General features: G+C 40.0%; 6 protein-coding genes across 12 annotated transcripts; 5 read left to right on the forward strand and 1 right to left on the reverse strand.

Moving 5' to 3' along the window:
• The first annotated feature begins 14,491 nt into the window (after window positions 1-14,491).
• On the forward strand, window positions 14,492-41,258 carry SNX16 (sorting nexin 16). Of its 6 annotated transcripts, none has more exons than XM_084210940.1 (8): window positions 14,492-14,544; window positions 19,053-19,517; window positions 23,655-23,741; window positions 27,077-27,225; window positions 31,812-31,881; window positions 36,348-36,484; window positions 39,368-39,484; window positions 39,744-41,258. In XM_084210940.1, exons 2-8 carry the CDS (start codon window positions 19,146-19,148, stop codon window positions 39,847-39,849), a joined length of 1,038 nt encoding a protein of 345 aa, XP_084067066.1. In that variant the 5' UTR covers window positions 14,492-14,544; window positions 19,053-19,145; the 3' UTR covers window positions 39,850-41,258. The 6 variants fall into 6 exon arrangements, with proteins under 6 accessions (XP_084067066.1, XP_084067071.1, XP_084067069.1 ...); XM_084210943.1 differs by lacking the exon at window positions 14,492-14,544 and adding an exon at window positions 14,548-14,618; XM_084210941.1 differs by lacking the exon at window positions 14,492-14,544 and adding an exon at window positions 15,597-16,002.
• An 8,914-nt stretch (window positions 41,259-50,172) lies between these two features.
• On the reverse strand, window positions 50,173-67,023 carry CHMP4C (charged multivesicular body protein 4C). The gene is made up of 5 exons (XM_084201855.1): window positions 66,592-67,023; window positions 59,417-59,594; window positions 58,083-58,197; window positions 55,398-55,506; window positions 50,173-53,201 (listed from the first exon to the last, which is right to left on the reverse strand). Exons 1-5 carry the CDS (start codon window positions 66,785-66,787, stop codon window positions 53,137-53,139), a joined length of 663 nt encoding a protein of 220 aa, XP_084057981.1. The 5' UTR covers window positions 66,788-67,023; the 3' UTR covers window positions 50,173-53,136.
• A 1,052-nt stretch (window positions 67,024-68,075) lies between these two features.
• Window positions 68,076-77,132, forward strand: ZFAND1 (zinc finger AN1-type containing 1). Of its 2 annotated transcripts, none has more exons than XM_084205920.1 (8): window positions 68,076-68,199; window positions 69,237-69,279; window positions 70,536-70,575; window positions 70,929-71,056; window positions 71,140-71,231; window positions 72,038-72,162; window positions 73,959-74,114; window positions 74,258-77,132. In XM_084205920.1, exons 1-8 carry the CDS (start codon window positions 68,145-68,147, stop codon window positions 74,426-74,428), a joined length of 810 nt encoding a protein of 269 aa, XP_084062046.1. In that variant the 5' UTR covers window positions 68,076-68,144; the 3' UTR covers window positions 74,429-77,132. The 2 variants fall into 2 exon arrangements, with proteins under 2 accessions (XP_084062046.1, XP_084062047.1); XM_084205921.1 differs by having other exon boundaries at window positions 75,333-77,132.
• Window positions 77,133-78,206: 1,074 nt separating this feature from the next.
• Window positions 78,207-87,878, forward strand: IMPA1 (inositol monophosphatase 1). The gene is made up of 8 exons (XM_084203187.1): window positions 78,207-78,500; window positions 79,808-79,941; window positions 81,597-81,701; window positions 82,998-83,043; window positions 83,188-83,296; window positions 84,000-84,108; window positions 85,543-85,694; window positions 86,118-87,878. Exons 1-8 carry the CDS (start codon window positions 78,438-78,440, stop codon window positions 86,234-86,236), a joined length of 837 nt encoding a protein of 278 aa, XP_084059313.1. The 5' UTR covers window positions 78,207-78,437; the 3' UTR covers window positions 86,237-87,878.
• A 41,699-nt stretch (window positions 87,879-129,577) lies between these two features.
• On the forward strand, window positions 129,578-132,972 carry LOC311159313 (fatty acid-binding protein, adipocyte). The gene is made up of 4 exons (XM_084215308.1): window positions 129,578-129,730; window positions 130,963-131,135; window positions 131,358-131,459; window positions 132,741-132,972. Exons 1-4 carry the CDS (start codon window positions 129,658-129,660, stop codon window positions 132,789-132,791), a joined length of 399 nt encoding a protein of 132 aa, XP_084071434.1. The 5' UTR covers window positions 129,578-129,657; the 3' UTR covers window positions 132,792-132,972.
• A 6,874-nt stretch (window positions 132,973-139,846) lies between these two features.
• On the forward strand, window positions 139,847-143,625 carry LOC311159320 (myelin P2 protein-like; the record flags this gene model as incomplete). The annotated part of the gene is made up of 4 exons (XM_084215319.1): window positions 139,847-139,919; window positions 141,470-141,642; window positions 141,906-142,007; window positions 143,575-143,625. The coding sequence occupies 4 exons, from the start codon at window positions 139,847-139,849 to the stop codon at window positions 143,623-143,625; spliced, it is 399 nt and encodes a 132-aa protein (XP_084071445.1).
• Window positions 143,626-143,654: the final 29 nt, after the last annotated feature.

Consider the following 143,654-nt stretch of genomic DNA (forward strand, 5'->3'; position numbering starts at 1 on the left):
ACTCTTCAAATGCCCTTAGTCATTTCCATCACTCAATATTTAGAATTATGCAGGCTGGGAAAATGTAGCTCACAAGTGTAGAATCCCTTATGCACAGAGATTCCTCTCAAACTTTTAGTCCGAAGTTTTCAGAGGTAATATGAGCCCTGTGGATGCAACTTCTTCTGAACAAATACATTTCAAAGCAATGTTTTCTTCTATGGGGAACATCCTTGAAAATATAATAGAAGGCATTTTAGCCAAATTGCCTTCTGTTTGCCTGCTACCAATCACACTCAGTTCACATGAGTTAAGCCATCCAGTTTACTTTACCTGGATGCCAGCAACCCACCAGAGCTAATCCTGAGATCTGCAACCAATTTTACCAACACAGCTCAATATTACAGAAGGGGAATACTGACAAATAATGAAGTATAATTCCTGCTCATGTTCCTCCAGGTGTGTTTTCCCATGGACTTGTTCTTTCTCTCCCAGAACCAAACATTTCTTTTATGACAGCTCTTCTTCCATAGCAGAGTGAGTTATCCTAACACTGGATTCAAGCACAAACAACCCAATTTTGTCAGCCTTTCTCACAAAAACACCACTTCGTCGTGTAAACAAATACACTGAACCTACAAGCACTTTTACCTGAAATGAGTCAGCTGACAGAACCAAACCCTTCCTATTTAGAGGGGGCTTAACCTGTAGAATACACGCCACCACTGCCTGTTGCACTGCTCTGGCAATATAAAGGACCTTGAAACAGGTGCAAAAGCAAATGTGGGATCAAAACTGGCGCTGTGCGTGCATACTGCACGGTCATTAGCAAGGCACAGAGTGTGAACGATGGGCACAGGTGGTGTTCCTGTGCACAGCAGACAGCCCACAAGTGACTGATGGGTGTGCATGGCTAAATGACAGGAATAAAAGGAACCCAACAGTCAGTGCTCCACCCCTTTATCAGAGGTTCAAATGTCCAGATGTAGATCCTTGCCAAGAAAGAGGGGAACAAAAATGCCCTACAACAGCAGCAAGTCCACCAGTGGGAGTCACTGAGATCACAGGAGCTTTCCTAATGCTTTCTATTACAAACTTTAAAAGTCTACCATAAGCATTGAGATATGACTGGGGCCCAAAGAAGCATGGCTCAAAACTCAGCATGAGAAAGTTGTCATTGAAGAAAAGTGAGCATCACCAGAGAAACTCACTCTGAAGGAAATTAGCTCATGTTCTACCAAAGATTAGGTTAAAAGAGTTAAGCATGAACTAAGCAAAAGGCAGAAATGTAAAAGTGGCTTTGGACAAAAACTATCTCTGAAAAAGATTTGTTTCATATCACCTGACTTCTTGGCACCTTAAGGTGAGAGAAAGCATTAACAAAAGCAACATTTTCCCTCTACCCTGAAATCTTAAGACTGTGATTTTGTCAGTCACCTGAGTGATCAACTTACCTTCCCTCCATCATCAAGTATTTGACAGGGTGTTATTTTATCAGTGCTAAAAACCCTGATGTCTCAGTCCATTACAGAGAGTTTCTGAGAATAGAAGTTTTTCAGTCTGCAGAAACATGTACAGAAGTGCCTAGAGAAATCTTTAAAGACTTTTAAAAGTAAACCAGTCAATTTCATGTACTTGACTGGTGCCAAGTTTTTACTGTCACTGTCCTTGAAAGCATCCTCTGCATGGAGGATAAAAAGTAAGGGTATTTAATTGTATCAAATGCATACTTACATGTGTCAGTGTATTTACTCTGCAGTAAACAAAGCTTTTGGGTTTTCTCCCAATGGAAATAATTTAATGGACTCAAACATATTGAAGCAAGTTAAGTAGAAACAGAAGACAGTTTTCTCAGAACCAATATGAACCCATTTATTTAACAATGTCTTTTTCATTTTTGGGATGTAAACCTAACTAAAAATCAGGTAAGTTTCGCTTTGCTTAATTTTAAGGGTTAGAAAAAAAAGCAGGCAGAAATAGAAATGGCAAATTTTTCAGACTATACTTAACTGAAAACATAGCCAAAGATCATAGAAAATGCAATCAAGAACAGAAGAGTTTTAAACTAAGCAAGCAGACAGCATATGCAATTAAATGGGGATAAATTTGGAATGAGACTAGAAGCAAAAAACCCCAAACTCTCTAAAATCTCAAAAATTTTTCTGATGAACAGGAAAATGCTAAGATAGGCCAATAGGGAGAAAGAGATTAAGGAGATCAATACACATTGCTAACAGTTAATATGACCACATATTTTTTGTAGCAAAAAGGAAAAGTTTGTTCTGCAAGTGGGACTAGTTAGTCAAGATTCAAAATTTTGCCTATAAACACAGTTCATAATGGAAGTAGTTTCTGGTCTCTAGGAAAAAGTAATTTAAAAAAAAAGTGGAGACACTGCAGGTGATATAGAAATCTAGATTGTTAAATAACTATGAACAAGATCTAAAAGTTTTGGAAAATTGTCCATTTTTTTCCCCAGTGTGATTAAATTCAGTTAGTGCTAATCTTTCATTAGAAACTCCTTTTGAAAATAAATGATGGACAATTTATTACACACTGTTCCTTTTTTATGACTTTATAAAATAGATATTAAATTTCTTGTCTTTTATTTTAAAAATCCTGTTGAAAATATACAAGGTAGCTTGTTGCACCTTTCAGCACTGACTCAGCTACAGGAAGACAGCAGTTTTGTCACCCAGGAGAAGTGCTTGAATTATTGATCTGCTCTCAGTGTGATTGATCCTACATCTAAGTAAATAATCCAGCATTCATCAGCAAATCACACAGCACGCTCTATCCAGCACCTAACACTACATTATCTCTTAGGGACACCCACGGATATTCCATTAGTCCTATTTCCAGCTTTTAAAATTTGCATTCAGAGACTTCTTGAATCTTCCTTTTCTCTATGGGGATTCTCAAATTCAGATATGAGACTTAAAGGAAAGCTCAAGTATGTTTGTGGAAAAAACCTGAGGGGAAATAACAGATTTTTTCAGACCACCCAGAAAGCTGGGATGCCTCATCCTTTTCTTTAAGCACACTGACTTAAAATCACACATGACAATAGGAAGTTAGCACAGAAAAAGATAGGGCTCTAATTTCACACAGCTTTGTGAGAGCATTATTCTTTCACTGTTGGAAAGCAGAAGGAAATGGCACCCATACCCATTGCTCCTGAAGAGCTTGCTGAGATATGTGTAGAGATTCACACAATTGAGACTGATGCTGCAAATTGCAAAACAGTATCTCACTGAAAAACATAATGAGCTATTTCAGGAAGCCAAAGTGGGAACAGAGAGTGTTTCAGTGCATTTATCTTAGCAATCACAATCCAGACTTCAAGGCAATAGAAGCAGTAAAATAAGTATAATCAAAGAAACTCACTTGTCTAGGTACATTTAATAAAAAAGGATGGATGTGGTCCTAAAGAAAGGGTGCTGATCTGTTGGTCTTCACCAGCATATTTTCTTCCCTAAGTCCTGGTAGTGGACAGGCTATATAATGTGAAAAAATGTGGATTCTCTGCAATACAGAAAATACATACAGCTGCTAGGGGAAGAGGCAAAGATGAACCTTCACCCAGAAATCAATCATGTTATGGTTAGCTACCTCTTTCCTCATTAGCAGCACTGGCTCTAGAACAAACATCTGGTCCAGACACATGGATCTTTAACAAAACATGGCAATAATTTGTTTTTCAATTTCCCATAACACCCAAATATATAACCAAGAGCACAGCTCAGAGTAACCCTTCTCCTCTGTATTTTCCCTCAGAAAATGAGAAAAAAAAAAAAAAAAAAAAGGAAAAATTAAGGCAAAAAAGAAAGCACAAGGGAAGGGTCAAAAGCTGAAAAATTTCTGTCTTGGCTGATAGAAATGTGATAGTTAGGTATCTAGGTCTGTAACACCCACTTCAAGAGATCTTGGTGCTAGTCTGGGCCTTTGAACACATACAGCACATACCTACCACTGTTGACCTGTAATTCAACACTGAATTCTTAAGTAACATTTTCTGAGGGAGATATAAAGTACTCTTTTTCCAATTTTCTTGACTCCAGAACTGAAACAGACACCTCAACAACTAATTTGAGGCCCTTGAAAGAAAAGTTATTACAGACAAGCTTTCACTGCAGGAAGTCATGGAAAGTCCATGCCCTTAAGTAACAGGAAACACTGCTTTCTGCCTTCAGAGTGAGTTTCATCACTAACATTTTCAGCATGAGTATTTAACATTCACTAAGATGTCACATTCTTCTCTTTTGCTTTTCTTTTTTCAACAGGAAGAATACAAAATACATCTTCTGTTCATCTCTGCTCTTAATCTTGCAGCTCTCATGGAAAAGTTTAACCCATATGTCATTTTCCTTGAGAGTTCTTGCATGCATTTCCTCTCTGGCCATACAATCAAAACTGAGACCCAGCCATGGATGAATTGGAGTTCAACATTTATGTATATGGAAACCTATGCAAAATGATCCAAAAAGAATCTCAAAGAAAGGTTACTTCAGAAAAACTGAAGTCTTCTGAAAATGCTTTTGTTTAAAAATGCTACCAGGGATATCCACTTTGAACATAACTTTGTTTAGATGGCTAAACAAACATAAGAAGCCTTGTTCCTGAGTGGGTAAGATGTGACAGCAGACCAGATGGCATAAGAAACCAGTCAGCAAAAAGGACAAGTTTTCCCACCACTCTACATCACTCACTTAACTTTTTCCTAAAAGGACTGTCTGCCATGTTAATGACAATTTTCTCTGTGCAATGAATCCTCAACCACTGCTTATTACTTGGTATCAGTTGGGTGCTATCACTCCAAGCAATCTTTTTTTTTTTTTTTAATGTAAATATCTAACAGAAATATCTAAAAAAACAATCAATTCATACCAACTAAACCACTGAATAATCTCCTGGAGAAGACAACTTCAAACCACTATTGTTATGGCTGGAAAAGGACTAATGATTTAGATAAGAAGGATGCTTTATGATATTGGCAATCCTTCTGCCCTCTACTTGCCCCCACTACAATCTTCCTAAAACTTTAATCAGCGAAGGAGGTTAAGGAGAGATGGCTTGTAATGCAGTATCAGATACAGTGCAACCAAAAATTTCAGCTTCTAATCACATTTCATTTTTAATAGTCATCTCCCAGATTATTTATTTTTCAGACAGCAGCTTAAGTTATTTGAACAACTTTGTGAGCAATTTCCTTTACCCCATTTCTTCAGATATTTGCAGTAATTTCATAGGTACTACCTCTTTACATTATTTTCTAGCTCATCACTTTTACTATCATTTTGACTCAGAGCTCATTTCTTTGATGTACAATAATTTGTTGTGAGAGCACAGGATATCAAAGGACAGAAAGATCTTCATCATCTAATGTGCAGCACAATCTACATGTCAGAAAGAAATAGTAAGGTTATTATTTATGCTTCCTCTCAACCATCTCTCTTGCACAATAGTCAGATTGCTACATTCAAATTACAGCACAAAATTCATTTCACACCAAAGAAGCGCCATTTAATACCAGGCAAGGAGACTTGTGTGAAATCCTAGATTCTACATTGTACAGAGTAAGAAAAGGCCAGCTCCCTTTGTCCCAAATTGTTCACTGCTCTTTAGATTAACCTGCAACACTATCCAGAACACAGCATTTGCGTCTTATAGGTAACATTTCTTTTTTTTTTTTTTTGCTTCTTGCTGTGTTATATTTTTGTTTTTCAATTTCACTTTTTCTTCTTGGTGGGAATCTGTTTTAGCCAACCAAGACAGAACCTCTTTTTATTTCATTGTCAATCCATGCCCTGAAAGGTGGTTGATGTAGGTTAGCCTGGGTTTTGGGATGCATGCAGCAATGGTATAATGTACCTGTCATTCTAATTCATGAAGCTGAAAGACAAAAATCAGCATCAACAATAAAAAGTGCAACATCAGCTTTTGTTGTTCTCTTCCCTTTTATGTCTATTTGTCTTGTTTGGTTCCCAGCAAAATGATATCAGAGCATACACTTAGGGAAAACAATAGCTTTATTCCATTCCAAGTACATTTTCTTTTTCCAAAAAAGGCATTTGATAAAGTCTACAATTCTAACTATATTATAGTTTAACTAGAAGAACTCCCTTCTAAAACCTTTTTACATACAAAGGAAAACAATTAGGGGATGCCAATTAAATGAAAACTTCTTACTTTTCATTGTATAACATATTTTTACAGATTTTATTTTAAAATGTATTTTTAAAAACCGCACTCAAATTTTCCAACTACTTTTCTTCTTTTTTTCCATATCTTTATTAAAAGATCAAAACAATCTGCAGTGCCAGCTGTGGACCTAATAAGCCAAGGTCCTCATGCTGAAGCTTTACTATAATACAGTGAGTGAGAATAACATGAGACCATTTAGGAACACTTACCAAAGTAACACCATCAAAAAAAAGAGATTTTTTTCAATTATGCCAGTAGTATGCATTTGTGGAGATGTGGGTATTAATGCCTCTAGTGGTGAAAGACAATACTGATTTCTGATTAAAACCTGACCATTCTAATACTGGCTTTGTTCCATCATATGTCTCCTTTGAAATATCCATTACAGTTCTGACAGCAAATCTCCATCCAACATCCCTTATCTTTCTAATATCCACCCTTGTTTTTTGCCACCTTACCCTACACTTGCAACACCAGCCGTTCCCATTACATCCAGCCACAGCAATGCTTTCATTCAAAAGGCATCCTAATGACTGCCTTCCTCATGAGCACATAAAGGATATAATTCACTCATACAACTGTCTAATTTTCCCCCTTCATTTAAAATTATTGAGTTTTGAGGAATGCTGCAATATGCCAGTAATCAGTTGTGTCTTTGTTCCTAGGTGAAACTACCACTACTGCCTCTCAAATGTGGTACCCATGGCTCTTCTCCCCAGCATTGGTGTGAGACATGGCTGTATCCTACCAGCAAACTGGAACCATCCCAACTTCTGCTTCCCTCCCATGCTCTTACACACCCTAGGAAATTAGGCATGTGAGCAGTTCAGAAAGAAAGGTATTGGCATTCCAGACCCTGGAACCATGTCCAGAGGACAGCAAGACAAGTGGTGCAGAAAACACTGTGAGGCAGCCTTGCCTCACAGTTTCTGTGATTGGAGGTTTCCTACCATTACTCCTTGGTGAGATTTGACACAGCTGAGATCTGCTAAGGCATTTCCTCTAGAGCTTGTCTCTCCTAAGAAAAGTCTGCTCCATGTAATCATCCATCATAAATAAATACTGTCTGATAATAAATTCTGTGTCAAGGCCTCAGGTAAGTAAGTGATTGATCTTCCTGTGAAAACCCTTGCTCTCTCTTATCAGCTTGTCTGAAATTGTTTTTATCATCACTTGTTTCTTCCTGTTCAATATAAAGTTACAAATCCATCCAGAAACTAATCATGTTTTTCAATGACTCTGCAAATGTTTAGCACACCTGTGTGCTCTGCAAGATAGCAAGAACAATAACCACTAAACAGTAGCCTCCAGCCGCAGAATAGCCTGCAAATGTTAATGCTTAATTATTGTCAGTGTGCAACATATCCTTTAATTGCAATTCACAAAGAAAAGTAGAAATAGAAAGAGACCAAAAGGCTAAATAAACAGAAAACAATGGAAAGCAAAGTTCTTCTGAATAAGAGATTTAGTTCTTCTTCAAAGCCAGAAGTCCAAATTATCTGCAGGTTTTTTTACAATAAAGTACACTATTGTATAATATTAATCTAAAACTAACTCCATATTGCTACTTCACAAGAAAGAGTACGATTCTATTCAACTTTAAATGTGCGGATATCAGGTATAGCACCATTATTTCAAATTCTAAAAGAGAAGGTAAAGCTGCTAGAATTTTGGCTGTCTGAACAGAATTTGAGTACAATACAGAAGCTTACTTAAGTGTGGCAGTACTGAACATTGCCACCCTGGCACTTAGTGAAGCACAGGGTGTGCTCATTTCCATGTCAATGCGACACATGTTTCTCCTAGACAAAGCTGTTTCACACCACTGCAGCTATTTGAACTTTGGAAATAAATGGAAAGGTTTCTGTGTTATTGTTAAAAAACAATGAAACTTAGATCCTTTGTGCACAGGATACAGTTAAAGAACGCTGTCCATTGTAGGGCTGTATTAGTGATTTTGGGCAGAAAGAAGGCATTGTAACAGAGCTGTGTTGTGCAGGAAAGACAAGCATCACTTTAAATTCAGAACACAGAGTTGCACAAGTAATAGTGATGCCTTTCAGATTTAGAAGATTATATTCACTGCAACTTTGTTAGTTGGCTGAATGAGCCTATAACAAAACCTGGGAATCGACAATAAAGTGAAATTTAAGTGATTTGTCCAAGGTCACAGAGAAACACTGGAAACAATTAACAGTCTGTCCCACTTGTGTATCCCCTCATGTTTTAACAAGACCAAGTTTATTCTTATCCCACAGAGAAAGAAATACTTTTCAGACTGTCACAAATCAATACTAAAATACACTGTACTATACAAAACAGTAAGCTGTAGAGCATTTGTAAGGAAAACCAAAACCTTCAAGAAAAGTTGTATAAGGACCAGAAGCTTTGTCACATCACATTAAAACCCAGGGTCCCATTATTGCATCCAAAAGGGTATTACTGGGAAAGAACCTCATCCTCCCTGCAGTGAAAGCAAGCAAATGGTTCAATGCTGTAAAACCAATTTAAAATCACTACTTTTAGCTAAGAGCAAAACAACTATTTTTAAACGTGAAGCTTCACAGCCATGTAAAGAACTCATTATTGTATATGAACATGACTCCTCAATCCAAATGCCTGTAATCCATGGCACAACAGTTTTATTTAGACTGAAAAGAAAACATGCAGTCTACTAAACTAACAACAATTCCTTATTCTCTGCTCCCTGGGTTTTCCTTACAATGCTCTTTTCACAATGATTACAGGGAAGAAAAAAAAAAGGCAAGAAAAAAGTACATTATTCAGAAAAAAAAAGTATCAGAAAGTACATTTAAAGATTACTTGTCAACTTGCCACAAGTTGAATTTTATTTCATCACACAACAGCAAATGAGAACAATTTTTTCTCCCATACTCTTTGAAGAGTAGATGCTTTTAAGAAAACAGAAATAGAAATGGTGCTGGTACCTTTTTGTTCTTCAGCAACAGCAGGATGGAGGGTCTCTAAGCTCACAAAATCACAGAAGGGTTGCTGATGAAAGGAACCTCTCAAAATCCTCTGGTGCAGCCCCTGCTTAAAAGAAGGGTCAGCTAGAGCAAGGAGCTCAAGGCTGTGTCCAGTCAGGTTTTAAATATCATCAAGCAACTGCTTCTCTGGACAATCTATTCCAGTGTTTGATCACCCTCACAATAAAAATGTGCTTTCTCATGTTCAGATGGAATTTTCTCCACTTCCATTTGTGCCCTCTGACTCTTTTCTTGCCACTGGGAGCCACTGAGAAAAGCCTGGCTCCAACTTTGCACACTTCCATCAGGTATTTCTGCACATGGGCAAGGCATCCTTGAACCTCTTCTCCAGGCTGAACAATTCCAGCTTTCCATTTGTCTGCTTGTACTTGGCATTGGTGAGGCTGCACCTCAAGTGCTGTGTCCCGTTCTGGGCCCCTCACTTCAAAAAAGACATTGAGGTGCTGGAGTGTGTCCAGCAAAGGGCAGCAAGGCTCATGAAGGGTCTAGGAAATGAGTATTATGAGAAGCAGCTGAGGGAGCTGGGTTTGTTCAGTCTCAAGAAGGCTCAAGGGGCACCTCATCCCTCTCTATGATTCTCTGAAAGGAAGTTGTGGTGAGGTGGGGGCCAGTCTCCTCTACCATGCCTGGGAGAAGGAGCTCCCTGTGTTCTGAGAAGAACAGAGGGAACAGCCTTAAGCTGAGATGGGAGATTCAGATTAGATACTAGAAAAATTTCTTCCACTGTTAAGGTAGTCAGGCACTGGAGTAGATTGCTCAGGGAAGGAGAAGGAGTCACTGTCCCTGGAGGCGCTCAAGAAGTGTCTGGATACGGTGCTGGTTGATCCAGTTTAGTGTTAGGTGGATGGTAGGACTAGATGATCTTGAAGGTCTGTCCTGAAATTAATGGCTCTATGATTCTATTTATTAATGACATGTCATTATTAGCAGTTGGTGATCATAACTAGTGTATTTTAAAGCTGAAGCAAGATATACCCAGCCAGGACAGGGGCCAAAAATGCTAATGGCAAGAATGAGAAGGAAGGAAGACAGAAGGACACAGTTTTCCAGGCATTACAATAACTGCTACTGGCCAGAAGCAAATGCTATAACTCAAATTATTTTAAAGTTCACATTTATAGTTCATTTGTCTGAAAATTCTGGTCATAACATCCATGAGTTTCTCTACCCAGATGCAATCCCTGAGAGAAATATTCCTTATAATTCAAAGTACACCTCGCTTCTGGCAGGCAGAAATATTTTTAACTCCTTAGAGGCTTCTGCTTTCTTACTTGAGGACTCCCATCTAAGAGAGAAGCACAGCAGGCATACCTGAACAGAAAACTGTTAAATCCCATTCATAACTCAGTAAATTGCCCAGAATAATACACAACAGCTGAACCCCACACGTGGACCTGTTATTCCACAAAAAGCCTGTCAAGTCTACCTTTATTCCACAAATGGACCATTATCATTATACCACACTGGAACCAATTTAGGTGTAACAGGATATTACGAGTAAAGTTAATGACAAGCACCAGAAGATACAATACAGGTGTTACCAGGCTGGGAGTAACCAGTCAGGTGCCATAGAGGTAATCAGTCTCCCACACTAGAAGTCATGGTCAGGGGTCAAGTCTGAAATTCCAAGCCTGAGCTGGAAACCATAAAGATCTACAGCTAATAAAAAATGGACTTTGGGAAAGCCTAGTCCTCAGCATGCTACTTTAAACTCTGAACAAGGACTGCAGGCTTCCAGGAGCACACACTGCACAGGCAAGGTGCCCCACAATGATTTCAAAGCAAACTTGAACACACAGCCAGCCACAGAGCAGTGAATCAGAGAGTCAAACCAAACCTACAAAGAACCAGCCCACAATGGAATCCAAATCCTATCTCTTACCTCACCCCAAGTCCTTTCTGGATATCTGAAATGGGATACTACAACCTCCCAAAGACAGGAGCTCTCAAAGGATGTGTGAAAAAGGTCATGGTTTTTAGCTTTTCAAAAACCAAGGTCCTTCTGAACATGTGCTGACATCACACAGGCACAGGAAGTATTAAAATACAACATCCACGCACACTGATACACCCCCTCTGAAGTGGAGATGTTAGAATGACAGGGCAACTGCTGAAAGTAATTACAAGGATCACAAGTTAGGGTCTGGATGCCCACATGAAATTCCTGCTAATACAAAATTCCCAGTTTCAATGCTTAAATCTACTTTCAAAACATCCAGCTGTACATTTCTAAAATTGTGCAGATTTTAGAATTTGGAAGGAATTTAAAAATTGCCTTTAGAAGAAGCTCCATCACTTCTAACACTGAAGGCTCTACAGCTGAGAAAGAAAATTGGCTGCTTTGTCATAAAACAAATATCCTCCAAGTCACAGATTTCACAGTATCCTTATGGAGAAAGGTCTAAATCCCATTGGAATATAATGAGATTGAATGCATGCATTCTAAACTACTATGGAATTTAAGTGCCTACATCCAATTGAAGTACAATTAGATTTGAGTACCTAAATCCTATAACCTGATTGAAAGGCTACCCTCAGTGTTTCACAGGATGATGGGGGCAGGTGGGACTTTGAAAACATATCCCACTATGACTCAACTAGAACAAGAGAAGCTGCATTTAATTGAATAAGATGATCTCAGCCTTCTCACCTACAGGATTATTTTCTTGGGTTTTATTCTTTTACAACAGAAGGTGGCATTGCTGAACTACCAGTGTCACACAATAAGCAGATCCTGCATTCTCCTTCCCAGCAGGAAAAGTGCTGGGAAGTTCACAGAGGTGGCATAAAGTTCACTTACATTAATAGGCTTTCAGATTCTGCAAGCCTTAGCCCCTAAACAAGGTTAAATTAAGCTAGTGAGCCAGCCAGCATGAGCAAAAATCATGGGTTTGGCACAGAGGATTGGCACAGTGGCACAGATTTTGATCAGGCCTATAATAAATATATATATATATACATATATATATATATATATATATACACACACACACACACACATATATATAATAAATATATATACACCAATCCTTTAGAAAACTAAATAACTAGCAAATGGAGGCAGAACACACCTGACATCTGGAAGCAATATAGGCAAAAAAAAAAGAAAAAAAAGGCAGCAAGTACTTTCCACTGTTTTACTCATTCAGGAACTAGTTTTGTCCTTTGGCCTCAACAAAGGCGAATTGCAGGGTATAGCCACAGGGTGGCTCATCGCGCCTGCGATGCGAGTCTCAGCCCTTTCTGCTTACACAAGCAGCCGGCGCAAAGCCGCTCTTTCTCCAAGCCGGATTGCCACAGACCGAGCACACAGGAAAAACAACTACAAAGAGAAAACCAGGAAGAGAACAGACCCAATTTTTATTCACCTCAGCCCCGCACGGCTTCTCTCCCGCCAGTGAGCCAGCAATCATTCCTGATGATTTTGCGGGCGGATAGAACCTTGTGACGCGAAGGCAATGAGCGCACATTGCTCAGCAGCCAAAAATGCCACTGACTTCCTTGGAATGGCCAAAACAATTCAGCCTCACGCCTCGCTCCTATACCTGCTCACTGTGACTAAACAGATCTCGTTCTTTCAAAGGGCATGGGACAGGACTCCGGCTCGCTCGACAGTGCCATTATGAAAACTGACCTCACTATCACCTCAGGCTGGTAAAAAATTTTGTGTTGACCTTTACAATAAAACAATGTCACAAACTGCTAAGAAAGCTGACTAGCAAGCTGAAAAACGTGCACTTTTAACTATCAAATAATTCTAGATGTGAAAAAACCCTCATTTTTTTAATAAAAGGAGCTTCATATAGGTATGAAACTTTATAAGTAACTCTTTACAGTTAAATAAATTCAAACATGAGAATGTAACTAAATTGTTGTAATGATCAAACATGATTAGCTACTATAAAAAAGTGTTCTGAACAACTGGAAGTTAGAATTCTCTTGCTTATAACTTTTTTTTCCTTTTCTACTGCTCTGTGTTAAGGAGTATTTTCATGCTGAGTAAAACAAAGTTTAAAGTTTTTATATACTTAGCATATTTGGTTTGGCAGTGCAATTTTCAAAATGTAACTTAATCAATTCCTTCAGATTTAATATGTCATTTTAAAACCTAGTGCATTGCCTCTTCCCAGTACTACATATTTAAAATATAATTGGATCCAAAAAAGTTCCCCATTGCATGGTTTCTGAACTAGTCATTCACAAATGCTTTTTGAATATATTAACTCTACTCACGATGAATACAAACCGCCCTGCCAAATCTGAGACTATTTCCGGAAAGACTAGCATCCAGAAAAACCACTAAGTTCAAAATTAATTCCAGACAGCCCAATGTGCTGCTGAAATAACATGACAGAGCAGGAAGAAAAAAAAAAAAAAAACACTAAGCACAGAAAAAAAAAGTCCCTAATATGCTAAGAATACAAGCCCAATGAAAGAAGCACACTCGGGCGGTAACATTAGCCCCAGGGCAATATTTACTGACACAGGCCTGTCGTGTTTGCAGGCACAGCCGGATCCCTTCCACCCGGATCCCTTCCACCGCCCCGCTCTGGTTTGTGTGCCCGTGCCATGCAGAGGGTGTCGAGTTTATGATAAACAAGCAGAGGAGTTGTGCTGCACAAACAAGAGGTGCAGTCTTTTCCAGAGCCATGAACAGAGGACAGATCTCAGGGAGCAGATATTGCATTCTTAAATTATGTATAAAGAACGTAAAACGCACGAAGAGCACTTTTTAATTTAAAAATTTTGCTGTGTTCGTCTTCTCCACAGCATCATACTGCTACTAACGTACTCTAAGTCACTGTGAGATAGTGAGGCACTGATTTATTCTCACCACTGTTTACAAACAGTGCTTTCCACCTCCCATCACCCAGGACATTCCCAGATCCCTGTGATCGGTGAAATTCCACACGGCGCTCCACAGCCACTCCTGTCGCGCTGCGCTGCGCACGCAACTTGCGGTTCAGCGGAGCTTTATGGCAGAGCTGGGTGAAACCACGTTAAGACCCCGCAGAGGCTTTGGCTTTCCTGTGCCCTTTGGCAGAGGCCGGGGGCTTTCCCATGCCCAGGACCCGGGAATGCGGAGACGCCCGGCCCTTGCGCGCCTTCCCTCAGGGACGGCCGCACCCGCAGGGCCACACCGCCACACACGGAACTAAAAGCCCCACAATGCCCCGCGCCCACGCACCGGAAAGCGAAGCTTGCGTTAGCTAGCGGGGCACGCCGGTCTTCGTAGTTCCTGCGCGGCCCCGCCCCTCCCGCCGTTCTGGGCAGCCCCGCCCCCTGCTCCGCCCCCCGCGCGGGGCGGGCCCGGCGGTGGCGCGGCGGAGCGGGGCAGGCGCGGCGGGAGCAGGTGAGTGGGGCCGCCGTGCGGGCGGCGGGAGCGCCAGCACCGGGAATTAGGGGAGCGGGCAGGGAGAGACTGAGGTAGTGGGCGGCCCGTGCGGGGAAGGCCGGGGGAGGGGAAGGGAGTGGAGCCTCGCGCCGGACGAGAACGGCCCCCGCCGCCTCCGCGCAGCTGTCGCAGCTCCCGCGCACCTGTGGGGAGGCGGCGGCGGGCGGTGGCACCGCGGGGTCCGGTCCCGCTCGGGCGGCACGGCGGGTGCGGAACCCCCCGTTCCCCGGGGCGGGGCCTCGCCGCGCCTCCAGGTGTTCTCTTCGGCCGGTTCCCGCAGCCGTGCGGAGGTACCGGGAGGGCTCCCGGGGCCTCGCCGGTGTCACGGGCTTGGGGCCGTCCCTGGAGTTACGTAAAGCGGCGGCGGCGGCGCTCCCCGAGCGCGGCCCCTCGGCGGCGGGGCCGGGCCGGGCGCTGCCCCGGCGGTGCCGGCCGGTCTGGTTTGGTTCCGCTCGGGTTCAGAAGCGGCAGATGCGGCGCTCGCTGACGCGCGGGTTTGGCGTGCGAGGTGCCCGCAGCTGTGTCCGGTTCCGTAACAGACTCTTTGGGGCAGCAATTACTCCTCTGTGTGTAAGGTGTGATAAATAGCCCCCCCATCTTGAGTACATAAGCAGGTAAAAAATGTTGTTAGGTAACTTGGCTGAAGTCACCACAAAATGATTATTTTAAAAATCATGAAACCCAGGTTTGAAAGTTGTTTCTTTATATTCCACTTGTTCTCTAGCTGACTTTCCTCAGTAGCACTTAAACCCTAAACATCAGAGATCAGCTTGTGTGCGTTGTCCAAACAGAGGTAGAATGTATGTAACTAGATCACAAATAGTATTGCATAGCTAAAAGTCTTCTAAATCCAATTACAACTGTTAAGTACGGATTGTTTTGTTTCTAATCTATTATCCTGGAATCGTGTGGCTTACATCTTTCTCACTGAATATACAAGCCATTAGTTTAAAAAGGTTTGGAACTGCGATAGCTGCAAGCTGCAGGCAAACCCTTTTTAAGTGGTTTTATTACAGCCTATTTGCCTCTCCCGCAGAAAGGGAGGTGGCTGCTGTAAACACCAGGATAAGTTGGTGTCATGCTCCTCTTGTAGCATGTGACGGCCGGGTTCCGGGACTGTCCTATCCTGTTTCAGATCTTGCAGTTCAGCGCTTCCAGCAAATGTTCTCTTCCTTCTCCTTTCGTCCTTAACTCACACCTGGGAATCAAACTAAACAAAATACAGCTCCTGAACGGGAAGCAAATTTATTGCAGAAAGTCAAGTAAATAGCTAGACAAGAAAGTGCAGTCTGGGGTTATCTCATAGGTATCATGAGCAGTTTGTTCTTAAAGTTGGTGTGCTGCAATGATTCTGCTGGTTCTGTGCAGCTGGGGTGGGAGCAAACTGAGCACACAAACGCTCCTTGCAGCGCCGAGGTAAGTAGGGAGTGACATAGTTTGTCTAAAAGGATTTTTTTTTTTATTAAATTGTTCTCAGTTCCTTCTATTGCATGAATTGGCAGTGAACTGTATTAGTAGATAAGGCTGGATTCCTAGGGCTGTGACCCTTGTTTGAGCATTGTATGTTTTTCTAATATTTAGTAGCCTTCATAAAGTGCAGATTGATTTGATTTTGAACCCTGTTGTAAATATTTTGCATACTAGGAAACTGTGATACTTCTACAGTTGAAGATGGATTTATGTATGTATGCAGGAATATACGTGTTTGTGAATCTGGTAATATTTTTGTATATTTCTTTCAACTTTTTTTACAAAAAATATTCAAGTTAAGTGAAGCTGTGTGCTATTTGCTCACTTGATGTGACATTTCTGTTACTGAGAGAATACTTTCCTGTTACTTTTTAAAGTTAGAGGAATCTGTGTGACACAGGTGGCATCAGCCCCTTTTATTTGTCTGTGGGCATGTTTACTGTGTCAGATTGAGTCAAGAATAGCCTTCAGAAGAAAACAGTGTCATCATCACCTTTATACTCAATTGGGGACTCGCAATTTGGGGTGGCCTTGCAGAGTACAAAAGAGACTAAACCAGAAAATGTACCCTGGGAGCAGGCTTAGTGTGGAACAGCTGGTAATAAGTATCCAGGCAGTGGTACCGAATTAGAGCTGGTCTGAACTGAAAGCTGCTGAAGCACGTACAGTGCAGGTGTTGGCCTCTCAGCACCAAGGGCTTTGTCCTCAGAGTGGTCTGTGTTGAGTTTTCTTGCTTGCCAAATTGGTGCAGCTGCTCAGAAATTCATGTGCAGTTAAGAGTAATGTGTAGTAAGTAGACAAGCTCAAGATAGTAAGTTCTAGACTGGCATTTCACTTTAAAGGAAGAAGTTCTTCTAGGAAAGACAGTTCACAACTATTGTAACTGGTGAAAATGTCATTGTGGGGTTTTAGGCTTGGTTTGGTTCTTTTCATGAAGTGATGAACAGCACAAGGTTTTTTGCATCTTAAAATTACATGAACTCCTAGGTTAGCTTCAACAGATAAACCCATGTCTCAGGGGCTGTTTTCCACTCCAGGTTCACACTCATGCAACAGAGGATAATCACTTTTTACATATAGATTGTTTGATTTTTTTGCAGTCTAGACTCACTTAGGTTGTTCATTTTACAGGAATTTATTCCTATACCTCCCAATAACATAGCTGGGTGGGACATTGTTTAAAGGCATGCTCTCAATTCCTTGTGCTGGTAGTATGGAAGAGTCACTGAAGTGGCAAGTGAAAAAGTAGTTATCTTTTTTAGTGTTTCATTTAGATATTGTTCAGAGAATATTGCTAGAGAAAATTTATCAGGCAATGCTTCATACCTTGCATTAAAGAAAAATTATTGCAGAGCTTATTGTTCGAGGCAGAAAATAAATTTTCTTACTGAGCTGGGGGTGAAAAAAGGGATTTAGATCTGGTATAGCTCCAGGAGAACATCTTGTCTCGGAGACAGGTGTGACTTGCTTCTCTCATACGGAGTGAGGCTGAAGCAGGTCAGATGTCTGACACGTGGTTTCATTCCCACAGCCAAGCACAGGACTGTGCTGCAAGAGAAGCTGCTGGATACTTCAAATCCCATCCCTGACCAGCTGAGTGAGTCAGCAGGGGTTTATGATACTGAGTTCAGCTCCCTCAGATGCTGCTGAGTGTCCAGCCTCATTCCACAGTGAAGCAGATGTTCCCAAGAAATGACTGTCAGTTTGAAATTGTTCTCCTGGTCAAGTTAACTGAGTTTTCTGACAGACAGTGTGTGAAGACTTCCTGATGTAGCTAAAAGGATGACTAAGTTTGTTTTTTCCTTTACTTAAGAAATTTGTTCAAGAGAATTTTTCAGTCTTCTTCATGCTGGTTTATTTAAAATTTATGTCTTTATTCCTGTGCTCCAGGCTTAATTTAGAGCAAGACAGGGAAAGCATCACTTCATACTCACAATTAGGAATCTTACTTGGTTTTACTGCAGTAGATGATTGATTGTCTGATGTGAATCAGGTTGGCAGCTTCCCATTTCACAGCTTCCTGCAGCCTCCTGGTTGATTAGTTTATTCCTGGGTAAATGGATCATGGCTCAAATCCTGTTAATCCAAAGAGGTGGCATTTAATTTGCATCTTGTAAGAGCTCTTCTTTGGGTACTTTGTTAAAATGAGGAGATGGTGCTTTTTTGGCAGTTTGATACTGCTGTCTTAATTTTATTTTGCTTTTTTTCCAGAAATGTATACACATGCATACAAAAGAATCATTTGAAATGATTTTGTTGGAAGAAAAAATACTTTTTTTTTTCCCATTTTAATCTTCTGGAATGGAAAACTACCTGCTGTAACAACCCTGCTTTTGATGTGCATGCTTGTAAAACTTAATTGCTCCAATTCAGACTCCAGAAAATGCGCATTTTAGATCGTGACAAATGTCTGCAGCATTATATACAACAGAGTTGTTTGGAAAAAATATTTTGCATTGAAAACAGATCCATTATACTTCAGTGAATGTGTAATACGCGAATATGTTTTCACCTAAGTTGTTTACTGTCATGTCTTTTGATTCATGTCGTGTATATTGCTGCCTGTGTGTTTGGCTTGCGTAGTCTGCAGTGGATGTCTTACAGAACCAATTCTGAGAAAACCTTCTGTACTGTTTAGATGAAACAGTCACTGAAACTACTTCTTCTTATATGCCAGAAAAAATGCTGACTCTTTGGATAAAACCAAATAACACTTAATTCTTAAAGGACAAAAGAATTTTTCTCTTTTGTTATCTTGCTTTATGGCTTTGCCATTTTAATTTTAGTAGCTGTGGAAGACAGAACTCTTGTAAAGCTGTCTGTCAAATGGTTGAGATATAACCTAAAAGCCATTTTATATGCACAAGATTCTTTGTGAAAATGCTTTACCATCAATATTGTGATGTACCATCTCAGAGCTAATACAGATTTTTTTTCCCAAAGCTCTGTTGCTTTGATTTAAAATTGACAGCAGTATTTTCTGTCCTTAATTGCAGGTACTGTTCCTGAAAACAAGAGCAAACATGGTTTACACAGCGAATGAAGCTTAAATTCCTGGACCAAAAACTGAGGGCTTGTTTTCATGAAGGATGGCAACACCATATGTTCCTGTTCCTATTCCTATTGGAAGTTCATCATCCAGCTTTACAAACAGAAACCAAAGAAGTTCTTCCTTCGGGAGCATTTCAACGAGTTCGAGCTCCTCAAAAGGACAGCTGGAGGACTCTACAGTTGATACTTTTAAAAAGATGAGCGTGCCTGACCAGATTGGTTCCACGTCATCTGCGTGTAGCAGTCCCCTTGTTAGGACTAAATTTACAGGTCTGGATACATCCATAGAGTACAGTACTCAGCCTGTTGAAGACATAGAGCAGAATGAAGATTCCAGGACCTGGGAAGATCGACCATCCACACCTACTATTCTGGGCTATGAGGTGATGGAGGAAAGGGCAAAATTCACTGTAAGTTTTGGGCATAGTATAGTTCATCCTGCAATGACAAGATAGCAACTGAATGTGCTTTGCACTGTCTTTCAGGAATTACTCCTGCAGTTCAGGGATGTTACCAGTTTAGCTTCAAAGTACTTCCTGACAGGAAAATACCATTCTTGTTATACAGGTGGGAAAACTAGGACTAGAAAGCAGTCTTTCCTGTCATTGTGTATGTAGAATAGAGGAAATTAATTCTGTTTCATGTATCAATTTCTGCTGGAAAAGTCAGGAATTCCTTGCAGCTACAATTCCTTGTGAAATTGAACTTGTGTAAGTTCTGTGGAGTTAAACTTAAGTAAAATGCAGTCTTCTATTTGACATGAGTGATAAGAAACCTTGATGTTAACCCTTTGTAGTTACAAGTAATTTACAACATTTCTGCTAAAGTGCAAACATGTCGGTTTCACCTTCTTGCCCAGTTTAGTTTCTAGTAAGGGGAGATCTGCTCTGCAAACAGGCTGGGAAATTGCTTATGCCATATCTTGTGCCAGAACAGCAGCCTAACTGGTTTGTATTGATTTTTCTCAAAGTGCACTGTAGCAGGCAGTTCATTTTTTTTTTTTTGCATGCCATAAACATATCGATGTACTTCCGTATTTGTTTTTGTGCTTGTTGTTGAAATATTTCTTTGAGATAATACAGCAGTGCTTGTGGGACTGATTATTTGTTTGTTACTAATTATTAATTATGTTACTTAAGATGAACCATATTAATCAGAAATAGATAAGGAGAAATAGCATTTTTTTCCTTATGTTTTCTTTTAGATTAGAGAAGTGCAGAATTTTTATGACAGTTAAAATACTAATGAAATCAAGATCTTATTACAAAAAGTTAAGTAATGATACTTTTTAATTATTTGAGAATGATACCCTGTCTTTTCCTGAGATTTTCAGCTTCTAACATCTTCGTGCATGTTAGCATAAGAGAAGAGCAGAATTTTTTTTAACAGGTAGATTAGAAGAATTGTTTTAAATAATAACCTTCAAAACCACAACAACAGTTGATATTGTTATATGTACAAGGATTAGTCTGCAAATACCACAGTATCATTTAGTTTGGGAAAGACCTCTAAGATGGAGTCCATCGTTTGATCATCACCTTGACAACCAGATGATGGCACAAAGTGCCACATCCACTCATTTCCTGAGCACCTCCAGGGACGGTGACTCCACCATCTCCCTGAGCAGCTCATTGCAATGTTTAACCACCTTTTCCAAAGAGGAATTCTTCCTGATGTTCAACCTGAAGCTCCCCTGGTGCAGCTTGAAGCCATTTCCTTTTGTCCTGTCACTGCTTGTGTGGGAAAAGAGACTGACCCCCACCTGGCTACAGCCTCCTTTCAGGTGGTTGTAGGGAGCCTCCTTTTCTCCAGGATAATTGTACCCAGCTTCCTCAGCCATTCCTCACATGACTTAGCCTCTAGAGCTTTCACCAGCTTGTTGCCCTTCTTGTCTTTCTTGAAGACATTGCAAAGACATAATCCAGTGTGCCTATAAGGTGTTCTTCTGTATTTACAATGATAACTTTGTCTCATTATTGTATGTGGAAGGCCAGGTCATGGTACAAGTGAAACATTCTTCCATTGTAAAATGCTTGGATGCATTTTTGCTCTTCCTGATTTCACTTCTATTGCTGAGTTGGTTTCTGAGACCACACAATTAACTGTTTGTTTTCAGTTGCATGTTCTGCATGCAGTTTGCTGTTGTGCATTAAAGCCAGCAAGGAATTAGTCCTAAGAATTTGAGTTGCTTTTGCAGGGAGATTTAGAAGACAGCGGAAGACAGTGGAAAGCAAATTAAATCGCTTGTAAAAGAGAGGAGACTCAATTGCTGAAGTTTTTTTACTGTTGGTTGCATCTCCTAGTTTCCAAAAATAAGAATCTGATTAAGCTGTATGATGTCCAAGCTTCAGGAGTTAAGTTAAACATTAGTGCATGTTAGAGTTAAATCTTAGTGCATGTTAGAGTACACGGTTGCTGAAGCTTATGGGAGAGAAAACCTAGGCTGAAAAATATCTCCTTGTAAACATTTAGTCTTAAGTGAATTCGAAGTCCTGGAATGTTCAATTAGCACTTTTTTGTTTTTCTTTTTTTTTTTAAGCCAAGTAGAAATGATAATGAGATGCTGAATCAGCCAGAGAATGTTGCAACGTATGGGTGTATTTTCGTTGATGATTTTTTATTTATAGAATAAAGCAATTCATGATTGAGTGGAATAAAATGAATTTGTTGAATTAATTTGTGATTTTTACCCAAGATCTTGTATGAAGGAACTGAGAGGTTTTTTTTGGAATATTCTAGTTTTTACTCATTAATTGTAAACCTTAAAAGCCAAAAAACACCCAACCACTTTTTAACTTTGATAGGAAAACCAAACATGTTTATTTCAGGTTGCCCATAATTTTGAGGCCTTTAATCACAAGTTGATTGCACTCCCTGTTGCAGTTAAGTTCAGTGTAATTGGTGACCTTTTTTTTTTAAGTTACCTGATGTTTACTTATAAATTATTCCTTTTTTTCTTGTATACCTGTTTAAACAATTCTTTTGCAGAACTTAGAGTAGAATACAAGAATAGAATACTGATTAGCTAGTAAATTCGCACGCATATTCCAAAGTTTCTTGTTCTGTGTTTTACTGTGTACAAGCAGAGTCTTCACAATTTTATATTTATTTATTAATTTTATTTATGAAAATAAAACTGCTTATACTTTTAGTATGACAGTAAAGTAATAAAATATTTGGATAAGCATTTATACATAAAATCCAAGGCAGAGAAATTATATTTTAATGCTGGTTTTGTAAGTATGTCCTGCAGCTTGAATTTTAAAAGCTAATAGCTTTTTCCTCTGTCACGATCCATGACTTCCACAGATGATGTGTCTTGAAAGTGAAATTGTGTTTAAAACATAGATAAGCAAAGTACTTGCTGAAAAATTGCTTTTGATTTTCACCATAGTTATCTGTAGTTTCTGTAATTATCTGGAACTTAATATATTATGGAATACAAAATTGCTAGAAACAGTCTCAGACCTGTACAGAAGTTGGCTAGCACGGGGGTTATCACATGTTGGGACTGCAGTAAAAAAAATACACTTATCAGCTAAGACAACCTGCTGTGACAGCATGAAGTACTGGAGAAGATTTTTAGTATGTAACAGATTAGAAAATGTTTTAAATAGAATTTGGTTAAATGAAGGATTATTTATCATTATGATTCTAAAAATATCTTTTTCTTTCTTGTGTTATATTTTTTACATACAGACTGGGAAAAATAACCCAGTACAATTGCAGAACCTGTCTTTCCCTACATTGGAGAGAGTAAGGTTATGACATTAGACGCTGTTTAGTGTTTTCTAGTTAAAGTTGTGTTGTTAGATTCATTGTGTTCAGGCATTGGAATATTAATCCTCTTGATAAGTAATTGTAGTATTATCATCATCGTTTTGTTTCTTTATCCCTTTGCTTTTAAATTAGGAGTATGGTACTGCTGTGCTGTTGTCTTGCTAAATCTGATTCAAAGTATCCTTTACTTCAGTTACACAGTGATGGTATCATCATTCCGGTGCAGTTTTCTAGTGAAATCATATTTGCCTGGAAAGACAAAACCTAATGTTCAAGACAAATGCAATGGAGGATGTAATTTTATTTTGCATCTTTATTTCTGCTTGTGAAACAAGTCAGATGAGACATTTTGAAACCATATCACACACAGCACCTGATGATTAACAGTCGTCTTAAAAATAGCGAGGCCTCCAGGATCAATGAGTAAAACTGTAATTTAGCAAAGGTTAAAGTAGATCACAGAAACACACTTCCTTACTGTTTTGATAGCCAAGCCTTTTGTTCTGCTGCGAAATACATTGGTTATTACAGACAGAAATAGTTACATGTATTTAGGAATTACAGGAACTCATTCCTTAAATTCTGAAATTAATTTAAACTCTTTGTACTGATATTGTTATTGTTATTTATATTTCTTTTACTCTAATTAATTTTTTTTTTAATCCACAGGTTTTGTTTTATTAAGAAATAGAGGATCATTTCAGCCTTCCAGACAATGCAGTGTGAAGTTTTGCACATTTTTCTGATATTTCTGTCTTTCTACACAGGTATACAAAATACTGGTGAAAAGAAGTCCAGAGGAAAGCTGGGTGGTTTTCAGACGGTACACAGATTTCTCCAGGCTTAATGACAAGGTGGGAATTATAAACTGGTAAATTCTCAGCTATCTTACCTCACTTCTTTCTTGTCTTATATTTTTGTCACATCTTCTCTTTTTTTCTGGTTTTAATGCATATAAAATACATACTGTATTAATGACTGGAAAAATATTATTCCTCATTTTTTCAAAGATACATTAAACAGCTGACGTAAAGAAGATGTAACAGCTTCATCTGAAGCTGTTAGTGTGCTTCAAACTTATATTTATTCCTAGTTTTATATGATAAAGGAATTAACTCTTCAATATTTATCCCCTGCATGGAAATAGAGCTAGAGGCTTGTATTCTCTTACAGGAATGATCCAGTAGTTATTTAGTACTTTTCTGTGTAACAAGCTCTGGTTTTGTTCATCGTAAAACTGAAGTTTCATGAAGATAAATATATTTTTGTATGTTGGTCAGTCTTCAGTTGTTTTCAGTGTCTTCCAAGTTAATACTGAAATACTATATCACATCTTTAAAGATGGAGGGAACACCAGATGAATAGGAATTCTGGGTCAACAACTTAATACTTTCAGAATACTTGAAAGGAAAAAATGCTTGTCAGAAAAGCACAGGTTTTTATGATTGGTAAATAGTGTTCAGCTATCAAAAGCAGAGAAACAATTGCACTTTTCATTGCCAGTTTAACATGCTTTCTGCTGAAATGTTCTTTCATGTTTCTACATGAACCTTATTTCTTTACCCATTGTGAGGGGGTTTTTTTGTACAGGTTATCGCTTTGGATTTGTGCGCCTAATCAACTAAGAGCTAAATTCAGCTGAAATTTTGAAAATGGACTTAAACATTTCTCAGTGGTCTTGGTTTGACCTATTTGAATATCTCCTAGGCTACCTTTGAAACACCACTGGTGTCTAAAACTAAATTGCTGAATGTGAATTAATTCAGAGATTTCTTTCTGAAGAAATTCCTGTCTTAAATCAGTTTATCTTACATTAAGGAATGTCTTGATATTGGCAAAAGCCTGACTTCTTTTGAGACAATGATCTTTGTATTTCAACTCAGATTTTGGAAGTCAAGTCATAAAGCAATTTGCATTTTGAACAGCTATGTCAGGTATAGGTCAAGAATTGGCTTACGTCCATTGACTTAGTGGTTGTCAGTGGTTTGAAAAATCAAAATGCCAAAATATCTATTATAATAAATATTTAAATTTTACACATGGAGCCCTTAGTCTTTGCCATCAAATGTTTGGCAAAAATATTTGGCATTTACCATTATTTCTAGGTATTAGTATTTTTGTTTAAAGGAAAAATCTCTAGTTTTTAAATTTGTGTCACTGTCTGAAGCCTTTCCACCTTTCAGTATGCATCTAAACCATTAAGTCTTTGTTCTGTAAGACAGTATACTTTTTATAAGTAGTGTCAGCCCTAGGAGGTTAAAAATACCACCATTCAGGAAATATTCAAGAATAACTAAATAGTAACATAATAATAGCTTGAAAATACATAATGAAGAACCAAAAAGTTTGCCATTCTTAACAACCAAGAAGTTCACCATTTCTCCCCAAGACTGTGACTCATGTGACATGTAATGTGATGTAGGAGGGAGTAGGAAGGGTGCTGGATTCCAGCAAGCAATCACGGCCAGAATAAGCTGTCTGACCCATGGGTTTTCCTGCTGCGTCTGAGGAGTGCTCAAGAAAGAACACCCCAGGACTGTGCTGTTGAAAATTAGTCTACTGACAGCAGTTGGGTCTTACCTTCTTCAAGCACAAAAGGAGTAACCTGTGGGTAGGTGTATTCTCTCCTTAGAATTAAATTCCGTGATCCATGTGACCAGACAAGTACCATTAAGCAGAACTCTGGGTGGTTGAACCATTTCCCAGCAATGGTGATCTGCAGTCTTCTGTACAACTAACAGGAATTCATTTTGTTACATTCTATGGGTTCTGTCCTATTCAGATACATTCTTATAGATATGGTATTTATGATAACTTGGTAAGAGATCAAAGAACTTTGGAGGACCAACTTAAAGATATAAAGAAGGGTCTAATACCAAGATGAAATTCACTTATAGGAAAACATACTTAAATAATCAAATTCAGAAATAAAGAGCAAGGCTTTGACAATAAACCATTCTGTAAATAAAGAACCAGAATTTATCATGAGCTGTTTGAATAAACAACATTTGTGATGTTTAAAAAGCTTCTCATGCTGTGAAACAATAGTTACATAACTAAAGGTGATTTATTAATGTTGTTCTTCCTTCAAAGTGTGTAAAGAGATTCTATTTGAAGTGCAGTATCTGTTCTAAATTTTCTAAAACTTAATCTGGGGAAAGAGCTGTCCATTAGAATTTTCTATCACAGCAACATTCATATTAATATAATCAGTGTACACAGAACATCTCTGACAGAAGCTGGCTAGATTCTGTATTCAGAAAAAAATGATGAAACAATTCTTGTGGCCGCTGAGATACAAATTTTATAAAACTGATTTGCTTTTTCATGTTAGTTGTAAATCCTCTCCCAGATTTTTCTTTGTCAAGCATAACTTTGAAAAATTGTTTTTTATCAAAGTGTTAAAGTTTTTTTATTATCATGCATATTAGAAGAATAATTGGCACTCTTGGAGAGGTTCATTGCTATATAATTTTATGCTTTCATTTACTTGTATATTTTATTTCTGAATTCAAAGAAAAATATCTGGGTATTTCTGATGTCAACTATCTGTTGCTATTTAAGTAACTCAGAAAAGCAGTTTTGCATGTTACAAGGGGTTGAGCCACGCTTGCATATTGAAATTTTATTGTTCTGGATGTACAAAGAACTACTCTTGACAAGAAATATCTCATGCATGTGTTGTAATTTATTCTTCTAGCCCCCCAAGAAAGACAAATAGCAGAGTTGTGGATCTGTAATGGGTTTTTTTTTTATATATATATATATATATATTTTTTTTTTTTTTTTTATATATATATAAATTATTGTCCCTGAGTACTTTAGAAGAGATACCACTGAAATTATTATTCATTTAATACTTTTTGTTTTCAGTTTTCTTAAGTTTGCAGACTCAAAGTCTTTAAATAGCAGACTCAGACATTAAATAAAAAAGCAAAGCTTTTCATTCCTATTTTTATGTGTTAAATTTGAGGAAAAATGCAAAGCACTCTTGCATAAGGCAGCAGGTGACAGAACTGTGTCTACAATTTAACTTGTAATTTGGATTTTCCTTTTGCTTGAGATTTATCTTGTGCTTGAACTTTACAGAAGTCAGAAATGTCTTAAAAATCTGAGTAAAGTCAGTGCCTGTTTAAAATTAGTATTTTTCTCAATTTTTAAATTTTTTTGTCTTTAATTTCAATTTCAGCTAAAAGATATGTTTCCAGGCTTTCGGTTGGCCCTTCCGCCAAAGCGCTGGTTCAAGGATAATTACAATCCTGACTTCTTGGAAGATCGACAGCTGGGGTTGCAGGCATTCCTCCAGAACCTAGTAGCTCACAAAGATATTGCTAACTGGTAGGTGATGAACCTCTGCTTGTTCATTTGTGGCTTTTTTTGTGTCCATACTCCTGTTATAAAACACTTAGACTCCAGCAGTGTACCTTCGGGCAGTGTGATGAGGGATTTCAGTAGCATTCATGCTGTGCATTTGGTCATTATGTGAATTATTCAGTGTCCTTTTAAATTAGTCCCATCTTAGCATTAAAAAGTGGAACTGCAGTATTTTGTACAGGGATAACTAAGAACTGTAATATTTAAAATGTTAGAATAATCCTATGTTAATTCCTAAAACATTAATTTTCTGTGTTTTATGCAGAATTGATAATATTGTTTATTTATACTAGGTGTGTTAGGCTTTCATAATGGAGAGTATCTACACTATTAGGCAATTAGTTCTTAAAATGTGTATTAAACTACAGTTTTTCTGATTATCATGATGTGAAAGGAATTTACAGATTCCTGTGCATAACTAAATGTAAACCACAAATCAAGAAAGTCTTAATAGTTTAAAAAACATAATGTGTTTAAGCCAGCAAAGGGCAAAGATTTCTCTCAACAGTATCTTTTTTTTGTACAAAGTGGGTGATTCTTCCCAAGCAAGAAAATTAATAGAATGTAATTCTGACAAATGAAATGTAAAATAATTTTATTACAGACCAGAAGAGAATTTAAGTAAGCAATTTGCTAGAGGCAAAGCAGTTAGTTTTAAAACCTTTGCCAGCATCAGAATTAGAAAAGGTTTTAAGGTTGCTATACTAGAGATGCTTTGAGGAATGATTCTGAGAACCTGTCATCATCTGAAACATCATTCAAAACAAAGAGAAAAAATGTTCTAAAGCAAACCTAATTCCCTCGAGACTTTTACAGGAACAAAATTTTAAAATTGCCAAGCTGTGGTGTGGGACTGTGAGACCATACAGTGCTCATAGCTACTTTACTTTTTAGTAGAACATTTGACATGTTTTTATAAGGCAATCGACTGCTGCGTCTGGGAAAATACGGATTTGTACATCAGTCTGGCTTTGGTACTGCTTGTAGTAAAAAAAAAAAACAAACCCAAAGTGGTAAGCAGGTAAATAAAAATGGTATAATGTCTTCTGGAGAGACAAACGAGTAGTTTTGACAGGGCTCGTATAAAATAGTTAAAAGACAAGGGGGGAGGGGATTGATGGTGATTTAGGGGTGGTACCAGTGGAATGTTAGATCACAGTTGTGGACACTGATGTTCAGAACATCTTGAAATTATCTGGAGAGTGGAATGAACAATGAGATCACAAACTATTGTAGAAGGATGCTGAGGTACTGGGTGACTTACATCAATTTTTGTGTCTTGAAGTAGAAAGTGACAGTAAGTACGCACATACAAATTTATGAACTCAGCTGGTTTTGCAACTTGGAAAATAACTGTTGGTAATGATAGTACTAGTTTTTTGAATCAGTTCAGTACTCAGCAATAGTAAAAAAAGTTTCATTGAAATCATTAGAGGAACTTAAAAGGGGAAAAAGAAGGTATTGCTCTGGGAATCTGAACTATACTTCTGCATAGTTCAGTGCTAAAACACAGCGTTCCATCTCAAAGGAGGTGTCTGTTAGATGTACAGAGAAAGCAAGCAAGAACAGATGAAGCTGCAGAAAAACTTCCCTGCAAGAAGATTTCTCTTTAGTCTGTTGTGTTAGGTGAGCAAACAGGGCTTGTGAAATCATCAAAGGGGAGAGGGAAGGTGAGTAAGGAATGTTAATATTTTGATGATTCACAGTCATCCTGGACTATGTCATGCTGAGTGGCAAAGCTTTGTTGTGAGATGTCAGAGACAAAGCTTAAATGGTGTTAAAAAGAAATGTGGCCCAACTTATGAGTTTCTGTGGAAGTAGCTATTAAATATGATTATATGGGTGAGGTATGCAGCTGAGAAGTTTAAAAACTTCCTAATAATTAAATTACATAATAATAGGTGTGCTAAAAAGAATCAATCTCATCCCTAAATGTAACTTTTGTTATGCTGCTGGAAACACACTAGTGAATGGAATGGAATTGCTTAAATAGGTCTGAAGTCTTTATGCTTCATATTGTTGCGGCTAGTTTAGCATTTCATCTGGCTTATTTGTATCTTAGTGATGGACCATATTGGACAAAATTGTGTTTGTCATAGTTTAAGGCAAAAAATTCCAAACTCAAACTTTTAGACTGCATTGGTTATCACATACAAGAAGGAATTAAAATGTTTGTGGAATCAGTTTGTCTTTTGGCTAATGAAGAGTTGGTTAACTGAAATGTGGTTTCTAGAACTTTCGTCTGTGTAGGGCTCTGCATGAAGACAAAATTTTAAAATAAATTTTATAACCTGTTGATATGGTTCTAATGTTTGGATCTGTGGAAGGTCTGAATTCCTCAAGAAGTGAATAGAATGAGGGAGAATTGACCATCTAATATATTTACCCACTTACCAAAGAATAAATTTACTATTAATGGGAATTAATACTTGTACCTCACATGAGCAGTGGTAAACATTTCACCCTGTTTTCTCCTTTAAAACTCACCATTTACCTCTCCAGTTCTGCAAGTAAGTCAAACTGCTTGAGTCAGACCTACACCAAAAAAGCCTTTTTGCTTTGTAGAGAAGTCTGTTTTACTTCTCTTTATACTTTATGTATTGTATTGACAGTGGGAAATTTGCCCTTCAGGGATAGGAGACCTCATTTTTTATACCTATTTTAAATAAAACTAGATTCACAAAGTATTTTAAAGATAAAATGGAGGATAATATATGCAGGTGGCTAAATTTTTGTTTATGTTTTATAGACTTCTTCTCTTGTTTTATGTTGTATTGAAGATTCAGTGAAAGATCAAATTGAAATCCACCCACAGAGTTAAATCGTGGTCAGGAAAATTTCATACAACTGGTGAAGTGGGTGAAAGAAGTTTAACCTGCTCAACAGAATCTGGCTTTATATAAATGACAGAGCTGTCCTGTCTCCACCCTGTATAAGAAGCTTGGAAGGGAGGAACTCGGTCAGCTTGGAGTCAGGGATCCCATGGGCTGCACTGCTCCTTGCTGCCCTCCCTAGTGCTGGCACTGCTCCTCCCTGGAGAGGGATGTCAGCCAGCACACGTGTACAGCGAGCTCTGTCACAGCACAGAAGAGATCCCTGTGGTACTTTAAAGGCAGAATCTTCCATTCCTGAAGTGAAAGGAAGAGGTGTAACACATGGAGAGGAGAGCAGCGTCAGAGCAGACTCTCAGAGCAAAGCTAGGTTGTGAATAAATGTTCATGCCATCAGGTGCCTGTTTTAGGTAAAGAAACAACAAAGTAAATGTTCAGTGTATTTTTGATAAATGTTCTTTAGAGTATTTTTAAAACTGAAAGTGATAGTATAATGAATGATTAGTGTTTGAAAAAATTTCTCCTTATTTTGCTTGCCCACACCTGAAGCTGGTTGATTAGGTTGGTAACTGGATGAAAATTTCCTTTCTTGTGTTTGTGCTTTGTGAAAACCCCAAATGCAGAGAATGAGTGGAAAACAGAAAATTGCTGCCTTTTGACTTCACCTTTTCCATGAGGCCCTGGTGGGAAGAAAAAACAGGAAATTAAGTTTAGATTCCCATTTTTCATTTTTGTGTACTCATTGTAGGAGATGATTTAAAGATTTATAGTAGTGAAAGCAAGCACAGCATTGCTCCTGAGTTACTACTTGCTAATTTATCATGAATAGTGTTCTGGTTTGAGATTCTTTGAAGAAGAATGAATTCAACTGAGCAGGAAAGTCTTAAAAAGGTGGCTGAAGGGAACTTGTTTGGAGATGTTTAGGAGTTCTGTGAAAAGTAATCTAAATTTGGAAGACAGAATGAGACAGATGCTTAAAATACTCTGTAGTAAACCACAGGATTACACCTACTTCTTTCTTCTGGCCTTTGCAAAACAACACGCAGAGGGGGATGGCAATTGTTACACAAGTCCAAATGGAATGCATTAGTTTGAAATGTGTATTCAGAAATGGCTATGCAGTAGATCCATGATGCATTGTCTTCTATTATTTTATAACTTATTATTTATATAAAAATACACACTGTTTATATAGAAATTATATAATGTGTATGTGTCAATGTATTATGATCTTAGCAAAATGGAGGCAGGTGAACATGTTTCGGTGCTTGTGGTTAAATCCCCTGATACTACCTGAAAGGATCTGCATATGGATTTTAACAGCATACTTTTCATCCATTGCCTAATGCTAATTTTATAATACTTGTTTTTCTCCAGGAGAATTTTTCAACCCTCTTCCACACCAAAGTGATAAACTTGCCAATTGTCATGTAGCAACAAATTCAATGAAAATTTTTTTTAAATCATGAAAAATCATGTTCTAAAACTGATTATTCACCCTCATAAGTTACCTTCTAAATACTGTCCCTGGTCAACACATACAGCTGAGACTTAATAGTTTGTTGACCATTTATTTGTTAATTGTTGTGAATACTTGGGAGTATATTTGAGGATGTTAATTTTGTGTCACTTAAATAAATACCTCCATTTTATGATCATTTTTAAGTGTTGCTGCTGGTTTTGTACTTCCAGTAATTCACTCTCTTTTATTTGGTAAAGCCTTGCAGTGAGAGAATTTCTTTGTCTGGATGATCCTCCGGGTCCTTTTGACAGTCTAGAAGAAAGCAGGGTAAGTGCTAAGTAGTAGGATAGAAACATATAATGCAAAAGGCAGGTGTCATTAGAATATTGTAAGATCTGTGTAATGATGCAGAATAAAGCACTTCTGTTTCTGTTCTTTCACAAAATGATGTCTTTCTAGAATGGGCAAAGTCTGATAAATGGTGCACACAGATCATCTCTGACTGCTGTACTTCATCCCTGTCCCAGAATATATGTCGTCTTTTTTGCCTTTTCTGCCCATGGATGAAATTTGTTTTTTAAAGCAACTACTTATATTAGGCACCTACTGAATATAAGGAGAGATTTTATAAGTTTATATTCAGCACATTGTTACAGTCCTTATACCTTAGAGCTCAGGTCTTGCAGGGAAATGTTTCTTGCTATAAAATCATAGAATCATGGAATGGTTTGGGTTGGAAGGAACCTTAAAGATCACCTACTTCCACACCCCTGTCATGGGAAGGGATGCCTTCTCATGTAATGAATGCAAATGAATGGTTAATTCTCACAACTAAAATTAGTGTTCTTGCAGAAAACTAAGCAGTGTCAAGTAGTGTTGTAAACAGCAGCCTTTCAACATGCATATGAGCATCTGAACAAATAATTACTGTGTGTCTCAGTCTGTTTTCTTAGAAATAAATTTTACTGACATGCAGAGCAGTGTCAAGGTTGTCTAGAGCAGATGATCTTAGTTTTCTTACTTTATAGAATAACTGTGTTTTCAAATTGTACATGTATTGTTAGTCTTGGGGAAATTATGAATGTTAAATGATGCTCATTCAACTAAATTTATATTTGCCAGTTTGCTTTGCGTGTAAGTAGGATTCCCTTGGTTCTTGTTACATTACTATGTGCATGTGAAAGATTTGGTATGTTTTGTGTGTCAAAAGCTCATACTTGATTTCCATACAATCCCTTTTCATCACTGATATTTAAGCTGATAATTTTTTTTTAATTACCATAATTATTTGATCAGATAATTAAAAAAATTCAAGTGCCTTCTTCACTGAAATTTCAGTCATGCATGCTGTGGTGAAATCTGTGTTATTCTTCCACTGGAATTTAATCAAGCCATTAAAACAGCTGTGCTGCTGTAGTTTTAGCTATTACCCATTTCTGTGAAGTTGTTGAGACAGCTGTCATAAAATTTTCCAAGAGATACCACACCTTATTTATAGAGTGACTGAGGTTGGAAGGGCTTTCTTGAGACCATCTATTCCAGTCCTCCTGGCTCAAGTAAGGTCAGCTACTGCAGGTTGCTCAGGTCCGTGCCCAGTCAGGTTTTTAATGTTCTACAGAGGAGACTTCACAAACTTTCTGTCCAGCCTGCTCCAGTGGCTGGCCACCAGCCCAGCAAAAAGGTCTTGTGGACATGAGTATATCCAGTTTGTTTAAGTGCTCCCTGATCTGGTCTTCCCCTGCTGCAGGTGAGTTTGTCTTGACCCCTTCCTTCTGGCTGCAGGGAAGGAATTACTCAAGGCTGTTTTTTCCAATCAACACAAGTCCATGGTTTCCCATCTTTATTTTGTTGATGATATACTTGTATAATCCTTTTTTGTTTCTTTTCACATGCCTTGCCAGATTCAGCTCCAGGTTGTCCTTCACTTTCATAATCCTGTCCCTGTAAGATTAGACAGCAGCCTTACATTCCTCCTGTGTCATCTCTCCATGCTTTCACCCCTAGTAGAATTGTTTTTTATGTCTGAGCTCAGGAGACTCTTGCTCATCTACAGGCCAGTTGCACCCTTTGCTTGTTAAGCTGTACTTGCTGACCCTGCAGGTGGTGATCCTTAAATATCAACTAGCTCTCCTGGACTGCTCTTTGCTCCAAGGTGTTTTCCCATGGATTCTTTCTTCCAAGCAGCTTTCTGAAGAGATTTGAGGTCTGCTCAGCCTGAAATCCATGCTTGTGCTCATGCTTTTAGTCTTGCTTCTGATTGTTAGGAGAAATCCTAAACTCCTGCATACTAAAAACATCTATATCCATCCCTTACTGTTTATTGCTTTTTTTTTCCTTTCTCTGAACTGCCTTATACAGGAAAAGCACTGAGGTTCATGTACTTATTCCTAGAGTTCATTTTTAAAGATATCTCAAAACTTACTTCTATTTTGCCTTTCTATTACCATCCAAAGCATTGCAGAAAAAAATCTTCTGTTTTCCTGATAGTGGAAAATATGGATATCTTCTATTTGGTTAATGTCTATTCTGTTATTCCAAGGACTTGCCAAAGCAAATTTATCTTTTCCAGGGTAGAGATACAGGGACCTGCTCCATTAGAAGCTGATTAGGCCAAGAAGTTTAATCACAGAAAAGTAGGCAAAATATTCACTAAATCTTTTTTTTTTGTTGGTTTTTTTTTTTGGTCATATCCTCGGTAGCTGTTTCCACAGATCTTTTCCCAGCCACCTCTGTTTCATGATCTGAAGAAGGAAGCAAAGCTATCTCCTGGTTGTCCTTTCAGAATTTCAGGAAAAATTAGTCCAGCCTGGGTATTAAAACTGTTCCAGACTCCAGGTGTCCAGCTCTCTAAAGAACAAGACAGCTCATTACACACTGTTCCCTTTCTCAGCTTTGGTTCACTTTTCTGCTGTTGCAGCATCCTTCAGAACATACTGATGTTTTCTTACCCAGTTTCAAACAGTGCCTGTTTGCTTGGACAGCTCATACCCAGGCTGCAGATAGAGATTAATTTTTCCCAAAGGCTTTATTCTGTTCTCAGAGCAATGAAACAGTTTTCAATACTTGTGCAATATTTTTATCTGTTTTGTGTATAGGAAAATTTCCATGTGCATACATCTAAAGGTTGAAATAATAAACTTAATTATATTCTTAAGGATGTTATGTCCAATTTTCTCTTAGGGTATCAGCAACCTTGAATATTTTTACCAAGAGCAGAAAAATTTACTTAATTGGCTTGGCTGAAATGGGATGACTGCTTAACCACAGTGATAGCTAAAGCAATCACTATAAATGCTGTGTCAAGAGTGAGTTGCATGACACATGCTCTTGGCTCTAGTAGACATGAATAAAGCTATGGCTTAACTCATGACTCGTCTTCAAGTGCCTGTCAACAAAGATAAATTTGCTATCTGAGTCCGAAATTCCATGGAAAAAACAGGGTTATTGAATTGAAAACTCTTCATTTGTTTGTATTGTATAATTACAGGAAAACTTAACATTTTAAAGATCATTGAGTCTGCTTCAGTTAAAGCAAAGGATGTTTGTAGCCTGTTTTAAAACTTCAGGACAAGCAGTATCTTAACAGCATTGTTCTCAGCTGAGATCGTATAAAATGTTTATATTCAGCAGACTCTGAGTTGGTGGTTACTTGCAGGTAGTATCAAGCCAAGAAAGCCTCCCATGTGGGGCTCTTATTTATAGAGCACATCTAAATTATTAAATCAGAATTGCATATTACTATTGGAAGACTTGTGCTTTCCAGTAATAGATGAGGAGGCTGTGTGCCAGCTCTTCTGTCACTTCCTGCATTCAGAGGATATTGCATTAGACACGGGCTCTTCACATTGGGTTTTGTGATTGCTCACTGACAGACCCATCAGGGTGTGTGATACAAACACACCATGCTCAACACAGGAGCCCAGCATATTTGTCATGGCTTAGTAATTAGTGTTCACAGCATCCTATTACTCTTTTCCAGAATGTTTTTTTACTGGTCTTCTGATTGTCATGATTTCATCTTTGTAGCAGGTGTTTGGTACAGAAGTGCACAGCTTTGTCTTTCTCCTGGGTAAGGAAAGAATATGTACTTAATCCAAATATTCCTTGCATCGTGGGAATCTATAGATACTTTGAAACGGACTTTCAAGTCATGTGGAAACAAAACTTAAAATGAGAAAAGGAAGCAGGGAGTTCAGTTTACGTTCCATATAGGCAAAAAGGTTCAAAATCAGGAGCTACTCTTCTGGTGTCTCCCTTGTTTGAGACAAACAGTATTGATGGTGGTCTCATGACTGACACCAAAATTGGAGGCAAGCATCAGCACTTTATTACCCTACAGTAAAACTCATACCTTTCCTCTGTGAATTCCCACAGACAGCAGCACTGGCTCCTTCCTCTCTCCATGACCTGCCAGCCCACTCTTTTACAACACACATCCCTGTTGGACACAGCTGCAACCTGTTAGGGGCAAGCCTTCTTCCACTCTTTGGTAATTAGTACAGCTGCAGCTCATCAGGGTGAGGTTTCCCACAGCACCATCTCCATTCTCTTACAATCCATTCTCCCACATGATATGATTAAAGTATTTGCATTGCAGTTTAGCATAATAAATTCATTCAAAGCAAAGCAGCATTATTAAGATAAGAATTTTTTTTTATTTGCGTAGCTTTTTAAGGTAATCAGTCTGAAAACAAGCAGCTGTAATACTGTTACAGGTTGATATTTCTAAGAGAAAAGTCAATAAAGGCAGTCCACTGAAGTTAAATTGAAGATGCATTCAATTTGTCTTTTAGGCTTTCTGTGAAACTCTGGAGGAAACAAATTATCGCCTACAAAAAGAACTGCTTGAAAAACAAAGGGAGGTTGAATCACTTAAGAAATTACTAACTGAAAAGCAACTTCACATCGATGCTGTTGAAAGAAGAATTAGGTATGTAGAAATGTTAAGGGTTTTAGAAAGTTATCTCCATGAAAGCATTTTCTCTGTCTAGTCACAAGCACCAGCTTTAGCTGTATCTTGGAAACCATTTTCCCTACATAACCACATACAAAGAAATATTTTCAGTAAGCTTTTTCTCATATACTGGCTAAAAGCTATTTAGTACAAATGACTGAGAAGCTCGTCCTATCTTTTCCCTCTAAAGTAACTGTCATTATTTCCTAATCCTTTAAGTCCTGTAAAGATAGAGCAGGATTTTGTTCTGCTTTTGAAATGTTGAAAATGTGAAATGCCCTGCTAGAGATGAGTGGGAAAGTTGCTTTGAGTTATAAAACTCTGTTTTTACTCAAAGCTTTGACAGAGCATAGTGATCAAGCAGTTATATATCTGTAATAATTTAATTTTGCTCTGAATTGCTTGGAATGAGATGGTGCAGGTAGCATTTAAATAGCATGGGAGGTTGTCCACTTAAACCCAAGGGAAAACAGTACCTGTCTGCTAAATTCTGTAGCAGGAGCTGAGGAATTGATGTTGTGCTATCCAGTGTCCCCTTAGAGCTGCTGAGTCAGTATTGCAGCATTTCCTTAGAAAAAGAGTGAATTCCTATGGTCCCATTAGAACTTCATAGAATTATTTAGGAACCTTAATGATCATCCAGTTTCTGCTAGACCAGGTAGTTCAAGGCCCCACCCATCCTAGCCTTGAACACTTTCAGGGACGGAGCAGGCGCTTCTCTGGGCAACCTGTTCCAGTGCCTCCCACCCTCACAGTAAAGAATCTCTTCCTAATATGAGATCAGATGAAAAAACATTCCCTCTGCATGTGTTTCAGTGGAGAAATTTATAAAAAAGAAAATTCAAATAACTTTTATTTTAATACTGAATGGGTTGCTGAGTCCAGCATATCCAGGTTGACTAACAAATCACACCTTAAAATGTTCTAGTCAACTACCTTTGGAAAAGACTTTAAATGCAATTATTGTGGCTGACTGAAAATTCTGATCAGAATACCATATTCAGTTTGTTGCTTACTCCTGAAGGCAAGTAATTACATTTGGAAGATCCTTCCCCTGTTTGATAAGAAAGTTATGACATGCTGCTGCCTTAAATAGTGAAATAATCAGGAAAAGTTAAGCAACTTGCATTTGGCTAAAACATGATAGGAAATTCTGTGTGACAGAAAATAAAAAGGTGTGAGTAGCAAAAAGGGACTTGATATTTTAGTGTTTTCCCTGAAGATAGATTACATTTTTTTAAATACTCAAATACACTGCTAGTTTCCCAGACATATAAAATTAGTGAAAGTCAGCCACATCAAGATTTCAGTGTCTGAAATCTTGATGAAAAATAACTTCTGTGGCTTCTGGCTATAAAAATAAACAAGATAACGAGTTTCTTTCAGTAAAGAACTTCAGCTTGTCTGATAGTAATTGAACTCAAAAGAAATGTGTCTGTCTTTGGCCTTGTTGAAGTAGAATTTTTATTTGATGGCCCATCAAGAATTATGCCTACAAACTCTAAAGGCCAGGTGCCTACAATGGATGTGAGGCAGAAGGCGGCAACTGGACAAGTCCTGAGAGACCTGCAGGATGATGATGATTTTTTTTTTTCCTGGATTTGGCTCAAACATAGGCTGGTAGTCGTGTTACAGAATGGTGTTAAGACTTTACATAAAATGCATGCATTAAAATAAAATAATAACACTAGTTAGAGCAATTTTAAAAGTGAAAGAAATACAATAGTATCACTTTAAACACAAAGTGGATCACAAGCTTTTGTTTCTAATTCCATGGTAAATTGATGTATGTTTTCCACATAGAGAAATGGTTTGGAAAAAAGGATTTCTTTGGTTAATCTACATGACCATATTCCCATTTGTAGCTAAGCTAGCTGGACCATTATCTTGTGTTGCCATTAAGAAAAAAATTGTCTTTATCACTAATGGAAAAATGTATTGCTTTGAAACTTAGTTTGTAGTTTTGTAAAGTTACAGTGAGAAACTTGAGAAACTGTTGAAGAAATCTTCTTGTCATCCTCCTGTCTTCCTTTTGACTATATTTTGGTTACAATCCTTCTAGTGTTTAGGCAAGATGTGTGTGGCTTAGTCTTAATGTGATTTTTTACCTTAAGTCATACACATTTCTCTGGGACTTGAATTTTGTGAAGTTACTAAATTGTCATGCAATCAGAAAATGATGAAATGGCCTGGGTTGGAAGGGACCTGAAAGATCATCTAATATCCAACCCTCTGCCATGAACAAGGACAATTTCCACTAGACCAGGTTGCTCAGACCTCCATCCAGCCTGGCCTTGAGCACTTCAAGCGATGGGGCATCCACAACTTCTCTGGGCAACCCATTCCAGTGCCTCAGCATCATCACAATAAATATTCTTTTCCCTAATATCCAATCTAAATCTACCTTTCTTCAGTTTGGAGCCATTCTCCCTTGGGGAACAGTCCTGTCACTACAGGCTCTTGTAAAAAGTCTCTGCATCTTTCTTTTAGGTTCCCTTCAGGTACTGGAAGGCTGCAATTAGGTCACCCCAAAGCCTTCTCTTTTCCAGGCTGAACAATCCCAGTTCTCTGAGCCTTTCCTCATAGGAAAGGTGCTCCATCCCTCTGATCATCTTGGTGGCTCAAAAATTTAGAGGACTGAATTTAGTTTAGGAATAAGCAGCTGGAGCAAATAAACTGTTTAAATAGCTATCCAGTGCAAGCCCTGCCATCTCTGTACTAGTCAAAGAAATGCAGGAGTGAGATTGAAAGGTTACTTTCAATCTTTGTACAGAAACTGCCAGGGTTAAAATGAAACAGTTCTTCAGTGACAAATGTTTGCTGTATGGATTGGTGGTACTCTGTTCTTATCTGTTGTAGGGATTTATCTTTAGGAAAAATGACTCGTCAGATGTCAGGAGAAGAAAGTGAGTGCAGTGGTGAGGTGGAGTCTTCTGCAGTAGAAGCAGACCAGGGTACCCTGGGTGAGGACAGCTGGTAAATACTATAATTTTATTTGTTTTAGTTATTCTTAAAATATGTGTTTTGAAATGTTTAGTCTTGCATTAATTCTGCACAGCTGAGAAATTCAGCATTTTACTGCACCTCTCTGCTGCATAAAGGCCCTCAGGATAGATAATTTTAGATCTGGAATAAGCGATAAGTTAAAAAAGCTTTGTCAATGCTTTGGGGATTGTCTGCCTAAAATGGCTATAGAAAATCATACCAGTTTCCATTTATTGATCTGTCTTTGCAGCTCCGACAAGGAGAACCATGAGCCATGCTGGAGTGGCTCTTTGGCTGGAAATTCTGTCCCAGAAATTGAAGTTGCTGAAGTGGCCTATACCACGGATGAAGAATAGCTGAGCAGCAGCAGCTGTTACCTGGGAAAGGTTCATGTTAAGGGTCTATCTGTGGGTAGGATCATAGAGGAGCTGTGAAGAATTCACAGCAAAGAGCAAGAATGCACATATCAAATGTTTACATAAATCCTTACAAATTATTAATGTAAGAAATATATCCAGTGCTGCTTTGATTTCAGTTTTTATCTAGCCTTTATATATTTAATATATTGAAGTTTAATAAGGGCTAAAATCAGCTGAAGTTTAGATAGTGTATATACACAATTTGGCTGACTTTCCTAGCAGAATGACAAAAGTGTCACAGTAAATCATGGAACACATCTAACTCATATGTCATATATTGCCACTGTTGTGACACATTTGATGTGTTCATCTGTTTGGTATTTGTGTTTGCTTATAGCCATAAAATAATGCTTGCTGAAGTAAAAATGGACTCATTTGTGTATAGGAGTGGAGAATGCATTGGTTTTAAATTCTAAAAGTTGAAGAAAGTTTCTCTGGAAGTTTTATGGAATGCAATAGGAAAACTTCCAGTACCAAGAGCAAAGTAGTTACACAATGGGATCATAGTTGGACATTGTAAAATGGTCATTTTTGCTGAAAGAACTGATCTGAGACCCCCAAAACACTGTGTATTTTCATCCCAAGACGGCATGCTGTAATACTTTTTGTTCAGTAATGCTGCTTTGAAAATCTGGGATACCTTTTGTTATATACATGTAACACGTAACAACAAAATCTGTAAATTTGCCTTTTACTCAGAACACTACCTCTTACCACCTTGCTAATGCATTCATGTTTGTTTAAAAATATTCCAGACTATATGGAGGCTATTGAAAGACTTGTAAAGAAGCCATATTTTTTCCTGCACAGTTCATAACTAGATTGAATCTAGTCGCAGTGTATTTTTGTTTCAATGTATTATACACATGGGGATGTTGGTACCTATGTTGTATAGCCTATTTTTCAAAATGTATTAAGACAGGAGATGCACTTTATAATTAAGACTCCATTGTGCCAAGTTCAGTTGGCTAATTGGTTGAGAAATGGGAGTTGCAGGGAGAGGATTATGTAGTGCCTTTTTGTATTTTACTTGTTCATTACTGCAGAATTTTGTTACAGTGCTCTGGGTCAGTTCTGTGGAATCTTTGATACAGCATTTTTCTGTTCTTCACTTATTTACTGAAAGTGCCTTGTTTTATTATGCTTTTCCAATAGAAAGAGTACTGTTTTGTTTTAATTTTTTTTTTTTTTGCCCTGTACCACCCACATTGTTGTTTAATGTTGTCAATATGCAGTGTCTTTGTGCTGGAGTTTTCAAAGGGAGCTTTGTACTTCAGGCTATGCATACAATGACCTTTATGCAGAACTGTATAAACCTTCCTGGTGAAATAAAACTATGGACAAAACACCTGTCTTCTTTTTTGCATTGTGGAAAAAAACATACATTTAATGTCTTGTCAAGTAGAAAGATAAAATACTGCTAGAATGAGACATTTCTTACCTCAGAGATTTCCTGCACTTACTCACTGGTCTGAATCCTATTTTTACCATTAATTGTCTGCATAAAAATGAATGAGAATGCTGTGGCACCAGAAACCTTACTGTACTTCTGTTGAAGGTAAAAGTAAAAAAGGAACTGATTTTTTTTTTTTTTTTAAATATCCTACATCAATCCTCATAGAGGTTGAGTGAACTCAATAAAGTTTTGGCACATTATTGAAAATACATAAAATCTTGTGTCAGATGTCACATATATTTGAAAAGATCAAACTTTGTCTATTAAAATATTGTTAGGTTTACAACTATAAAGATTTTAAAAATATTGAAAAGGTGCTTGGATCATACATGCCTGGGATTTCTAAAGTACAGCAGGTAAATCTGCAAATCTAGATATTAAAGAAAGCTTTCATATAATTTACAGTTTAGTCATGAGAGGGCAAAGGAATGAAAACTTCAAGATTTAAAAGATACTTTGATAACCCAAGGTATTTAGTATCCTGTGAATAGACATTTTGGTTTAGGGGGACCTTGTTGTAACTAAACTGAGCTGGGAAAAGTGAGTTTGTTCAACGGCAGTGTGGTATCACTTCAGCTATGTTACTGGTTAATGAATGGTTATCCTCCCTAAAGGACATGCAGAATTTGAGGTGACAGCCCATTGTGGCCTTGAACATCTTGATCAGGGTTTATTTCAAGTCAATCCCATAGTGAATTTCTTTCTGCTACACTGCTTACATCCATTCTAGCACTATTTTCCATGTGTTTCCTTCTTTTTTCACTCACTGCTGCAATTTCAGTACAGAAGAAGCCAAGTTTCCAATACTTCATTTGTAAGAATTGACAGTGGAGTTCTGTGCCCTGCTGAAAGTGCAGAGAAATATTCAAACTGGAATTGTAAAGAGTGAGCTAGTTATAATACCCAGTAACAGGTTGTTCTTTTCTGTTGTAGGTGATTGCCTTAATAGCTCAGCCACTGATGTACAACAGGGTTTTCCCCTTAGTTTTAGACTTTAATACCTAGTGCATAGTTTAATCTTAGTGGGGCCTTGCTTTTCTTTAATACTGCATCTTTTAATCCTGCAGGATTTTTTCATCCTCCAAAGCGCATGCAGTCTGCCCACACCACTTCTCTGCTTTTGATTTGTGTACTTGCTAAATCAATTAAAATGCTGACTAGTATTTAATCAAGAAGGAGTCCCTATAAACTCCCACTCCATACCTTTCCCACTGACAACCATTAATTGAGTGTAGAACATACAACACAAGAGTTTACAGTTTTACAGTTGAAGTGAAAAGGGACCAGGAAAGCTCCTGTTCTAGATGGTATGTCTGCCCCAGTTGGGTTTTACTCTCTGCACTCATTAGAACACTTAGTAATTTGATTTTTTTTTCTCTGCAGTTTCTATTTCTTTTTTGAAATGTAGCTACGAAGGAACAACATTTATTCTACTGAAAAAATTTGATTTTGAGTAGGATGTTCTGTAGGAAACTTCATGCAGTTTGTTTGTAGAGGGGTTTCTCCTATCCTAGCTGTGGCAGGCTCTGATACATGCCGGGTGAGTGGTGTGGAATTCAAAAAAGTTACATCCCAAAGTTGCTGCTACAATCAGGGTTTTGTTTAGAAATGTCAGATAACACAAATCAATAGACCAAGGTAACAAATCAGCAAGCGAAGGACGAATCCTATAGGAAATACTCTAGGGAAGGCCAGGTCTTAGGGGTCTTTCTTCCTATCATTCCTTCCTGTATTTCAATTAAGTCTTCATGCAAGAGATCAGAACATTCTGATTACTAAACAGTTCCAACACTCCAAACTAGATACATATTTTTCCTACAAATTACAGAACTTGCTTTAAGAGATGCTTGGGCAACTGACCTGTATTCTCACATCCATGTTTGTTTGCATCTTACAAGGAATCTAGGAACTGATAATGCATCCATCTCCAAAAGATGTCTCTCTTGAGAGTTTGTACTACTCTGGCTGAGCAGTCAGTGTACTGACCAGTGCAGTTGGTGGTTCCACACTATTATGATCTTCAACACATTGTTAATGCATAGGATCTTAAGCTCCCAGAGGAAAGAGGAGAGAGAATGGAAAAGACAGAAGGGAAAGAGGACAAGAGAAACTTGTCCATAGTTTACACCTGAGCATTTTTCCCCTTGGAAATTAAAAATTTGTTCACTCATTTGTTGACCAGGACTGTTTCTCCGCTAATTGTTAGCTTCTGTGTTGTGAGTGGTTTAGGCTCTGTGTTAATTGTAACCCATTCAGGATCACCTTCTCCCACAGCACTGGGGTTTCTTTCTTTGCCAGCCTCACTGTGCTAACTTTTATCCCAGTCTTGTTTCAGAGGCCAACCTTTTGTGTTCAGTCCTTCTCAGGTTGTGCATTGCAAAGAAAACACTGAGCCCAGGGCTTCTGTTAAGTCTTTTTGATCTGCCAAGATTTTATTTACCTTTTGTTTCTGATGCAGCTATGTGGATTCAGAGGAGTGGAAAAATAAGGAAAATGCTAAATATTTAGCATAAACATGCTTTATGCTAAACAATAGAATATTAATGTATCTACAGATATCCTTATTTTGTAGTAGATATAAATGACAAACATGTCATCCTCAGAGTAATAGTGACTGTTGGTCAGTTTACAGATTATTCTCCACCTGGGTATCTTGAGTGTTACACTGGAATACAAAATGTTTCTCTTGAAATTTCTCCTTGGGTTGATGAGTTCAGAACCATTCTGGTGGTTGTTCTGGAGTCAGGAAAAGGTTGTCATGAGACAGTCTAAGCATAATTCTGTGTCACATACAAAGCATCTTTTTTCTTCTGGTGGACATATTTAAAAGCCCCAAACTGCAGGTTTATCCAGTATCATCAAAACAAAGTGATGTCAGGATTGAAGAATCCTATTAGGATTGAAGAATCAAGTGTCAGGCAGAGTTACACTGATGCTGCCCAGAGCACAGGATGTGCACAAGCAGGATGTTTCCAAGACAAGCATTTTTCACTGTCATGTAACAGGAAGGCTGAAGGAGCTCTGTAATTGGCTGAGTTCTCAAATGTAATTCTGCTTAGCTGGATAAATCACCCTGATGTGTACACTATTCTTACTTAAGATAATGAGAATTTTTTACATGAAGTCTTTCTGTAACAGAACAGTGCTTGACACTCAAAATTCAGGAAAGCTAGTGATGTTCTAACTCAACTGCTAAAGCTTCTCTTTTATACCCTTAACCTGCTCCTGACATTGAGAAAAATGGTCTTCAGTGCATTTTTCTTGTGTGTAAACCAGATCTTCACTGTTTTCCTGCCCTTGTTTGTATGACTTGTGCCTTTTCTGTCTCATTAAGCACATCAGAGCATCCAGCCCAGGCTGGAATTTTGGTATGGCTTGCAGATATTGCAAACTGCAAAGCAAGGCAGCATGACTCTGGAGAAAGACGAGGTATGGATGTGGGAATGCTGAACTTGGAGTAAAAATTTCAGTCCATAGAAGTCCCTGCTAGCCTGAGCAGAATCCTTTGGCTTTGGGCGACAGGGACCTCACTTGTCACATGCATCACCTGTCAGGAAGAGATCCCTTCCCACAATGCAGAAACCCTCAGCATGGGTCTACCTGCTAGCAGAGGCTGATTAAAGCACTGGCCTAATAAATGGGATTCTGAGATAAGTCTCAGCAGTGGCCAAGTCTCATCTATTTTAAGGGAAGTTAAAAGGTTCTGTACCTTAACCCTTTGCTAAGCCTTCAAAAGCAGTGCTCCAACCTATGTTTTCCTGGTTTTCAGCACGATCTTCATGGAAACCTTTCCCCCTTTTAGCCCTTTTAAGCTCTTCATGGAAACCCTAAAGGCTTGCTGATTCAAACTCAGCACTTTGATTTGAGGATCTCCAGAGTGCTTGCCAAACAAAGTTTGTCCCCACTTTGTAACTGAGAGATAGGTATTGTATTTCCCTCTGCTGTGCAAACAAGGAACCTGAGGAAGAAAGCAATTACATGATTCACCCTCATTGCACAGTAAATCAGTTGGTGCAGTCCTAGGGTTACTGCTGACCCCCTTGACTTGTCAGCAGGCTAAAATTAGATTATTTGCTTATGCAGTGAGACTTTTGCCTGTACAATACAGAAACTTTGTCTTGGGAATCTCAACTGGATTTCAAGTAGGTTTAAATGTCCTTGCTTATAAATTATTTGCTGCTTCTAGATTTGTAATATTCCTTTCTTCTACCAGTTTAAATTGAACACACTAGGATGCTTGTATGTGGTGGAGAAACAGGCCTCTCTTTTCTCAATCCCATGTGCATAAATGCCTTTCATCAAGAAGAAACCACAGCTGCCACAGCTGTTTTATGGATACGTTGAGGATGACTATGAAACGGTTGGTTGGGTGGCTGGTTGGTTGGTTGGTTGGTTGGTTGATAACATGGGTTTGTCAAGCATTGTTCATCTGGCAAGCATCTACTGGGAGAAGGTTGTACATTGACCTTTCAAGATCTCATTATTGCTTTGCATTGTCTGAAAAATAGATAGATTAGATAGATTAGATAGATTAGATAGATAGATAGATAGATAGATAGATAGATAGATAGATAGCTAATGGATGATAGAGGGAGCTTAGGAAGCAGCTGCTATATGTGGCAAAACTCTCTCTTCCCAGATTTCCTGTGTCTTTCTAGGCATTTCTGGTGACCAGGTTATGGGGTGGATTGTTTGTGGTGTGATGGAGTCTCCATTTCCCCCTCATTCTGCAGGATAAATACACCTGTTACAGGGACAAGCAGAAGCAATAGGCAAGAGCTCTACCCTATTATGGCAGCTGCTTTGTGCATTTACAAGAAGTCTTGCCCTGAGAAGTTTATTTTTTGTGTGTGGATGTGTATTATGAATTTAGAAATCTTGCAGCACAGCTTGTAGGATAATTGTAAACCTAACAAAACCATCAGGAGCTTCCTCTTAGATTTTAATTTGGTAAGGAGAGAATAATTTGTATCGGAAAAAACAGATGAGAAAACTGTCTCACTTCTGTGTAATCTTCTGTAAAAAAAATGACTAAGATTCAGTGAGATGTTTGTGTGCCTATAGAGACATTGCTCCTGCTTAGGTGTACAAAAGCAGCCCAAAAAATGTGTTTTTTGTAGAAATAACTGCAGAGAATGACCAGTCATATCTGACTTAGTTATTCCTACCTAAACAGGCAATTAAAAAATAATTTAAGAATGCAGCAAAATTAACGTGCAAAGTAATGTATGATGAAAGAGCATTAAACAATCAAAAATTCAGTTCAACTCTGCTGTGAGTTAACATAAGAAACAGAACATGCAAATAATTACTCTTATCTATTTCTGCAGTCGGCATGCTGTAGTTCACTACAGCATCCTCTGTGAGACCAGTTTCACATCTGAGTCTAGAAAATCACAGAAAAGACATCTCAACTCATTTCACTTTTCAAATGTCATGAGTTACACAAGACTCACGATTATCCAAAGGTCACAGGACAAGATCTCTTCTCTCAACAAAGAGGCTTCTATGCTCTGCTCTGGTGAAGCAGCTGTTGACTCAGATTTCAGTTTATTCAGACACAATATGTGCTCTAGACAGATTCTCAGGCTACATAAATTAGTGTCTCAACTTGTTATCATTTTCCCCCATCATTTTTTCTCTCCTATTGTCTTCTTTATAAAATTAAATCCTTTGTGTTCAACTGCAAGTGTCTGCTCCAATACAGATACGATCTGTTCTCAGGTTAGTGCTGTTACAAACCTTTTCCAGAACTACTTGGTTCACACAGCGGGATTTTTTTTTCTCTAGCTCAGTGAACTGAATTGACTAAAATATTTTGCTGACTGCTTGCAAAGCATTGGGAGCTGAAGGTTTTAACCTGAAAAGTGCAAGGTGATATCTCCAGCATATGTTTATCTGTGAACTTCTGAAACTGCATTACAGCTGTAAGAAGGTGTCAGTTCAGATGGAATTTCCTGTGCCAAATAAACCCTCTCCTTGGTAAAGCTATCTTTTAAGATCCAAATCCTCAATAAATCAAAGTGATTACTTTTACACATGAACATCAACAGCCCCAAAACCAGCAGCTGCAATACCTCCCTGTAGGCATGTCCCACGTGCTCCCACCAAACCCAAAGTAGCACTGACACTACCTCACAATGATGTGCTCTGAACCCTCACAGGGTCTGAGAGACAGACTTGACCGAGAAATCTCTCTTGCAATTCAGTGTCCTCAGTGTGTTCCAATGACATCCAGCTTGCAGCTGGTCACTGCAAGGCACAAAACACTGAACCAGTATTAAGCTTCTTCAAAATGAGTATTTTTAAGAGATTTAAAACTTTGAGGTTGGTCTCAGCTCTTTGCCCTGGCCTGAGTGTGTAGAGAGGGGGCTGGTAAACTGCTGCATGACAATCAGCTTCTGAGCTCCTGCATTAGTGTGGAGCAGGGAACAAAGCTGGGTGCCAAGGTGGCCATAGACAGGGGAAGGGAAGAAAAAAGAAGCCAGAGAAGCACCCAAGAAGGTGGTTAGTATTTAAAAGAGCATTTTAGCTCTGAACGAGTGGGGATTTGTGAGAGGACTGAGAAGAGTAGGAGGGTTTAACCTCTGATTTTTGAGCAGCACTTCCAGGCAGGCCTTTTCCTTCAGTATGAGCAGTAAGACTGAAATCAGGCCCTGTGAGAAAACGGCAGCTTTCCAGCCTGCTGGAGTTTCTTGCTGTATGCTGAACCCAGAGCTCCTCCTGGAGGTCCGCAGAGTCCCAGCCCTGGCACTGATGGAGCTCACCACTGCTGCTGGACAGCAAAGCAGCCACACCAGGCACTCCAACACCCCATAAACACACAGGGTACAGACAATAGGTAGGTATGGGGTGATACAACAACCCTACACATGCCTATACATCTGCAGTCCCAGCTGACTTTAGTTTGCTCAGCAGCTGCACCAAGGTCCCTTTAGCTTTACTTTTGTACTCAGCTTACTAAGATATATTTATAAAGCTGGATATATTTATACATTAAATATATCTGAACACTCCCTTAAGTCTTTAAGTGCAAGTTTAATTTTTTTGAGGAAAGGGTGCTAAACTCAGGGTAGAGTTGGGGTGTACATGTAAATCCTGTTTGAACCCACAAAACACTCCTTGCCCCGTAAGACTTACATGGTGAAAGCTGATGGTCACAGCAATAGGAATGGGAGGCACTGACACTTATCACCTCCATGGGAGCAGACCACCAGCTCAGACAACTGGCCTACCACCTATTTGATGTAGTTCAAATCACAGATCCTCAACTTGCCCTTCAGTCCTAGGAGAGTTGGATGCCTGCCCTTTGAGAAAGCCAGCTGAGGGGTACCTTCACTGCCCTGCTGCCCTAAAAACAGCCTGGGTAGCAGTGGCTGCTGAGACAGCAGGCTGTCAGGGACTGGGTAAGTGTCAAGCCCAAACTCCTCAAGAAGGCATTTGCCCAAAGTTTATCTTGGTAAAGAGGAATTTGACAGTCAACTGTAGTAAAAAGCAACCAGGGAATTATCAGAAGACTTTTAGCTGCAGGGGGAAAAGTCAGCTAGCACACATACAAGCAAAACACAAAAACACAAGGGTAGTGTGCAGGAGAGAGGGGAGTAGGGCAGCAGAGGGGCTCTGTGACCCTGCCAGTCATCTTAGGTATACAAGGTTGTTCAGAAATTTCTAGGCACATATTAGCATTTCATAAATATATAATCTAGTTTGATCTGCAGATATTGATCCTAAAAGTTCAGTGGTGACCAGGTAATCACATGCTGATAACAAAACAAACAATTTAAACTGTGATCAAGGTCACACTAAGCAGTTATACTTTTCCTACAATATACACCTGACTACACCTGACTCAGTGCTATGAAGGTGGGCCTCTGCAATGGGGACAGATGTGAGAAAATATGACAGCTACCTGAAATTATACTACTTGTAATTCTTAAGATGGGCTGCTAAATAATTTTTGAGACTATATCTTTCTCCTTATGTCTCTAAAAAAATGACATAATTAAAATAATATAAACTCTACATCATGAAAGACAGTGAGATTTCTTTAAATATTTCCCCTGTACACTCATCCTGTTCTTCCACCCCTCCACAGGTGTAGACACAAACAGCAGTGCTCGTACCACAGCAGTTCCTTGGCATTTTGTGACAAAGCCCTTAGGACTTACAGAGGAAAAGAGAAGCTGCCCAAGCAATTGAAACCTTTCCATACCAGATACTGAATGGTGGTTCTAAATCACTGCTCCAGCATTTCAAAAATACATTTCAAAAATATATGTGTGTGCACGTAAAAGGTGAGACACTATACACAGACTTTAAAGAGATTCTGATAAGATGAATGAAAAAAAGTGTCTTTTGTATTGTATTTGTCTCACTTCATCCTTGCCTATTATATTTCTTTCTTTTTCATTTTTAAAAGACTTGATCATTCCAAGTAAGGCTTGGAAAGGGGAAAACACATATTTCTGAAACAATGATGAGATCTTCAGATTAGAGAGGAGGAGAAGAAGGTATTTTTGATATATCAAATTAAAGAATTTCTTACAACACAACGGTTAAATGTTAAGGAATGCAGCCCAAACACATTGGGGTGGGGTTTTTTGTTGGTTGCTTTTTAAACCAAAGCAACTTCAAAGAATTATTGAATTCTAACTGCCAGTTGAAAGATTAATACATCAAAAAAATGTTTCAAAATATTCTCACATCCTTTAAAAGAGCACTATATCCTAATGACAATATAAGGATGGTACTCACAATTTTGCCTGACATGAAAAGAAATTTAATAAAATCATGTAACACAAACATGACACCAAAATATTTATTTACAGTGTGTGTATATATATACATACATTAGTTTTACTTTTTATTAATATCTTTTCTCCTTTTTAAAGTTATCCAGGTTAAAAATGTCTAAGCCTGTTAGGAGAAAAAAACAATCTCAGAATAAATAAGCAAGAAGAAAGGAAGTCAGTTATAGTACACCATCTGCTGCCACAGTCCTCCTGTAAAATATGTTCCAGTTAATAGGGTACATTTACATTAACACATTGACACTATTCACTCTCGACTGCTTACATACTAAACAAATACCATCTTGGCATGAAGGGAGGCATATGTTCAAATAAGAAAGAGCCATTTGTCCCACTGTTATCTGAATTTACACAGGAAAGAGCCACTCCCTCAGCTGAATTAAATCCCTACAACCCTTTTTCCTTGAAGAAAACTCGTGTCCAAAAAAAATATGGCAACAAACACTCCAGTTATGAAGGTCTAGGGTGTATTTTCGTTTCTGTACATCACTACAGTGTTTCTGAGTATAATTTCACCAGCCTCACATCCTGGCCTATGAACTGGTACATGAGTCTGTCTTTTAGGATCACCAGCCACTATCATAAGCTTTCAGAGCAACTCACCTGAATATTCAGTCTCATTTATTCACCTTTCAAAAGTTTTGTTTTTAAAGTGCTTGGTCTGAACATTAATAAGCTGAACACACCTGAAGCTTCTTTAGGATCAACACTTGGCCAAAACATCGCTGGAGGCCAGCAGTCAAATGCTGGTTTGCAAAGGAGAAGATCTCTACAGGATTATTTTGTCTCCAGTCAGGGGTGTTCACGTGGAAAGTTCTTATTCAAAAACAGCAGGCTTACATTTTCCAAAGCAGAAAGAAAATCACTTTAGCTTCAAAATGGAACCATTGGGTTGTAGAGCACTTCAAATATGCCAAGTGCTACCTACATAAGAGCTAAGCATTAAACTACTAATTCAAACAAGAACAGAGGCTGGAAACCAGCTTTCCCAAACCAGCTATGGGACTGTGTTGGCATGGCCTCGTATTTAGAAATGCCAGAAGTGTCCACAAGCACACTGCCAGCCTTGCACAGTCACACCCCCAGTGTGTGCTAATATGTTCTGTACACAATTCAGAGACCTGCATAAACTGCACACCTTGAACACAGGATTCAAACCAGAAGGGTTAGCAAACTGATTTCAAATAACTTTGAATATTTGCTATTTTACTAAATATTCCTGCTTTCAGCTAGCATCTCATGCTGAATTTCAGCAAGCATTAAAACCAAGTAGCATTTTTTTAGTATTTGGTTTCCTACTCCTTGAGAGTTCAAAATGTACTTTTAAATTTAAGGCAGCTGTGTCTTTCTCTTTTTTCTGTTTTATTTTGTATTTTAAACAAAACTTAAATAATTCCAGACTCCCTCTACTCTCAACAAAAAAGGGATAATTTTCTTGGTACTCCAAATTTTAGGACAGAATTAACACACCCAGTTTTTTCCAGTAAAAAAATTATCTGAAGTGGCAAGGCTTGATTCAGCTCTCATACAGATACAATTCAGAAGCAATTCCTTTGCACAGAATGCAAGTCCTGAAAAAGTCAATCTCTTCACAGGATTTATACATTTTGGGTTTCATCCATGGGGCTCAACTTGAAAGGATCTGAGCAGACCATGTCTAGAAACATGTATTTGATTATACTTAACCTAAAATCCACTAAGCTGAAGGTTATTGAAGACTGTTGAAGCTGAACACCCAGCAAATCACAGGCTAAAGCCTGCAGGAGAAAGGGTCAGTCTTCTGTTGCTAAAGATCTACAGAAACCAAGTCCACCACTAATCCCCAGGTGGTTCAGTCATCACTAAATTTAAATTCATTTGAAAACAAGATCAAGGACTCTGCTTCCTACATCCCTAGGAACTCCACACTGTTCTACTATTTCCTTGTGATTGACAGCAGGCTACTAGCACACAGTTTAAGACTTATTAAATACTTTGTTAATACAAGTCAGCCTATTTAATCAGCCTATTTTTGGGTTGTATTTGAACAGCAATCTCTCCATATATGTAGTAGTTTAGCACTCAAGAGTGGCATTTTCTCCTCAGGCTAAAACACTGTCAGTTGGGCAGTAACACACCAACTTCACAAGCAACCCAGAATCAGCTTTCAACCAGGGTTTAAAAAGGCCCTGCAAATGCAACACACTGGTATTATTTCCATTCACAAACTGAGTAAAAGAACCAGACGCTCAGAAATTAAAACTATTTTGAAATTGTGTAACTAAAAATGCGTTGCTAATTTTGCTTTCCTCGATCACGGTAATTCTGTAACCTAGTCAGAAATAGTCCAAAATACAATTCAAGTTGACCTATAGAAGTGCATGGGACATTTTGCCCAGTTAAAACAAAACAACATATCCCACTTCAATAAGCCTACAGAAGAGCTTCCTCTTAATATCTAGGACACCATAAGTTGCTCCAGGCAGACTGTTTGAATCTTCATGTCCAAATGAATAGCTAGTAGTTCTTGGGCTCAAAGAACCTACCAGTGAGGACATGTATTAAGCTGTTTTGCTAATATTTAAATAGCCTGAACCAAATAATCCTCTAGTTATAGGGCTCTGATGACTTACTTAACTTTCTCATTTCAAAAATGAATCCAGCTTTGAGCATAAGTGAGGCACACAGGTTTTACAAACCAACAGATATGGTAGATAGTGTCTATTAAAAACTGATACTAATAATAAAACAAATCTCTTGACAAGGCTGAAAAAAATTATGCCTGAAGGTTTAGACAACTATTTAAGTCTTTTGTTTGCTAAGCTAGTTTTGTAATATGGCAGTAACACTAGTCTCAGCAAGATGTGCCATAAAAAACCCCAGCCTGTATGAAATGCAACCACAGCGTGGTTATAAAACAGCAGTACAGCTCTTTACATTCTGCACTATAATGCTTGGTGTTATAAAAAGACCATGCTCTTATGAAGCCCAGGCAGCCAGTTTCTTCATTTCATCTTCATCCTCTGCTCTTTTCCTGGTAGATGCTGCAGATAAAGAGACAATAACCATCAACTAATGTAACAGTAAGAACCATTCTATCTGTTAGCATGAGGACTTGCATAGTGCTTTTCTGTTTGAAGATCTCAGACCAATTTACTGGGTAGCAAGCTGAACATGAGTAATGCAGGAATGAAGCTCATAAGAGAAGTGACTATGTTGCCCCATCATTATTTTGTATAGAACCCTGAAGTTCACAATGTAGGTCTGACGTCATTACTACTGAAAGACTCACACAGAAAAAATATTTAATTTCTAAAGGTTGTCACAGCCCAAAAAAGCCCACAAGAATGCTGTCAATTCTCTCACCACCATGTAAATGAGAAAAGTGACCTATCCTGGTCAGCTGCACATCCTGCTACCTTTCCAAATAATGCTGAGAGGTTCTGCACATGCGAGGTTCTGCACATGCAAGTCTCTGGATGAACTCACCCCATTTTAATGGGTGGGATCATTTATTAAATGGAGAAAGACATTCCTGAACTTGCTTTGCTCAGGTGACATCAGTTAACTGCTGTGGTCACAGCAACAACAATTCCCAGCTCTGTATCAGGTCCTACACACACTTGGTGCCCAAATCTCCTATCCCACATCATCTGCATTCACTAAACTAAAACCTCACCCAAACTGTCTTCATTTGCTGACCTGCAAACTAGATGCTCAAGAGCCAAGGTTCAGCCTCAGGCTGCCTCCTCCATTTGTGGGCTGTGCATATCAGGACTGGCATCTCTGCAGCCACCAGTGGGACACTCTTAGTAGGTCCAACACCTTTAAAGTGTGTGCACCTTTACAGCAGACAGCTGGCTCCCACCTGAGGCAGCCGTGGGGCCAGGAGCCGCTGTCTAGAGGGGAACTGCAACTACCACCTTCAGGGACTAGGGGTGGGGGACCAGAGCTTCAGTCCCTCTTCTGCAAGTGTCACAGGTTCACTGTGTGACTGGGGAAGGTCACTATGCCTTGCTTCATTGCAGTTTCCTCCTCTTCAAAATCAGGAGGGCAACATGCCTCTCCAATTAGAAGCATTATAAATCCATCAACTGGTCTGACTCTATTGTTGCTGTGTAACAGTAGGCAGGAAACATAAGCCAGTTTTTCACAGCCTTGAACTATATAATTGTAACCAGTTCATCTTGCCTAAAGCAGCCATACAGATGGATGTAGAAAATTAAAATAGTGAGAAGCACATGGAGATAGTCTGGGTTTAATAAAAATGTCAACTGGCTGTGGATGTGGATCTGGAAGACGATGTATGAACAAATCATAAATGGCCAGACTGAATTTTCATTTTTCTAAATCCCCTTTTTGTTTTACTAGCTGTTCTGCAACTGAGTTCAGTAGATGTGGCCACAGTCTCAGCTTGAAAATTTTAAACTGCTTCTCAGGATTTAAGTGTCATCTGCCAAAACACATTATCATAGTATCAGAGTTGAGCTGGTCTAGGTAACCTGTTCTGTAGCAGAAACCATAAGCCATCTGTGCCACATGTGTGCTGTCCTTACCACCAAGTATTGATACTCTTTTACTAATGTTAGTACACAGCAAGTCTTTCAACTGACAGTGAAAAGTGTAGCAGAATTTGACTGCCTCTGGCTGAATTCAAAATGAACAAGGAGGAACTACAGAAAAATAAAACTACAGCTAATACCAGGAATAAGCCTGTTCAGTACAAAGAAAGCAAAGGAAGAAACATATGTCATTAAATATGCACTTCCTGATGCCTCCTTCATTTCTAATTAAAATACCAATGGAAAATATCAAACCACTACCCTGCAAAGCTGGATCTTTATGACATAAACATTTGGAATCTAGGTCAGACTCTAACTGAAAGAGACTAAGGATTTAATTGCCAAAAAGAAGAAAAAAAAGGCAAAAAAGATCATTCTTCAATGATCTTGCTACATTTCAGTAGGAGATACATCAATATATGTGCAAGGTCAAGCTCCCTGAGTTTGTCACCCCAAATCTACAGAGAATGTGGTCCTAAGTCCATTTTGCTTTCAGAGAGCAAAATGGAATCCCGCTCTGCTTTTTCTGTTAATCAGATAAAAAAATAGGAAAAGGAATTTATAGCATTTGAAAAGTCATAACAGAGTTAAATGCATATCTGAAACCCTCTCTTCCTCTCCCCTTTCTCCCAGCATAGCTTAATCATGAGAAACGTAAAATGGCAAGCAGCACTTTACCAGGGCGAGAAGGCAGCGATGTGGACGGAACACTTGGCAACCTGACATCTCTCATTCCCTTGTTCAGTTCTTCTTGCTCCAGTTCTTCTAATTCTGCCATCAACTCATCCTAAATTCAAGGAAAACATTATTTACAAATTCTGACAGTGATTACACGCAAGGGCACATTAAACCATCGTGAAGCAAAGTACTACTGAAAAAACAGTTTACACCTGAAAGAACATATCAAGAAACAGCATATTAAATGTGCAATTTTTACTAAGTATGGGCAATTAAATAAACCTTAATTGAACACTAAAAATAGGACAATGGAAGTTAGAAACAGGACAAGGAATAAACTTAAAAACAAAACTAACAGTAGTTTTTAACATTCCAAAAAGGCAAATATGGGAGTAAAAAGCCTCTCTGCTCTCTGCTGCCCCCAGGTTTGTTCCAAATCTAGAGCCTGTACTCTTCAATGGATTCTAACTTTAATGTGCCATTTCTCCCATTTTAAAAGGCAAACACCTTCCACTGGTTAAAAGGCAGACTGTCATTAAACATTATGCTTCAGCCCTATCATGTAAATCCAGGATTATAAGTGATTTTAAAGCAACACTGAAATCAAAACTGTCCTCCTGGGTCCTGTTATTCACTCTTGAAGCACACAGCACGCGTGGGCTTTTAGGTGCAGAGGCTAATTTGGACAGATGATCTAATCCACTTGTACAATGCTAAAAATAAAAAGCCTGTATGCTTTTTTAAAAAGCAAGGAACTTATTCCTCAGCTGAAGTTCCACAAAGAAAGGGAGCTAAATGCTACATATACGTGGAGAAATTGACCTTTGCCATGTTGATAAAATGGTTTAAAAGAAGCAATGGGCAAAAACAACAGGAGAGGGGTGGGGTAAGTGTCAAAAAAGCAGTGAAGTAAGAGCTATTAGGTACTGCAATGGTCTTTGCCTACACATTTATACTTTATCACCAATGTAGAAGTTAAAATGATAGTTGCATAGGCACCACAGGACTTTATACCTCCATTTACTTTCTCATGGTTTTACAATTTAAGGCAAACATACACTGTGCCAACCCAGGGAAAAGGAACTCTTATGTTTCTGTGCCTGTCTGGAGCAGGAGAAATCACATGCTTCCATGGTCTCCTTACAGCCACGGCACACACATGAAGAGAAAATGCATCCAAATGCATTGAAAAAATGTCCTTAAAAATATTTAAATTAAATATTATCCTTCAACACTAACCAGCTTATATCCCAGCAATTAAGTCACTGATTCTAGCACTATTAAGGTGCAGTAGTAGCCTGCAAACCAGGTTTCCCAGTTACTGCCAAGTGCTCGAAGTATTTGGCTCCTATGCAAAAGCTGGTACAACAATGCTCCAAGTGACAGGGGCTTATTTCCCAAACAGGAACAATGCACATCAGCTTCAGCTGGTATCCCTTAGGAACATCCAGGTCAATCTACAACATGCTTACTAAGCCTAGACTCCAAAAAGTTAAGCACTGTTGAAAAGTAAGACACAGCTGTTTGGGATGGGAGGATGTTTTTCAATTGTCTGAAGCTCAGGCCAAATCCCATTCCTTGTGCCAGTAATGCCTACATGTTTCTTGGAAAGCCTATTTACATTCAAAGGGGAAATACAGGAAAACAATTAATGGGAACAAAATACAAAGAATCATTATTATTTTCAACAAATTAGAGCTGCTGAATGAAACTTCCTCTTCCTCCCAGTCAAGCAAATATTTGCGATATAGCATTTATATATTTCTTTCTTGTCCATTTGGGAACATAGGAACAAATTAATTGGGAATACAGTGAATGATTTGAGTACTCAGAACATTCTTCAAATGATTCTTAGTGCTTGGCCATTTTGAAACAAAATTGAAAAACAAAACAAAAGTGGTTGTGATATTGAGCTTGACACCCATCTCTGCATTCCACAGATTACAAGAATTTTGAGTAACCTTGACCCTTGAGTCTTCAACCATGGTTGGATCAGAAATAAATTATACCCTGTTTAGATGTACAAAACCAAACCTGGAGGCACTGGATGAAAGCTACTGCAACAAATTTTGAGAAGGTCCTAAATGCCTAGTGGGGGTTTCAGAAGAAAAGATCTTTAGAATGAAGCCTTACTGACTCCAACAGGTATTAGTTCTACCTATCAGAGCTACTTCTGTGGTCTGGGCAACAGGTAAAAGGACCTGAATCTCAAAGCACTAAAAATGACCTCTAAAAAATGGTCCAAATATTCAGAATTATGAATAGCAGCCTGTCCATGACATAGGGACATGCACTTAAGTCAAATGGATGTCTATTTGGAGCAACAAAAAATTGTATGAGTCAGTGTCCACTTGGAGTAGTACAAATTACATGCTTTAGTGACCTTCTTCCGAGGCTCAAATGAGAACAATAACTACAGGAGTGGAGTTTAAAATGCTTTTCTTAAAATTGATACAAAAATAAAAATATTTCTCTACTTTTACATCTACAGATTTTTTATTTAGTACATTATATATTTTATATATAATGGTTTTATTTAAATTTTATACTTATAATAAAATTATACAATTGTCCTAGATAGGGTAAGCTACAACCAAGGAATTTCCCATCCACCCTTCTTGAGAAACAAAGCACTGTACAGCAGAATAACTATGGAGTTAATACTCACAGGCCTGAAGTACTAACCTCGTCAAACTCATCACCAAAGGCGGCTCTGTTTGAGATGGCATCTGAAATTTCCTGGGCAACATCTTGCTGTTCAGTGATATCTTGCATCAAATCATCGATTTTGTTCAAATCCCTGGCAAGGTAACATGGAAACATTTTTCAAAAGATGTATCGTTCAAATCCTACAGAACACACTCACCTGAACAGACCCTGTTTTCTTTTTATGCCCATGACTCTATAAAAAGCAGCATTCACAGGGAATAATTTTCCTCACCCACACCCAGTCCAGCTACTTCCATGTTGGGATTACAACAAAAGACAAACTGCAGCAGAGTGTGTCTCTCCCTCTCTGTGTTCCTCATACCTCTGCAAACCAGTCACAGCCCATGGGCAGATTCCCCAGGTCAGCATCTTTACAGGCCTTTTGGTACTTAAAGGGCCTTTATAAGAAAGATGGGGATAAACATTTACACGGCTTGTTGTGACGGGCAGAGGGTAACACCTTTAATCCAAAAGACAGTCAATTGAGATTTGATTCAAGGAAGAAGCTTTTTACTATGAGGGGGTGAAGCACCAGCACAGGTTGCCCAGAAATTATGGATACCCCATCACTAGAAACATCCAAAATCAGGTTGGATGGACTCTGAACCACCTGATCTAGTTGAAGATGTTTCTCTTCACTGCAGAGTGTTTGGACAGGATTATCTTTAAATGTCTCTTTGAACCCAAACTATTCTATGATTGTACGGATCTTTTTTAATGTTAAGCTTTCACCAGAACTGGGGAGAACTTAACAGAATTGTACCCCACTTAAAGGTTTCCCCTTATTGTTAACTTCGTTATTGTTTCAGTTCCTGTTTATTTCTCCCAGAACAACCCTTTCTGATTTAACTCTGTTTATTCAGGCAGAAAAACACCCCTTGAAACAATATAGGACATATGAAAAAAAAAAAGTAATTATTTTCTTTTCTTGGGGGGGGAAAGGGGGTGCATTTAATTAGTACTTTGAATCCCACAGTCCAGCTTATGGATTCTGAGGAAAAGTGTCCACATAGTTTCTGTGACTAGATTTTCTTCTAGACAAACCAAGGGCAGAGGCCACTCTCCACTGCCAAGACAGACTGAAAAAAAACAGATCTCACTAGTTAAGTGAACTTCCTTCTAGATTTATTGTTAGGAAAAGATGTTTTTCTGCCAAATATAACACTATAGCACTAATAGCATTCCTGACATTCAATGCCTGAACCAAAAATGAAGTCAAAACTATCTAACTTGATACAACAGTCTATAGTAATGGAATAATTTGAAAGTGGTCAGTAAGTTCATCTTGGAAGGTACTAGAAAACACTTACATATTTTCATGTACTTTTTTCATAGCTTTTGCAGCATAACCCATATTCTTGAGCACTTCTGTGTTGGTGTGGGAATTTTCCAATGCCTCTCTCTGGAACTCAATGGTCGAAAGTGTCCCATCAATTTGATTCAACTGTTTCTCATACCTCTTTTTTCTCTTCAGTGCTTGTAAGGCAGCTGGAATGGGAAGAGGCAAAGTGCATTTTGTGTTTTCATAGCAAATGCAAGGACAAGTAGTTCAGCACCAAGCTGACCTGCAGAATTTATAATTCTCGCCCTCCTACCTTACTATGAGGGAGACAAACTTTGACCACACCAGATCGGCAGCCTGTTAATCACCAACAGGCTGCTGCATGAACATGCTGGAAAGTCTCTTTGAGATTAACTCCGTCTAGCACCACAAGGAAAAGCAGCTTCTTCCTCCACTGTGGGAGATCTTGAACTCCATCCTGTGCACACAAGCAAAGCAGGGAAGAAGGGAAGGAAAAAGAAAAACATCAGAGAGAAGTCAGAAGGGAGGAAGCAGAACAGAGAATAAAAGAATGAGCTGCAAAATGTAAGTAAAACCTCAGGAAGACAGTGCAAGAAGATCTGCCATGATAACCACAACTCCACCAATGGTGCTTTCTAAACCTTGTCTCAGCATTAGTAACTGCGAAATGCAATGGAGGGCTCAAATGGCCCAGCTAGGCAGATGGGTTAGATCAGAGGTGGATTTGCATTTCTCCAGCTTTTATCTCCTCTATTTCTAAACAATCACTTAGGAACATGATCTTTAAACCTTAGAATTTAAAAACACAAAGAACTTTGTAGACACGGGCACAGTCATATCCAGCTACACCCCATTATCTTTGTAAACTGTCGAGATTAGTTTTATATTCCCTAAATTATGAGCAGCATACTCTGCCCAGAGTAAATCATTACCAGAATAAGTGCACGTGACAAGGATGAGGAGAAAAGAACTTTCTCTTGGCCTCAGGGTGTGGAACACACACAATTTTGCCACAAGCATTTCCTGATGACAGTCCTTTCCAAACTACACATGTGCCAGGCTAAAAAATTAACAAAACAAAACAAGAGACTGAGTTAACCCATTGCTTGGTTTCTTTCAAGGAAATGCCATTCCTTCCCTTGTCTCCTACATTTAATTTTTTTAAGAGATTCAGAGCCTGCCAGCCCCAGCAGTCCTGCAACCCCTCAAACTCAACCAACAGCAGCAGCTACGGGTGCGATCCTGTAAAAATTGCCCATGTGCAGTAACACTGAACCTCAACAGTGGAGTATACAACTTTTCAAATGAAATTAGGATTCCCCCAAGGAGGGCACAAAGATTTATGGTGTGTAACAGCACGCTAAAAAAAATAATGCTTTGTTGACAAATGTTTGAATCAACATGATCAAAATTGCTCATCATGAGCTGTTCAAGGACAGGCATTTACACAGGATAAGATGCCTTCCACCACCTGCAGTGAGATGCTTCAGGACAGCAAACCACAATCCCAACAGATTAATCATGGCATTCAAATCCAAGATTTTCCCAGGTTTTGGGGGGTGGTTCAAAGATCATGCATATTCTGAAAAAATTGCACAAACACCAGATGATGTCATGCACACGGCAAATATAAGAATTGTAAAATTCTCACTGGCAATTCTAAAATACTTAATTTTGTTTAATCCCAAACAATCTTTACCTACTTCTTATTTCCCTATTCCACTTCCTTTCTTAGCTTCCATTGGATCAAATTTGATCCTGGATTCTTAGGTTAGGAAGCTAGAGGTTCCAGACAAATATAACAGTCTGAAACTGTGCATAACACAGCTGGGCCAGAGAGGATTCTTAGGCCCTGCGGACTGAAGAGCACTCAGCTGGAGCAGGCATCTACCATGGGGCAGTCTTTCTGGTCAGTGTTCTTCAGGAATGGAACACTGCAATGGTGCTGTTATTATTGGCTGCTCACAGAGAAAATGGATTTCCTCAGTTACACACAAAGCAGTTGTTTTCAAAATCCTAAAGATCATCGAATTAAACCACACCCAAATCAAGAAAACACAGGAGAAGCTAAACTCTCTGCAATTTCAGCTATTCATAAGCAGCTTTTCCTAATTATTGTGGTGCAAGATATTATCTTCATTCTCTTTAGTTTTACCAGTGACTTAAAGAATAACGCAGTCCATAGGAAATAAATTTATGCTCCTTCCTTATCAACCAAAGCAGTATAAATTCTTACACCATACCGTATGATTTTTGTGATTTGTGTTAAATAAATGCCCTTTGTTGCAGAGTATTTTGCTACAGTAGCTCCTATCACTAATTTATGAGAATTTCCTTGTTATTTGAAATCTATTTGCCCAGGTTTGACAAAGTACCTAGAATTTTAGTGCTTTTCCACGGCATATTACAAGCATTTTTAAATTTGTGTACCAATCTTACAGAACTGAAATGCTTCTGCTTTATAATGCTACCACATTCTAATTATCAAATTGGAGAAGAATGTATCTAATAAAATTTAATGAAATTGAGCAGAGAACACAAACTCAATTCACTGAAGGTCTAAGAATGGCACTGAAAAATGGTGTTCCCCATTCCAAAGATCTCAAAGAAGCAAGACAGCCTGGAGAGGATGAGTTTGAGCAGAGGTAGAGTTTGAGGAAGCAAGTGTAATTAACACCAATTCATTCAGGAAGAGGTGGAGGGCTTCTCTGGGAAAAAAACACAAAAGCAGACTCATACACTTTTTCTTTTGTGTTCCAAAAAAGCCAATTCAACTCCTGAATTTTTTAATGTCAGTACTTGGCTGGGCTTTAGCACATTTCCTGAACTAAATCCAGTAAGCAGGATACAGCTCATAGATTAGGAACCACTGTTTTTAATATGAGTTTTTATTTTATAGTCAAGGTGTCTGAAAGAGAAGAAGACTATGATGTCAGATTAAGTTTGCATATTAATTAACTCCTTTTATTAACATAGAGAAGGGTGCTTTTCCAATATCACTACAATGCTGACACTTTATTAAGGAAGCAGAAATGGCCTGCTGGGCAATAAGAATCCTGGCCACACTGAATTTCCAGATTTCAAAAGGAAAAACAGAAGCAATGACATAGGAAGAGTTGCGCACCCTCCTCATGGTTTTATGACAGATCAGACTGAAAAGCAATAGTGCAGTAATGCTACCTTTACCTGTCAAGCACACCATCAACACCCATCAGTACAGAGAACACCAACAATCTTCTGAAGCAGAAATAAAACAATTGTCTAATAATGCTTATAATTCCCATGAGGAAACTACTGCAGTAGGAAAAGAGTGTTTCTTCTGAAGATGTAAGACTACTGTAAAAATATCAGGTCTCACTCTTGGATACAGTTCACAAACTTCCACCTCAGGTCTGCAAGGAATTCATGGACTGCAGCTTCTGATCTCCCTCTCTCCAGTGACAACCAAAGGCAATGCTGCTGAGGCCCTAAAAATCATAGGACCCTAACTAGGATCATTATCAGCACTCATAGTCCTTAAAGCCTTGTGGAGGAAGCCACATGCAGTTACAACTGAGGAGCTAAATCAAGAATAATAATGAGCTGGACCAGTTATAAGTATTCCAGTTCATGGCAAGACACTTGAAATGTGATCATGAAGGTCAGAGAACAATCACTGTAACTCACAGCGCAAAGACACACCAAGGGCCTTCCTTCAAGTCCCTGCCAGAAACCCTCCTTCCCAAACCATCCCACAGCCTGCAGTAGGTGTGACTGCCCTGTCCACCGCAACACACACCTACCACACCATTGTTTGGCTTCCACAGCCTCCTGGCTACGCCCAACTCATTGAAAAGGAATGCTACACGGCTACATAAACCCTGCCCAATCCTAACATACAATATATTCAGCAGCATCTACTTGTGAAACCCTCCCTGTTACTCCCACTTTCTTCATAGGTTTTGTCCTCAGTAGTACTATGTGGTTCTTTATGGTTAAGATTTAATCCTATTCTGGATGGCTTATCTTAACTTTATTCTTTTTATTAAGATTTTTATATTTTTAGGAACTGTGAAGGACATTGGGCTGAAACAACACATTCATGTGTATGTTGTTTTCACAATCACAGGCATGCTTCAGAAAACACATTTCCTTTTAAACAAAGTTCTCAAATATTCAGTATCACTTCCTGTTCTTTAAATTTTCTTCTATGTCCTTTAAAATAATGGATAAGAAAAGCCAATATGTAGATGGAGTTGGCAGCTATGCACTGGCTGAAACTGAGAAACCCCCCCAAAAAGCACAGCAAGAGACTTTTAAAAAGAGTTTTTTCCTGGAAGGGAGAGACATTAGAGTTCAGTGCTAACTGTGAAAAAAATATTGCTTCTTATGACATAACCTCTTCAGGAGGAATTTCAGCAAACAAAAAACCCTGAAGTGGTCTAGCTACAATCAGATATTAATGGGGAATGCTGGAAACGCATCACATCAAAAGTATAGCTAATTTCAGATTAGGTATAGGAACTGCAGAGATACTTCATAAATGAAAAGCCAGGAGTATTTCAGTGATGTTTCACATCTATGGCATAGCTAATGCATTACAGCTCTTAAATCACGTTAAGCCTACTGATGTCACATGAAACCCATTCAAAGAGTCATATGAAGTCATGAGAAATTGCTGGTGCCTCAATCTGCTCTCTCTTGTGTTGGTGCAACTGACTCATACTTATGCACCTAAAAAATCAAGTGAGATCATGCTAATTTGCTAATTTTCTATCCCTACATACATCTTGCTCCAGTTGCAGACAGCCCTATTTTAGTTTCCATAGGCTTCTACACAGATGTAATGAAGAAAAAAAAAAACTACATTAAAATTACCAGTGATGTCCCTCAAAAACACTCACTTCAACAAGGCAATGTAGATTCTCTCATTTGTATGCATGTTTACGTAAAGTTACAATAGATAGTGGTTAGCACAGATTTTCTCTGAGCTATACAGTACTACACACTAGCTAATATGTCAATGTAAATCAACAGTAATTAAACTGTAAGGCAATTGACATATCAAATGAAGACATATTATTGGGGATTTAAGTTCACTGACTATCCTGCTAAATTTAAGCACTTTGGCACAGCAAGGTTATATTTTAAACAGTATATGGTTCATATTTTTTCTCCTCTGACTGTACTTAGGTTGTCTCATTTTGGTTTTAGAAACATTTTTGGCATGAAGAAAAACTGCCCTATGCACTTTTAGCCCTACTCTCGCCTCTTTATTGTTCTTAACTGTAGGTCCCCCACTAAATGACAAAATCAAAGGCAGTTATTTCTAACCACAATCAGCTCAACACTACAGTTTGTAATACTACTCCATGAACAATTTAATAGATAAAAAACTAGGGCAATTACATATTGAAACAATGATCTTTAGATATCAAATGCTGCATGCCTGAAGCAAAAGGCCAACACACACCTGAAACCACCATCAACCAGCTGAGTTAAAGATGAAGCAGATCCACCTTTTCCCAACAAATTATCATTCCTGTCTGTGCCCCACTCTTTCGTTCCTAGGTGCACAAGCACACATGTAGCTACCAGGTCAACTGGATAAGTGGAACTTAAACCATCCTGGGTAAAAAGAATAACCCAGACAAAGAAAACCACAATATTTTACAATATCTAGCTTTCTGAAACACACCCTTCAGGGAGCTCTGCTAAGGGAAAGGAAGGGAGCAGCACAAGGGCAGGAGTGAGGCAGGAAATGCTGCTTCTTTCTGCAAATGTGCCAGCTTATATTTCAGGTTTGGGATGAAATTCTAGAGCAGCATGTCTGGATTTAACCAGGAATTGCTACAGTCATAGGAACCAACCTGTTTGCTTGTACCAGCCCGCAGCTCAGGCTTTTTGCACAATGAATTCAGCCCCAGGAGCCACCTCGTCACTTTGTCCCATAGCAAATTAGCTTCCAGCTGGATCACCTTCCTGAACTAGCCCACTGTGACAGTACAGAGGTCCCAGTACCTGGACAAAGGACCAAGAGACACTCCAGCTGAAGCCAGGGGAGTAGAAAGTGTGAGACTGGGACAATTATGACAGCTCCCATCCTCTTGAGCAGCTGTCTCAGTTGAGCTCTCAACTGACTTTACTCTCTTGACTGTGCCTTCAAATCTGTCCCATCTTGACCCACAATTTTAAATCCATTGTAACTAAAAATTAGTTTATTTAAACTGCCTTTTGCTAATAATTATTAAATGCTAAAGTATTACAAATACATTAGAGGGCCAACCAGGACACCTCTAACACACAGCTCCACACAAGTTCAAAGTTACAGGACATTATTTTATAAATTACCGAGTAACAGAACAAGCAGGCAGAAGACCTACTTTCTTGTTACATCATAAATCTTTAATTCAAAATATTCTTCTTCTGTTATTAAGCATTTAAATTAAAATACTGCTCAGGCAAATAGGCCTCCATGCGACTTCAGGAAGTAATTAACTTGTTTCTCTGAGGCCTGTATATTTCCCAAGACACTGACTACCATCATGCAATTCCCAAGGATGACAACATCAGTATACATAGGAGCCAGGCTTTCTGACCCCTTAGCATTCTCTCCTTGGTAGCTAACACTGTCCCAGAGCAGAAGTCACTAATGCTCTAAGCTATCATTCTTTTTTTGGTTGCACTTCTTACATTATTTGGACAAATCATGCATCACTTTGTTGCTCAGTTGTCAGCAATGGGGATAACGTGCATTGATTCGTGAATATACAGGAGATCCGCACATCCTTCGTCTTATCAGCCACCTGCCCAGCCAATGCTGAGCCCCCAACCAGAGATTCCCTCCCCTGTTGAGCAGCAGTACTTTGCCCTCCGTGTATCCAACCAGCACCTGCATCGACTGCGGTACAAAGCACGAACAGGAGAATCGCACAGGAAACCACAGACAGTAAATTCGTGAGGAATAACAAATTCCCATCCCGCTATATGAATCCACAGTTCATTAAACACTAATCGATGCCAAAACCACCATCCCGCGTGGCGTGTGGTGATACTTGCTCGGAGCCCACAGCCCAACCACACTGCACACCTGCGGTGCCAGGTGACCCGGCCCAGGCACGGCCCCGGAGAGACCCGAGTGCCCCCGTAGCCAAGGCGCTCCAGCCCCGGGGTTTAATCACGCGGGGTCCGGCTCGCACTCACCTCGCTTGTTCTTGGTGCCGTGCTGCCGGGCTATCGCCAGCTCCCGCTCGATCCGCGACTCCAGGTACTCCTGCTTCTTGCTGAGCATCTCCTCCGTCTCCCGCAGCCGGGCCAGCGCCTCCTGCGGCGAGGGACCCCCGCGGCCCTTGGAGCCGGCCGAGCCGCCCCCCTTGAAGAACTTGGAGATCTTGCTCATGGCGGCGATCCCAGCTCGGCACACGCCGACGGAAAGGTCTGGCCTGCCCGGTCTTCAGGAGCCTCCCTGCCCGGCACACGCCGTGACAGCACTTCCTCAGCCCACGGGCGGCGGCGGCACCGGCACCGCACCTGGCGGCGGGGCGGGCCCGGGGGCGGCTCCGCGGAGGCCGAGCTGCCGCTGCCCTCAGCCAGCGCCGCGCAGGGCGGCGGGAGGAGCCGGCGAGCTCCGCGGGGCAGCCGCAGGGTCCCGGGTCGGGCCGGCGCTGCGCAGGCCTCTGCGAGTTTGTGCTTTCCCCCTACTCTTTTTCCCGTGTCACAGAATGGCAGAATGCACAGTGGGTCATCTGGTCCAACCTCCCTGCTCAGGCAGGGTGATCCTAGAGCACATGGCACAAGACTGCATCCAGGCGGCTCAGTATCTCCTGGGAGGGAGATTGCACATCTCTGGGCAACCTGTTCAATTGCATGGTCATCCACACAATAAAAATGTTCTTCCTCGTATCCAGGTGGAAATTCCTGTGCATCAGTTTCTGTCCGTTGCCTAGTCCTATTGCTCGGCACCACGGAGAAGAACCTGCCGCCGCCTCTTGGCGCCCTCCCGTAAGATGTTTATAGACTTGGTTATGTCCCCTCCCAGTCGCTTCTTCTCAAGGCTTAAGAGGCTCAACTCCTTCAGTCTTTCCTTCGAAGGGAGATAATCAAGTCCCTTGAAAAATGTTGTAGCTCTCTGCTGGATCCTCTCCAGGAACTCCAAGTCTCTCTCCTACTGAGGAACCCAGAATTAGACACATGCCGCAAGAAGGTGTTTTGGGAGAGCATCACCCTCGGGCACAGGCGTGCACGCCGGTCAAGGCTGGGAAAATAACACTGAATTCTGAAGGAATGTATTTTTTTACAGAAGTGGTGGGTGCGCCGCTAAGGAAACCTCAGTGGCACCAACAGGTTGCAGAATGCACGAAGTGCTTGGAGAAGTCGGGCTACCTCCGCTCTGCCTCCGGGAACAAGGCTCTGCCCCAAGGGACGTCGCAAATAGCGAGACAAAGCACGCCTTTTTTTTTCCCCGGAACAGCCCGAGGAGAACCAGCCGCGGCTCTGGGCCCACTGAAGGCTGAGGCTTGCGCCGACACGGGCTGCTCAGGTTGCCCTGAGCCCGGCGATGCAGCCGGTCCTGCCGGCATCCTCGCCGCTCCGAGCTCGCGGGGCGGGCTCGGGCCCGGGCTCAGGCTCAGCCCGGCGCGGGCGGGTCCCCACCGGCCCCGCCTCGGACCTGCCCGCCCGGGGGCGGGTCCCGCCGGCCCCTCCGCAGCGCGGCCCTGCTCGCCCCGCCTCTTCCCCGCCTCCTGCGTGCCGCCGACATGGCGGAGCTGGAGGTGGGGCAGCACTGCGGGGTGCCCGAGTGCCGCCAACTCGGTAAGGGAGAGCGGGGCGGGTCCCGGCGGAGACGGGGGCGGTGGGCCGGGGGCGGTGCGGGGTTGCGAGGGGTGTCCCCCCGATCGGGGAGTCCTCTGTGCTGCTGCAGCCCTGCACGGTCCAGTGCCAGCGCCTGTCACCTCTGTTGCCTCACCGGGTGGTTAATAGGCGCTTGCCCCTTCCTCACACTTGCTGCCTTCAGTGATCTCGGAGAGTGTGACTGGAAATGTAACTTCTCAGAAAGAAGCAGCAGAACCGCCCGTACCGAGAGCTTTCTGAGGGACCACTCAGAGATGAAGGGATCGAGATGATCGTGACCTGAGCTGCGTGGTCCAGTTGCGTGGTGGTGTGTCAGCATAAAATCCGAAGGATGGAGGAGCAGAGTAGTGGACTGACCTGGCATTCGCTGCCATTAATGATGTGGTGGAGTTCAGCAGACAGTGATGTGATTTTATGTATAAGAATTTATGTGGTAGGCAGGGAATGTGTACAGAGGCTTAGGAAGTGTGTGCAATTTTAATCACCCAAGGACAGTATGTATGATATGATGTGAAGAAGGGGCAGGATCATTATGACTGTCCATTGGAGGAGATGCTCTCCCTTCTAAAAAGCCAGCATCTCCTCCAGTTGGCAGCCCATAAAAAAAATCTAAATTGTCCACTCTAAGTAAATAGAGTTTTGAGTGGTCTCACAATAAATTTCGTTTTTACCATAACAAGTAATTTTGATGGCTAGCCATATGTTCCAGGGTCATGGCTTGATACGGAAAAAAAAAATTGAATTTAAAGTCTAATTCCAACTTCTGGAATGTATACAAGTATAATTTACCTGCTCATATATTTTTCTGTAATATTAATTGGGGAGTTAACAAAAGCCACTTCTAGCTAAAGTGTAGATGCAGTTACTAAGTATTCTTAAAAATATACCTACCCTGTGATGTTGGTAAACAAAAGTTAATAATGTGAAAATTAAGCCAGACACTATTAACAAAACGACAACCATGTTGTCTTAACTGCAAACAAATCTCTTTGTTTCAGATTTTCTTCCTTTTGTATGTGATGGCTGTTCAGGCATCTTTTGGTAAGTTCATAGAATCACAGAGTTCCTCAAGTTGAAAGGGTCCCACAAGAGTCAACAGATCAAACTGCCTACGCCTCACAGGACTAAAACTAAAGCATATGACTAAGTGTCATTCAGACAATCCTTGAACTCCAGCAGTTTTGGTGCCATGGCCACTTCCTTGGGGAGCCTGTTCAGTGCCCAGCCATCCTCCCTAAAAACGTTTTCCTAATGTTCAGCCTGAACTTCCTGTGACACAGCTTCTTTCCATTTCCTCATGTTGTATGCTTGGTCACCAGGATTCCCTCATCCTAGGTGAAGAATCCTGTACTTGCTCTCAATAAATTTCATATAATTGGTGACTGCCCAGCTCTCTAGTCTATCAAAAATCTCTCTGTGTGACTTCTTCACCCTCAAAGGAGTTGACAGCTTTTCCTGGTTTAGAATGGTTGGCAATCATAACATGTATCCAGATTATTTATAAAAATACTAAAGAGCACTGGCGCTAAAATTGAGTCCTGGGGAACTCCACTGTCCACCAGACTGAAGCAATTGCATTAACTATGTGACCCTCTGAGCCCAAACCATCAGCCATTTGCTCACCCATAGTACTACAGATTTGTCTAGCTGTGTGCTGGACCTTTTTGTCCAGAAGAACATTCTGAGACACTGTGTCAAAAGCTTTGCAAAAATGCAAAATACCACATCTGCTGGCTTCGCAGTGTCATATAAATGGGTGACCTTGTCACAGAAGGAGGTGGCTGATTATGTTTTCTTCTTGAAAAACTTTTGAGGTTTCTTGCAAGGTTGAAATCAGGGCCTGTGCTTTTATTTACACTTCTGATTAGCAGAAGGCAGCTGAGAAAAGCTCAGCGATTGGGGGCAGATTTCACTTCTAACATATCAGAAGCCTTCAAGGGATTTCTGCCATTATGGAAGAAATTTGAAAATCCATTACAACAGACAAGCTCTGGTTGCTTTGAACTGAACTCTCAAGCATGCTAATGTCTTCATTCTCTTGAAATGGTTTGTTTATCTTGAAGCATAAGTTTCAAAAGCTAAATGTTTTACATTCTGAAAAAGAATATGATCTATCCATTCAAGAAGTGAAATGCATAGCATAGAACAAACTTTGGAGAAGATTCATTATCTAATTGAAATTTTTCCATGATAAAACATGTCAGATTAGTCTTTTAAACACTTAAATGTTTTCACAGGCAAGTTTTTTTTCCTGGAATGTTGGTAACAGTGTGATATTTTCTTCTTTTTCCACAAAGCCTTCAGCACAGGAGCCGGGATGCTCATGGGTGTTCTGAGGTAATCTAATAATATATGACAGCCTTTAATTTAAATTCCATGCAACTTAGCTGTGTGTTTTCAGACTAGAAGAACGCATGTGGTATACAAGTATGAATTTTTTAACTTAGAATGTGAAAGGCTTAAAAAAATGAATCTACTCTTTTTCTTCCTCTCAGAAGTAAATTGAGTAGGATGACAGTTCTTTTTCAGCCTCTAAGCTAAACATAACCAGGGCAAAAGTAGGAGAGAATAGCTGGACCAAGTTTGCCCATAGAATAGAGAGCTATCACAGATCTTTGAGAAAGCTGGGATGGTAACTTATATCTGTAGTACCTGTTTATTTACACAAAATATTTTGCACTTACTCCTAGGTGAATGTAAGAAACACTTCTGTGAAACCCGATCAGCACAGATCTTACCCATGCTCATACAAAGACTGCAATGCAAAGGAGCTTGTGCCAGTGTTATGTCCTTATTGTGAAAAACATTTTTGTCTCAGGTGAGTGGAACAGTGTTTAAACATCAATATTCATTCACTAATGTATGGAAAACGCAATAGAAGTTTTACTTTGTTGTTTACAGACATCGTCATCAATCAGACCATGAGTGTGAGAAGCTGGACACACCGAAACCTCGAATGGCTGCCACCCAGCAGCTTGTTCAACATATTATAGGTAAGTACAGGGGCATATATATTCATTTTCTTATATTTTTTTCAGAACACTATTTGAGTTTCTGACCTCCTTTTGAGGAGTCAGGTTTGACCAAAGAAGAAAGGATGGGAGTTCCTTGGTTAAATAGCCCTAAACTCACATGTCAAAATTTAATACTCTTCATCTAAACTGAGCCAAAACAACAGTACAAGGAGAATCTCTAAAGAAATAAATAGGGCACAGGTTTCTTTCAGAATTATTGTCTTGTTGTCATTCTACAAGTGCTATACTATAATGAATTTTACCTAGCCATTATTATTTACATATTAATCCATATTAATCCAAATTGCAAATAATGCAATTGTGTTGGATGTGCATGTCAATCTGCTAGGATAACACCTACACAATCAAGATGCCCAGAAAAGTCTGATTCTACCATGTAATGTTTTGCAGGTTTTAAACAAGTTCTAGGATGGGAAAGAGAAAAACAGCACTGCCCAGCTGGACAGTGGCATTATGTGTAGAAAGGAGGACCCGAAATGTTGCCATATGAATGCTGTGATAGCCACAGGTGTAGAAACTCCAGAATTTGTATCTATTTGGCTTTTGCAGCCTGTGTTTACATGGTGATAATGTTCACCTTTCAATGTAAGGGAATTCTGCTAGAACTAAAAATGCTGATATGAACTTTGGGAAAGCATGGACACGAAAAGGGATGGCATCCTTGGCAATAGGATGAGACCCAACAGACTAAGTGGGTCTATGTCATATAATATGCTCAGGAAACTGTCAGAATGATCACACTAACAGGATAATATTGTTCTTAGATTCTAAAAAGAGTGATGAAGTGAAAAGCAAAAAACGTAAAGGAGCAAAAAACAGTGAGACAGCAGCAAAAGTGGCATTAATGAAACTGAAAATGCACGCATGTGGGGACAAGTCCTTGCCTCAGGTCAGTGATGTTTGTTTTCAATAACTGAATTCTCAAAGGAAGTGGAAAGATTACTAAATTGTTTGATCTTCATCGAGTTTCCTCTGCTTAGTTTTGGATTTAATTTTTCAAGATCACAACCCCTTAAATGTACATTTCAGCCTGGTACCCAAAAGCAATCTCACTAGTCTTATGTCTGTTATAAGATGTCCGTGTGGAGTTTGGAGCAGTGGAATCAAATTCTATTACTTCATAGCAGAAATGTATTTGCCTGCCACATGGCTGTCACATAGCACAGCAGGGACAAACGGGGTCTTTTGGGGATTCTTGGCAGAAAGATGACAGCACTAAGTTTATCAAATCTTATTATTTTAACAGAATTTGATGATCAGCAGAGCATAGAATTCCATTATTAGACTAGAACAGGATTTCTAGAATCACTGTAGCACAATTGTGTAAGTAGTGCAGCACAGAATTTTATAGCACAACTTAGCTTGTGGTTCCTTGTCCCCTGGACCCTTTTTGCAGATAGTGTCAAATCTTAATACTTGGCTAGCAATATCAATATTTCAGATCATCTAGCCTTGAAACATGTAATTGCTTGGTTTTCCCACCAAGACTGAATTCATATGTTGGGGCATGCAGTGGACAATGTAATCTTATCATAAGAATGTGCCTTAAATATTTGAGTTTGCTAATTTTGAGAGTGTAGAGGCATGAGTACACCAACTTAGATTGGTACCAAGATGTTTGAGCTACAGATTCAGCTACTCATCCAGAATTAGCATCTGAAGCTTGGGGGTGTTGTATATACAAAACTATTTGTATGTGTAAAAAACCCATGTGAGAAATGATTTTTATAAACTGCATAACACGATTATCATCCCATTCATGAAACAGGGAGAAAGGAGGTACAGGTAACGGTCAGTACAATACGGTGGGTACTGTGATCATCTTTTTACAGCTGAGGTTTCTGCATAGGTAAAATGATGATTCCTTGGGCATACTCCAGGTTTGTTCAGGCCAAAAAATCTGTCCCAGTTTCACTCATTTAGTGAAATGATAAGAAATTACCCATTCTTGGGAATTATCCAAACCTCGAAACAGTTTTTCATGTGCCCTTTGCTTTGGGAGTTAGTAAAGGGACAGACAGGTATTTTAAACTTCATAGGGGTAGTAGTTAATAATAACACTGTCACCCTGAAAAAAGAGAAGGTCTGACACTAGGGGATTTATTATACATTTTACTGTTGGAAAGCAGGAAAATGAGCTTCTTCTGCTGGGCATCTGATGAATGTCTACTGGTTATTTTAAACATCAAACAGGTTTAAGTAGGTCTTTACCTCATTTTCCCAAACTTTGCCCTAGAGCTCATTTTAGTGGACCATTCCATTTCTTGACTGCACCATTTCTTTGAGGACAGGTGGAACACCCAGGAAACTCGATGATTGTCCTAGGATTCCTGGATTTTTTTCTTTCTTTTTAACGAATGTCATTGTCAGACTGCACAGCAGAGGGCATGGGAGTGTCAGCAAACTGTTGATTAAATCCTGCCAGAGTGGTAAGACCATCAGCTTTACCACAAACAAAAGCTTTCCCTAAGCCTTCCTTATTTTATCTCCAGTAAGGGTGTAACACCACTCCTCGGGTGTTCAGGGAAGAAGTCCAACATAATTAATTTGCCAAGTGAATCAGGGGGCTTATTTCCTGCCCACAATCCATTTGGTCCCCAGAAAAGGTGACCTCCTGTGTGAGGCCCTGGCATTGTGTATTCATCAATTGTTTTCATTTTTGTCTTATTTTTCATGTTTTTCTAGACAGAAAGAATTTACTTTCAAGTATTTTTACCAAAAGGGAACAAAGAGAAAAGCAAACCCATGTTCTTTTGCAGTAAATGGAGTATTGGCAAAGTAGTAGATTTTGCAGCTTCCTTAGCAAGCCTTAAAAATGACAACAACAAATCAACATCCCAGGTAAGTCAGCAATAACAAACATTTTCCAGGTTGTTGCGTTTTGGTTTTAGTTTCTCTTTAGCCTTTTGTGCTTGTCCCACCCCACTTCTTTCATCGTGGATAGGCAAATCTTGGTGTTAATTTCTGTCCTGTTTGTCGTACAGAAACTGAGATTGTGCCATGCTGCCTCTGGAGAAGCCTTGCCATTTGAACACACACTGGAAACATGGCTATCTGATAAAGACTATCCACTGTACAATGGAGGGAATATAATTCTGGAGTATCTTGATAATGATGTTCTAGTTATAGAAGATACAGAATCCTACTTTAGTTAGTCAATAAATTTTCACCAAAAAAAAAAAAAAATTCCAGTATTTTTTAGAAGCATTAAAGGAAGTCCAGTTTTCTTTTTAAATCACTGGTATGCCAGAATGTCTTCCATTTTAAAGACACAACTCCCATCAATTTCTCAGTTGCTTGACTGACAGAAGAACTTTGTCCTGAAAGGAAAATTATAATAAGGAATATTACAGATATTCACATTCTAAAATAAATTCTTGCTCTATTGAGCTGTATAATATAAATAATTTTTTTCTTAAATTTGGTATTTATTTTTGTGTAAGTGGTGGGGACAGTATGTCTTAATAAATAATGGAAATGTAAACTTTTATATGAAGACAGTATGTCTTAATAAATAGTGAAAATGTATGAGATTTTTCTGAAGGAAAGAAACATACTATGCTAATGCAGCATCTTTTCTACATCTACACAAACAGATTTGATTGCATTTGGAAACCGGCACTGTCCATACACCAGGTTCACATTTTCTTCTTGTAATAGTTTAATGATATTTATGAAGCAAAAGTAAATTCACTCAGGTGTCTTCCTGATTAGGTGGGGGATAAAAGATCTCAGTAAGCCTGTCACTTATTTTGCTTTAAGTATTCTTTACTGTAGTTTAGATATGACTTAGGTATGAATAAATTGCTTTACTGGATGTGGTGGGGATGTCATGCAAAGGAAGATGTTTTTGGTTTCCATGAAGGAAAGGGCTGGATATTTTGGAAATCTTTGTCTCCTGTCAGTGGAAAGTACAGGAGCATTTTTCTGCTTTCCCCTGCCTGTCTCTTCAGCTGTTATCTTGCTTTCCAGTACAAGAGGGACAGTTCCCTTTTCCCTTGTTACTTATTTTCCTCCCTTTCATCTGCAACTGTCTATTCATCTTTCTTTTTATCTTAGGCTGCTGTGGTACAGAATATGCAGTAAGAGCCCAACCAGCATTGTGGAACCACTGAGCTGGGAAGAGCCCTAAGGAGAACTTTTTTCCCACCCTGTTGCTATAAAAGCAAGTGAAAAATACTCTTGTACAACAGGGTCATTTCTCCATTTTTTTAGCAGAAAATCTTCTGCTCGATCTTCAAGAGTTTTCTACTTACACCCTTTCTCCTGCCCCTGATTTTTCTCTCTTAGTATTTGCAGGCAAAATAATTGAAATAACATTTTTTGTGGATAAAGAGAAGATAGACTTGGGATGCAGGAAGCAAATCTTTGGGGAGACCTCAAAGGTTTTACCAGCATGGTTGCTTTCATCAATTGCCAGTAATGGCTAAGGTCTATCAGCCTGTAAATGACAGTACAAACATGGCAAGTCGCAGTTGGTAAGACTCCAGAAAGTTTTCACTATCATCTTATTCCAGGAATGTGTCTAGGATTGTACACAGAAGCTCATTCCAGGTAGTTTTCAGAAATTGAGAAGCAAAACCAAATTAGTCTGACAGATAAATAATTGAGAAGAGATGAAAACTTGAAAACTCCACCCTAGTCAATGGTACTAGGAACAAAAGCAGAAACTTTTCCAGACCTCCAGGATCTTGCATAGGTTAGAACTGCTCTCATTTTACCTTTAGATTCCAATGTATCTTTACTCAGCGTTTTGTTTTGTTTTTTCTTTTAACTCATTATCTTAGCACATTTTCATACAGAAAGTTCAACAACTACATTTGAAAAAAAACCCCCAATACTTCAGAGGAGTCAATTCTCATTTGAAACCACTGTTAATTTTACAGGCCTGTATTTAGAAGGTGCTGAATTATTTCACTCCTAAGTTAATAAACAAAACTTCTAGTAGATGCAAAAAAGATGTATGTAAAGTTATACAAGCAAGAAAAGGAATTTATCAAAAGAAATACTTTTGGATTTTACAACAAACAGTGCTTTCAGCCAAACTACAAAAATAGGTGAATATCAAGCGTTTTAGTTGTTCTAGCTGTAATTTTAGAGAATGCACATGGTAAAGGATTTACAAACATTTTGTCAGATGCTGTAGTAGCAGCTCCCGGCCTTGCTCCAGTTCAAACATTGCTGCAAGGTTGCCTGGCAAGTGTTTGTAATAAATGCAACAGTTTGGAAAGGGTTGTTTTAACACCAAGAGTTCAATTCTGCTTGGATACATGACCTGTTATATCAGCTGGGCAATGCTGTACTAAACGAAAAGTAAAAAATCACACTAAGAAAGCAGGCAGTAATCTCTCATACTTTTATTTTCACAATTTTAGGTCTCTATGTCTGTTTTGGAAAAGCATGCACCCTGGGGTGTGATCAGTCTGGTTTGCAGACTGTTTTTATCAATATGTCACCACTGTTCATCCAGTTTATCAGGTGACACATAAAAATACACCTTGCAGCTTATTTTTACTCCTAGTAGCCTCAGATATAAAATACAAAATTTCATTTTAGCTGGAATAGAAATTGTGGTTTGGATTAGGAAAATTCTTATACTTGTTAGGACAGAACTTCACGCATTCCTGTTTTACTTCTGTTGATCTTAAGGTGAATGCAGAATTTGAAATCTCCTGTAAAACCCTTGCTGTAATGTTAAGTATACATTAATGATGTCAAAAAAGCCATTTTTCATAACACTCATGCAGTCCTATATAGATTGTACTGAGGCATGTTCAGCTGCTTGCCTCAACAAAAACCGAATCTGAGCCAAAGAGCCTCTTTCAGTGGTCTGTGTGCTTTTGGTGTAACCTTGTAAAGAACGACTTGCAAAATAATCAATAAAAACACAACTTATCCTCTCTCTAGTTCTTTAATGACTGTGAAAACTTTAAAAAGCAGGCTTATTCTTGTTTATGAGATGGGAAGGAGGAAATGTGGAATTGCACAGTGACTTGCCCCACACAACAGATTCAGTGAGAGTGGAAACTTTTCCAGTGGTGTGGAAAGGACAAAACTAACCCCCTCTGGCCTAGCTGTGCCTTGGCTTGGCACTGGGGCAATAGGGCAAGACTGCTTCTTTTGGTGTGGTAGATATTTTATGATTATTTTAAGCATAAAGCAAATTTCAACCCTTGCCCTATTTAGCCAGATCACCTTTTTACATAGGACAGTCAGTTACATCAGCTGCAATTTGTGAGGACAAAACAAACCCTCGGTGTTTTGCCTTTACCTGGTAACAGAAAATAGGCTCAAAAGACCACAGGGGGGAGAAAAATAAACCGGTATCAGTCAGGCTTGGAAAGTTTTTTCCTCTATGTAATTTTAATTAATATTGAAGATGCATCAGTTGCACTGCAAATTGCTTTCCAAAACCTGTGTGAACTCTGTGAGCTCGCCCTCCGTGCGGGTTCGGAGCCACTGACGCAGGTTTCCCAGAGATGCTGTGGATGCCCCGCCCCGGGAAGGGAACAAGGCCCGGTTGGATGGGGCTCTGGCAACCTGGCCTAGTGCAAGCTATCCCTGGCCACGGCAGAGGGGCTGCCTGTGATCTTTACAGCTCCTTCCAACCCAAACCATCCTTTCAATTCTATGATAAACTTCAATCGCGTGCTCCATGGCAGGGCATTTACGATATCTCCGCCCTGCCGCGTCTAATTATCAACAAGTCGACATCAAAGCCTAATTTCCACACTTCCACTGTAAATTTTGACAGCGCCGGCGCCGAGGCGACCTCGCCCTGCCCCGGCTCCCTCACACGCAGGCGCGGGCGCCACCGAGCGGCGGCGGAGGAGGCGGGCCCGCGGCCTCGCGCGCGGCGTCTGCGCCTGGGCGGGAGCGGCGGCGGCGGCGGCGGGGGCGGAGAGTGCGGCGCGCGCCGCGGCCGCCATTTCGGGCACCGTGAGGGGGCCGCGCGTCCGGCAGCGCTCGGGACGCGTCCTGCAGCCCGGGGCGGGCCGGGGCGGGGCGTGCGCTCAGCCTGCTTCCTCGTTTGAGCAGTACTTAAGCCAGTGAAGGAAAAAACTTCGAATTTGTAAAAATAAAAAGAAAAAAAAGGAAGAAAACAAGCCGTAATAATTTTTGGCATTAATCTTTCCTTTTGCTAGGCTCTTTATCTCGGGAAAGATGGCAGATCCCTGGCAAGAATGTATGGATTATGCAATTGGTTTAGCAAGGAAAGCTGGGGAGGTATGTATAAGCTCTTTATAAATAATAAGGTGATTTATTTGGTCAAATATGTATATAGCTTTTGAAGGAAGTTGATGTTGGAATTTCTTTTGGGTAGTGTTTTGTCAGAAACCTAAATGGGTAGAATAGTTTGTGATGTTCAAGTACAAGATTAGAGTGTCTTTTATGTTTGGAACTCAGTTAACTTAAGAAAACAACTTTGCCCTTTTCCTTGGTTTGAAGTCCGATTAAAGACTAAGGAGTAACTTCTTTTCCTTGAGTTTGATTTAAAAAATAAAATTCAGAATTATGTTAAACAAAGAGCATCTCGATTTTCACCCTTTACCTACTCCTGTCTGTGGTATTATTTTACCACCTGAAAGTTGGTGATAGTCTTTTCTTGTGAATACCTCAATCAGCTTTGTACAGAGGCTTGTTGATGGCGCTCAGTACCATATTGTGTTCTCTGTGCTTGGAAGTGTCCAAGGCCACGTTGGACGGAGCTCTAAGTCTGGTGTAGTGAAAGGTGTCCCTGCCCATGGCAGGAGAGCTGGAATTGGATGGTCGTTTAAGCTCCTTCCAATCCAAACCAATCTGTGATTGTTTGTCTTCATGAGGACTGCTTTGCTTCTGTAAATAAGAACCATCCCTTACAGCGGTGATATTTTGCCATGTGAGGTGTAAGATGGCTTAGAACAAGAAAAAGTTTGTATGTCTCGGCAAAACCTCAGCACAAGTGGTTACCAAATTTTTTGGTTCTTAGTAGTTCTTAGTACATTTGAAGGCTGTGGCAGGCAGACAAGAGGGCACATGTAATAATTCTATCCCCTGGAGCTGCAAAGTATGTGTAACGTTGTCTCTGCAATGACCTCATTAAAGTCTTCCCTCAGAAAATCTTTGAGTTACAGTAAAATATTTCTGTGGGCTGTGAGGCATGGGTTCTTGCTTAAGCTGATACTGATAGTTTTAAGATCTTAAATGCAGGGTCTGGCTAAAAATAGCTGACTGGAGCTCAGTGTTAGGTGTTTTATTCAACTCTGATATTTAATTTGTAAACTTGTCCTTACAAAATGGGCTCCATTTTCATCTACCTGGAGATCTCATTTTGTGCTTAGATTTAAAGCCATGTAAAACTTTGTACTGAATAGGGACTAGAGATGCAAGTCCCAGCACCTGCAGTTAAATCTAGGTTATGTCACTGCTTGTGTTTTGTGTGTGCAGTACAGAAAATAACTAAAAATTATGCTTAAGATTTTTTGAAAATTAATATTTTCCATAATAATGAAACAGGGAAAGATTTTTTTTTCTATTTGTTTTTGTTTCTACAGATAATCCGTGGAGCACTCAAAGAAGAAATATCTGTTATGACTAAAAGTTCACCTGTAGATCTAGTGACAGAAACTGATCAAAAAGTAGAAAACTTCATTATTTCTTTGATTAAAGAAAAGTATCCTTCTCACAGGTATGGCTTGTTGTATGCTTTTGGCAGAAAAAAAAATGGAAAGTTGATGATTTCGCTTGTTTTATTACAACTGGCATGCTGACAAGTTGTAGCATTGCCTTCAACAAATTAAGTGTTGGATGGGTCCTGTGGAACTGAGTGTGCCTTTAGCAGATCTCATACAGTTTTACAACATCCTTAAAAGAAGACAGGGTCCTCTTCTTCTGCATAACAGAAAGACTGTCATGCAAAATACTGGTTTTCTTAATTACTCTTCCCCTTTTTTCCCCTTCTTCTGTCCCTCTCTATGCCCCTGTCCCTCACCCCCTGAGAAATGTGTATTCTTGGAGGGTAATCTGTATTTTACTTACATGGGTCTGTCTTTAGCATTTTGACGTAATGGCTTAAGTTTAATACAGTTTCCTTAAAGTCAGTTTGCTGGTTTTTTTTCTTTCATTTTCTTGGAGATTTTGTTATTGTAGCTGTGTATGTGAAGTGTAAGAAATCTATATAGAACTGGATCAGCTGAGGTGGTGCAAAAGTTCAGTAATCAAATTAGTGTAAGCATACAGACTTGTGGAATGACCTTGAAATAACAGTTTCTGTGACATTGATAAGTGTTTCAGAATATTTTAGCTTCTTTTTATTTTAGGTAACCAATGTCGCATTAGACATAATGGTGCTGAACTTTCTAGTGAATTACTCATCCACCTATATTCAGTCTCATTTTTCTGAAGGTCTGCTGCTTTTTGGAAACATGCTGTTTCTCTCTGATTAGTCATCTTCATTTCTGTAGTTAATCATAAAACTCACAGTCAATATTAAAGAGACCTCATCTGTTTCCTCACAGCAGTTATTTTACGTGGTTTTGGAGGAAAGCATGTGTTTACTGCAAACTTTTTGTAGGTTGAGTAATGTGTGATAAATTGTGACAACCTGCAAAAGGCCTCAAAGAGAATTCCTCCCCCTTGGACTCATTCTAATAATTTTGCAGTCTAAAACACTTTCCTGAGCAGCAAAACTTGTGGAATTTGGGGGGTTTAGTACTGTGACTGAGCATGCACTCACCCATCTTCTTCAGGAACTCTGGTTTGAATTTCATCCCTTCACCATGTTACCACTTTGTCGTGCTTTTAAAACTAAAGTTTTGAGATTAACAACTTTCTGTCGTATTTGGGTTGGAGTCAGTCTTGACATTTAAAGGTTGCTGCAATGTTCTACCCAGGTACATAAGACCACAGAGGCCTTCTTTACTGAAAACACAAGCTACAAAATAATGTTGTATAGCACAAATAAGCTGAAAGGTGTAAATAGCTATAGGTATTTTGAACAAAATTTGATGATGCTGTTTCTGGAAAAAAGTTAGGAAAAGGTCAATGTTCTGAATGCTAAATTATTATTATTCTAGTATATTGTGAATGCTAAATTCTGGTATTATTTCTATGTTGAAGTCTAAAATTCTTTCCCTGCATATTGTGCTTATCCTTGATATTATAAATTTGAATGCAAGCTTGGTCAGATATGTTTGGTGCTTTCTGGATATTTCTCAGGTTTTGCATATGATCACTGGTAGTACTCAAAGCTTCATCTCACTTTTAAGAATTTCGGTGTCAAGGACAATGTTGCAATTCAGACATTTTAAACATTTTCTGTCTTTAAATGTGTTTCTACTGTAGCTTTATCGGAGAAGAATCTGTTGCAGCTGGAGAGGGCAGCATTCTGACAGATAACCCCACATGGATTATAGACCCTATTGATGGAACTACCAACTTTGTACACAGGTCCACTTTTCTTTTTTTTTTTTTATGTTAGCAACCTTAACTGATTGCCCTTTTTCTTTCTCCAGTTCCATGAAAGTAAGGTTGTTTTTAATTTTTAAACTTTTAAAAGAGATACTATGAACTTGCTAATAGTTACAAATTGCTGCTTATTGAGAGCCATTGGGCAGTCTTTGCAAGCATTTTAATATTCCTGTGAGTATTGTAATAGTCTAGCTCTGTTTCCTGCATCACTTGTTCCATACGAGGCCTGTATTATATAGCAGGGGTCAGCAGCCTTTGGCATGGACTTCAAAGATAGTTGGGCAGATTGCAACAGGAACAGGATTCAGAATAAAAAGCATCATTGCAGCATCTTCGGAAAGGGAGTAACAGCTTCAGGTGCAGATTCCTAGGAAATCTCAAATCCATTGAGATCTAGGATCCCCAACTACGAAAAAAAGCAGGATATCACCAGTAGTTACCAATGGTATTTCACACCAAGATGAGGAAGGGACTTACAGAGTAATGCTGATAGCGTATTAATTAAATCTTTTAAATGGATAGATTTTGGGCCCAGTCAGCTTTTCAGAGTCTGTTTGATTTCAGTTTTGAAATTACTGCTGCTGTGTGCACAATGGCTTTCAAACACCTTCTGAATCCTGCTGAATAACATGTTCAGAAAGTTATAGGAAAAGAACCCATTCTGCTGAATCTAAAGACTTAAAAGTTGGTATTTTTACAAAAGGAATAAAAGGCAAATGTCTAGGAATAGGAAAAAAAAGTAGGAAATGTCTAGGAATTGAAAAAAAAAAAATTAATTGGTTGATTACTTTGAACTTAGACTGAGATGCAATCCACCATGTCTTACATAGTCTTACTGTCTTCACTCTTCCTGCATTCTTCAATATCTGTCTTTTTCATAGCTTTGGTGGAGAAAGGGGTGGTGGTGGGAGATGTAATTTGATTGTTTCTATGAGACCATTTTGGTCAGCTTGTTCCTTCTGAGAAAGGAACAAGGAGTAGCATAGGGGCTTGTTTGCATTCTTTGGCTGTAAAAAGCAGTTCCTAGGCTAGGAGCAGCTGTAACAGCAATGGCAGCCCCAGTGGGTAGAAAACTTTGTGTTTTAAATGATAAATCAATGTTGTTGGCTCTATTGTCAGCTAAATTGTGCAAATTGCCAAAAACTCAGTATAGTCCAAGTTTGTTTTTGAAATATACATTACATTTAAATGACAACTGTCTTTTTTAAGAGTAGGCATGGTAATAAAAGAAATTTAGTATCTTGGTATAAATTAGTGAAATGTTTTGTTTTGTAGGTTTCCATTTGTGGCAGTTTCAATTGGCTTTGTTGTAAACAAAAAGGTATACTTTTTTATTGCTTAATATCTAATCAAATTCAAATTAACTGCTTGCTTCTAGTTACAACTAAGTTCTGTAATTTCCTATTTTACAGGAAATAGGAATAAAGGGAAAAACCCCATAAGGTATTTTTCCTTTTTCTTTCAGATAGAGTTTGGAATTGTGTATAGTTGTATAGAAGACAAGATGTATACTGCCAGAAAAGGAAAAGGTGCATTTTGCAATGGTCAGAAACTTCAGGTATCGGGCCAAGAAGGTAAGCTGAACTAAGCAGCTTCTTTCTGGTAATTATTAGATTGCAAGTGGGGCTGGAGAAATTTGGGACCTGGGTATATTGGTATTTCTTAGCTCATAGTTTTGTTTTGCAAGACTTTCTTTGGCCATGGGCTGTTTAGTTTTAAGAAACACCTTTTATGTTCTCTTTGATGCATATGATGTGATCTGTGCAAAATCAGGACTCAACAAGTGAAGATTTTATTTCCCATGTATTGTGGTTTTGTTAGTTTCTTTCTTTGTCTTTAATTCCCTGTATGTCTGCAATCTGTTTGAGATGTTTCTTTAGAGTGAAACAAATCTACCAAACAATTCAGCTTCTCCCAGGTTGGTTTAAGTCAGTACCACTCTTCTGTGCTTACAACCCTACATCAAGTAAAATCCATGCTTCAAAAGACATCTTCAAGTATCTCAAGACTCTTTTAATTTTTATAGCAATAGAATTCTGTTTAGTACTGGCATCAGTTAGTGTATATGCACAGTTGGAGCAGATCATGCTTCTTTATTTGTATTTTTTTCCTGCAATTTTCCAAATAATAACAGATTTTTATATGTTTGATATGTGTACTATTTTATTAAGATACTCATACTTTGATCTTATAAGAAAGCAATGAAGTAAACTCTGCTAGTTACTGTGACTATTTAAGTTGTGCTGTTGGAAGAGTGAGGTTTTGTTTCTTTTCCAGACATTACAAAATCCCTTTTAGTAACAGAATTGGGGTCAAATCGTGATCCAGAGGCTATAAAAATAATTCTTTCTAATATGGAAAGACTTCTCAGTATTCCTGTTCATGGGTAAGATACTTCCTGTTTTTATAAATATTTATGTTTACTGACAGTGGTTAATATTGTAAATACAATAATTTTTAGAAAGCTTTGGTTGCATTACATTTGAAAGCTTAAATATGAAATATGATTTAAATGGTTTTGTCTAGTAGCTTCCATAGAGAAACTGTATTTAACTTTTTCAAGCTGAGACATGCAGCAGAGAACGCTAACAATTAGTGTTGAGAAGCAAAGCATGTTTGGGCTTACAACACTCTGGAGTCCTGCATTTAGTAGTTAAAAAAATGAAATGTAATTTTGTGCCTTTTTTTTTTCCCTAGATAAAACTGGATGAACAGAAGCTATATTACATTTCTTAGTTTTCTTTCCTTGTAGTAATGAAAATATTTATATATATAAAAAGACAAAAGTAGATCTCCCTTTCCTCTTTCCAAACCATATAGTTTTAATTTGTCTGAGTAGTTTAAATTGTCCATAAACTGCTCCTATTTTGGTTGCATTCTCTGCTTTTTCTCCTCCAGATAAGCCAGTCTACATTTCCACAAACCATTTTGTATAAAGTTGGTTTCAGTAGGCAGTTTTTCATTACTCAATTGTATTCATGTTTCTGATCTAACAAGTTTTATGCTGAGATTCTCAGGATTCTTGTTTTGACACTTAACACATAGATTTTTTTCCTACTTTCAAAAAGTCTTGTGATGTTGTGAAAGAATTTATGCTAAGATGTAAGTAGGAAACACATTTTAGATGTGTTGTGAATTCAACATAGCAAATAAGTGTGACTTGTACAAAAAACTGCACTTTCTTCAATTAGCAGTAAACTGTACATTAAATTGTAACTGATAGCAGCTCAACTATTGCAAGAAGCAACTCAACTCCAGTCTCAAACTATTGTTTATAAATATAATGCCTGAGTTTCCAAAAGAAACTGGAATTTGTGACACGAGGGTTTGGTGAAGTTATCCAGACCAAATTTATGCTGTGTAATTTATTTTTTATGATTACTGTTAGAGGGTTTGGCAAGTCAGAGATTTTTACTGAGCATCACCAGAGAAACTGAAAAAAAAAAAGTTTCCAGCCCTGAAAAGTGTACACTCTTCTTGAATTCTGGTATTCAGAGAGCAGAATAGACTGTTACTGTTTTATGGGAAATTATCTTCCATAATATGTTTTAGTTTAAGAAATCATTTAAGATGTGTTTAAACAAAAAATTATTAACAGAATTTGTAAATGTAGTTTCTACAAATTTACTGTATTTTGAAAACTCTTCAAGTAACACTTCAATTCCATTTTTTATGTTTCATTGCAGCACTTCATCATGCTTGCTCTAGTTCAGTTCACTTCCATCATGATAGTTCTGTGTTTTCTGCATTTTCTGTTACAGACACTGTAACTTTTTTGCAAACTCTTCTCAATTAAAACAACATCTTGTATCTCCTTTAGGATTAGAGCTGTTGGTACAGCAGCTGTGAACATGTGCCTTGTGGCAACGGGTGGAGCTGATGCCTATTATGAAATGGGGATTCACTGCTGGGATATGGCAGGAGCTGGAATCATTATTACTGAAGCCGGTGGAGTACTGCTGGATGTTACAGGTAAATAATGGGCCTGCATAATACTCTCTTGTCCTTTTAAATGGCTCATAGGGATCAAAATGTAGCTGAAACAAGAAGGCAAGTTCTTTTCAGTCCTCTTTCCAAACTACATCTACTGAGCAGTTCCCAACCATTAATAGATGACGAACGGGTTAATTGTATGTTCTTAAGCAAGAAGACAGCCTTTACTCCCTTGGCTGGACTCCTGGAAAAGTGGAAAAAGACAGTAAGCATACATTGAAGAGAATTGAAATGCAGGTCATACAAGATACCTGTTGTGTTAAATGTATTTTTGTCCAGAGGAAAATTTGGTCCTAAATAATAATGTATAATTTATACTCAAATTTTTCAGTGCTTATTTTCATACCAACTTTTAATTTTCTTCATATATAAAATGGTTGCTTTGTTTGCTTTGCTTTCTAGGTGGACCATTTGATTTGATGTCTCGAAGAATAATTGCAGCAAGTAGTCGAGCTATTGGAGAGAGAATAGCCAAAGCACTTCAAGTAATTCCTCTGAGAAGAGATGATGAAACCAACTGAACACCAAATCTGCACCATGAATGTCTTTATCTAATGTTGTCTCATTTTCCCACATGGTGGTCGTTCTACCTTGAATAGATGGTAGTCTTTCAGTACTGGTGTGGCTGCTAAGTAGAGCTTTGAGATTGAGCAACATTCTAAATAAGCTTTAACTGTTGAGTATTTTGTTTAACATCACAATTAGATAAAACCCTAGAAAAATAAGTAAATATATGCAACTAGTATTTTTAAGTTTTATACTGTACTGGAACACATAGCAAGAGACTCTTTGATGTATAGATAAATAAAGATCTCTAGTTCTGTAAGTGACAGAAACAAAACCCATACCTCTTGTAACACCGCATCATCACATCTTATCCTGAACCCAAAAAGATGAAGGCATTACTGTTTATCCAGTCTTTCTCTGGTCTCCAGTGTATCCATTTCCTTACCTCATTGCAGTTTTTGTAGAGGTGGTTGACACATTTCCAAACCTGTTGGTTGCTTGTAGCTTTGGCTACAATTTAAAGCCTTTATTACTTACGTATCATTGGTTTTGTAGTCCTCATTCTACCTTTCCAATGGTAGATGGACACAATCTCTTCTTTAGCCTCATATGTGGCCAGTACACTTGCAAATTCCTTGCAATTTCAAAAGTAATAGTTATTGTACCAGAAAATATGTTTATCTTCCAGAATTAAGTTCTGAGCACACCAAATGTACTTACTTGAAATTAAGATGCAGTATGATTGTAATTTTGTTAATTTTGATTGGGTTTCTTCATGGATGAGTGAGTTTCAAAGTCTAAGGAATCATTAAAACCAAGAGAGTTTTCAGTATTTCAGCTGGCAAAAAAATTGTCCCATAGTCCATATTTTTTACATAATTTTCTAGTTTTTTGTAAACTACAGAAGCAGTGACCAACCAGGACCGGGTTTCCATTGTGTTTTACAGAATGTACACGGAGGGAGATATATACCTGAACCTAAAGGGTAGTGATTTAGTTCTAGGATCAGTTGCTGTAAACTTTTAAAATTATACTGGTTCTCTGCATTTTTGTATTTAAGATTGTTAAAAGCATTAGTGCACTGTTAGATAATTAATGCACTTTAAAAAAAGGATGTCACATCGGTTTTTAGACTGTTGGGTTTTTTTGTGTGTGTGTGTTGAAAAGAAAGTTGTCTCACTGGTTGTTTAGTTAAGACACAGCACTGCTTTGGAAAACTTGACTTTATGTACTGCTGTCCCACTATTTTTACATTGAAAAATGGTATATTGAAGTTTCATGAGATTGCATATTATAAATGTCAGGTTCTTATATCAGTTGATTTTTGCAGATTTTTCAGAAACACTGCATTTTGAGATGTATCTAGTGCTAGATGATTAATCTTAACAAGGTTAGCCTCCTATTTAAAGGTCTTCCCAAAAAGCCAGACTTAAAATTACTTTTTAAATTCCTATTGACAAGGATGTAAACCTTTTGAGCATTTCACTGTAACCTTATTGCTGTAAACAATGTGTGTGGGATCATGGTTATTTTTAAAATGCCTTCTGTACCATTTCTGTGGCTTTTGTATAACAAAATCTGTATAACTTTGTGAAATGGCAGTATGTCTAAAAAGTACTTAAGATGGCAGGACACATTAGAAATAAATACACTTTAGCAGCAGTGGCTTTAGCAGTGCTTCCTTTCTTAGCATTGATCCAGTCCAGTGCTGCGACTCATCAAGCTGGATCTGTGGGCCTCAAACTGTTGGAGTTGAGCACCGCTTCTTCTTGGCCTCTGATGTGCTCAGATCATAAAGTGTTGTGCCTTTAGATGCAGGATTACGTGTGCACCTGCAGTTGGGTTTTGGAGCCAATATTTCAGCTTACTCCAATGAGATCATGGTTCATTAACCATCTCCAACCTCAAACTTTGGACTTAAACTTTATGGGTTATCTTGCCAGTCATTTGTGTTGGACGTCTATCAGCTGGTTGAAGCATGTGGCTTTCTCATTGTTAGGTTTCCCAATAATGTTATCTGAGGAAAAACTTGTTATAATTATTATCTTGGCCTTCTTCACTTTATTTCTGTTGGAAACTAGCCATTTTGCTAAGCATTATCTTCTCAGATACCTCTTCAATATACGCTCAGTTTTGTCATGTGAAAGTCACTGAAATGTAATTATTAAGTTTGAAGACATTTTGTTTCTGATCTAGCCTGCAATTTTGACAAGTTTTTGTAACAAAACAGCAGTCAAGATTGCTGTGTATTCAAAATGCTATTGAGAGTTTATATATGAGGTAGTCTGAATATTCAAAACTACAAGAAATGTGTTTTTGTTGCTTTGAAAGATGGAGTGGTAGAATTAATCCTCTTAGATATTTTAAAACTAATTTTAAGATACAATTATATGTTTCCAAGATAGCTTTCGCTGGGCAATGAGACAATTGGATAGGAAGGGCAGTTACGACAGATTGAACAGACAAACTATCAAGGTCATGAATATTCCTCATGGAGGATTGAGTATACAAGGAACTTTGTTGCATAGGTTTTCTGTGAATAATGCAGGACTTCAGCTGGAAAATTCCACTGTGGTTTGAACATCAGCTCTGAATGAAGAACGCTCAAAATTTACAGGTGCAAGATCAAGTGGACAGAGTCAGCAACTGGAGTAAGTAAAAAAAAAATTTAAAACTACTAGAAATTAAAGGACTATATGAGGAAATTTAACCAGTCCCTTTGCCTTTACCTTGAGAATTTAAACATCACTACATTGTCACTACAGTTACTACAGGGCCTACTACTCATCTTAACAGAGATCTTCAGAGTAGGGTGCTGATTTTTAGCCTGGCACTAAAACAAGTAGTACTGCAAAATGGTTAACAGTGACTTCTAGCACTGCTGTGTATGCAGGAATCTTCATCTACTGTCCTGGCAATCATCCATCACTGGTCCTCTCCATTTATTGATTTGCTGATAAGTTGTGATTATTTCCTATGATGACCTGCAGAGCTTTGCTCTAGCTGCCAAGCAGAGTATTCCAGTAGATGCAATCCTGCAGAGCTCTTCCCAGTGTGAAATACTGCCACAGTCACAAAAGGCATCAGGCTCTTGTCCAGCCCTCTTTAATAGCCCTGCAGAAAATCCCTCCTCTGCCCCCACTCCCCTTGGGGAATATGGACTATCCCTCATATCTGTGACCTAAAGCTGTGGTTTAATTTTGCTTAGTCTAATGTCCATGGGAACTAGGCATTCTGACTAGATAAAAAATGTCATCTTGTGGCCTTGGTAATGAAGCATTTTAAATAAGAAACATCTCTTTCTTTTCCTGAGGTTCTTCCCATCCTCTCAAAGCCAGCTGCTGATTTAATTCTATTCATTACCTGTGAGGGAGGTAATTACTTCCTTCACCAGTATGATCCTGTTGCTACAGTGCTGGCAGGCAACTCTCCAGCAGCACTGGTTTTGGATCTACAGCAGCTGGCATGGCTGCCTTTGCACCATCTCCAGACATCGCTAGGATGTCAATGATGTGTCACTAAAGAGTGTCAGCCAGTTCCCGTGCACAGCAAAATCTGTTCCACCTCTGGATTGCTGCTTGTCCAGCATCAAGACTAACAGTGAATGTAGTCTGTCACATCATGCTCCAGTTTGCACAATCTTTACGCAAAGATCTGCAGCTTCTTAAAGCTCAGTGGGAGCTTCTGAAATGTCCTCAGTGACCACTATCTGCTGTCTGCCTGCTAAAACAACAGGGCAAAGAAAATGTGACACACTGCAAAGCCTGTGCAGCATTCGGAACAAACAAACTGCAGGACTGCGCTCAGCTGAGAGCACATTATGGCACTGTATGAAAGAGCTACGAACTCCTGCCTGTTTGAGGAGGAGAATGGATCAAAGAATGGAATGCTCTCTTCCAAAGCAAAGCAGAACTCAATTTCTAGCACAATTCAAGCTATTAAGATGCTAAAAATAATGACGAGTGTAGATCCTGTTCCAGAAGCTTATAGCCTGCATACACTGTGGCGTACTTACTTTGGGTTTGCACAATTCCAGTGATGACTTTGAGGTAATTCTCTCTATAGAAAAGTTGCTTTAGTTGGGAATTGGGCTTTCTGCACTGCCATTAAAGTGGAAGGAAAAGAGGAAGAAAATACAATAGCAATGGCTGTGCCACAGCAATAGGTAAGCCACCCTCCCCTTTTCATGCAGCGGAAGATAAAGGTTTACATTGTTATGTCACTCCTTATCTCAGCAGAGACTACGTTTACAACCATGTGAATCACTTTATTTAGAGGTGGTTTTACTGCAGATACTTGAGAAATAATTTCATAGGAGATCTTCCTCAGCTTTCGGTTACATCTTTCTCTGCTGCTGTGCCGGGAGAGGTGGCTCCGTGGATCTCCTGCCCGTGGATGCGGGCGGAGGGCGGTCTCGGCGAAGATGCACAAACCCGCAAGGAGCCGCGCCCCTCACCGCTCCCGGCACAACACTAGATGGCAGCCGGAGCCAGGGAAACACCAGAAGGGTGTTCCTTTGCTTTACAGAACATTCCCTTTCCCACGCATCCCTTTCGCCCTCTTTCTGCTCCCGGTACTTATTGCTGGATACAGTAACTGAGAGCTATTCAGAATAATAATGCCACAATTTTGTGGGGACTTTAGCTCTGTTTTTTCTGACTTGAGAAGGAGTGTGAAACAGTACTTGTGCCAGCAGAATTAATGTACCCTCCTTTTCAATAGATGTGGAAGATTGTAGTATCAATCACAAAAGATCAGAAATCAAAACTCTAAAATAAGATAAAAACATACAAGTCATTAGATTTTACCGCATTTAGGGATTTCCTCTGGGTGTTTTTTTTTTTCTGTAATAAATTAGGACATGTCTTTTTAAAAGCCTTTCTTTAAGCCTACCAGATAATCTTCTGAGCACATGTGTATATTAATACACATGTATTAATCTTCTATGCAGATACAGCCCTGGAACAACAAACCCTGACACAAATAAGCAGGGCTTTATGAGTTTTGAGATACAACTGTTTTATTTTCTAAAGAGAACACAAGCTCAATATTTTGCCTCCAAACATGTTGCAATGATGTAAAGGAACAATAGTAGCTGTCTGCATTTTACCTGTACAGTAGTATACTCAGACTATACTTTTCAGGATCTACTCAAGCATGGACAGGTAACACATCTCTTTATTTCAAGGTTTCACGGGTCTCTGTGCTGCATCCTGCAAAAAGTTTATTTGTATTTATGACCTTGCCTACGAAGGCAGTGTCCTAGATGTTAAGTGTCAGTGCATTACTGACAAAAAGTTCACTGTTTATCTCAGTGTGGCTGTTGAGTGGTACTGCCTCCCACGAAAAGACTTGTCTCAGGAAAAGACTTTCCTGCCCTCCCTGTAACATGTCTGGAGATGTCCTGCCAGGGCACACCACGCAGGACACACTCAGCATAAGGACACTACCAGGCACATCTCCACATGCTATTGGGGAGGCCACAAGGTCTCTGCTTCCTAAAAGCAGGTAGTGAAAGGAGAGCTGTGTCCTGTACTGTCTGCAATGCCCTTTAATACAGGTCAGGCTGAATTAAAATAAGTGCTGATCTAGTGGGGATCAGCATGGTATATCTCTTCTGTACTATGACTTCTCTCTGGTGTTGCAAGACAGCTACACTGTCCTTCCTTCCTCAGTCACAAATTTCCCTTTGGACAAGAGAAAAGCTCCTAATGCTTTTTCTGGCACTGGGGTTCTTGTCCAAGGACAAATAGCTGTGGATAGGGGGTCCCAGCTAAGAAGTGTTGACCTGGGGATTGCTATGGTGTGGGATCTTGGGGAAGGTAGGAGAGGGACTTGGCCAGAATAGGCCAACAACAGCAGGGACAGGAGGTCCTAGTTTGGTACCACCTTATATTAGTACCTTCAGGGAGTGTTTCTAGTTTTTGAAATGTCATTCTTTTCCAGCTCTCATAGCAAACAGGTATTATGACATAGAGGTATATAGAAAACCTCTGTAGTGATTTTCAATTTTCTATAATTTCTCCAGAATTAAAACAAGTAAATTCAGGTGTAAAAGTTCATCAGGATGACTTTATTTATTATTAATGGCATACACCTCCACTTTACTGGATGTTTGCGTTGGCCTGTTGTAGGCAAACAGTCACCTCATTACTGAAAGGTAAAAATAATAAAAACACCCTTTATTTCTGCTTCATTATTCTTGAAATTGTGGTTACAGTTCTCGACAGTCCTCCAGCAAAACAAATTTGAAAGAGATTAATGGTTAATGTTATTAGAAATTCCTCTTTCAATATTTATTTAGTTGTAATTAGCAATGTAATAGCTCTATAAAAGTAAATTTTCCCCCACTTCACCTGTGCACCTTGCTCAACTCACTGTGTTGAAATGGAATTCATAATGACAAACTGTCATAGCAGAAGGAGGTAAAAAGCTTTGCTTCTGTAGGCACTGAGATGTTAATAGCAGTTTCCACTGAAAGGAAGTGCAAGCCTGGACATAATGATTCCCATCAACAGTCATTTTGTGTGACTGACACTGAAAAACACTGCTATTCTGTCAAATGAATCAATTAGTAGAGAAAATATGTTTTCCAGAGTACACATTCCAGTTAGTTAACTTCTCCTATCTTTTATTTAAATATCATGGGAAATGAATAGCTAGTAGTTATTAGCCAGAAGTTGTTAGTCAGAAGCATTTCTTTCTGCCAGTTGTACCTGCCAACTGTTAAGCCTAATACTCGAAATTTTAGGAAATGCCACCCCAATTCTATATTCAGTTAGTTCCTCCAGTTCAGCAGATTCTGTTACTAGTGTTTATTTCTTCTTGCCAAAGTTTTCATTGCAATCTTCAGTGCATCTCAATTGAAGTGGATTATGTCTTCTTGTTAATCCAGAATAGAGGGTTGATTGTCTAGGGGTTTTTGTTTGTTTGTGTTTTGTTGTTGTTGTTGTTGTGGGTTTTGTTTGTTTGTTTTTAATTTAAATGAAAGAGTTATGGAGAAACTATTCAAAGGACTGGGAGCAGAGAGAGAAATCACAACCCCATTCCCTCTCTCAAGTAAACATGTTCTTCACTGGAATTCTTGAGGTTAGGATACCCTCCTGTCTTCCCTTTTAGAATGACACAACTTCAAGAAGTGAAGGAAAACAAAATTAAAAAGACCACAAAAGTACATCTCTTGATTGACTTGAGAAGAGCCCTAAATGCCGTTACTTCCAACTCCACACATGACTCTGGTCCAGAGGGGTCTGTACCTAGGCAGAGCCCTGTGGATCTGATGTAATCCATAGTAAAGCTTATAGACTGAACTTTCTGGGAACAGATATTTGCATCTCTTAAAAAATAATTTTATTTTATCATAACATCTAGGAAAATTAGTAATTAGTCAGTTTTTCACAAATATTTAAAGCTATTTAGTTGGCTTAACTTTCACAAGAAAAGGCACCATCTGCACAGAAGATGGAACAGAAGATAAGAAAGTGGGAAAAACTCAGTTACATTTTAACCTATAAAGAGACTAATGATTTTCTAAAGTGGCATCACTTACAATAAAAACCTCCAAATCAAATTACAGCTATTGAGATAATGTAGACAGCGAATCAAATAAAAAAAGACATTTTTCTGCTCTGTTCATCTTTACCTGAGCATGCTCATAAAAATATTTTTTGTTTCATTTGAAGGCTTTTTTCTCCCCACTTGCTTCATATCTTTCAACATATGCATGATGACACACGAAGGCAGTGTCTCAGATGTGTGACTCTGCCATTACAGTCTGTGAAAATTTATCCCTGGCATTTCCAAACGCAGTGCAGGATCTGTAAATCCACTCCCACCCTGCTTGTTGCAATGTCTTCTATCAATGACTTCAGAGACAGCATGAACTCAATGAACTCAGACAGCAACACCATCAACAGGATGCATTTAGTTTTGCAAAGGGCATGTAAGGGAGGGTTGAGGGGGTGTCTTATGGTGGCAGAGATCTTGCAAGCTAATGATAGAAAGGAAAATTTGCAATACCTTTCTGCTAGAAGGAAGATATTTTGGTAAACAGAAGATTCATGCCACAGAATTAGCTTGGATTGGTTGAATTTTGGCTCTTAGCACACTGGCTTTTTAAAGCAAACATATTCACAGCAGGTACGTGGGTGGGCTTGAAGAGACATACAGCAGGTACTTTGTCACATTAAACCAGATTGTAGTTGATGCAATTTGAACTTATTAGGTGAGTAAAGGCAGGAGAGGGAACCTAGATGGGTGAGGTAGTTCTATGTGTAACTCCACTGATTTCATGTTGCCACATTCAGGAGCCATGCAAATGACTCCTGGTAGCATGAAGAGGAAATTATATGTTAACCTACTAGATTCAATGCATCTATATTATACATATTGATTACCTAGCCAATATCCACATGAAAAAGAGAAAAAAAAACAGGCTTGGAAAAGTTAAATTTCCTGTAAAAATTAATGTATAATGAAGTTTAAATTTTTAAAGTTTTACTTGATAAATAATAATTTAACTTGTACCCATCAATTTGCTTTTTTCATGGCTAGGCTAGGAGACCATGAGTCAAATACTTTCCCCTCATCGCCACCAAAATGCTTTACATCCCTAAGCCTCCACTTTCAGCAGTGACAAAGCCACACCATGCCAGAGAGGAGGAGGTGGTTCTGGTAAACAGTTCCTTTTCCCCCAGCCTCGGGGGGGATAAGTGTTTAGATGACCCACTGCTTCTGGCCTTGTGCAGCCAAACCCTGCAACACCACAGATCTGAATGAAGAGAGCAGCCTCTTCTCAAACACCTTCAGTGGGTGACAAGCCATTTGATTAATGCAGCTGTGTTTTCCCTTTCTTGAACCTCCTATATGATCCTGTCTCTAGTGGGATGTTGCTGATTTTTACAGCTTTGTGTACATCCAACAAAATGTTTTGTCACGTCCTTACCTGTAGGTTCACTTCTATTCCCAATGGCACCATGGAGCATGCTTAGGGAAACTAAGCACATTCCTGGGAACATGTCACAGCCTAATGGGCTATCTGGCTTGTGGGTGGGTAGGAATCATGGCTGTGGTTTTTAGGACTCCATAATACATGAAGACATAAAGACTTTTATCCTCTAGATTTCTCTACCTTATTACTGGTTAGCATGAATAGCACAAAAATCAACAATAGCAAGTGGATATGATTAATAAAATGAAGATATACATATATCAAGCAATAAAAATGATGATAAGCAATTAATAACATAGTATCAATCACTTGTAGGTATCTGACATTAGGCAGATAATAGCAGCAGCCAATTGTGTAGTAGCAATAAAGGGGGTACAGGTTATTACAGGTTATTACAAACATAATTAGTGAATAGGTTACAATAGATTATTTCTATGGGTATACAGTACTGGCTAGTATCAAGTGAATTAGATAGATTTCAGAAGGGGCCAAACCATCCCAAAGGAGAGGACAAACTGACCCCAGAGGGCTACCCAGCCATCCCAGAAGTGGTAGGACAATCCCCCAAAACTGTGCCCAAAGAGAATACAGTACAATGCTTATTCAAAGTTCTCCATTTGGAGAGCTCTCCATCTGTGTCACTGAGCCTGGAGTCAGCCAGACATCCCTGGTGAGCGACCAAGTGCTCGCTGAAAGTTTCTGTGAGATTTAACCTGTTTAGGAAAGAAAAACAAGTGAAGTACAGGAAGAACTCAGAGACAGCAGCTTCACTTTGGATGAGAATGTCTTTTAGATCATAGGGCATAAGGGGGTGTGGGACATCACCATTTCAAGCAGCCAATAAATGCTGTGAATTTCCATTTTTGCACATGTAACAACCAACAAATGATGCTGTTTGCTGTTCCTTTAGATCCATTTTATTTTCCCAGACTGTTTCCAGTTTTTCAGGCAGTAGGTTGCTGTTACAGCTTCTTATTTTGGAGCCTATCACTCACTAGTGATCAGGATATATCTGGTTTACAGGTACACAGCTGTACTTCAGATATGTCAGCTGCATTTCTCAAGCATGTTTCTCTTTCCCAAGCCTAGTACCCTGTATCTCAGTTCCAGAATGGCAGGATTTCCTTTGCCAGTATTTTTTAGCAGAACATTTTCTTTTGCTCAGCAATTTTCATTCTGCCACTTGTATAGCTGTTCATATCAGGGCATGCAAAGATTTGAGGGTGTTGCTGGAGCAGAGCCCTCCATCCCAGCAGGCAGCAGTGCACATGCTGGATCTAAGGAGGCCACACTGACATTTCTTTTTAATAACTGGATCTGCTGAAGCTCTCTTTGGTTATGTTCACTCATTGTTGTTATTTTCTCCATGTTGCTACTGCTTCTCTTGATACATGCCTGCATTTTGATATAGCTCTTTTTCTCCCACAACAAACCCTTTTTAATATTCTCTGCCATCAATGTTCATTCTCTAATTAACATCACCAGAGACTAATAGGTGTCTTAGCTATGCCACAGCAAAGCAAGAAGCTTTAACATGAACCACAACAGCAATGTTGGAATTTAATTATGATTGCAGCTGCTGGAAACAAAGATAAAAGATGTAGATGAATAGTGATCTTTACATACATCACAGATATTTCATGTGATAAAGGCTTTGATTCTCAAAGCTGTGCAAGTGCATGACTCCATGAATTAATGGGAGGGTTCTTCTCTTTCTAGAGATAGGGAAAATTATTTTTATTGTATTTGCAGTCAATTTTTTTTTCTTTAATTGCTTCTAACCACAGCAAAAAGGAAGGGAGAGAAGAGTCAGAGTCAACTACAATAGTTCATCCCTGACAAATGTAGTGGCTTCAGTCTGAAATAGGCCAGGTTTAGATTAGCTACAAGGAAGACATTCCTTACTGTGATGGTGTTGAGGTACCAGGACAGGTTGTCCAGAGAAGTTGTGGATGTCCCACCTCTGGAGTTCTTCAAGGCCAGGTTGGATGAGACTTTGAGCAAGCTAGGTCTAGAGGAAGGTGTTCCTGCCTGTGACAGGGGTGTTGGAACCAGCTGGTCTGCAAGGTGCCTTACAATCTAAACCATTCCATGATTTCATGTTTGTTTGAAGTGTTATTACAGACCTCCACTGAAACAGACTCTGAAGGTGTTTCCTTCTCTTAGTGACACAATTAGAAATGTTTCTACCAATGTCTAAAATAAATCTTTCTAACACTTAAGCTCATAACTTCTTGTTCCATTCCATGTGAGCACGGAAAACAAAAATTATTCTTATATCAAGTAGAAAGCTGCATTTAAGCTAACTGACGACCTTGTAGAAAAACAAGTCCTTCAATTTTGCCAATGAATCATGGAGAATTACACTTTTGCTTGTGCTTTTCTTCTGGTTCCATCCTCCCTAATACCCCTGTAGGAACCTTGAAAGGGAGTGTGTCAAAAGTCCATATTAAAGTCAGGACAGATGGCATAATACTCTTCCTGAACTGTAAGCACAATTGTCCTTTTGAAGAAGAAAATGTTGAAATTACATAATTTGCTCTCAACATATAATTTGGCAAGTAACAGAATTTTTTTTCAGCACCCAAATACTTAGAATTAGTTTTTGAATTGTTGTTATAAAGCCCATTATTCCCTATCTCCCCTCCAGTTCTTTTTTTCCTTTTCTGTATGTTCTCCACTGAGGTTGCTTCAGTCTGTCTTTAAATATCATTCTGAACAATTTATCAGCCATGCTGAAATATCCAACATACAAGAATTTTTCCTTCCAGGATCTCCCTATCCCATCCTTCACCTAGGCTGAAATCTTACACTCTTTGGACTTACATTAATTATTGCAGACCTGCTCATCATTGAACATTTTAAGCAAAAGAAAAAGAAGCAACTGAATATTTTGGCCTTCTCCACTTAAAGCAGTTTTGCAAGTAAATTAGAGGCCTTCCTCTTGCTTGGTTCTTCCCTTACTAAAGCTGTTTAAAGCTGAATTTCCTTTTATTTGACATCTTCTTTCATGCCTTGGTCTTTTGGATCCTGTCTGTAATTGTTCCAGCTCATTCTTCTTTTCCTGTAACTACTAACAAGACCTCCTTTTCATTTCTTCTTCCTCTTGAATTTGAGGGCAGCGATGAAATGACACAGGGAGGCAAGCTGCCTCTGTGTTCTGATTGTTTCTGTATCTGTCTTTCCTATTAATCCTTTCTGAGTGACAGCCATTCTTCTTAGCTTAACCTTCCCTCTCATCAACTTCCCATGAAATTTTTGGGACAAACTACCTGAATTTACTCAAATATACCTTTTTGAATTCTGGTGCTTTGTTTTCCTAGTCTGCCTTTTCTTCACCTCTTAATTGTGAATTCTCTTTCTTTTGTCGACATTTTTGCAAGCCAATTTCAATATCAGATTTTCTCTACTGGTTGTTAAGTAATTTCCAGAGTTAAATTCATGACAACTGAAATTAAAACAATGGAGATAAGAAAGTCTGTGAGAATTAGGCTCTAAAATATTCCTGAATGGCTGAATTAGAAACGTGCTTCCTTAATTAATTCAGCACACCTAGCAATACCACAGTCTGAAACTCCCTGGGGAAAAGTTTGTCATAACCTACTGTAATTAGATAAAACTTCTTTGATGAAGAGTATTAAGAAGGTTACATAAATTAATTGGTGCCCTGATCTCTAAAATGCAGGGTAACATCTTTAAAAGTAGATAATATCCCCTAACACATTAGTGGTATTGTAAGACTAAGTTTCATTCACCAAGACATGAAAAGTTTTCAGATTTATACTTCTTTTTCATGTTCTTAGGAAGATGATTTAACTCCAGTTGTTTGCAGTAAATTTAAGTCCAGTTGTTTAACCCTGAAGACCTGTGTTTGTTAGTGCTTCACCATGAAGGAAGGGGGGTTTCTGCAATGGTCTCCATTCTGCAACTCCATTTCTGGGCTCATTGGGATGGCCATGTGCAGCTCAGCCCCTGCTCTCGCTTGTCTGTGTCCCCCCAGACACTCTTCTTCCTGCCTTGTGGGCAGGCAAGGTCGTGCTGAGCTCTCAGCCTTGGATCCACATGAAGTCAAATGGAAGCTGCTGTTTTCCTTCAAAATGTAGCTAGGTAGAAAATATTCAAACACTCTGCAACAATCACCAAGAAGTGGGATACAGGGTTTGTTCTACTCTTTGTGGGAAAGGATTAAAAGCACCATTGCTCACCTTCCAAAGGGCGTGTAACCAAGGGCAGGGGAGGCTCTGCTTCACCTGCTGAACTTGTTCCATTGTGTGGAAAAGTTAAACGCTGGGTGAGTCACAGAAAGTAAGCATGATTCCTGAGAGAAGCAGTTGGGCTGGAGGGTGATGCTCTTTCAGCCAAAGTTTGTGTTTGCATTTTACATGAAACAAATATTGCATAAAATATTGATGCAATCCTTGTGGCCAGACCCAAACCCACTGTTTCAAACTTCACTGTAAGAATCTAATTGCATTACTATAAGTCACACTCTTGCTTTCCAGTGCAATTAAACTTTTTTCTATGTCAAGCAGGGCATTGCAAAAGCGGAAAACTGTGAGCAATCTGAAGACAAGGCAAGTGAGTGCAAATTATGAGTCAGGACTCACTAGGCAAAAGAGGGCATTGAACCCAGTTTTCCTCAGCTCACATGAATGCTCCCCAACAGAGGGATGTATAAAAAGAATTTGTTCCTTCTACCAATCTGTGTTGATGAACGGGAGTGAACTCTGCACTTGCTGCTAAAGGAGGTGCCCCAGGTGAAACCTCAGAGCTTTGAAATCTGCATGGAGGGAAGCATCCCTTCATAGCACTGGCTCAGCCATCGATGACCCAGAGAGGGAGGAACTCTAGTAAAATGTCAGAGCTCAGCACTTCCAGCCACCTTGTTTGCATAACTCCCTGTCAGTTTTGCTGCTGCCATGCTCAGGTCCACGTCTGTTTATACACAGGTCTCTCTGGGTTAGTGCTTTCAAGATATATGAGTGTGTCACTCTCTTACTGCAGTCGTACTAGTGATAAATAGAAATATTACCTTTCTCTGATCATACTGCTTTCTTCTCTAAAGATTACTCTATCTAAATTACACATTAGGAAAATGACAGTATAGTTAAGCACTGGAATAAATTGCCTAAGGAAATCTGTGAAAATCTTTATCATAGGAGACTTTTACCAAGACATAAGACAAGTATCTGCCAGGAAAGTTGTAGGTAGAGTTTATCCAGTGTCTGGGTGGGAGGTAGAATGGCTGATCTGTGGAAGCTCTTTCCAGACGTAATTTTCTATGATTCAAACACCTCTGACTATAAAGATTGCTTCACACCATGTGTGTATAAAAGCCTCTTGATCTTGATAGCAGCACTATATCCAAACTTATTATGTCATTTGCAGCTTCACACTTTATAAAGCTTCACTTAGTGAAAACAGCATCTAAAACCTTTCCAGCATGAGGAAGTTAGCCCTGTGTCCAGGCAGTAGATAAGTTGCACTGGAAAAAATGAATTTATCTGCTGAGTTCTCAACAGTCTGCTGAATTGTCAGTGTAGGTAGAGGAAGAGGAATGCAGGCAATAAATGTTTACAGGGAAGAGACAGCATGATGCAAATCCTGGGGTGCTCTTAGCATTTCTCCCAGGTGGTCAGGGTTCAATCTGCCTCAACCATCACCAAGTCATCTCATGTGTTAGGAGCACAGGCATGGAATCTGCAGAAGCTCCTGCTCTGCTTTCTGGTGACAAAAGGAAAATATTCTGGTCATGGAGAAAATGTTCCAGGCAGTGTTTGAACACTTTTAACTAGCTGAGTTTAGACTGAGCATTCAGTATATTGTTCATACCGTTTCAAAGCATCACCTTGTGTGTTTGCATGCTGCAAACAAAACCCCGAGATCTCTCTGGTTAGGATGAAATCTCTCTGGTTAGGACCATTAATTCCTCATTTGGAAACTCATTTCTTCAAATTCTCCTCATTTTCCTCACAAGCAGCCTGCCTCTCTTTCTAAACATAAATGGGTCACTAATTGCCTTTCCTCCTACTTGCAAGTCTGTACATGGAAGACTTTTGGAGCTCTTTCTGCGTAAACGGTGTTGTATTTCTGCCAGAAGGATGACTAAGAAAACAAAGCCAAAGACTGCAACTATCCTCATAATCTGGTTTCACACATCTCAGAATAAAAGTATATTTTAAACTGGTTTCTGCAGAAGGACCAGCCACAGAGTCATATTGAAGTTTTTCATTACTGAAAAGTGTGCTTAGCATTGACGGCAAAGGAGCACCAAGTTGAATAAGACCATCTTACTGTGTTTGTCAGGGAGGTCAGAAAAAGACAACAAGAAGGATCAGGCACTTGAAAGACTTGGACTGTGAAGGAGGAGAGTTGTTAAACAGAAATAAGAAAACTGAGGGCATATTTAGTATTACCTGAAATATTCAGGCAGCTTCTGCAAAAAGTAAAAGAATGAACATTCAGTGAAGACAGAACAAGAGTTCATCGATTTAAACTGCAGCAAGATTATTTCTCATAAGAAAAAAAAATCTGAGAGAGAGTAGGAAATATCTACTTGCAAATTGTCAAGAACAAGTTGTGAAGATATCTATCAGAAATGCAGAGTTAGTGCTGATCCCTTCAGGGTCAAGGTCCTTTCCAGACATATTGCCTGACTTCTATGATAATATACAAACAGATGCAGATTTGACAGGAGAAGTTAGCAACTGGAGGAAAATCCAGCTAAAACCTTTAGAAGATTGTTCTCCTTTGCTTCTTTGCCTCAAGAGATTGTAAGTCCCTGGGACAGCGTCTGACTATAAAAAGCAAACAAACATGGAAGCAGAAATCAAAACTTCTGCTTATATGATAAGTGTAAGGACCCTTAGAAGTTGGAAACAGAATCTACTTTCATTCCTCTAGGGCTTGCTGCAGAGTTGGAAGATGTATAAATATTTATAGTGAGAAGTAATAGTAGGCTTCTCCTCTGCAGTGGCACCAGGAGGGAATGGAGAGGATCTCTAATCATCGGTGTGCACCACTACTACAGCAGTCAAGATTCCAACATTATTATGGCAACACCATCAGAACCCTAGCTATTAATTATGGAGTTAGTTAAAGCCCTAACAAAATGGTAGAATTTAGGTCACATACAGAAAATCCTGATCTTGAACAGGCGTGTTGCATCAAATACAGGGACTTGGGTTTTGTCCAGATGAAAGCAGGAAAAAATTGTTAAGACATGCATGAAGGCAGTGAAAGGTGTCCCATTTGTTTCTGCAGCTTAGCTCATTGAGCTGTCAGATGTGAGCCATTGGGAAGAGAATGGAGCAGTTACACCACCTGGGCACTGAATATTCTTTTTTGCTGTTTGCACACTCAGCAAAAAGCCTGTAGTGGATTCAACTGGCATGTTAAAACAAGACCTGCTGGTTTCTGATCTCAGGTTTTTGGACATTCTCTCTCTACTCTCAACTACATTTGCAGCAAAACGCAAGCAGTTCAGCCCAGGCATTTTGTAATACAATCAAACTCTCTACCTGTTATGCAATGCTGGGAAAATATAAAGAGATGCAAAAAAAGAAAATTGTCCTAAGTTATGCTGACCTGAATAAAATTTGAAACAAATTTTAAAAGTATTCTGGAACCACTGGACTGAGCTACAAGGGCTCACAGGTGCTCACTGGGCAACTGGAGAAATAAGACCCAAGTTGCAAAGCAGGAACTGACACACACCACAGAAATACAGGTGCACTCCTGGGTGGGATGCTGTGGTTTAACTCCAGCCAGCAGCCAAGCCCCACACAGCCACTCACTCACACCAGGGATCGGGACAGAATCAGAAGGGTAAAAGCTAGAAAACTCCTAGGCTGACATAAAGACAAAAAAAACCAAAAGGCATGAACACAAGCAAGGCAAAACAAGGACTTAACTCACTGCTACCCATGGGCAGGCAGGTGTCCAGCCATGTCCAGGACAGCAGGGGGGACTGGGGAAGACAAATGACATCACTCCAAATGTACCCCCACCTTTCCTTCCTCTTCCCTCCATTTTACATACTGACCATGATGCCATATGATCTGGAATATTCCTTTGGCCACCTGTCCTGGCTGTGTCTCCTCCCAGCCTCCCAGGTACCTCCAAGCTCCCCACCAGTGTGGCAGTATGAAAAGCAGAAAAGGCCTTGGCTCTGTACAAGCTTCGCTCAGCAGTCACAAAAACATTTCTATATTATCAACACTGTGTCCAGCATAAATTCAAAACACAGCCCCCTTCCAGCCACTGTGGAGAAAATCAGCGCTATGCCAGCCAGAACCAGCACACATGGTGGCCAGAGTGTGTCCCAGCAGCTTCAGGGACCCTGACTGCAGCTGCCTGGAGCACGTGGGGTCTTGTCTCAGGTCTCCTTCCTTTAGAAGTCAGCAGAGATGGTAGGAGCAAAGAACAGGGGGAAAGGAAGGGTCATAGAGGCAGCACCCACAAAAGCCAGAGCACAGAGATGAGAGAAACTGAGCATGGTTGGAGGCAGCTCAAAGTAGGCAAGGAGTGGAAGAATCCCCACACAGCTCAGATTTACCTGATTTTTACCCAGGTCAGGGAAAAGCTCATCCATACAGTTAAAGACCATTTCTTTTCTTGGAGTCAGAAAATGTCTCGCTCATGCCAGAAAACAGCTAACAAAGGATCTTGGATGTCCATAGCTGGCATAGTTTGAAATGGGAAACCCTGGCTAAATTGCTTTCTAGCCCTAATTGGGCACATCAAACTTCCTTTCAAGACTGATGACCTAGCTGAAAAGCTGTAGGACATTGTGGAAGCCAGCTATCTCAGCCCACCTGCTGTTCTGCTGCGTATGAACCACATTTTGGAGCAAAAAATGAGAGATAAAAATTACTGGTTAAGTTATTTGGGTCTCTGCTATTTTTAGAAAAATGTTTCTTCCTAAAATGCTCTTAGAATCTGTTGCTCCTAGCTACAAACTGTTTAATTACAAGTGGGTGACACTGAGTATGCTGGATGCTCAGTAGCATTAGTATGTAAGATGAAGGGAGACATGCAGGCTTATGAGTCCCCTGAGTTTAGACCCTTCAATTTTTGGTGCTCTTAAAATGAACCAACATCAGTAATTTCCAAAGGGAATCACACCCAATATCACTTTTATATGTATGTGCTCTGCGTGGATCAGGCAGCCCTCACTCAGTATGATGGGCGTTATTAACACTGTTCTTAGTGGCCTTTCCCTGTCCAGGTATTTTATAATTCATCCACAGGGAGCCAGACCCTTTCTTTTGTTTTTCTCCTTGTTTCTGCTTACCAGACAATAATATATTTGACAATAATATACATCTTGTTTATCAAGATAAAGTAAACCCCTTTTTTCCTGCCTAAACCATCAGTCTGATGGCATAATTTGGCTTCATAAAAATCTGCTGCCTTCTTTTTATAGCTGCAGTGCAGCTATGCTAACTGTGTTGCTAACTGTACTAAGCTTATCCCAAGCTGAAGAATGTTTCATAAATTTTGTGCTTTCTTTCTTGGTTTTGAGGATTTCTGTCTTCTCAAAACCTGGTCAGAAGCCAAAAAACTGCACTTACAACTTCTGTCTGAAAAGTGTGTTTCTTGCTCTCCTAGATGCAGAGAAATTCAGAATATTCCAAAGGCACAGAAGTAAATGGAACAAAATTAAACTATATGATGAAAATTGAGTTTCTTTTAAGATAATTTCATTTTAGTGGATGGCGAGAGAAGCAGAGGCAAGGGACTGGTTTGGGGTTTATTTTTTCTGTTTGTTGAGTGCTCTGTCACAGTTTGTCTCCAAAACGCAAAAATGCCTCCCCTTACTGGACAAAATTAGCAAGCAGTAGGTAGGGCCCTGTAGTTTTACTTCTCACATAGTAACAAACAGAAGGCAAAGTTTAAAGAGCCTGGGAATTGCTTTTCAAATAACCCACCCAGCTATCTGTGTATGCATGCACAATGTCTGAAGGCGAGAAACCCTTTTGAATCTGTCATTATGATGATATCAGAGAAGTGTTACTTTATCAGCAGTAACACTAAGGTTTCTTGGATAATGGCTCCGTGAGATTACAGGGCCTGTGGGTACAGCTTGTCTGGTCTGCTCACCATCTTCCCATTCCCAGCTCACTGTCTCTGGATCTGGGGCTGTGCTCAGGAGAGCTCCTTCTGCAGCAGAGGCTGCCATGCCACCAGCGATGGTGAAGGGAGAAACTCCCTGCATGGCTCACACTGTGACCTGGGAAAGCCAGGAGGGGACAAAGTCCAGAGCCATGGCTACCAGGGCAATCATACAGGTGGCCAGTGCTCCTGGCACTCTTGGGCACCGTGGTGTTCAGGCTGACCACGCTGCCTGTGGCTGGGAACCTGTCTAGGTCCAGGAGCTGACATCTAATTTCCTTTGAAAGACCCCTGTCCCACCCTAATGCCTGGAGAGAAGCCCTTCAAACAGGAGAGAACAACCCAGCTCACCGGGATCTTGCTGCAGCTCATGGGCACACTGACAAAACTGCAAGTTTTAAGCTGCTGTTAGAGTTTGTGTGATTTTGAGCAGAGGGCCTTTTCCTCATGGGCAGCAGCCCACAGGGCTGATGTACCTGCAGTTCTGTGTACATCAAGGACTGAACATCAAAGACAACTTTGGGAAAGCTAGCCCACTTTTAGAAGTTAGTCCACTTTTTTCTTTCTACAGATCAGGTTTTCTGTAAACACAGCTATTATCCTTTCAAACCCCACCACTCTCTTACACATCTTTGTGGGTTTGGGTCAGCAGAAATTGAGAGTCCTCTGATGGTACAAGCCAGAGGAGACTAGGTCATGTGATGTTAGCAAAGACATAGCCAGTCATCCCTTCAACACCAACCTCTGACCGGCCACACTACAGAGAAATAAATATATATATGTAAGGAAACTCAGTATAGTCAGTCCTCCATATTAAAAAGCCCCAACAAACAATGGTGACCTCATATGGCTAATTTTAAAGACAGGTATTTTAAACTGATAAATTAGGTGCTATTTCTTTTCAGGTACACATCTTTAGTAGGGTTTTGGTTTGGGCTTTTTTGTAGCCAGCAAAGCTATAAACTCAGATTTTAAATGCAAGCCTCTGTCTCCCACGGCACTTGAAGGAAGCTATGAATGAGAAGTGCAGGTAAAACTATCAGCTGGAAACACTGATAGCAGAGTAGAGATATTCTGTGCAGATAGTGTGGAGAATAACTCCAAAACTGATAGAATCAGAAAATGGTCACATTTCTAAGGAAAATAACAGTCTAAGGAAAGCTACAAGAAAGGTCAGATCTGTTATAGTGCTTTGACTGGTTTTAAATACTTTTCAAAACCACTTGATAATAGACAGAATAACTCATACTGAGAAAAATAAGGTAAATACCAGAAAACATCAACATCTGTGTCATAACAGAATTTCACATCTTTTTCTGTGAAGGCAAGCGATGCTTGCTCTGATGTTGTACGCAGTATAATATATCCTGTTTTGCTAGGAAATGTTAAAGTACTTTTTTCAACCCTTTTTTTTTGCTCTTCTTTCTTTTATTTTTTAATTCACAGCTGGTGACAAGGCTTCCACAGCACAGTTATGCTCACCAAAGCTGAAGGCACACGGCTACAGGCTCTTTTCATCACCACTTCCTGTCAGGGCTTTGGCACAGCATGGACTGCTTTCCTTAGCAAAGCACCTGCTACATTTAAAAACAAACAAACAAATAACATTTAATTTCTCTGGAGAGAAAATGCTGTGGCTGCAATCTGCCAGCCTTGCTGATACGTCTGAGACTTTTATCAGCCAGCCCTGTCTGCACATGTAAGGCTCCCATCAGGTACTGGAGGGTGCCTGTATTTTTCCAGATATTTTCCCAAGGGCAAACTCCTCATGTCTTGTGAAGGTGTGGGGAGAGTATTTGGACTGTTTTGCCCTACTGGTGATAAAACCACTGTTGAAAAAGTCTCTTCTTTATTAACATGTTTTCACCACATCACAGATTTATCCATCACTGGATTTTGAACATCATTCAGTGTTTTTTATACACAAAGTCTATGACTTAGTTAAGGATTTATTCTTAAACTTCAAACTCAGAGTACCCTTCAATTTCCTCAATAGGTTTCTACATGATTCTCTGGGGTATGTGTTGGGGAGGAGAGCCTTGGGAGAAACATCAGCAGGTTGTCAAAATCCTTTTAATCCTATTGAGCAGAAGTAAATTAAATCTTAGAGGTTTCCATATTTGTGAGATGCCTTCATTTTTCTGAGTCTCAGTTCACTGGGAAGATCAGTACTTTAATCCTGCTTTACCTGGTACTGCTTTCTCTCTTAAGTAATTGTTTAGAAAAGGATTTAGTGAAAAGAAGATTAGGGAAACGGTAAGGGCACGAAGAGCTGGCTACCAGAAATAACACACTGGTAGCTTGAATAATTGGTCAGCATTAGCTGCACTGGGATATGTCTCATTGGGATTGAGCTTCCATGCACCTGAGTTTCCCAGGTCCTTTCATGAAGAGTCCTGAACCAACAGATTTCAGCAGGAAATATTAATCTTAGGAGCTGTAATTGCTTACATCCCTCTCTTGTTTTGAGCACAAGCCCTCTGTGGGTGTCCTCTTATTGCACAGTGCTCTGAGCAGAGGGCCACCCACCCTCACCCTCCCCAGGCATGAGTCTGACAAAGCTTCCTCAATCTCCAGAGTGGTGGGTGAGCTATGTTCACCCACCACATCATGCCAAATTTTACACGATGACAGGTTTGGACTGTCTGAAAACTCTTCAAGGTGACTCCCAAGCAAAAAGTAGTTTTCAGCCATACTGTGTGATTATAAACTCTGGAACCTGAATGTAACACACAGGGGAAAAAAGGTAATGTGACAAATACAGCCATTCAGAAATAAGAAATTCCTTTGAGAAAACCTTTGCTTCCAAACCAACCTTAGTTTTCCCAATGGTTACATTCACTTCAGATCTGAAGAAGAGTCTTATGAAAGTTGAACTGGGCTTGTCTTTGTCCTCAACGATTTTAGTTGGCTTAGATTACCAGATAATAAAAACATTAAAGATAGTGCATCCCCATGGAAATAAGCCATTCCAAAACCATCAAGTTTCTTGGCCAGATTCTAAAATAATTATTTTGTCAATTTCTTCGTTTTCATTCAGCAGACATCAAGTATGAATTAATTTTAAAATGTTATGTGCCAGGTGACCTACATTAAGTGAAATATTTAGAACCCAAATCATGATGATAGTAAAAGGTCACAAAATGAGCTGCTGCTTCTAACACCAAGGGAGGACCTAAGAAATAGAAAGCACAAATGAGAATTTCAGCACGTCCCTCTACCCAGAAAACTTATTTTTCCTTCAGTTCCTCTATTGGGATCTTACTCAGAGGTTAAATCATTCACCTCCTCAATGGCTATTGCAGAAAAGGCAACACCAACAAGCACTGTGGTACAAACTGTGTGGCATGGCCAGACAGCCTGATGGGGCCTGCTGCTATGGCCCTTGACAGAGCAGGAATTATACATTACATATTTTATTTTCTGTTCATCTCCCACTTTTGAGACCAGCTTGTGCTGGTCTCCCGGCTCCAGCCCTTGTATGCTGTAACGGAGAAGCAGGATCAAAAACACGTGGCACCAGCAGAAGGCAAGGGCAGTTGTTTAGTTAATATTTAAACATATGTACAGCTTTGAGCCCTTGACAACTGCATCTCCATCAATTACACAGAGGAGTCTTTGAATACTGTCTGGATAGCTCCCAACTCATGTTCCTTCTCTGGATATTTGAAGATGTTTGGGCAGATTTTCCCCCAACCACTCAGACTATTTGAGTAGAGTTCTTAATACTTGTCTTAGTTTCTTTTCTGTTTGCTGACAACATACAGAAGTGATTTCAGAGTTTCTCTACTCATAGCAGATCCCCGAATCTCCTCACCTCCTTTTCAATGGCAATCACTTCCTCCCAGTGCCCCCAGACATTTCACCCCTGCTTTGTCTTTCAAAGGTTCCAGAAAAAGTCTTTTCTCACTGTATAATCAAGTTCTCAAACCCACCAGTTCTTGTCCTTTGAACTCTCATTTGTTCTTCTGCTCTTTTCTTCAGCATCACTGTACAGTAACCTTAAGCCATCATCTGCCACATATTAACCCCAGATTTACAAGTATCTCCATGTCTCCATCTGATATTTCCCCACTCCCTCCCTCTGATATTTCCTGCCTATTGCTGATGCTCAGCCAAGGACCAGAGCACTGAACGTCCTTTGCCTCTGGGAAGCCATTCCAGCATCATCAGCCTCCCTGCAAAACTGCCAAGTCTCCTATCTAGAATTGCCTTCTTATGCCTTTGAGAATGGAGCAGAGGAGTGGGAAGCAAAGGAAGATTGTTAATGGGAATTCAGACTCAGCTGAATTGTTAATGGGAAAAATGAAATACTGTGGGTTGAAGACTGAGATATGAAAGTCAAGGGCTTGTAAATTGGATTCTGAGACACTTTTTCACATCAGTTCTGCCTAAGTAGCTTGTGTCATCGTTCACTAGAAAATTCTGGGTTTTATGTGTCACATGGATAGGGTGTGACAGAGTGGAAATGAGTCTTCTTTGGATCATGGTACTGAAACAGTTGCCTCTTTTTATCCTTCACCATATCCAGAAAGGTCATTGATCGTCCTTTGGGAACTTGAGATCAACCTCCTTCCTGCAAAAAATTATTGTAAGATATAAAAGAACTTAATAGAACGTGTTTTTATGTATATTTTTATATGTATATGCACACATATATGTAGACATATATAAGTATAGAATATATGTGAGTGTACATATGATATTCTTTTAAAACAACTCATATTGACAACACTTAGAGATAAAAGAAAGAGGGATAGAAAGAAAGGATGAAATAGTTTACTATCTTCTTGGCAAGAGTAAGGTGGCAATAACTATGAAGACAGAGAGTATCCATAGAATATCTTGTGGGCAAAGAAAGAAAAATAGACTCAGCAAAGGGTGGAAATGAAACCACAGGGAGTAACCTGTTTTGGGAGGTTTACATGGGCTGTGTACTCTGCTTCACTTGCAAGAGAATGTCAACTCTCTGCTATTGCATCCAATTCCTAATAACCCATATGTCAGTCTTCTGACACAAGCAGTTTTGGTGAAAAATTGTATGTTTATTACAGCAATAGTGTTAAAAGGAAAGCTAAGTTTTAATACCTTAAGGATCATTTTTATTTTCCATAAGAAAAAAATGGGAAATATTTTTGATGGGAAACATCAAAACCTTAATCAAAAGGATGAAATTTTGCATCTAGAAGGCAAGAAATCAATGTTTTAATGAAGATCCTTTTAAATACCATGAAAAGAGCCAACATTTGAAGGGCATAGAAGATAAGAGCAGAGACACTTGTTCTTAATTTGCTAAAAATAAGCAAATTACTCAGGGAGGGGGGGTGAGGGAGTGTTGAGTTTAGTTGTTTTAATCTTTTTTGCAATGTTCCTGTTTGCAATCTAATAGAGACATTTACAACTCAGACATCTTTTCTATCCTGAGATGTGTCTGTTCAGTAATGATTTTCCAAATCTGTCTGGTTCTGGGAAGTGTTACCTGAACACCAAGCTGCCCCAGTTTAAGAACACAACTGCTGTTCATTCTTAAAATTTTATCTCTCCTAGAGGTGCAAGAGAATATCTCTAGGGCATTGCAAGCAAGATTTTCCTGTGATGGTCATTCATTCAGGCTTGTCTTTGTAAGGCATGAAGTTTGAAGGATTATTTTGTCTCTGTTTTTATGGACTGTAAAATCAGTGATATTTGCAGGAGAAAAATACTTACAAAACTATTATCTGTAAAACATCTTTATCCAGCACTGAGCAAGCCAGAGAGATAGGGTTCAAAATATGTTAACAATGCTCAGGAGAAAATCTCATCAAACAACAGATATAATGGCTCTTGCCATAGCGGGAATTATACATTATATATTTTATTTTTTGCTCATCTCCCACTTTTGAAAAGCTTGTGCCAGAAATAAATAAAAAGCAGATGTGATAGACCAGGCCCTGAAGTAGGTTCTTAACAGCTTTCCACAAAGCACACAGAGCTATAAATGTTGCAAATATTTTTCATGAGATTGATCAGTTGGAGTTGTTTCAGCTTGCTCGATCTAATTAGCATCCCTGGGAAATCCTGGATTTTTCCTCCAGGCTTGTGGTTCCTCTTCAGCTGGTTTGGGAGAGATTTTGACTGTGCACGGTCAGGTAGGTGCAGCTGTTTGCACAATGTGGTGCTGACTGGCAGGGCCATCTCTGCGGGTGTGAGCAGCCTCCAGTCTGCAGCAGAGCTGCCACAGCCTCCTTGTCAGGGCACACTCACACGTGTGTGTGTCCACAGCGTGCAGTGAGTGCCATGGCTTGGGCTGGTTTCTGCTTGGGACCACCCAGGCACCTCGGCTGCTGGTTCAGGATAAAGTCTCCTGTTTCTTTTAACATCGGGCAACCTGGCAGTAACTCAGCTGGTATCAGCCCCCAGAATTAGCAGGATGCTGCATTTTGCTCTTTCTCAACACTGTATGGGTTCTACAGCTGCCGTCCTTTATTTCTGAGCACCAAATCTCTGTGGTACTCTGGCTTCTCTGATCCAAGATCACAGAATAAGCTGAGTTAGAAGGGACCCACCAGGATCACTGAGTCCAGCTCCTGGCCCTGCACAGGAGACCTCCAGAATCACACTATGTACCCTGTGGTCAGGCTTGGAGTTGTGACCACTTCCCTGTTCCAGTGCCCAGTCACCCTCTGGGTGCAAAATCTTATCCTGATATGCAGCCTAAACCTCTGACATCTCTTCAGGCCCCTGGGTCCTGTCACTGGTCACCACAGAGAAGAGATCAGTGCCTGTCCCTCCTCTACCTCACGATGAAGTTACAGGCTGCAGTGGGGTCTCCTCTCAGTCTCCTCCAGCCTGAACAGCCCAAGTGCCCTCAGCCCCTCTTCATTCAGCTTCCCCTCAAGGCCCTTCACCCTCCTTGTGACCATCCTTTGGATACTCTCTAAGAGTTTAATGTCTTAGACTGTGGTGCTGAACCCAGTGTCCGCACTGGCACTTGGAAGTGCTGTTCACAGAATCACAGACTCCAGAATATCCTGAGTTGGAAGGTGCCGCGAGGATCATTGAGTCCAGCTCCTGGCCCTGCACAGCACCAAGAGTCACACCATGTGCCTGAGATGGTTGTCCAAGCACTTCCTGAGCTCTGTCAGCCTTGCTGCTGTGACCACTTCCCTGGGGAGCCGTTTCCAGTGCCATACAACTCATGGGGAAGAATCTTTGTCTAATATCCAACCAAAACCTCCCCTGACACACCCTCAGGACATTCCCTTGGGTGCTGTCACTGGTCACCAGAGAGAAGAGAGCAGTGTCTGCCCTTCCTCTCTCCCTCACAAGGAACTTGGAGGCTGCACTGAGGGCTCCCTGCAGTCTCCTCCAGCCCAAACAGACCAAGTCACCTCAGCCACTCCTCATCTGGCTTCCTCTCCAGACCTTCGCCATCTTTTTGCTCTCCTTTGGATGCTCTCTAATACCATAATGGGTTTTTTATACTGTGGTGCCCAAAACTGCCCCCAGCACTCGAGGTGAGGCCACCCCAGTGCAGAGCAGAGTGGGACAATTCCCTCCCTTGCCAGCTGGCCATGCTGTGCCTGATGCCCCCAGGACATGGTTGGCTCACCCAGATTTTGTGATCCTTTCTCATTTCAGCTGGAAATAGGATGGGTTGCTTGTAAGCTGCAGGTGAACACTGTACAGCAGCAAACTGTTCACAGATTCATTTTTCATGTAAGCAGCATCTCAGATAACAAGATTCAGCCAGTTGGAATATCACATGACCTTCATTCTTCAGTTCTCTCTGAATGCTGGAAGAGTACTGCTGGAGAAATTCAGTCTGCCTCTCTCCTTAGTTTGTTTTCAGGCCTAATCCTCATTGAATTAAGTCTTCTATTTAAGCTTGTCTGGTCATGAGCAACTTTGACGGTAAATGGAGCTGATGGGCAGAATCAGCTCTAAGTGTTATTATGCTCATGGTTTTCTTAATGGAGTCAGTATATGTGCCAAAAACATGTATTCTTATTTGTGTTCAGTTCCCCATGCAGTGATCAGTTTTTAGCATTATTTTATTTCACAATTTTATTTCACAACTGCAGGGTCAGGATCACATTCAACACATGTATAGAGTATTCTAAGAAAGCACTTCTAAGACACCTATAAAGACAGCAGTGGATTGCAGTGTTGGAAAATGTCTTTCCTACTTAGCAAATAAGAGTCACTGACTTTAATAAATTATAAATCCTATCCACAGCAGGAAATTAAATATTTCAGATGCTAAGAGCACTTCAAGATCACATGCTGTGAAATATTTGCATTTCCCATCAGTGCCACTTTTCTATTTACAAGAGATTCAATTCCACAGGATTTTGCTATTTCTTCTGACAGAGATTACACAATTTGATTTTTTTTCTTTATTTTTATGTTATTTTTTGAGTGATTTTATTCTTTAGGAAACCAGTCAGACTTAACTAACACAGCATGACAATCAGTGCTGAAAGGCATATGATCGCCATCAAAACAAAAAATGCCTTTAAAGCAACACAATCTTCTTCACACTGGGTAAGGAGTTTAAACAAGCCACACCACACGACTGTACAATTGAAGTAAAAATGAAACATTTCCACTGAATTGCCCATTTTTCCAGAAAACTGAGAAAAGACGTGCAGCTTATCAGCAAGAACATTTATAAAACCCAAATGCTTTTGGGAAAAAATACTGAAATGGAAATAGGTATTCCATACTGAGGAGCAGACATGACCAAGGATTTAAATAAAACCATAAGGGGTATGTTTTCTGCATTAGAGTCATGGAAGTTAAGGTATTCCTCTGGCCAGGCTTCTGTATTTCCTAAGTCATTCAACTTCACACAGTAGTGACTGCAAGTGGAATAGATAATTTGAATTTGATTGAAGGATATCTTCTAGAGATGTGATGAGGATGATGATGATGGTGATGAAAATAACTGGTGCTGACATGTAAACAAGATACAGAGAAAATTTGTCAGGTTTATTAATCTCAGTTGCTTAGGGAGTATACCTAAATTCTATTCTTAATTTGTCCAGTTTCTGTTTAGAGGCACAGTTGTTATGCCTTAGAGTGAGGAGCTATATCAACATAACAGTAACCTTTTGCTGTGTGTTTGAGTAAAGGCAAGATGACTGTACTGAATCCAGCTTCCTTCTAAGCCTTTGTGTCCATAAGAAACAAATTGTCTCCCTGACAGACAATTTGTGCAGTTCCCTCAGAAAATTTGTGCAGTTCATTCTGCATCCTTCTCTGTCCTGAAAAAGTATTGTACTCTCCTTAACACCCTCAATAATCATATTAGCCATTTGTCACACTGGTGTTAACACTTGGTCATCTGGTCAAAATCCTTTACAAATGTACCATTTTCCAGCATTCCATTTTTTTATGCATACTGCAGCACATTTTGTTTGTTACCAAATCCAGCTCATGCTGCACTACCAACCCTTCACCAGTCATAATTTGTCACTCTGTGAGTATTTGTGTCATCCACAGGATTTATTGGCAAGGATTTTATTTCTATTTCCACTTTTAATAAAGCTATTAGATTGAGCCAGTACTGACTGCTGCCCAGCAATTTTACTCTGAACCAGTTAAGTGATTGATCTGCAGCATATGGGCATTTCTAAGTGCTGGATAATCACTCCTTGATTCTGCAAGACCAAAATCTGTGCAGGAAGGAGGTTTAATTTTAAGATACTTATTCATGCTTCCTCAGTAGCCAATGGAAAAATTAATTTATTTCAACATGCATCCTGCAGTAGAATATAGACCATTATTACTTGTCCTGGACCTGAATGTCTCACTGCACCTTGTCTGTAGCTGGAGCTTAGTGGACTAACTTGGCTAAGCTGAGCAAGTAACTGTGAAATGGCTGAAATTAAGTGGTATGAGCCCAAACCTCTGTGATTCAGTAGAACAGAAACACCATCCCAAGAAGCAAAGAGTAAGTACCACTGTAATCTCAAGCATCACTGTAGCATGAACAGGAGGCTTGTGATTACTTTTGCATTTCTTCACAGCAATGTGTCTGTGGAGAGCAGGGCACCAAACAGATCCAGACACAGGACCACACAAAGAACATCATCAAGAGACAGACAACAGAGGGTGCAAATGCCTTTTTTCAGCCTCCAGTCCAGTGAGAAAGGGGCTCAGCATGTGCCTTGTTGACATGATCCACTCCTCTTCATAGCTGGGTCACACACCAGGAACAAGATCCACTGAAGGGCAAGTTTGAGGCAAATTAACATGATGCAGCCAATGAAAATTCGATGTACATTATGAACAACAGGGTGGCTGAGGGCTAGGATGCTTCCTTGTTCAGTCATTAGAGGTTGTTTCTTAAATACTGCAGCACTTGCCCAAAACCATGGAAATTATGTGCCATATTAAACCTTCTACTTCCACCAAAGGGAGTCACAGCATATATGCTACCAATTTGAAGGCTATTTCTCAACTCTTCAGAAGAATATGATCAACTTTTGTAAAAAAAGAAAAAATTAATGTAGGGAAGTATTAAAAACAACATTCTTCTATTAGGAAAAGTTCTTCATTCCCAAAAGTATATAAAATTCTTACAATCAGGAATCTTTCAAATATAGTTATTATTCATTGTTGACTTACATTTTGCATTGCTGAGATTATTTATCTGCTGTACTTTATTAGCTCCTCGATGATTACAGGGATACAAAGCAGCAGTTACTTAGGACTAAGATATCATTTGGATGTTACAATTACAAAGAGAAGGCATTGAAAGTCAAGGAAAGGATTTATGTTTTTTTACACAGGAAACTGAATGCTGACCAATGTTAAAGTATGACTGGAAAATTACACTTAGTGGTCATGTAGATTCTGATTCAATAGAAAAACCCTAATTACTAGGGACAGGGACAAAAATAATTTGATAATCCTCAACTGCTCAAGCTCCACTAATGCAAATGGGTGAAAACCTTGAGTGCATCCAACTCTCATCATGGTGTCATCATCTAGAATGTACCTCATCTTAGGATTTGAAATGAAGTTACTGAGCTTCACACAGGAGCACTCTTGCTTATTTTTAAAATATATGAACACAATTGAAAAAGTATTCTTCTAGCATAGGCAATGACCTAAAAATAAGAGCATTAGTACTCTGTAAGGCACCATTGGACCTCTGTTCTTTATAAAGAAGAATCCAAGTGACTTGCTCTGCTGTAGGTACCCATTTTCTAGACATCCACATTTTTCCAGGACACTCTCATCCAGGATATCAGCCAAATCACAGTCATCGTAAAATATGAAATTATTAGGCAACATTTGAGCAATATTTAGGGTTAAATCCTCTATTTGAAATAGGCTGGGGCCACAAGAACATAGTCCAAGTACAGATTGTTATCTTGGTGGCCACAGAACAGCTGGTGAATTGCCTGTACTGCAGCTCAGCAAATGACAACCTTATGACTGAATTAATGTTATCTGCCTTTAATTATCACAGCTGAGGCTGAAGACCCAATCCATCAACTCCTGGTTTACAGGTACATGCTACTACTCTGATACTGGGACGTGCAGACTTACAGCCACATTTATTTCAGTGTTTTGAGAAATGGACTACTTAAAAATCCAAGTATTCTTGGGGGTAGATCTTGGAGTTTAATCTGATCACGAGACTCTTTGACACATGCTGGTTTATTGCAGCAATATCACAGCACAGAGCTTCCAGTAAGAATGTCAGACACAAGCCAGTAGCTCATCTTTTCCAGATGCCAGAAGCTAAACATTGCTTTGAAATAAATCCCTGGATAATCCCCCAAAATCATTTAATGATAAAATGTAAGGATTAAGAACCTTCTTCCTTGTGCTGTAGAAATAGTTTTTTAGGGAAGGGAAAAGGGTGTGGGTGATTAGCTTAGTCCCTCTAGCTGGAAACACCTTCCACCATGTACTTGTTTCATTCTTTCGTGAGGCAAACAAATATATGACATTTCTTTTACTTGCATGCCCCAGAAAAATAACCTGATTTTTAGCTTTTTTCTGAGAAAGAAATTTGCTGCTTCCTCACCTATACTAAAAGAATTCTATAGAGTCAGGAAAAGGAATAAAGTTATTTGATTTCAAAGGAAATATTATACCAAATTAGTCAAAGGATTCATTTTACCATTCTGTTAAGAAAAAAAAAAAAGGAAAAAAGAAAATTCAGGAGCCTTGCCTTGCCTTTTTTCACCTTCATATTTTCACCCAATTAGCTTCCTCATTTGATATGAACAAAGAAAAAAAGTCACCAATACTTGAAAGAGAGATGTGAATATCTGGGCCTGAGGAGCGGCAGCAAAGACAAAGGATCCAAAATGCAAGGGCTTGAGTTTGGAGACTAAAAAGCATAAGGAACTTTAAAAAATATAAGCAACTTTATAGCATGAAAAGTTACTAATATACAGAAAGAGTAATAAATGATGCAACAATCCTTTTCTGCTTTGCCTGTTTCCCAAACTTGATTGAGAAACAATTAAGTCCTTTTCATCAATCTCGTTGATGTAGCTCTCTGGAGTCAATGACTTTCCATTCATCCTGCTGGCATTAACAAGCCCTAATTGAGGAGAGAGAGAGAGGCTCTCTCCCATCTGAGCACTCTGGTTCCTGGCAGCACTCTTGCTCACACCGTAAAGCAGGTCACACATTGCTGGAATACTGGGATCTGCTGGATCACAGACAGACACTTCTCAAGCACAACAACTGCTCTTATTTTTTTCTCAAAAGAGAAAGGTTTGTCTGCCAGCTTTGTGTAATAGAGGAAAGAAAAGGAGAAAAGAGGTAATTTTGTGTATTTTCTGCTCTCCAAAGAGGCTCATTAGTACTCTAGCCTGACAGGAAGCAGAAATTAGGTTTTGAAGTGTGAGGGACATGCTTTCTGCACAAGTTGTGCGAGGTGTTAATTTTGCCCAGGTCGCCCAAACACAGACCACCCTCTTGCCTAAAAACAGATTGAAAAATTGGCCATCCAGTAACAGAAATTTGAGTCATTGTGACTTTGAATAGTACTAATCCAAACAATTCAAAGAGATTTATTTCAGTCTTCAGAATCAATGTTTTCTATCAATGTGCAACACAACTTGTCTTGTTCACATGCGTTCCTTTGAGCAATACAATCAAATTTGAAGGTAAAAGAATAGGTGAGGCAGGAGGCAGATCAGCTTGCCTCTGAAATGCACTAGAGAGAATTTGAGATTTAAGTATTCTGGCTGCACTTGACACTTTCCCAGAATGAATAGGAAAGTTTCCATTTCAGTATGAAGACTAAATTACATAGTGGGTAACAGGTCTTGGTGGTTGTTGCACAAGAGCACTCAGTAAGGTGTTTCCACGGATTATTTCAGTGATTCAGGCAATATTCAATTTTGAGACTTCAGCTGGCTGACATCACTGCAGACTCAACTAAAAGTCATTGCCTCTTCTTGTGTGTTAAGCAAACTTTTAACCTGGAATTACCCTGGTGTGTTTGCTTGCAGACCTCAGCTCCTTTTATCTCCAATATGACATTAAATGACCCTTTTAGAATTAAACTGTTCTTTCAGTATGCAATTTTAATAATCTTGCATGTATCTTTGTAATAGAAATATGGTACAAGTAGAATCATAGCATCACAGAATCTTTAAGGCTAGAAAAGGTATGTAAGATCATCAAGGCCAAGTGTTAACTGGGCATCACCATGCTCCCAAATAAACCATGGCCCCAAGTGACACATCGTGATTTTTTCATGAACACATAAGAAGAAACTAATCAGGAGGGTGTTAATTATATAACTTAAAAAAAAATCTTCTGCTAAACTTAAGTATTGATATATTATTGATATATTTAACTCATTGGTTTTTGTTATATACACCAGGAATTGAGGGAATCTTACCCATTTCAACTTAAGTAAATGTGAATTCAAAGGCCACATCTTCTGACTTATTCAGGTTGATTATGAATGTAGGAATTTTACTCTAGATTCCCCACTTGCCCATCTGTGTATAAAAGATACAGGTCCCCTCTGGATAAGACTTTACTTAAAGCCTCATCCCGATAACTTTGAAACAGGAGTGTCAACCATGTCCTGGGGGCATCAGGCACAGCATGGCCAGCTGGGCAATGAAGGGAATTGTCCCACTCTGCTCTGCACTGGGGAGGCCTCACCTCGAGTGCTGGGGGCAGTTTTGGGCACCACAGTACAAAAAACCCATTATGGTATTAGAGAGCATCCAAAGGAGAGCAAAAAGATGGCGAAGGTCTGGAGAGGAAGCCAGATGAGGAGCGGCTGAGGTCACTTGGTCTGTTCGGGCTGGAGGAGACTGCAGGGAGCCCTCAGTGCAGCCTCCAAGTTCCTTGTGAGGGAGAGAGGAAGGGCAGACACTGCTCTCTTCTCTCTGGTGACCAGTGACAGCACCCGAGGGAGTGTCCTGAGGGTGTGTCAGGGGAGGTTTAGGTTGGATATTAGACAAAGATTCTTCCCCATGAGTTGTATGGCACTGGAAAAGGCTCCCCAGGGAAGTGGTCACAGCAGCAAGGCTGACAGAGCTCAAGAAGCGCTTGGACAACCATCTCAGGCACATGGTGTGACTCTTGGTGCTGTGCAGGGCCAGGAGCTGGACTCAATGATCCTCGTGGCACCTTCCAGCTCAGGATATTCTGGAGTCTGTGATTCTGTGAACAGCACTTCCAAGTGCCAGCACGGACACTGGGTTCAGAGTCTTCTGCTTTGATCCCAGAACTGGCTACCAAATGGAAAGGTTTTTTTTTTTTAAAACAGTTACTATAGTTAGGTTCTGCACCAGCAAATGTTCAGGAAACATATGGGTAATTTGCTGTACCAGTTGTTAAAGCAGTCTCCAATATTTTCTGCTTCACAGAGCAGAAGATGTTATGCAGCTAGATTAGATCATATTAGGCACAGAGTGTTTTTGTGGTGCCAACCAGCTTGAGTTGTTTGCTTACAGACAGCTATACTCACCCAAGGTTGAGCCAGTATGTTGACCTGGGCTAGTTTGGATTTAGCTGTAGCTAAGCACTTCCAAGCATATGAAAAATGTGTTCCAACACTTACCCTATGGAATCAGAGAGATAGCAGGAATTTTCTTTGTTGTGTCAGTATGGATGCAAGACACAGTAACTCCAGTACTGTCCCAAATTGCACACCTTCTGACTAGCAGCAGGTAGTGTCCTGTTGATTATCCTGCTAGACACTTGCTGGAACTGGCAAATAAACCTCTCTGGCTTGACTCTCCAACTTTGTGTTTTGTTCTTTTATTGCTCATGGGACCAATAGCAAGGGTCTGAGAAGTAGTTGCAAGGCAAGACAAGAACGATATAATGCTGTTTCCACTTCACAAAATATATGTTTTGTGGTGAGATAGTAAAAATCTATAGGGTGCTACACAGTAAAAATTATCTCCCATCCTTTCTAAAGACAAAAAGAGTTCAGCTTAAGTAGACATCATGGTAATCAAGGAACAAAACCACGTAACCTGATAGGTTTGCAGCCTAAAATTCTGTCCCAGACTGAACTTGGATCGATGGGCTGAGACCAGTGGTATGAAGTTCAAGAAGGCAAAGTGCCAGGAGCTGCACATTAGTTACAACTAATACCCCATGGAGTATTACAGGCTGGGGGGAAAATGGCAGGAAAGCAGTCCAGTGTAAAAGGACCTTGGGGTGCTGGTGAACAGCAGCTGAACATGAGCCAGCAGTACCCAGGGAGCCAGGAGGCCAATGGCCTGTGCCAGCAGGAGTGTGCCCAGTCAGGGCAGTGACTGTTCCCACGTATTGGGCACTGGTGAGGTCACATCTCAAGTACTGTGTTCAGTTTTGGGACCTTCCCAGCAAGGACATTGAGATGCTGGGGAAGGGGCTGGAACATAAGCCCTACAAGGAGCAGCTGGGATTGTTTAGCCTGGAGAAAAGGAGGCTCAGGGGAGACTTTATCACTCTCTACAAGCACCTGAAAGGTGCTGTAGCCGGGTGGGAGTCAGTCTCTTCTCCCAGACAGCCAGTAACAGAACAAATGGACATAGCTTCAATCTGCACCAGGGGAGCTTCAGCTTGGACATCAGGAAAATTTTCATCACAGAAAGAGTTGATAAACATTCAAATGGACTGCCCAGGGAGGTGATTGTGTCATCATCTCTGGAAAAATATTCAAGAGACCACTGGACATGGCATTCAGTGCTATGCTCTAAGTGGAGATCAGTCAAAGGTTGGATTCAATGATTTCAGCCTAAATGATTCTGTGATCTGTGATTCTGTGAGCTGTTATGTAGGTAGAGTAAGAACTATATAACAACTATAAGTAAAAAAAACAGCTGAAAAACCTTCCCTGTCTTCCACTCCCTGAGTATCAGGAGATGTAGCTTCAGTAGCCACTTCAGGCCAAGGGAACTCAAGCCTGCATAGCCCACCTCCCACTAACACACTCCATGTATCAGCTGTCTTGGGCAGGGCTCTTCTTCATGGAAGGCTTGGGGAGCGTGCCAATGACTGGACACAGTCATGCCTTAATTGGGGTGAGCAGTTTGAAGCAGAAATAAGTCAGGCATTAAATTAAAAATGACAGAAGAGATTTTCAGATACTTCAATCAATTTCAGCAAGTTAGCATTGGCTTACCAGAAGCTACATTAACAAAGATAATGGAGAAAATGCTGTTAGAACAGAGATATGTACAATCTAAAGCCATATAAGACCATAAAATCAATTATGTTCAGCTTAAATAATTTGTCAGCAATACTAAAATGATATCAGAGAATGAGGAACCTGCAGGGGCTGAGGAAGGAACAGTTAAAAAAAAGGAATCTGTTAAAAAAAAAAATCATGCATTTAGGCTCAGGGTATGCATCTCCAACAGAGACATGCAATTTGTTGTGCTTGACAGCTGTGATGGAATCCTCCAGAGGGGAAAATGAGGGCAGAGAGCATTTTAAAGTAATTTTTGGGCTTCAAGGTAGCAGGTTTAGAGAATCTGTGTACCAAAAATAAGATGTGGATAGAGTCAGATATTTGGGCAAAAGAGCTGTAGGGACATTCCTTGCCCAAATCTGCTGCTGATGGTGTTGGGAGGGATGCAGCACATATGGTAGCAAACTCCATCATCGCTGTGCAAGCTGCTCTGTGCTTCTAGTCAGTCCCTCCACAGCATCTTAAACAAGGATCTGCATCACTACCTTACACTAAGGAATGTGTTTCACAGACACTCCCTTACTGGAGATGTGGTGTGACTTTTCACATGTCAAACATAAACAACATTGACTAGTCCCTGGCAGGACAGCTGTCCAGAGCGGGAAGGGCAGGAATGATGGATTGCTTTAGAAAACCTTAGCATTTCTTTCCTCAGAGATCCTTTTGAGTCCCAATCTATTATATCTGGTGCAAGGTGAGATGAAAGGAGATTGGCAGTGACAAAGAAATCCAGCAGTGAGGCTGCAGTGAAGGCAGGTGCGAGAGGCCAGCGAGGCTGGGCAGGAGCTGCTGGCTCCTTCTCCCTCCCTCCCTCAGCTGGCAGCACCCGGGGGCAGCAGTCAGCTGCAGAGGATTAGAGATCTGCTGTAGAGCCAGAGAGCCTTCACACCCTCCAGCTCTCACCACGCTGCAGGGAGAGGGCTGTTCTCCAGAAGGCTTCAACTCTGAAGGGTGTTTCATATTTGGATTTTTAAACTTTCCTTTACACAGAGCACTGAGGATGTAAATGCATCTGTAATAATAGATAGCTTTCTGGCAAACCCAAGGAGGAGTTCCCTGAAAGTTTCAGGGCAAGCTGTCAGATTGAAAGCATAGGAAGCCAGAAACTGCAGCATGCAGAAAGAAGACATGCATAATCAGGGCTGCCAAACCCATGCATATTTTACTCAGAGTGCAGGTTCAGCAGAGCTTAAATGTTTTGTACAGGGTATTTTTATTCTTGTTGAAATATTGCTCTTACACTTTGTTCTTTCTCTGCTGGGTTAACTAAAAGAGAAATTGTTGGAGTGCTCTTGCTTTACAAGAAGGCAGCTGTTAAAAGGACAACCACTGATAGGGGTAGCTTAAATTTACAAGATAGTGCATGTTACCAATATGCACTACTCTCTCATCCCTATTTGAAGATTTTTTTTTTGTTCAGCTTAATAAAAATGTTTAACAACAAACAAACAAACAAAACAGTGGAAGGTTTCTAAGTACAGATCTGTATGGATCTGTATGCAGATATGAAAAAATGGGTGGTATTGCATGAGCTGCAGTAAAAAGGCAGGGCTGGGATGGATTCCTCTTGGGCAGTACCAAAGTAGACGTAATCAACAGTGTTATTCCTTTGTACAGATGGAGGCTTTGAGAGAGGGTTTCACCTGGATGATCTGGGATAATTCAGAAGAGAATCTGGAGACGGGCTACAAATGGATTTTCAGAATAGTATTAGCAAGTCTAGTCTTCTAGCAAGTCTTCAAATTGCTGGAAGAAACCCAAAAGTGCTTTGGAGACATACTACTTTCTTCATTTGCAACTCTGCTGTGATACCTAAATTTAGAGGGATGCTTAGGGATAAAAAAGTAAGGAAAGAAAACACCTCTTTATTTGTGGCGTGGGGGGAAGGTAGAGGGGAAGAAGAACAAGGATTTATGTGCTCTGAGGTAAGTCCATGGACAAGACAAAGCAGGATTCAGAAAAAGGCCAACTTTCATTACACACCCTCAAGAGGAGAAGCGCTGATGTTAGGTGCAAGACTTGTACCACACATGCAAAGAAGTTGGACAGATTTGAATATCAGAACAACCTCAGGCAACCTTAAACTTGTTCTTTAGATCAGGGGAATCCATAGGGAGTCAGAAATATGAAGCATTTGCAATGCCTACATTATAGGCAGCATATTAAGATCGTCTCTCATACAAACATTCATAAGTCATGAAGTTCAATTTATCACTAATCCCACTATGGCATTTGCTGGGTACAGGATAGATGAGGTGGACCTCTGACATTTCAAATATTCTTGTACAGAAATGTCCACATTATCTTCTGGAAGCCCGTCACCTGCATCTCTGTAGGAGTTAGTGTACCTGCATGTCTTCTCATTTCAGTGAAATAAAACACACCAAATATTCAAATACTTGTCCCTTTTTTACCTTTCTGATATTCTGATATTCCTTTTAACTCTCAACCTGCAATTCACAAAATTCACACTGCCAACTGCCTTGCTCCAGGAATGAGTGACATGCTTGTTAAAGGAGAGTATGAGAAGTCCAAGTTTTCCTTAGGAATAGCAATCATCACCTGTATGATCTACAGATGTTTGAGAGCATATTTGATTGCCATGCCATCTGCTGAGAAAAGCCAGAATCTCAGCTGTCTCTCGGGAGAAGGCAAGGGCCCAGAGGTTAGCTGTACCCTCCAGATATATCTGCATTTTTTCTTCATCTTTAAAAAGAAGCAACTTTAAAGCAAGTTCAGAAAACATAATTATTCATATTTTAATTGCAAGTTAATGGAGTCAACCACTGGGTTTTGTTTGGGGCTTGATCTTACTATGCCTCTGAGTCATGAGATTTCATTTCTGTTCTTAAAAGCTTTACCACAAACTTAGCTTAGTTTTTCAGAAACACCTTTCAAATGTTTTTAAATGTCATGGTCCTGCTTTCAGATATTGGAAACCTGTTTAAGGGTGTGGAGGCTCACTTGTTGGCTTAAAGTTCAGGAGGAAATAAAAGAACCCAGAATCATGAAAAGTAAAAAAGCAGGTGCTGGGGCACACAGGCCTGAAGTCTCCAAACGCCACAGCCCAGCAGTGTGACTGGGCAGAATGGTGCCAATACCCACTCAAGGAAACAGCACATCTGTTCTTGCTGGCAAATCTGACTCCTTCAACAAAGTGACCATTTGCAGCAGTACCCTCAGTTCTGAGTGAAGTCAGAAACCACAAACAGCAGTGGGGGAGCATCAGCTTGGTCCTGGGCACTGAGCACAGGAAAAAGGACCTGTTTTTTCTCCTGCTCACCTCCTTCCCCAAGAGAGAGAAAAACGCCACTGAAAACCAATTGGCTGCTTGAACTTTCAAGCAAACTGAAGCCAGTATTTTGTAAAGCCAGTGTGTCACATTATGAGTACTGAAGCTTTAGTTATACCTTTTCCTGACTAAGCAGAAGTCCAAGGCAATTCACCTGTTTCAAATGTTAATCAGAAATGAAAGTAGCAGCTTTGTGAGCAGAGGTAGCATTCCTTTACCTATTCATGTCTCCTCCAGAATTAGATCACATTTCTTAAAGCTGCCCTGGGGCCTTAAAACAGATTCCATCTGGTACCTAGCCAGACAAATATTTAGAAAGGTTTTTGCTTTGCCTAAGTTGCAGGAGTACCAGAAAGTGTGATATGGTCCCTCCTTCCTAACAGGAGGCTGGTTATAGTCCATCTTCTCAGCAGGTGTTATTGTGCCTGAACAAAAAGCTTGCATCAAAGCCACAGTTCCTTCCCTGCATAAGGAAAAATCCCCATTGCTGTAGCCTTGCCAGGAATGAGTTTTTCTTCTGACTATGAATATTGCCACATGTGCCAGTAATAAGCCCATACAGGGGCCAGGTTCCTTTAGGGGAAGTGTTCAGTGAAAGTCACTGTCAATGTCATCAGCCATGGATTGAGCATGGATGTCCTTTCACGCTGGTTTTTATCCAGAGTAGCAGAACTATGGAGACAAGTGTGTAAGCACAATACACTGCTGCTCATTGGTAGTCACCACTTTGACCCTGCTGCCCTTCTGGGGCAAGGAGGAACTTGGGAAAGAAGCCTCCTTTTAAGCAGTCATAACTGTTAACTTATATTTTCAGATTCAAGAGTAGGATGTGGTTTCACTTTGACAATTCCATCCTTGCATAAAGTAGCAGGGAAGGTTTAGCACAATGCTCAATTGAAAGGTCTCCTAAGTGGCAGATCTTCACTGCAGGAATAAACATCCTCGTTCTCACACACTCTAGTGGGAGAGCTTCATTGCTCCAGCAAGCCTGAAAGAGCCAAAGGGAGGTTACTATTGTGCTTATTTTTGTAAAAAGCAGTTTATCTCAAGTAGATCTCCACCTTTGGTCTGAGTCACAGAGCAAGATTTAACCCATCACTGCTCCCTTCCCATCTACTGATTTCCCCTGCCCAGCTGCTGTTTGCTGTTACACTTCACAGAACCACAGAATTCTGTGACCACTTCTGCATATCCTGCATCAGGAACTATCCCCAAATGTCTCAGCGCCCCAAGACCACATCGCAGACAGTGTGTCATTGTTATTTGCAGACTTGAGCTGCATCAGCTCATATCAGGATTAAGAGATGAATTTCCTTTGTCAGCATTTCCTGTACTGGACCCTCACCAGCTTCCTTTTCTTGGTTTACCTCTTGACTGCTGTGGTTTCTTCAAAATTTCTGCTTATTTTGAAGGCGGTTTCTACACTTTTGAGGATGCCCTTGTTTTTGGTGGCATGAGATCACATCAGTGTCAATAACCACGGGGCTGCTTAGCCAGATTGCCCAGCTCTTGCTGTCAAGACACTTCTGCAAGCGACATGAATCACTTGCTTAAACTTCCAGGCTCAGAAACCTCACTGATTTCTTCATGACCATTAAAAACTGCGGTATTTATCAGCAGACTGCATGCATTCGCCCCAGAGAGCAGGCATGCTTTGTATTAGATGACATCAGTGCCATAAGTTTATCTCTTGTTGCTGGCAGTCTCTCCTGAGGGAAAGGATACCATTTGTAGGATAGTTTCCAAGAGAGAGCCATCAGCGTGCTCCCAGACAGCTGCTTGTTGAAGTAAACCTGCAAGTCAACCCACAAACTGGCTTTCCTCTTGCATTTTTTGAGTCATCACATTCACAAGATGTCTACAAATAGCTCAGATTCACTTTAAATAAGTGCAAGCAATTGACTGCCTGGGGAGGGTGGGCTTGACTGCTCCAAATTGATTTGCATGGAAAGGTGCTTCTGCTCTTCCCAAAAACTCTTCCAATATCACAAGCATTGCAGACAGCTGTTAACACCAAAGGCCAATTGCCTCTCCAGACTATAGTTTTGAATATGAAGGTTCCTATTTCCCTTCCAAACAGAGGAATGCTGCTTGTAGTAAGCTGCACACAGAATAATTTCCAAAAGGCAAGGAAAGCACGAACAGGAGCTGACTTCAGACACATCACAGCCTTTCTATCTGGGCCACTGCAACAATCCTCAGCTGGTACTTTCAGTTCTCATTATTTAAATGCTGGATTTGAGTTTTCATGTTCCTACCATCTGCTCACACACAATACAGAGTTTCTCAAGCCAATAATCAGAAGTAAAAATACCTCAAGATAATGACACAAACTTGAGCGACCTCAGAATTTCCTTTTAAAGAACACTTGAGCATGTGACACTCTGCAAAAACCAGCCAGGGAAGGCACCAGCTGCTTCATAAATCGAATATAGTTTTATTTATTTTGAGATTAGGCCAAAGTCAGTGAATGTGCAAAAAAAATTTAAAAGAATAGGCCAAATCTAAGATTAGATATTCTAGTCCCCACAGACTGACATCTTAAAGGAACAATGGGGTAACTACTTATACATGTACAAACATGCTCAGCTTTCAGAGCAATCCAGGCTGGGGACACCAAGGGAGAAGCTCTGCAGGAAAGGCCCTCAGGGTCCTGGAGGGCAGTGAGCTGAGAGCTGGCAGCGGGAGGGTCAAAAGCATCCTGTGCTGTGTGTGAGAAGCACAGCCGGCCAGTCGGTGGAAGGGATCGTGCCCCTCATCTCAGCAGTCACCAGGGCGTATCCAGAGTCCAGCAGCCAGTGTTGAGGTGAGTTCAGCAGGGGATCCTCAGGGGTCTGGAACACTTGTCCTCTGAGAAGAGGCTGTGAGACTCAAGTGGCTCATCCTGGCTAAGCTTTGGGAGTGTTACAAACAGCCCTCAACACCTGTGAGCAAGGAGTTGGAGCCAGGCGGTGAATGGTGGGGGGATGAGAAACTGTGACCAAAAGCTGAAGGTAGAGAGGTTCAGAGAGAAGATAAGGAGACCCTTTCCCCTTGGGACAGCTGGGCAGGGGGGTATGTTGCCCAAGGGAACTATGCTGGCTCCATCCCAGGAGTCTTCTGATCCACAAAAGGGCACAGCTCTAAGCACCTGATGTGGGCTCAGAGATGATCCTGCCTGAGTGGAAGGATGCACTGGAGACCTCCTCACTTCCCTTCCCTTACAAATTCCCCTATGATCTTGCAATCCCATATAAATAACTCTTCTATAGCACTGCTATTTACAAAGACGACAAGTAGAAAAATATGTGCTCCACAATATTGATGCCTAGCAACCAGCAGAGCAATTCCTGGAAATCCACTTAAAGAGAATTTCAGGGGCTGGACTATGCACTTGTTAGCTGCTTTTTGCCCTTGGAATAGCACATTACAGATAAAGGAAGGTCTAAGGACTTGCTTGACTGCCTTCTGATAGTTATTCTGTGAACTGAAGTATGACAGGGCTCAGAGGATCAGTCAAGATGGACCCATTATCTCAGGCCTGTGCACAACTTGCCTCAAAAAATTAATGCCTGAACAGCACAAGCAGAAAAGAAGTGAAGTGTCCAGGGACTTTTGGTAAGTCAATACTAGAGCCTAGCTGCATGCCATAACTACTCAAAATGCTTGTCATTAGGGCATAGTTTGTCTGAAAGCATGGGAGTTAAAGGGAGAGAAATCCTCTGTTTTGTTATTTTTCTTCTCACAGAACTCCACATCCCATCTCCATTACATAAAAGCATATTACAGACATATTGTTAAATTGATTCAGGTGGTGCAAGGACAAGCAGATCCCAATCAAGGAAGCAATTTTATTGCCTTAACCTTCTATAACCCCAGCGTTCTCTCTTCGTGCTCCAAACCCACTTCTTCCTGCAGTTCTGCATTTCTCTAGAGGAAATTTCTGATTGCAGGGGGGCTGAAAGCAAGCTAAATGATCCCAATAAGCATTTTGGATCTGAAAGTCTAGGAACTGAGCTGTGTCCATTTGATATAGTGGACTGAAATGAAAGAGTTGGGGCAAGAACATTATTTTTGTGGGTTGAGCTTGAGCCTCCTTTTTTATTCTGAGAGGTAATTTGATTTAATTGGTTGCCTTTAAGGTCGAGTGTTCTTCAACAACAAAAATAATTAAATAAAAACAAGCCAGTGATCTTTGTGCTAGTAAGGGCATATGAATAATAGCACTATGACCCACTGGCAGAGGAGGGGTAGGGGAAGAAGAAAAACACTGGTCAGTGGGACTCACTCTTCATTGGTCATCCCAGAGCATCATGTGGCCACGGCTCCTTTTTAAAGATAAGTGCTCTTCTCCTGGAGCTCATTATATTCTCCAGTCCTGCATTTCTGCTTGAACCTGCTGAAGGCATCTTTCTAACCTGACAAGATGTGTGACCATTTTGTGGGCACCTGGAAGCTCCTTTCCAGTGAAAACTTTGAGGACTATATGAAAGAACTGGGTGAGAATTGTTATTTCAACTTCTTGTATCTGGAACAGGGAAGGAATGCCAATTTTGAACTTTACTCTTTACTTGCTTTTTCTGGCTGTGCTGTTTATCAAGGGGGGTTTAATACACTATTTTGATCAGATAGTCTTAAACTGGAGAATTCATCTGTATCAATAAGTGGTGTTAAAATCCTAAAAAGCAGAAAAACTTTAACTGATGGGAATAATTTCAGGTAAGTCAAGTCTGTGCATGCCTTATTAGTAGTTTTATAAGTGGAAGTAAAGCACATCACTGGATTATTTTGTGTGAATTATCTTTTATTCTTTGACACGCAAATCGGTGTGATGCTAGAAAGCAGCAAGTTTCTTTATGTCTGTGAGCAACACACCTAAACAGCTTTAAAATGCTGCTGGATTAGGACTCCAGTTAATTGCCATGGCTATTATATTGAATGAAACTCTGTAGCTGCCTCCAGTGAATATTAACAAAGACAATTGCATGGATTCATGCAGATACTTGCAAGATGTGATGTCTAACACTTCTCTAAAGGTGTAGACTTCTAGCTTAGAATTAAAATTGGGATTTAAAAGGTTTCAACATTCTGTTAGTGTGGAGGAAGCAGGAGGTAACTTGCACTGATTCAATTACTACATGCTAAAAAGCTGGGGGGGTTATTGGCAGTTTAGGGGTAAAATACTTACTGTGGCTTATCCTGACAGCTCTCAATGAGTGAGACTTGCACTGTTAATCTTTACTCCAGATTTTACTCAGGACATAACAATCGCCAGCTATTTCTTCATCATTTCCTTATATTCAACCTACCCACTTGTAAATATAAAAAGCTTGGGTTTTTTCCCTCGTTTGTTTGTGTTGTTGCTTTTGTGGCTCAGAAACTGTCATATATTCCTGTTTATGTACATTTAGATACAATTAGCATACAAGTTAGTGTACAAGCTACAAAAGTTATTCTGAACAAGCCTATGTGCAAATATCTGGCATTTATATAATCTTAGCCTTCAAAATATTACTTTTACTATTTTGACAATGACAGAGAATTTCCTTACAACAGTCCACCCAGCTTGGTCTATAGCAGAACCAAGTAAGATTTTACAAAATAATCTCTGCAACATAGAATTATTAACACTCAGAGAAAAATCAAGGAGAGTTTTTTTTTTTTTTCCAATGTATAAGATAAAAAGATTGAGGAAAGATAAAAAATTCATGGTGGCCTGTCTTATTTACAGGTGTGGGGTTTGCTACCAGAAAGATGGCTGGTGTGGCCAAGCCTAATGTAACTATCAGCATCAATGGTGATGTGATAACCATCAAAACAGAAAGTACCTTCAAAAATACAGAGGTCTCTTTCAAGCTGGGTGAAGAGTTTGATGAGACCACAGCAGATGACAGAAAAACAAAGGTGAGTCCCAAAAAGGCATTTTGCAAATACATCTCTCAAAAGGGATGTGGGAGCAGCAGGGCAGAGCTGTGATTTTGACATCCAGTGCAGAAATGCTGCCTCCACAGGTAAGACTGCTGAGGGTGCTTTGTGCTTAGTGCTGTTTGGACTTGGGGAGTCTCCTCCTGAGACCAGAGCACCCTGATGAAACAGCCACACTTTTTGTTTCCTTTACTTTGGCAGAATGTCATAACCCTAGAGAATGGTGTGCTGAACCAGGTGCAGAAGTGGGATGGAAAAGAGACTATCATAAAGAGAAAAGTGGTGGATGGGAACCTGGTGGTGGTAAGTTAATTTTTGTTACTTAATCACTGAATTCAGTGTGCAGAATTCATGTTTAGCTGATGTATGACTTTGGATTCAAACACAGGGAGGGAAAGCATCTGTAAGGGCTCTGTGCACTTGGTGAGAAGTCTCTCTGGTTGAGTCTAGAGGGTAGGTTGAAACTGGAAAGCTGTTAAACTTATGGAAGGTACAAAGGTGCCTGTTCTCCATAGCAAGACATGGTTGGGAAAGTGTAGGAAGAAAATCCAACATCCCTATGAGGGAAACTTGTGTATTTCAGAATCTCTAAGTCTTGGACAGTATAGAGGAAGCATTAGCAAAGCCCACATGAAACAAGTCCACTCTGTGCTGATGCAGAGTACTCCTGCTCATCCTCAGCAGAGGCTTAGAGCCTTCTGGGGAATCCTGCCATGCATCACCAACAACTGTGTTAATAATATGATGGTAGAGCAAGGAAACATGTGTCCAAGCTCTGTTGGCTGGTTTTATCTGGTCAGAAACTATTGTGCTTGACTTGGTGCCAGTAAGGCCCACTGACAATCTGGGGCTTCCCAGCTCTGCTCTGCAGTTTTAGAAAACACACTTTGAAGAATCAGGACTAAATCTATGTTCATAAAAGACAGCTGAGATTCCTACATGCTGCAAAACAATACACATACACAAAATTCCTGAACAGTTCTGCCCTCCCCTAAGGAAAAATAATATGTCCATAAATTCAATATTTAAATTCCTTTGGATAGAGACCAGAGGAGAAGAAACAGAAATCGTTTTTAATAACAACTTCATTAAGAAAGAGTGAACAAAACAGAGTTTGATCTAACTGAAAAATAGATGAGGACAGAGCCTAACATGCAGAGGCTGACACTAGCAGCTGCAAGTCTGAAAGCTCTCTGTGTGTGCATGTGTTGTGCTCACGTGTGTGAGGACGACCACAGCTGCTAAAGGTGAAGGAAAAAAAGGTTAATGCCCAGCTCCAGGGTCCAGTCAGCCTCCACAGAAGTCCTAGGAGCCTTCTTCAGAGGTTTATAAGAAAAGATTAAAAATCTCCCAGGGGTCAGTAGAGCAGTTCTTGAAAATTCTTCCCCTCCCATGCTTGTTTTTCAATCTTCTGTTGCTGAAGCTCTCAAAACTGAGTTCCACTCTTTTAGCAATTGCCTTTAGAGGTAGAGAAATGCAATTTTTTTCTTGAATTGGTTCCCAATAGATAAGCAATTCTCTGTCTTCTGACTAACAAACATTTAGTAAGAGTTAAAAGCTTATTGAATTATCTTTTATTTCCAGGAATGCACCATGAATAACGTTTCCTGCAAAAGAACTTATGAAAAAGCATGAAGAAGCCACCTTCACACAGGACTAATGCTTAAAGCTGGAGTAAAACAACTTAACCAAAGGAGAAAAGCCCCACAAATCTGTTTTAAAGAGAACTGTACTTTTTTCAGATAGATCCCAAAGCAGTTACACGCATTTAGTCTAATTTGTTGTGCCTATTCAATAAAATGTTCTGCTTTCTACAGTGTGTGCTCATGCTGGAGTTTGTCAGGGAGGGGCTTGGGGGCCATGCAGTGTGGGAAGGGGTGCTGGGCAGGGAAGCACCATGTGAGAGCCACTGCCACTCTCAGCCATGTCACCCATCTCCCTGAGGAAAGAGCATCAGAGCCAGCCCAGGGAGTGGCACTTGTGTCACGGGACAGACGGACACCTGAGCACTCATCGGGGCGTGCTGAGTGTGGGCTCCCCCTGCAAGGAGTCTGTGCTCAGCCAGGGGAATGGGGCTGCTCTTCTCAGCTCCCAGCAGAGGTGGTTGTTCCTGGGACAGGGAGGAGGATGATCTGTGGATGCCCAGTTTTGGCTCCCAAACATGAGCAGGGCACCAGGCACCTCCTCTGTGCACAAATGCACAGACAATTTTAAACCTGGACACCACTGGAATCAGCTTGATCTTATCCTTTTTTCACCTCAAGTGTGAAATTATAGCAGTTAGAGCTTTCACCTGTGATCATTTTGTCAATGAACCTGTCTTGACTATCTCACTTTGACCTAGATAGGCTAAAAGCCTGGAATAAATGATCATAGCTTTAAAAATACTCATATAGAATACAACTCTGTACAAGTTTGTTGGTGGTACCACCTCCTTTATTACCTACATGCATTTTCTTCTAGCTCATTAGGTTTGATCAGTCTTGGGGACATGAACCTTTTCAGATGCAAAGCCCTTTGGTACACCACGTTTTCCAACTCTGCTTATTTCTGAACTGCCACCTGCTCTGGTCTCCTGTTTCAAAACTTTGCATCTACAGAAGCCATGATTTCTACACCTGGGAGGGCTTAAATTGAGGACAAAAAAATATTGAGATTTGTAGAGAAAACCTGGACAATAAGTATAAAAATGTGTGCCTTAACCACTGAATGGGGAAATGAGTGATTAAGATCGCTGATCTTTAGCGATCTGGAGTGATTAAGATCTCTGAACCAAATTCCACGTATTCCTGACATTCCCAAAGTCAGCTGTCAGAGGTGATGGTGCTGAGCACCATCTGCCAGCAGCAGAGACCTCTCATACACTTGAACTTTCTACTGAATTACTCAGTTTGTTTCCAAGTTTTTGCACTATTTATACAACAGGATAGGGAAATGGAAGGACTTTTACATTGTACATGAGCTGAGGAGTCATTTAAAAGTGATGCCAAAGACTGTCAGTAAATTCTGCAGAAAATGTTTAAATAACCATGACCAAACAGCTCCTGTGTTTTAACCTTGGCTTCATTGCTTGTGAATCTCCCCAGTTTAGAGAACAGCAGCTGCATATGGGATGGAAGAATGCTTCAGAGTACTCCATATATATACTACTAAATCTACTTAGCACTTAACAAAACCAAAATTATTTATGAGAGTTAGGATACAACTACACTTCAGCAGTAGAAAATCAACATGAGAGTGATGCTTGTAAGAAGCAGAAACATTGATTTAAATAAACTACATATAGACATTAAATATCTGCCCATAGTATTCTGTCATCCACAGACTTGGAAATACTCTGTCAGAGGTAAAAGTTGCAATATTTTGATATTCATATAGCAGATTTTATTTTCCAGAAATCTTACATTCTGAATGCAGCAGCAGCTACAATTGTAACATCCACAGCCTAATATTTCAGCAAGGAGTAATCTCTTCTAAAAACATCACCATTTATTTTGGTACCTGGTGAATTACTTTGGACTTTGTGAATTAATCAAGATGCTTAAAACTTCTGGTTTTGGAAATTTCAATAAAGTGACATGCTGTCTATAAACCTGATCAGGGATAGCAACATAAGGAAGTATTAGTGATGCTTTTCTTAGAATATGAGCATGTTTGGCATTTAGTCTCTGAAGAAAGACAAAATTTATTGTTTGAAAACAGCAGCAGTCTAGTGACTGCTTGAATAAATGGAGGTGATTCCTCCCTGTCAAGAAAAGGTGTGTGCTCTCAGACCCAGAGGGAGGTGGGAGCACACATTTCTAAGGGCCAAAGTCAGACCAGTGTCTTGTCCTTACCTGCAGAGCAGCACAGGTCTCCCTCTCTCTTCTGTCATGCTCAACTATTGTCCAAAAGTCAGTAACCACCCCAGAGCATTCTTTTCTGCCAAAGAAGGATCCTGCTAAACCCATGGACAGCACACTTATCACAGCAGGGTCCTTGGATGCTGCCAGGAGATCTCTGCCCCACGCCACATTCACTCTCTACTCCTTCACAGGTTTATTGGACAACGAAAGGGAAAGGTGACTCATGCCCACAGATATTGTCAATTCAGCAGAAAGATGAGGAAAGGCTTTTTCTGCTCATTGATCTATCAGCTGTATTTATCTTTTTCTTTTAACTATTTATTTCCATTGGAAAGAACTTGAAGGACTTTTGTGGCCTGTGTGTGCAATGCAGTCTGGACTTGTTCCCCCAGCCCAGCTGTCCCAGTCTGGTTTTGTAGGATGCTCCAGCTAAGGGACAAAAAGCTATTTGCACCCTCCAATGTAGCTACAGGGAAAAGGGAGGCTGCTGGCCCCATGTTCAGGGTTGATCCTTCAGCTTCATAGAGTCAGTGCTAAAACATCCTTGGTGTCCTCACAGCAAGTTCCTCTTTGACCTCTGTTCGCCCCTTCTATTTCTGTTTCTTCATTACTCCCCTGGGATTCTATTTCGACTTTTTGGGCCTTGAATTTGCCTAGATTGTAGTTCCTTTAAAGAAATCCACATAAGTTTACTTTCTGTATTACTTTAAATGGTTTCTTTAAATCATCTCCGAATTCTTAGTTCTCTATTTCTATCAAGTTTTACCTTGATCTCTTGCGTTTCTTCACAATCTCCAAGTTCAATGTTGTAAATCCTGTTTTACATGAACCATAAGCAAAGCAAGGGAATCAAGGCTCTCCCTTATCATATGTACTCACAATCCTTGGTGCTTTTTTCTGCTTTAAACTCCAAGAAAAGATTGGTTTCCACAATTAATTCTACTGAGATGTAATTCCCTGCTCTTATTCTTTCTAAATGCAAGTCCTTTAAATGAAAGTACTGTTTTTTCTTAGTGACAAAGAGATAGATGGTAGCAATGTCAACATTGTTTGAGCCTGCTTAAGACTGGGGTTTTGTCTGAATAAATAATTCTCTGTTACTTTTGTTCTTAAGGTTACTGGTACTGCAGTGTAGCTGTTCTATTCTGACTAATTTGCTCTTCTTGAATTTCTTTGGGCCTAATTTTGCAGCTTCCCAATAATCTTTTATTTCCCAAAGGCACCAGCCTCGTCTTGTTAAAGTGTCTTTATGTGGATAAGACAATTAAATAAAAGAACAAAGAATGCCTGAGGAGCAACGGTAGCATATTTTCATATTATTTCTTGAGCAATAATGGATAGCTTCATTTAGAAGTAGTTTTCTCATTTTCAGAGATGGGATAAAAGACCTAACTATTCTTTATACAAAATGTGATATTATTCATCTCTGCTTTAGAAGAGTTTTGTGTGGACAGCACCTTCAAAGACTGACATTTACTTACTTATTAAAGATACAGCACCTGCTTCCTATTGTGGGGGAGAAAGAGTTCTTTACTGTGATTATATTTTTTATCACTCCAGACTTTTGCTCCCCCCACTGAGCTGTCATTAGACCTGTGCAGCAAGGGAAGTTTTCAGCTTCCCCTCGTGATGTTATTATTGAAGGGTTTAAAAACATTTAGCATATGCCACCAAAATATGTGACTGAAGACCTTCTTATTTCCCACAACCACCATATAAACCACCTACAACAATTTCACTCCTCAGACTCTATTTACCTGTTCTAGTGTGTTCCCCTTCTTCCTTATGACAGCTTTCAAGTCAGGACCTAGACCTCACCTTCCTTGGCACACCACCTCTTCCATCTCATTCTTTCAACTCTGAACACAAGAAATTTGGTCCCACAACCTATAATCCCAGTATCTCTGTCCTTAAAATGTAGATCTGAAGAGTCTTTATAGGTTGCCGTAACCCAGAAATTGCAGTCATACAAAAAAGGCAAACAGGTAACTATTGTTCACCCAAGTTGGAAAGAAGTCTCCAATCTTTGCATGTACCAAGCAATAATTTTCCCCAGGAAGATGGTTTAGGAAGAGGAAGGACAGAATTACATCTGATGTGGTCTTGCACTAAATAGTTGAGGTGTCTTTAGTTACAAAGCTATAAATTCCTGCCTGTCACATACACATGTGGTTTATGATTTCTTTGTGTCTGTTTTTTACTAACCGTTAGACAAGAGTTCTAAATGTGGACTTTAAAAAAAAAACCAAAACAAAAAAAAAATCAGTTTTAAATGCTGAAAACTCTAATCTTTCAATACTTCAATTTTGGCTTAGCAGACAATATTCTGGTGGTCCTGGTGTACACCAAGCTGAATATGAACCAAGAACATGCATCGGCAGCAAAGGGTGAGTGATGTCCTGGGCTGCATTAGGAGTGTGTGAGGTTGAAGGAGATTATGCTTCCCTTCTATTCTGCACTCAGCAGGGCACAGCTGGAATGCTCGGTCCAGTTCAGGGCTCCCTAGTATGAAAAGTACGTGGACCCAAGGAGGTTGTGGCATTTCTTCATGGAAGCAGGGAAACCTGAGGAAATCTGACAATAGCAGGTCACATTTGTATGCAATGCCTTATGTGGTGCTGCTGGCTAAAATCTTCCCTTTACCTTATGGCAGATCAACTACCCATGTGCAGAAAGAAAAAAGGAAACAGAATATGTCCCCCTGTCAAGTCAGCAAGCTTCTTGCCTCCCACCAAGTGACTTTGAACTAAGAATAAGCACTTTAATGACTCAGCCTCTTTTTGTGCATCCACCTGTCAGGCACGAGAGCCGATCTCCACTGATGCGCTGATCTTCTGAATGTGCCTGGTTGTAAAAGGGAGCCAGCGAGTATTGTCTGCTTCTTCTCCTTGTGATCCTGTCTGGGATATGTGCAGGGAAGAGCCCACAGCTTGGGATCATTTCTCTGATGCAAAGAGAGAAAACAGAATAGCACAACTCAGTTCTGCCTTTAAATGATAAAAAATACAGACCTTTTCCAGGATGGATCATGAAAGTAAAAGAAAACCAACAAACCACTTTGTACATCATCTACTTGACTGTTCCTTCACATAATCCACATGGCTTTGATTTATCTGACTAGCTCAGAGGTGACAATACTGGTAACACCCTGCAGACTCCTGAAAAGTGGAAGGGAAGGTGCTGCTCTCTTCTTCCTAGTATCCAGGGATAAGATGTGTGGGAATGGTTCAAAGCTGTGTCAAAGGAGGCTCAGATTTGTCATTAGGAAGCACTTCTTTAGTGAGAGACTGGTCATACACTGAAACAGACTTCCTAGAGAGGTGGTCAAAGCCCCAGGCCTGTCAGTGTTTAAGAGGCCTTTGGACAATGACTTAACAACGTGCTGTAACTTTTGGTCAGCCCTGGGTTGGTCAGGCAGTTGGATGAGATAGTTGCTATAGATTTATGTTCTATATGGTGGCAGCAGGACAATAGCGTTGGGAGGACAGTGGCAGCTGGGCTTTGTCGGGAGGCAGTGCTCCTGTACATGTCTCTGTGTTGCTGACACCCCACTGCAGCATGCCCTGACCACTCTGCAGGTGCAGTGGTACCGTCCCATCCCCATCCCATCCCCATCCCCATCCCATCCCATCCCATCCCATCCCATCCCATCACATCCCATCCCATCCCATCCCCATCCCATCCCATCCCCTCCCATCCCATCCCCATCCCCATCCCCATTCCCATTCCCATCCCCATTCCTATCCCCATCCCTATCCCCATGCCCATCCCCATGCCCATCCCATGCCATCCCATCCCATCCCCATCCCCATCCCCATTCCCATCCCCATTCCTATCCTCATTCCTATCCCCATCCCATCCCCATCCCATCCCCATCCCATCCCCATCCCATCCCATCCCCATCCCCATCCCCATTCCCATCCCCATTCCTATCCTCATTCCTATCCCCATCCCATCCCCATCCCATCCCATCCCCTCCCCATCCCCATCCCCATCCCATCCCCATGCCCATCCCCATCCCCATCCCCATCCCCATCCCCATCCCCATCCCCATCCCCTCCCATCCCATGCCATGCCCATGCCCATGCCCATGCCCATGCCCATGCCCATGCCTATGCCCATCCCCATCCCCATCCCTATCCCCATCCCCATGCCCATCCCATCCCATCCCCATGCCCATCCCCATGCCCATCCCTATCCCCATCCCATCCCCATCCCCATCCCATCCCATCCCATCCCATCCCATCCCATCCCATCCCATCCCATCCCATCCCATCCCATCCCATCCCATCCCCATCTCCATCCCCATTCCATCCCATCCCCTCCCCATCCCCATCCCCATCACCATCCCCATCCCCATCCCCATCCCCATCCCCATCCCCATCCCCATCCCATCCCCATCCCTATCCCCATCCCCATCCCTATCCCCATCCCCATCCCCATCCCCATCCCCATGCCCATCCCCATGCCCATTCCCATCCCCATTCCTATCCCCATCCCCATCCCCATCCCATCCCCATGCCCATCCCCATCCCCATCCCATCCCCATCCCCATGCCCATCCCCATGCCCATCCCCAGGCGCCCCTCGTGTCCTGGTGTGCTCAGTGAAGGAAGCCAAGGCAGCGTCGCCCAGCCCTCGCTGCTGGCACGGCTGCCCTGGACAAGGTGCCCATTGTCTCGCCCTGTGCTGCCTCCCCTATTGGCCAACCCCCTCTGCCACAGGCACCGACCTCTTTAAAGGCAGACCACTAACTCTCACTTGGGCACACAATCTCTGACTGCGCCAAGAGCTGTTGTGGCCACTGCCTCTCTCTGCAGGACCAGCGCCTCACAAAGCCTGAACCATGTGTAACCGATTTGTGGGAACCTGGAAACTCATCTCCAGTGAAAATTTTGATGACTATATGAAAGAATTGGGTGAGAAATGTTCTGGGTTTGTTTGTTTGTTTTTATTTGTTTGTGTTTCTTTTTTGTTAGTAAGTTTCATTTGGGAAGGCTCTGCTCAGGGACGGTGCCTTCTTTCTTGCCAAAAAAAAAGCACTTAATTACTCTTGTAACATAATTTAATTTCTTTTCTTTAGCACCTAAATTGAAAAAGGTAGGTGATTAATTACTATTATAAATTTACTTCCGTCTAACTGATATGAATCAATCTAATAAGTTTTTCTGTCATGAGAGTAATCTACGAAGATACAGATTTTTTTTTGTTTCCTCTTGATTGCGCTATTAAACTTGTGACTTATGATAATTCACAATATATAATGGAGCTGATGTCACATGACACTGTAGTTTCAGACATCTAAATACTGTGAATGAATCTATCTGTTACTGAAGAATGCCAGGAACGTAACAAATTAAGCATTGTTTTTCATTTTAATGCTGGCTTCATTCCTGTATGCCAAGTGCACAGGCAGTCAGTTACTGCATTGCTTTTGCTCTATAAATGATTCACTGATTCCCTTTATTTGAAATGTTAGACTGAACAACAAAAGAATTGCAGTTAATTAATTAGCCAGGGTGAATGTGGGAGGAAAGTTCAGCTGCAGATATTTTTCTGAACATCTGAACAGAATTGCTTAGTATGGAATAATTATTGCAAATAGTTTTGTACTTTGTAGATGACTTTATACCCTTTTTTTACAGATCTTTTCATCTGAGCATGGCATAGCATTAACAAAGGCACTAACTGCAGCTATCCCTTTTCTGCTCTTATGAAGCAGTGATACATCACCAGTGGCTTCATTCTTACTTGTCCCAAGCCTCACAGCCTGTAGACAATGAACTGCACTGGAGAGGATTAGGCAATATAAAAGATTTTGGCATGGGATTTTCCTGGAAGCTCTTTGCAGCTCTCAGCCCTTATACCTCAAGGTTTTTTATATTTCATACTTGTACTTTTCACCGAGGTTTAGATGCAAGGATCCTTAAAGGATGTCAATAACAGCTTAGGAATTCTCCAGTCTTCAGTATGTTTTAATGAACAAGCACCAGCATATTGGCAATTCAGTGTCCAGTTTCTTCCTTGCAGCTATTAACAAAGGTACAAATTCTCAGATTTGTCAAAGATTTTTTTTTAAAGGATTTTTACCAATTTTTATGAGAACCAGACTCTTCCTCTTAATTTTTCCACTTACTCTATCTATATTAAATTAATGCAGATTTGTAACCAACCATGTTTCTTCTTAGCTAAATGTGCACAGCTCTATAATTGTGTATATCTTTACTTCTTGCTGAAGGTGCACTCTGATCAACTGGGGCTGCCTCAGCCCCTGAATGCAAATGCTGAGGTTTCCATTCCTACCTCTCTCTCAGTAGCGTCTCATCTAAAGAATGAGTGTTTCACCTAAATCAGGCATTAAAGTACTCAAGAAGAAACTCTTCCTTATTCTTCCACCGAAGAATCATGAGAGGATGCTGAGTTTCTTGCTTCTAGCATGTAATGATTCTTTTTTGTTTCTGATTTCCAGGAGTGGGTTTAGCTGCCCGGAAACTAAGTGGCCTGGCAAGGCCTGATGTGATCATCAGTATGAAAGGAGACATAGTGACCATCAGAACTGAAAGCACTTTCAAAAATACAACCATCTCCTTCAAACTGGGCCAGCAGTTTGATGAAACAACAGCAGATGACCGGAAAGTCAAGGTAAGGGGGCTGATAATCTCTGAGTAGTCTGAACATCTCGTAGAAGAGCACCAGGGAAAATTTGACCTACTCCCTTAATGCACCTTGAGTTTTCCAAACTATTGAAATAAAGCACTGAAAGAAGACACAGTATAGTGCTGAATATCATGTTACTGAGCATGCCATTATGCCCAAGTGCATATCTTGCTGAATGTAAGGTGAATTGCTGCTCTAAACTGCAAAGCTCAGCCTGCAGTCTGAAACTCTTCTCTTGGAATTTGCAGAGTGTTGTAACCTTGGAGAAAGGGTCATTGGTGCAAGTGCAGAAGTGGAATGGCAAAGAGACCACGATAAAGAGAAGACTTGTTGATGGGAAGATGGTGGTGGTAAGTTCACTTTCCTTGTATGCTGCTAAAGGTCAGAAGGATACAGCCTTCAGGACGTTTCTGTCTAAGCCAACTATCAAGTTTGGCTTACTCTTTGAATAATGAAACAAATTAAAGGAGAGAAAAATGGAACCAAGCCTAGAAAACAGCTGGAAAGAAATAAATGTTGTTGCATACATCAACTTGTCTTTAAAGTGACTATATTGGCAGAGTTGCCATAAGTTGACAGCATACTTACTGCTCTCAACATTAATGTTCTTAAAAGGAATAAGGTTTAAAAATAACAGAAACCTGTGAAATAGAAACAAAAGTTTATGAGCAGGGTACTGCTGTACCTGAAACAGCTCATTCCTTTTCACTATCTTGGCCAAGCCAGGGAGATAAAACATTTTAGGGACGCTAGTTGTAAGGGTCACTATCAAAATTAAGATTTCACTTTGTTCATTAAATTTTTAAATATTAGAGTCTAATTTCTGCAACTTGTTTGAAGTCAGCAGCATTACACTTTTACATTTTTAGCTGACTGTCTTTTGTTTTAAATTCTCTTACATAGAATCATAGAATAATTTGGGTTGAAAGGAACCTTAGAGATCATCTACTTCCAACCCACTGTCATGAACAAGGACACCTTCCACTATACCAAGTTACCCAGTCTGAGCCAGTCTAATCTTGAACATTTCCAGGGATGGGGCATCCACAACTTCTCTGGGTAACCTGTTCCAGTGCCTCATTACCCTCATGGTAAAGGGTAATGATTCCTAACATCTAATCCAAACCTCCCCTCTCTCAGTTTAAAGCCATTCCCCCTTATCCTGCCACTACACAGCCCTGTAAAAAGTCCATCTCCAGCTCTCTTGAAACCTCCCTTCGTGTAGGAAGGTTGATTTGTTTTTGCATCTCCTTATGGCTGCATTTCTGTGTAAGATTTTCTTATTATTAAACCCTCTTCACAAAGCAGAGAGAGGTAAAGTGCCTCTTCTGACAGTGTCCTGCTGCCTGCCCCTTGCCTCAGAGAGGGTTGTGGAGGACTCCTTCTCCTTTGCAGACCAAGGAAGTATTTTTTTAACATCCTGTTGCCTTTGTCGCGTGCATCCTGTGACTGTGAGTCAACAGCAGAAACTGAAGGCAGCTGGGGTGAGAGGGTCAAGAGAAATATTTTGTGACTCAGAGGAGCAAAGTTTTTTAGCCTGACCTTTGAGATACCCAGGCTACCTCTGCTTCTACACAAAAAAAACCCCTTACTACTTTGAAAATTTGAAAGCGTTGGTGGGCCATGGTATAAAAACTAGGTGAGGCCAACATTTCTGACAAGCCAGCAATAATACCAAGGAAAGTAAATTTGTTTGTGGAAGCTGAGCCTAATTTTGCAACCTTTTTGTCATTAAATGCCACTTAATGAAGTTAAAACTGTTAAAATAGAAACAACTCTATTTGCAATATAAAAATAGCCTTGCTGTTTGCTCTAAAAACATGACATCTGGATTTTCATTGACTTCAGAAGTTACTGCAGCAGACACAACTGCTGTCAGCAAAAAGGTTATATTAATAATTTTCCTTTATGCCTTAGGAATATGCCATGAAAGGGGTTGTCTGCACTAGAGTTTATGAAAGAGTGTGAAGAAGTTCCATCTCTGCACCGGACCAGAA

Source organism: Fringilla coelebs (assembly GCF_963513975.1).
Source record: "Fringilla coelebs genome assembly, chromosome: 1".
NCBI lineage: Eukaryota > Metazoa > Chordata > Aves > Passeriformes > Fringillidae > Fringilla > Fringilla coelebs.

Bases quoted from the DNA above. Each gene is read 5' to 3' on its own strand.
- CHMP4C (XM_084201855.1), bottom strand. From the start codon at position 66,787: ATGAGCAAGATCTCCAAGTTCTTCAAGGGGGGCGGCTCGGCCGGCTCC. The intron at 59,595-66,591 runs GTGAGTGCGAGC...TTCCCATTCCAG, and splicing joins CGGCACCAAGAACAAGCGAG to CTGCCTTACAAGCACTGAAG. The intron at 58,198-59,416 runs GTAAGTGTTTTC...TTACCTTGCCAG, and splicing joins AAAAAAGTACATGAAAATAT to GGATTTGAACAAAATCGATG.
- LOC311159313 (XM_084215308.1), top strand. From the start codon at position 129,658: ATGTGTGACCATTTTGTGGGCACCTGGAAGCTCCTTTCCAGTGAAAAC. The intron at 129,731-130,962 runs GTGAGAATTGTT...TCTTATTTACAG, and splicing joins GGACTATATGAAAGAACTGG to GTGTGGGGTTTGCTACCAGA. The intron at 131,136-131,357 runs GTGAGTCCCAAA...TTACTTTGGCAG, and splicing joins CAGATGACAGAAAAACAAAG to AATGTCATAACCCTAGAGAA.
- IMPA1 (XM_084203187.1), top strand. From the start codon at position 78,438: ATGGCAGATCCCTGGCAAGAATGTATGGATTATGCAATTGGTTTAGCA. The intron at 83,044-83,187 runs GTATACTTTTTT...TTTTTCTTTCAG, and splicing joins GCTTTGTTGTAAACAAAAAG to ATAGAGTTTGGAATTGTGTA. The intron at 84,109-85,542 runs GTAAGATACTTC...TATCTCCTTTAG, and splicing joins CTCAGTATTCCTGTTCATGG to GATTAGAGCTGTTGGTACAG.
- ZFAND1 (XM_084205920.1), top strand. From the start codon at position 68,145: ATGGCGGAGCTGGAGGTGGGGCAGCACTGCGGGGTGCCCGAGTGCCGC. The intron at 69,280-70,535 runs GTAAGTTCATAG...TTTTCCACAAAG, and splicing joins GGCTGTTCAGGCATCTTTTG to CCTTCAGCACAGGAGCCGGG. The intron at 70,576-70,928 runs GTAATCTAATAA...ACTTACTCCTAG, and splicing joins ATGCTCATGGGTGTTCTGAG to GTGAATGTAAGAAACACTTC.
- SNX16 (XM_084210940.1), top strand. From the start codon at position 19,146: ATGGCAACACCATATGTTCCTGTTCCTATTCCTATTGGAAGTTCATCA. The intron at 23,742-27,076 runs GTGGGAATTATA...TTTCAATTTCAG, and splicing joins TCTCCAGGCTTAATGACAAG to CTAAAAGATATGTTTCCAGG. The intron at 39,485-39,743 runs GTAAATACTATA...CTGTCTTTGCAG, and splicing joins ACCCTGGGTGAGGACAGCTG to CTCCGACAAGGAGAACCATG.